Below are 144,179 nucleotides of genomic sequence, written 5' to 3'. Positions count from 1 at the left end.
TCCTATTAGCTCAGGCTTCTTATTAACTAACTCTTACATCTTAAATTAACCCACTTCTATTCATCTGTGTATCTGCACAGCACAAGGCTGTGACTTACTGGTAAGAGCACGGTGGGTGTCTTTCTCCTTTGGCTACATGCCATCTCTCTGACTTTGCCTACTCTGTATATCTCTTCCAACCTGACTATATTCTGCCCTGCTATAGGACAAAGCAGCTTCTGCATTAACCAATGGCAATAAAACATATTCATAGCATACAGAGGGGAATGGGATCCCACATCAAATAGCCATATTCTTCAGGTCTCTTGAACTTGAACTATGTTCAAATCAGGAATGAAAATAAAAGTGAATTTTTTGAAGACAGTAGATAGAGGTCTATCATAATGTACTGAAATAAAAGAAGGTGACTAATAGCAAAAGACAACAAGGGAGTGCAGAAAAAAATCAGGTACTGGACATGGATAGATGCAGCTATGGCGATCATTTTAAATTCCAGGAATCTAAGGGTTCTATGAATTAATGTATTCACTCATTTGGCCAATATCCATAAAGACTAACTATGATGAACTGTAGTGTGGAGAAGTGAACTGAGTCACTGTCCGTGACCTTCCAGAATGATTGACTAGTGGGGAAGACAGATGAGCATTCAGGTAATGAATAAAGAGGGGAAAGCGGTAAGATTGATGACGCCAAGAGTTGGAAAGACTCCAGGCAAGTTCACATGCTAACAGAAGTGGCGGCTGGCATTGTCTCGGTGCTGTTCCTCACCTCCCATCCAGGTAAAAAGTCACAGGACGCTTGCTGCAAAGTACATTTGATGGTTCCCTCGACCAGATCCAGATGCATGTGGTCTAGAAGTCATATTTTAAGAGAACATGGCAAGCCCCCAAGGGGCGGGACTTATCCCTACACTTTGCAAGCTACTTGCTCTTCGATGCCTTCCCTCCCGTAAAGGTGTAAACTTCTGTGACCAAACTAAACCCCCTGCCTTATGTTGTTCCTGTCAGGTATGTTTGTTGTCTCAATGACAAGAAACATATCTAACATAGCAGGGCATCATAGATGCGAAAGCCAAGAAGATGAAGGCGGAAATGGCCAATGCCCTATTGCTTCATATGTATGCATGGAGAGCAGCCAGCCTCCTTCCCAGAGACCCGGCAACACATGGGCACAAATACGACCAAATTCTATTTATGTGAGGACTCCCTTTGTGTATATATTTTCCTTTTCTTTTTCACACATATAATTTTATTTTCTTGGCTTGGCCACCTCACTGTCTGTTGCCTCAGCTGTGGCAGTATTCTCTTAATAAATACTGTATAAATTTATTTCTCTATTGAGGTTCTTTCTTTTTCAATTCTTCTCTCTATACAAATCTATGGTCTACCTAAGATGATCTGTTAGGCCTGGTATTAAGGTGATTAATATCGAAACAGACTTCAAGGTCAGCATACAAATTACACTTGAATGCCTTCTCTATTTATTACTTTTGAGCTAGCCAACTTTTCTTAGCCTCTGTTTACCTACCTGAAAAGTAGAGACTCCCCCTTGACATGAGAAATTATCAAATGTTATATCTAAAAGACCTGCCACACATTAGTGTGGAACATAAAAATGTTCCACTATAGTTATTTTGTTATTGATTTTGATACTCGGGATAGTTTTGTTAGCATTTTTTGAGTAGCACTGCTCTGAAATGCCTCTTTCCAATTATTCAGCAAGAGAAAAGAATCTGCCACCCCAAGGAATACCATACTTTTTTCCTCAAGCACACTTAGGCACTTTCTGACTATTATTAAATTAAAATGTTTATCCCTCAGGAGAGAAAACAATCAACTCCCACACCATTCCATTTATGAAACAAAATGCATTAGATTTTTCCTTGATGCAAATCTTCCTTTAGATGCAATCTTCTTGAAATAGAAGGGGTTTAGAATGGTTGTTTTTACCGCATGTGCGTTGTGTGCATGTCTTTCTCTCTGTGTTGATATGTTTGTTTAGGGGATACACTGATACTTGGGGCTTGTCTTAAGAGTCATCTTTCATCTACTTTTGGTGAAAGGCCACTGTCACAGGAAGCTCTTTGCAATGGTGGACCACAGTGGACTTTATGCCATGAGTGGCCTAGCACTGTACTCAATGGGGATAGTGAGAGTCTTACTGTCAGAGCAAGAGAAACAGACTTTTAGAGACGTTTGTCATCTGAGACCCAGATGTTCACACCCCTGTTGGAGATGTCCATGCTTCTGCACATCTCCCTTCTACTCTACAGTGTGACACACACTGCGAGGCAGGAAGAGTCACTCCTGGGGAGAAGCAGGTGTCTTTCTGAATTTTTCTAAGCATGACTAATGCTTTTCCATCCAGCTGGAAAGAAAATTTATTTACTTGGAATCAGGAATAGTGAGCCTTTCTCCAGTTTCTGTTCCAATACTGACTTCAGAGGTTGCCTTCTCTGGGGATAGTTGATAACTAGTCTCACACACAAGCCCCCCCCCCAAGAGTAAGTCTTCTCCCAATGTTCTTTTTTGTTTGTTTTGTTTTTGTTTTTCAAGACAGAGTTTCTCAATAGCCACGTATGAAGTCAGTCCTGGAACTTGCTCTGTAGACCAGGCTGGCCTCAAGCTCAGAGATCCACCTGCCTCTGTCTCCCAAGTGCTAAGATTAAAAGTGAGCACCACCACTGCCCTGTATCCCTCAATGTTCTTGCATCACACAATGATGTTCAGCTCTCAGACTGCCCTATGCCTGTCTAATTGTTTGTCTTTGGCCATCAAGACTCAGCATTTTGTCCGTGAATGCCCAGTGACTAGCTTAGCTGAGATGTGCTCAGTGAGATACGGTGGACCATTGAGATTAATGGGACATAGAAAGAAGGAAGGAAGACAACACCACCCATGAGGCATGGTTCCATCAACCCCTTCTTAATAGGGTGTCTGACTCATTCCACTGCATCTGGAATGTTCCCAGCTTTACCAATAAAAATGAAAGGCTAGTCACACTGTTCCCAGGTAAAAAAAAACTCACACGAGTGGTGAGATCTTTGCATGATACTCTCTGTTCTTTCTCTCTTTAAAAAAAATCATAAATGTGTGTGTGTATGTGTGTGCAGGTGTGTGTGTGTACGGGTGTGTGTGTGTGCAGGTGTGTGTGTGTAGGTGTGTGGGTGTGCAGGTGTGTGTGTGTGTACAGGTGTGTGTGTGCAGGTGTGTGTGTGCAGGTGTGTGTGTACGTGTGTGTGCAGGTATGTGTGTGTGTACGTGTGTGTTTAGGTGTGTGTGTGTACAGGTGTGTGTGTGTGTGCAGGTGTGTGTGTGCAGGTGTGTGTGTACAGGTGTGTGTGTGTGTGCAGGTGTGTGTGTGTAGGTGTTTGGGGCACATGTGCACATGTTTACAAGTACATGTGGAGGCCAGAGGTTGCTGTCCAGTGTCTTCAATGCTTAGAAGACCAGAGTCTATCATTGAATCTGCTACTTACTGATTTAACGAGACCGGCCAAGTATCAGACTCTAGACAGTCTCCTGACTTTGCCTCCCCAGTGCCGGGAATGCAGACACATGCTTTCACTCCTGTCTTACATAGATGCTTGTGGATCAAGAACTTTGTCAACTGAGCCATCTCTCCACCCCCGTCTCTTTAACCATCAGAATCACTGCTAGAGTCCCACTGTGCCCCTGAAGCTGGGGAGTAATTGTTTACCCTCCTCATTTCCCTCTTGATGATAACAGCCCTTAATTCTGGCAGGAGTCAGACCTCCAATCTTGGGCTAAATGGTGGAATCTACTCTTAACTTACAGCCCCAACACAGCCTCTAGTCCTGGCCCAGCAAAACCACTTATTTCTGTGGCTGCTTTGATTACCAAGGATCACGTGTCAATGCCAGGGCAGCTAGACACAGACTAGAAGCTCTTACTGAAGACAAGGAAGGACCTGTCCTCTCAGGTCATGGACGCTCTTACATGAAAGGCAGAGAGTCTGATGTCAGAGAGGAAGTGTGTGAAGAGAAATGACCAGCTTCAGTGTGACGTTGACTCAGGGAAGCAGAGCTGGGAGCTGGAGAGAGACACAGGCTGCCAAAGTCTTGGAGCTGACGGATTGGCCCTGCCAGACTGTCCTGGCTGTTTTAGTGAATTGAGTATATTTTTGTACGTTAGTTTGTTTGATATGGAATCCAACTTAGAGCCAAAGAATCCTAACATTGTAAATTTACATCAATACAGGATGTTGAAGATCTAATTTTATATATTCTTCCCAGTTTCCAAATCTATTAAATGTCTAGTATTTTTTTAAATTCTCCTTTGCAATCCATGACTACACAGCTTTGTATTTTTGTGCATACAAGTGGAGTGAAGGGGAGGCTGCTCAAACCGTTGATGAATAAAGACAGAAGTGGGGATTCCCTTCTGTCCACCCCTCCAGCAGAACCCTGACTCCAATTAGAGACCCTTTAAGCGCTCCATGTGTACTGCCCCATGGAAGGCTAAAAGGGGACCGTGAAAAAAGGGAGGCATCTGTTCCTAGTTTCCAGATGAAATGACGGAACTGTCCTCAGAGAAGACACCTAGCGACTGTCACACAGGCGCCGACCAAGAGCTGTGTGTCGCACAAGTTATAAGCTGGTAAAAATGCATTCTTCTATTTATGTGTTAAGCAAATGTGAGCGTCTGCGCTGTGTCAGAAACAGTTACATGTGCGGGAAACGCTGAGGTGAACAAGAGGGTCATGGGGATTTGCATTCTAACAGGATGACATAATGCACAAGAAACCGCAGGAATATAATTTCTGGCACTTAGGAGAGCCTAGAGGAAAATTAAGGGATAATCGGTGGCTGGAGTCGGGGAACACATCGATGAGCTTGTCAGAGCCCCCTTTCTGAGCAGTCTCATTCCAGCCGAGGCAGGAGCGGTGCTGGGCGAAGAGATGGCAGGAAGACCCAGAAAGGCGTGTCCCTGGCAGATGTTGTAACGCATACCTGTCGATGGGCTCAGGGGCTAAAGGAGCGCTTCCATGCCAGGATGCTTGGCAGATGATAAGTCTCCCATGGCTGATCCTTTGACCAGGCTTTGTTTTGAGTCGGAGACATGAGTGACCTAAACCTCTCCTGAGGATGAGCCACTGGGACCCGGCTCTGTTTGTTTGGAGTTCTGTGGACGTCCATCTCTACTTTCTTGTCTGCTTGTCCCCTCCACCAGTTCCTCATCGGTAAAGAATGCACACGTGGGACTTCTCACAGCGACTGCATACCGAAAGCACCCCGAAGTCAGCTTTCGCCATTAATTTTAATTTGGGGAGCACGAAGGAAGAGCCGGCCTCTCAAGCAGAAGGGACCTTTGTTCTTGAGCGCAGGTCCACCTTAACAGGTGAGCCTGTGAAACATCTTCAGATGCCAACAACAGAAACCCTCCATGCCCCAGGAAAGCAAGAAGGTGGGGGAGGGGATAGGCGATTCACAGGAGAAATGCTTGACAGAGAACACAATAAAGGGGAAACTATGGGACTGGTCAGCAAACAGCGCAAGAACACAACACATCTCATGGCCTACTCCTGCCGTGAGATGGAATCATCTGATCTAGGACCTGCATGCAGCATCCACTATGGCTGTGGTGGGGCTCACCAGCACTCCTACGGAAAGACGGAGGCTGAGGCAAGCACTCCCAGAGGTTTCCAGGCCAGCTTGTCTGGCCTGGGCATAATGAACAATAAAGAGACTCTGACTGAAACGAGATGGAAGATAAGAACTGGCAGCTGAGCTTGTCCTCTGAGTCCCGTGTGCACACTACAGCGCAGGGTGCACACACGCTCACACGGGAGTGGACGCACAAAGTGAAGAGTTGAAATAGTGGTGAACCCTTGGCACAAAGTGAGTGCAAATTGGAGAAACATCTCACTTCTCAACCCGGCCTAAGGGCGAAGAATGGGAATGTCTGCTGTAAAATGGACTCAGGACGAGGTAAGCACTAGGAACGTGGGAACATCAAGTCGTTAGGGTATGAACCCCAAACCTCCCCCGGGATGAACAGTGAGAGTCTGATCATGAGGCGCGCTCCTCCCAGCCCTCTCTATCAACTCAGACCCTCATCTGAGAGAGGAATCTGCCCCGGCTCCTGTCCTGTCTCAGAATACGTTCTGAGGGGTGTGCCCAGCACGTGCTGTTTGTCATACGTATCCTTTCCATTGGAACTGCTCCTGACTTTTGCACTCTAGAACAGATCGGCTTCTGGCGTCAGCAGATTCTACACGCTAAGGAAGTGTGTTGATATGTAGAAATCTGTACAGCTGACACTTGGTAACTTTGCCTCAATCGCGGCCCTGTTTTACCCCATCCTTGCAAAATAATTAAACCTCATGCTAAGGACTGTAAGAAGAATGAGATCCCCAGAGAAGAGACCCTGACGTGGCGTGAATACATGTCCATGAAACACGTGACCCTTCAAGCCACCGCAGGAGAAATGGAGGAGCCTGGACAAACGCTTCCAATGGGGAGAACCACCATCAATATTCGATTGCCGACTATTGAAGATTTAAATTGTTCAATTTTTCCTGTTGTGAATAATGCATCCTGAACAACCCATTTACATATCTTATTGTCAATTTTGACCATTTCCTTCACAAAGTGTGGCTCTTGTAGAAACCGCCTATTGTCAAGAATCAGTCCTTGGGTGTAAGGATAAGTGTTCAGAATGCAGCTGGAAATTACACTGATTTAAGAAGGCTCTCAGTCCTGAGAAAAAGACACTTCCTTTCTGCACCAGACAGAGACCATTCCAGAAATCCACAACTGGCCAGAATGCAGAGAACAGCTGGCTGTAGGAGGCCAGCCCCAGCTGACACGCCTATGACATGATCGGAACTCCTACGACTGTGAGAACATCGCAGAAGAGGTGGGGGAAAGGCTGGAAGAAGACCGTACAGTCTGCTGCAAGATGTGTCCTCCAGATAGGACAGGGAGGTAGCTCCCAAGAAATTCCAGCAATATGCTCACCTAAACAAGACCTGAACAATAACAACACCAGTTAACATGCCAACATGCATGGGGGAAAGCTCAGAAGGCCCCATCCCTAGGTGAAGAGCTAAACAATTAATACCTGCTGAGAGAGAGAGAGACAGAGAGAGACAGAGAGAGAGAGACAGAGAGAGAGAGAGACAGAGAGAGAGAGAGAGAGACAGAGAGACAGAGAGAGAGAGAGAGAGAGAGAGAGAGAGAGAGAGAGACAGAGAGACAGAGAGAGAGAGAGAGAGAGAGAGACAGAGAGACAGAGAGACAGAGAGACAGAGAGAGAGAGAGAGAGAGAGAGAGAGAGAGAGAGAGAGACAGTCTCCCTTAGGGATGAACCCCCTAACTGATTACCAATACCAAGTAGTCAACTCTAAAAACAAACACATAAGCACCTTTAAATGGAGTCAGAATGTTGCTTTTATACATTTATATAGTACACATATAGTGATAATAATTAAAGATAGAGTGGTCGTGAACTTGAGAGAGCGGGGTGGGTGGGGTGGAGAATAAAAGGAGTTAGAAAGAGAAGGAGAGGTAGAAATGATGTGAAATTTTTAAAAAATACATTTAGAAAGTATTAATCTTTATGTTCAGAGAAATCACCAAATTAAGAGCTGCTGTTACAATGGGAAAATAGTCAACTGCATGTAATTTGGCAATGATGTGTATTTTATTTAGGAATAGAAATCCATCAACAAAAACAGAAAATAGATGAAGAAAAACCCAAGGATGAGAAACGTTCTCCCCACAACCCATCTTGACCACCAACTCTTACCCAAATGGAAACTTTCTTAAAATTTTTGTCAGTGATTTTTTTTTTCCAAACCCAAACAAGCCTCGCACTAACTTCACTTTCATACGGACAGACCAAGAGCCGAGCCGAGTGATGGATCTCTCAGACGCTACAGTTTCTGTGTTTCTGGGTTTGAATCTGATGCCGGCCTTCTCCTGAACAGGTCAGGAAACAAATAAGCTCTGGGAAGCCAGCGCACTCTTGGGATGCAGGACTCAACGCCGTCGTGGGTGGGTCCTTGGCCTCCCTCATCTCTCTCTGTCCGCATTTCCTTTAACATGCCCATGGTCATGGTCGAAGTGAATAATGATATATTTTTGTTGTTGTTTGAGAGAAGCCCTTGAAAGCCATTCTGAGACCAGGGTCCAGAAATCTAATCTTTGTTTGATTCTTGTTTAGTGGGGATTCAAATCCCAACTTAATTTAATCTTTTGACTTATCCTGCAGGTTCTGCCTGATTATATTCCACTGCCACCAGTAATAGGGTTGTGGGGACCGAATCTTGCTATTAGCACTTGGAGAAACAGGAGTGGAGCCACAGCCAGCGCTGGCACTGACATCAGTCAACGAAACCCACCATGAATGAACGATCCCTTCCCCAGTGTTTCCCCCTGACTCATTTTAATAAGTTATAGCAGGAATCTCCCCAAAACCTTGAACTTGACTGAAATATAGAATGTGACATGCTAGGCTCATAGACTCCTACAGTGCTTCTCAACCTATAGGTCATAACCCCTTTGGGAGGTGGCTGCATACCAGATAGTTACATGACAATTCTTAACAGCAGCACAATTACGGTTATGAAATAGCAATGGAATAACTGTATGGTTGTGGGACACAACAACATGAAGTATTAAAGGGTTGCAGCATTAGAAAGGTTGGGGACCACTGCCCCCAAACAACCAGGCTCTGTAACAGACAGGGGAGTTGGTAGGGGTTCATTAACAATTTGGCGCATCTGTTTACATAATCATTGTAATTACGGTTTTGTAGTATTTAGAAATGTTGACTCAATACAGAAATAACTTATAAGCTACATCTCTGGAATTAGCCAGCCTGGGTCACCGTTCCAATTTCCCTTCTTCCTAGGGAGGTGGCCTTTGGTGAATTGGCGGTCTTGCTATAAATTGCTTTCCTCATTTGTTGCCGGGCTGACTCTTGGATTTTTGTAGTTTAAGGCCCACCATGCATGGGAAGTCTTTAGGAAATTGTGTAGCATATGCAACTTACACATAAAATGTCACCTACGATCCAGGTGAAAAGGACAGGAGAGTAGACAAAAAGAAGGGAAAGGACACTTCATCCCAAGAGCCATGACCTTCATGTCAACTGGCTTGCTCTTGCTGAGAGTCTCTGACTTCATCTTCTGTAGAGAAACAAGAGCATCTTCTCTGGAGAGGGAAGTACATAGAAGATCTAGTCAATCTGGACATGTGTGAGAACATTCTGATATTCAGTAGCAACCACAGAAACAAAGAAGTGTCAGATTTCCACCCAGCAGATGGACGGAGAGGGCGGGAGCGAGCGTGTGTAAACACTCGGGGTCTCTCTGCAGACCATGCTGACATATTTGGGTTGATTATAGCAAGAAGGTAATTTATTATTGTGTTATTGGGTCATGTGCAGCCTTTGTGGGAAAGAAGCAGGCAAGTCTAGGGCAAGCAGCTGTATACACTACTCCAGATGACATGCAAAAGTGGCCCGGCCAGGTGACATGCAGAAGTGGGCCAGGGCCGAGTCAGTGCACGTGGTTCATGGCGCTCCCTACCCATGTTGACACAGCTTCAGGATCTGGATCTCCATTTCTGAGCCCCACAGCTGCCAGGGAGGCATCCCCGAAGCCTGCTCTCCACTCAGGGTCTAGACATACCTGGGCATTCCACTAGGGCAGCATGGCAATATGTTGGCTTCAAGGCAACACGGAGCTGGGTGCCTGCGGGAGTTCTAACTGCTTCTTGGGAAAAAAAAACCCTCTGCCCCCAAATAGGAAATTCCTTCAATGTAGAATGGTTTGGTGTAGAAGAAAAATTAAAATGACTAAGGCATAGTACACACTACTAAAAGCTGATATCTTCTATGACGATTGAAAGTATAAAACAATTTATTCTTTATTTGAAACCAAGTTCGAGATATGTGAGAGGCTTACAATCATTCACATCCTCTGAATATACAACAAAAAATAATAAATCACTCCCTTCCGGTAATTTATCCGAAAGAAGTTATCAGAGCAGCACACACGTACGTACAAGGATATTAACTAAAGCTTTATATATTGATCAAAAATGACAATACTCTAAATTCTATAACAATTAAAGGATGATTTAACAATGGCAAATTTATTATTTTAAGCATCACTTGAACTGTGTTGTTAAGAAAAAATGAGAACTCTGAAAATTAGCATTTCTAATGTAATCGTGAGCTTGACGCTGTTTAAAGAGGTTTACGTTACCCATCTTAGCAGATCGTCAAAACAACTCCACGAACCACAAAAGAGAAGGACCATTTCCACAGGGAACTTAAGTCAATTGCTTCTGGAGAGGAGGAACAGGAGATGGGAAAGGGTGCAGCAGAAATGTCTGGTTGACAGCTGAGAGCAATTTCAAGGTGGTAGGGACCTCGCTCCTGAGTGTGCCTCTCCCCAAAGCAAAGCTTCCTCTAAGTGACAGAAAGGAATATTGCCTGCAGATGAAGTCACATGTTGACACCCTGGTCTCTGTTTTGAAGAGGAACTCTTCTTCCCACAGGCTAAACAGACAACAGAGGAGCTGAGGGCATCCCTCCGTGGTAGAGCACAAATCTCTTTTACAGTAAACCTTGGGTTTGATTCCTAGTACTGTAAAATAAAAGTTAACAGACGGTGATTACTTTAATGAAGAGTCTCACCACTTACTCATCACGTTCTACAAGAGTTTATGAGTGTGGACCTTCAAAACTTGCCTTCATAGGGTTGGCGAGACGGTTCAGTTGACGAGCCACTTATTGTGCAAGCACGAAGACTCCGTTGTGTAAATGGACCACATTTTCCTTATCCATTCTTTGGTCAAGGGAGCATTTAGGTTGTTTCCAGGTTCTGGCTATGACAAACAATGCTGCTATGAACATAGTTGTGGCACAATTGAGCATCCTTTGTATATACACCCAAAAGTGGTATTGCTGGGTCTTGAGGAAGGTTGTTTCCTAGTTTTCTGAGAAATCACCACATCCAAAGGGGCTGTACCAGCTTGCCCTTCCACCAGACAATGGCCATGGCACTTTTGAGGAATATCAGTCAGGGGCTTTGTCAAATGTTCCTCAATGGGACTTGATTGATGGCTTTTATCCTGATGAGTCATGGTGTTGATGGGTTTGGAAGAAATGGCCCACGAGGGAAAATCGTATTTCACACAGGCATCCATTTGTTTCCATTATCACCAAGATGTATACACCCACTATTTATCTAGGTCACCTGGCTGAGGTAGCATCTGCCAGGCTTTCCCACTGCACAGATGTTCTTTACTTCTTAATGTACCATTCAGAAAGAAGTGTCAGGGCACCGTCTACCCCCAAGGAGGGGGTTGTTGTGGTCCACCGCCTTGAGGATTCTGTATCTACACATCTTATGGAGAACTTCTCCATAAGATGAATAAGACAGTGAGGAATATGAAGAATATTTTTCCATAGGATGAATAGGACAGTGACCTGTTCTTCCGCATCTATTTGCTCTTTTAGTTACTTTGCTACTGCTGTGACAAAACACCATGAAGAAAGCAACTAGAGAAGAAAGCATTTCCTTGGCTCCATTCTCCCAGGGCCAGATTCCATGATGGTGGAGCAAAGACATGGCAGTGGGAAGGCTGAGAGCCCGCATCTCAATCTGCAAGCTAGAAACAGAGAAAGAGAGATCCATACTGGAAATGGTTTGAGTCTTTAGAAACATCAAGGCTTTCCCCCAATGACACACCTCCTCAACAAGACCACACCTCCTAAACCTTTCCAAACGGCTCCATCCACCAAGTATTCAAATACACGAGCCTGTGGAGGCCATTCTCATTCAAAACACCATGTTCGCTTATTCAATCATTTATCCGAAACTAAGAACCTGGTACATTTATTCTATATTTCAAGCCAATTATCACACTATGGATTTTGTGGTTCTTATTGTTTGCTTTTGGACTTAGATAAAGATTTTCCAGAGAACCATGTCCAAACCCACACAAAGTCACTGGAAGACATGCCCCAGTTAAACCAACCGACAACCACCGAGCACTGGCTATATAGCATCAGGAGATGGCTCTCTTTAGCAGGCAGTTATATGATTGACCATCAACCTTTTTGTTTCTTTAGCCTTTGTTTATTCTCCTCTAGGCAAAACCAAGCCTTTGATATTATGACAGAATCTGTTTGCCAGAAAACCCTACTGATCCACTGATCTCCAGTGTCTACCCGTTCAGTGATGCCAGAGGTCCTCCCTGGCCTGCCGCTCGGAACTCCTATCAGCTGCCTTTGTCATCCCAATGTGTCCATTTCTCCCTCTTCACAGGCTCAAGGGTGCTCTCTTCCATCACTGACCATATCTGTTCACATGAGTAATGTGGGACTGAGAAAAGGAGTCTGAGGCACAAATCCCATCCTCCTCCAGCTCCACCATGATTCACATACAGAGACATGCTTCCTCCCCCGCTCTCGTCTGCCTCCCATGACTTCAGAGCCAATCTCCTGCTAACTCCCTCATCACTCTTTCTGTCTTTTCTTCTTTCGTTCTCAACATGTAACAATCCACACCATCACACCCCTTCACCACCTTCATCAACATATTCTAGCATTTTTTGCATACTTAAATACACGCCACATGCTATGAGCAATACATTATAGAGTTGCCCTTTGTCCTGACATGGATCCTAAGAAGCCGATAGTAAGCGGAGCGGTGGTGATGCATGCCTTTAATCTCAGTACTTGGGAGGCAGAGGCAGGCGGATCTCTGTGAATTCGAGGCCAGCTTGGTCTACAAGAGCTAGTTCCAGGACAAGCTCCAAAGCTATAGAGAAACCCTGATCAAAAAACAAAAATAAATAGATAAATAAATAAATAAGAAGCAGATAGTAACTGAAGACTTTCTTTTCAAACCAGAAGTCAGATTCAAAGAGATAAAGGAAGTTGTTCAAAGCCACACTGCTGGAAAAGGGGAAAAGCCAGGTAGATCGGACAGCAAGGAACTGCAGAAAATTCAAGATCTTCCTTCCCACCACTTGAAAGAGCATTCTGTGCCCTTTGTTCATTTTCTTCTGAGAAAAATATGAAACACATCTGTATCACTTACTTCTCCTCTTTCCACGCCACTAACACACTAATGTACGCTTCTCCTTCAAAAAAGCCAACGCTAAAGTAAAATTAAAAACAATTGCATGAAATCGTCAACCCCCTATCCAGGGATGGCCGGGGAGCCTGCAAGAGGACCATTAAAGCTCATAAACAAAAACGTGGATTATCCAGGGTCCCCAGGCAGTGAGTTTTAAGCCGAGCTGGCCCAGAAAACAGCAAGCTTAATACACACAGTGGCAAATATTTCCACAGACATTATCCCCCGTGTAGCAGTGTAGAAGGTCAAAGGAGGAGAGAGATACATCTCGGGCCCCAGGTGACTGTAAAATTACAAAAGCCAGGGATTTGGTGCTGGCCTCTAAGGCTTTCGCTTTTTCCTTCCTTCTTTCTTCTTCTTATTTTTAATTTCCACAGACAAAAGAAACCATCTAGCTAGCAAGGTAAATAGTTCATGGGTTGTTTATTTTCTCTCTAGTCCTGGTCAAATTGAGTTCAGAATAATTAGATAAGCCAGGAGCATCTCTGGTTGGCCCTGCTAATTCTGACTCATGCTCTTCCAGGGTAGCTGTGCAGAGGAAAGGGTTATCAGTTAAAGCAAACTTCAGACTATTAACAGAGGGAAGCTATTACAGTTTCAGCAGCTAACCCCAGGAAGAGCGGGTCTAGTGTGGTCCTGAGGCTCAAGGTTGGGGCAGCCATTCACCTCCCCCCTACAGCTTCTCCTTCTCCCCAGCAGTTGACTGCTCCCTGCCAGACGATACTGCTAACTTGCTCCCTACACCTTACTCTATTTGTGGCCTTAATTGAGGGACCCAAACAAACAAATTAATCATTCTGGCCCATAAAAGTGACAGAATTCATATGGCAGCATTCTTCATCCCCTCCAATTTGTTTTCCTGAAATCCCCACAGCCATTTATTTGCTGAATATGCGAGTTTTCCCCCTTATGAAAATTACAAATTGTTGCCAAGGTTAAGGAGTTAATATTCTCATTCAATATTTATTTTATGGGGAGTCGGAGGAAGCGCAACTGTCTCTACTCTCCTCTCCACTGCAAAGTCGGGTTTCTTAATCAAAGTGACAAGGACACTGTCCTTCGGATGATCCCCTGAATCATCGAGACTAAAATATGAGCTTTATTAATCAACAGACCCTGATTAATTATTATAAAGCACAGCTTCTACAGTTCTGTACATTTTAATAATTCCTGCAGAAGGCTAACAATGTCCCAAGAGGACCAGAGTCTTTGGGGTTTGAATCTTTCTCAGCAATGTCACGATAAATAGTCAAGAGCGGCAGCGAGCTTCCTCTCATCCACTTTGCTGCAAGCCAGCAAGCTAGAGACAACCTTCTCCCGCTTCCATCTATAATTCATCATTTGCATACAAAGTAAGGAGCCAAGAACCGACCGTTTCATCAGTTTTCAAAATACCAAGGGATGATGAGGGTGATTCATCGCCAGTCATGTGATCTGGTTCACACAACCAGGCTATTTCTGTAGAAAACAGCCTGACAAGATCAACTGATAAGAGTTGCCAGGCTCAAGATGGATGAGGGGCCGGCTGTGGTCCTGCCTGGGAACTCCTGTGACTATGGACACTCTGACCTCGTTCATGTGCCAAGCCCATCTCCAGTCCTTCTTGGCACCAGGACAGGATTCTGTCCCAGCGAGCTGGCCAGCTTGTACGTGATGTACTCATAGTACACCACTCCGCAACTGATGTTCTGCTCTGACCAAACTTGGGTCACACCAGGTGTGCTTAGGAAGCAGAGCTTGTGACATCATGCCTTTAAAGAAAAAAAAGTATGTCCTGTTCATTGCCCAACAAGTTGACCTCAATTTTAGCATGTCATTTTTTTAAAGATTATGGGAGATATGACTTAAAAATTCAAAGTGTGTGTGTATCATGCATGGATAACATAAAATGATAAGATGTATTGCACAACTGTATATACATCTAAATAATACATTAATAGATAAACTTGTATGCACATAAAGTGAGGAAGAGATAGAGATGCAGGCATTCTGCAGAGATCCGGGCGCTCCGTTGCAGAGCACTGCACTAAGCAGAAGACTACAACACAAACCCCACATCTGGTTCCTGGGTAACCTCTTGGAACTAAAAAAGACATCAAGAAAGAGAAGATAATCTTACATTGAAATAGCTTACTTCTACCATTTGACTTAAGGACTCCAATCATTTATAAATAAAATATAGGTATACGTAATTAAAAACACAAATAATGATGTAGAAATGGATTTCTCCAGTGCCTGCCAGAAGACATTTGGGGACTGATGGTCAAAATGGCTCCATCTCTCTCCAGGACCTCCAGCTCACTTTTTTCTGCTATCACATCCTTAGACCAAGGCTTCCAGCTTCAAGTTCTTTCTGGAGGTCTTCTGTGGCTGCTAGAATGCGGACCTCTGGGTCAGCATTCCAGGAAAACAAAAACAAGGCCTGGAAGTGGGAGAAAGGGAAAACAAAGCAAAAACTCATCAGTGGCTGCGCTGTTCTCTTGACCCTCTGACAGCCACAAGCATCATCAGAGGCTGTATTGTCCTCTGACAGCCACGAGCATCATCAGTGGCTGCACTGTTCTCCGACAGCCACGAGCATCATCAGAGGCTGCACTGTTCTCCAACTGCCACGAGCATCATCAGTGGCTGCACTGTCCTCTGACAGCCACGAGCATCATCAGAGGCTGCACTGTTCTCCAACTGCCACGAGCATCATCAGAGGCTGCACTGTTCTCCAACTGCCACGAGCATCATCAGAGGCTGCACTGTTCTCCAACTGCCACGAGCATCATCAGTGGCTGCACTGTTCTCCGACAGCCACGAGCATCATCAGAGGCTGCACTGTTCTCCAACTGCCACGAGCATCATCAGAGGCTGCACTGTTCTCCGACAGCCACGAGCATCATCAGAGGCTGCACTGTTCTCCAACTGCCACGAGCATCATCAGTGGCTGTACTGTCCTCTGACAGCCACGAGCATCATCAGAGGCTGCACTGTTCTCCGACAGCCACGAGCATCATCAGTGGCTGTACTGTCCTCTGACAGCCACGAGCATCATCAGAGGCTGCACTGTTCTCCAACTGCCACGAGCATCATCAGTGGCTGCACTGTCCTCTGACAGCCACGAGCATCATCAGTGGCTGTACTGTTCTCCAACAGCCACGAGCATCATCAGAGGCTGCACTGTTCTCCGACAGCCACGAGCATCATCAGTGGCTGCGCTGTTCTCCAACAGCCACAAGCATCATCAGTGGCTGCGCTGTTCTCCGACAGCCACGAGCATCATCAGTGGCTGTGCTGTTCTCTTGACCCTCTGACAGCCACAAGCATCATCAGAGGCTGCACTGTCCTCTGACAGCCACGAGCATCATCAGAGGCTGCACTGTTCTCCAACTGCCACGAGCATCATCAGTGGCTGCACTGTCCTCTGACAGCCACGAGCATCATCAGTGGCTGTACTGTTCTCCAACAGCCACGAGCATCATCAGAGGCTGCACTGTTCTCCGACAGCCACGAGCATCATCAGTGGCTGCGCTGTTCTCCAACAGCCACAAGCATCATCAGTGGCTGCGCTGTTCTCCGACAGCCACGAGCATCATCAGTGGCTGTGCTGTTCTCTTGACCCTCTGACAGCCACAAGCATCATCAGAGGCTGCACTGTCCTCTGACAGCCACGAGCATCATCAGAGGCTGCACTGTTCTCCAACTGCCACGAGCATCATCAGTGGCTGCGCTGTTCTCTTGACCCTCTGACAGCCACGAGCATCATCAGAGGCTGTACTGTCCTCTGACAGCCACGAGCATCATCAGTGGCTGCACTGTCCTCTGACAGCCACGAGCATCATCAGTGGCTGCACTGTCTCTTGACCCTCCGACAGCCACGAGCATCATCAGTGGCTGCACTGTCCTCTGACAGCCACGAGCATCATCAGTTGCTGCACTGTCTCTTGACCCTCCGACAGCCACGAGCATCATCAGAGGCTGCACTCTCTTGACCCTCTGACAGCCACGAGCATCATCAGTGGCTGCACTGTCCTCTGACAGCCACGAGCATCATCAGTGGCTGTACTGTCCTCTGACAGCCACAAGCATCATCAGTGGCTGCACTGTCTCTTGACCCTCCAACAGCCACGAGCATCTTATCAACCAGAAGACCCCACATGGCCACCGCTAGCTACACACATGACTGTGAAGTGTGACCTTTAACTGCGCTCGTGGTTGCCCTGGAAAAAGAAGAAAGGGGAAAAGAAATATTAGGAAGAAGACAGTGGGCAGTCTTCACCCCAAATCTCACAAGAGAAATTTACTTAAAGAGTGTCTGAGGTTGTAAGCTTTGTCTTACACCTGTGAGGCTGTAGCCATTCCAGCCGTTGCAGCCTCCTCTTCTGTCAAACTCCTCCTTCAGCAGGAGACAAACTGTGCAGGCAGGAACACTGGATGTGGACTTAGGAGTCACCCACAGTCTTTCTCCTCCACAGCGGAGTTCACTGAGAAAATACGATGCTCTGCCATTCTTAGGGATGGCAGCGTGGATCATGTTGAAGCCTCCGCTCTTAATAAAGTCCTTTTGGGAATTCACAGAAGTGTCTGATTCCTCTGGAAATCCTCCCTGTGACTCTGCAGAAAACTCTGATGGAGAACCCTTGGCTGGGAGCTAGAGGAATGGCCAAGCTGTTAAGAGCATTGGCTGCTCTTCCAGAGGACTGAAAATTCACTCCCAGCACTCATATCAGGTGGCTCACAACCACCCGTAACCCTCTGGCCTCCATGGGCGTCTATGCTTATGTGCAAATATACACAGAGACACACATAACTACACATAAGTAAAAACAACAAAATAAATTGTAAAACATACCCCTTGGCCTGTCTGTTCCTAAAACAAACATCAGGAGGACAGACTGAACCCTGGATGCGACACTGCCAGAGATCATCCCTGTTTGGGTCCATATAACACACAACTCAGGCTTCCTAGAAACCCCGAGGGCGCCTTTGAGGGCAACCATTGTTAGCCTTGACACTTCCTCTCTTAGAGCTCAGCGGTAACATCTTCAGGCTCTGGAATCCAAGGCTCACTCAGCCCCTTGCATGCTTGCCCTGTGGAAGGTTCAAGTTCTCATCACAGATAATGAGGAAATGAGATTATGATGTTAGCTTTCTCTAGAGATAACAGCAGTCCAGGTCATAAAACTACCATATGGCAGATTTGGCAGTCTCTGCCGAGCACCATGGACTAATTATCACATAGACAGACTCTGGTCCCCATTTGCCAGCGCCTCAGGCCCCCTGTGGCAGGGCCTGGCAACCTGGCGGAGGCGAGGAGCTGTATTGTGTTTGGCAGGGACATGATGTGACCTTACTGTGGCCAGTTCCATCATCTCTCTTAACATTTCGTTCATGATTAAGCTTATCATTTCAAATAAACACAAAATGTCAGGTCTCTGGGTCTGCTTAACATAGAGAGCCAAAATAGACCTCTGTTTGATTTAAAGGGGGTCTGGGCCAAGAGAGCAATCTGATCAGTTCCCCCATCTGACTTTTATTAGAGCCATGGAGGAACAGGGGGAGGGCAGCATCCTTGCTGTTCCAATTGGATACCTGCCATCAAACCCGCTGTGTACTGCCCGCAACTCTCCTTGAATCTCTGGCATACTGACTCAGAGCAGTGGTCCTGAAGCTGACCCTCCTGCTTGGCATCTGTAAGCCTTGGATTAAGTCATTCACAGCTTTCTTGATTCAGTATGGGAAAGGGGGACCACGCCCTGGAACAGTCCCTCCAAAGAAACTCTTCCCCAATAAGATGGGCCTAAGGGTTTGTCGAAGTCTTCCTGACCAGGCCTCAAGTCGGCCCCGTCCTACAGCTGATCTCTTGCTGTCCTTTGACGCCGGACACGGGATATAGGAATGTCCTCTCACTCCCAGCATGCCTTGGCTCTCTGGAAGGTGCCGAAGGACGAAGCGGGGAAGCGCGGTGATGATGCCGCTGTAGAGAAGACACAAGCGAGGTTTTGCACCCGAGAGGCTCGAGAGCTTCACCAGCTCTTCCTTCACCCTGTCACTGGTTAGCAATTACAGCGCACATAATTCAAAGAGTCAGTATGCCACAGCCACACATTCTAGGCAACTGGGAGGCTTAACTCGGAGCAGAAGTCAAAGGCTCCGCCCATTTGTTCATGGATTTATTTAATAAACATTAGGATGCCTAGTCTGCTTCCTGTCCACTCACCAGCTCATCATTCAGACATTTCTCTCCCCACCTCCCCCTTTCTGTCTCCAAGCCAAACGGACCTTCAGTTTGTGTTTGAACAAGCTGCGCTCCGGGCCCTACCTCCTTCTGAGTTTTCTGCTGCTCCCTAACGGAGTAATCCTCTTACTCAGATATCACTGCCCACTTCATGTTTACTTATTTATGTCCAGGAGGTCCTTCCCCAGAAGAAAATGGGCGAACCTGTGTCACATGCCTCCAAATATAGAAGTCACAGATGGCAAACAACAGAGACAGTGACCGCTAAATTCTCTGTGCTGGGATTTGATACCCACCCTCTTTCTAGCTAGACACAAGCTTCATCAACGTCTTGACTCCAGATTGATCAATGCAATCCTCACTAACCAGCCCAGTGTCTTACACAAAGTGGCACTCAATAAGTATTTGTTTATTGATAAATTGAGCACTTAAGAGTGTCGCCAGAAGGGTCTCTCCTGAGACGATGACAGAAAGGCTCCCGGCTCACAGGTAAGGTGACAATGAAGACTCGGAATGATAGATGCTATTGTGCATCGGAGACCCTGCCATAGTGCAGCATCGGCGCGTTTCCCGCCATGCACTGCGTGTCTGTCACTTCCATGCACACTCCCCAGGGGAAGGCAGATGCATGCTAAGAGCAAAACAAAACAAGAACCAGTTTGCAACTGATGGCAGACATAAAACAGATAATTCAGTGAAAAACCAAAAGGCTTGATTTTTAGAAATCTGGCAGAGATATTTGGATGCTAACAATCAATGCTAAAACTTGGAGGACCGCTGTGATTTATACCTTAGCCAGAAAATAAAGGAAGGGAGATAATTGTGCAGCCTTGGTCTCATCCAGGAAGGAGATTTTTAAGCTGTGACAGTAATGGGAAAAAGTTTTGAACAAAACCAAAGCCTTGGGCAGTTGTCCAAGAAACCGCTTTACCCTTTGTCCCTCGAGTGTAGCAACCTTGGAAGAAGGAAGCTGGGTGGGAGAGCTGTCACCAGCTAAGTTCAGGAAAATCCCTGTCAAGAGGACATATAACGCACTTCCTCCCACCTCCCACACCCTGTGCGACACTGCTGCAAGATGATATTCAAGGAACACAGCTTATGGTAAGTGCTGAGGGCCGTCCCTATATAAGGATTAGAGAGCCCTAAGGACAGGCAGAGACACAGAGGTCTTATCATACCAGTGTGGCCAAGTGTTCTCAAACTCCCAGGGAGCCTGGATATATGCAAAGACACAGGAAACAGATAAAGAATAAAATGAGGCCAGGCATGAGAAGGAGACTGGAAACCATGACCTTCAAGCACTAGAGGGAAACTCCTCTCTGCAGTGAAGGTCAGTGGAGCCCAAGGATAGCTTGAGTCCTGGAAGTTTCTCTCTTGCTCTTAAATAACTTCCTCATCATATTCTAGTTCTCTGAAGATCATAGAGCCAAAGAAAGATGGACCCTGTAACCTCAATACTATTGAGACTTAACCTGGAAGTAATCAAAATGATAAAACCAAGAATTTTCAGCCAACGGTGGAATAAAAAATGTTGGGTTAAAATGTATACGTATTTGTGAAAAGCAGGTCTATCTAGACTTAGGCAACAGGAGTCTCTCTACATTGGTATCTGTGGTAACACAGTCACCACGAAGACTAGAGAAAGAACACTAGGTCTCTGTGAGCGCCGAGAAAGGGGATGTGAGCTGGGCCATGAAATGCAAGTCTAAGACAATTAAAGGTGGAAGGAAAAGGATTGCAGAGCACAGGAAAGGGGCGGTGGATGAGCTTGGGCCAAAGCAAGGATGTCTGAGCAGCTGAGACTGAGGGTGTTCCTAACTGATGAAGCAGGTTAGGAAAATCCATGCAAAGGAGAACATATACAACTCTAAATTTAAAAATGCACCATTTCCTCCAGGTCCCTGGTGTTCACCAAAGGCTGCAGGCCTGGAAAATGGACATTTTTAAAGTGGAGACAAAATGGTTAGACTTGACGGTTTCGAAATCTAAATCATCGCTTACTAGAAAGCTTGTGAAAAACCCACCATGGCCACCTCCATGATTCTCATTCCATTGGTCTGAGGTGTGACATGAGTGACTGGCATTGCAGCCATGCCTGAGAACCAACAGAAGCAGAAAGAGCCAGCAAGGAAAGGGTACAGACAGAAGATACTAGAGGCTTGGAGAAAGGACAGGAAGTGCATGCATGGTGATTGGCATGTGTCAAAGAGATGCGAGGAAACACTGCAAAGAAAGTCTTGCCCATCTTCTGCTGTCTTTGATGGTCCTTCACTTTTCAGATAAAAACCAAAAACATGCTTTTGTCTGTGGCTTAGCTACGTGCGTGTGTGTGGAGAGAGAGACAGACAGAGACAGAGAGACAGAGAGAGAGGCGAAATGATAATCTTGGGTATCAGTCATCAAGAGCCCTCCACCTTGTGTTTTGAAGCAAGATCTCTCACTGGCAGGGATCACCATTAAGGCTAGTTTATCTGAGGAGTGAGCTCCAGGGATCCACTTGCTGGTGTGACTCTTCCCCCTACTCCACCCTTGAGCAGACATTGAAAGCATTCCATAACACAAATGGCTTTTAAAAGTGAGTTCTGGGGCTTCAACCAGGGTCTCTGTGCTTCCATGGAATCCCTCTACCAACTGAATTATCTCCCTAGCTTCTTGTCCAGTGTCTGCTGAACTGCTTACCAGTTTGAATTCTTACAGCATCCGTTTTTTTATCTTATTGTCTAGATATTTTATTGTTTAAGATTTACGTATTTTATTTCACGTATATGAGGATTTTGCCTGCAGGCATGAGCATTGCCCTGTGTGTCTGCTTCCCACTGAGGTCAGAAGAGGGCATGGCATTCCCTGGAACTGGAGTTTTAGATGATTGTGACCCACCATGCCCCATCCTCTGCAAGAACTGTAGCAACCTCCATGCAGTAGACTGTTTCTTAATGGGGATAACTGTGAACCCAAGCAATTACAGCATAATTCAGCAAAAAAAGAACATTCATGAAAACCTCAGGGAAGCCAGGGGTAGGAGTGTCTGTGCTTGGCCATAGGCAGACTGCTAACAGTATCAAAGAGAGCGTGATAATTGAGATGGAGCCTTTCTCAGCCCCGAACCTACAGGCATCTTGCCCTGGGTAGTCTTTCATTGAAAAGGCCTAGATGCTGCGTGCACCGTGAGAAAGTCTACCCTCTTGCTCGAATAGCCCTAGGCCTACCATTCACTTGCCACAACCCAAAATGTCAAGACATGACTAAGGCTTACCGATAAATTAAATCTTCCTTGGTGTGTGTCAGAGGCAGGAGGGAATCATCAATTAACTACGGAGAAGGGTTAAAACCCTACACATGCTGAAGGAAGGTCACGCATCTGAGCACTATGAAGGGCATAGAATGTCCCACGGTCTTAGTTTCTCTGTTCTTAGACCCAGGAGTCACCAGAGCAAGAATTCATCAGCATGCTGTAACTGATCTCCATATGGGAGAGGGTCCTGTGCTGGAAGACCCGGGTTCCACTTTAGGACTTAAAGGAGGGCTTCTGAAATGAAAGGAAAACTCAAGCAACTACTACCAGCGTGACTTTTGATGGATTGGTTAGTTTTTGTCTTGTTTTGTTTTTTTGGCTGAGAAAGTTTAAATGCACCGAGTTGTTCTGTTTTGAAGTGTTGGAAGCAGAGTGTGAAGCCAAGCAGGGCCACTGTTGAGTGTTTAAAGTAGGGGGAGGGAAGGGAAATGGTCCAAATGTTCAGACTAATTTAGGAAGAGGTGAACTATTCCGCACACACTAGAAGTGGCAACCTTCACCGCTGTTTCTTCTACTGCAAGATGCCCAAGGTGTAAGTTCCAGCCTCAGTCATCTCTCCAGCAGCTTGACTCTTGTGTTTCCTGTCTCTTTGTGAGAGAACAGCGTGTATATGCCTGCCTCACAGGGTAGCCGGCAATATCCAATGAATTAATACATCAAAAGGGCTTAAAACAGTGTGACGTGTGGAGTGTGTTACCCAAGACACTTGCTCATTAATGCTCTTCTCTGCTTTGAAAAAAATCAGCACAAAAATGTATGGGGCCATTTCTGTTACATAAAATTATTCAAAACTTATATTACTTAAAATGTTATAGTATCTCTCTCAAAATAATACAAAAATTAGTTCTGGAAAGCTTGTCAGATTTGGGCTATAGGCTATAGACTGAGAGGAGAAGGAGCTCACTCTATTATTTTGTTCCTATATTGTTTTAAAATGAAAATACAATATACTTATATGTTTATGTCATTTAAGAAGTGGCAAACACATAGATAGTAATATTGTGCAAAATATATTTATTCCTGAATAATTCTGAGGCAGATTTGAGCGATGTTTTTAGCAAAGCAAGCACGTGATGAAAGCTTTTGTTTGCCGCAGGTGTGAGGAGCACTGGGGTACTGAGAAAGTCTGCGAAGTGTCCAGGCCACGCCCAGCAACTGGAGCCTCACCACGGGATCAGACCACAGCCTCCAGAGGACACAGGGTTTCCCGTGTCTCAGTTTAAAAGCATGCACCAAAACGGAGCCAGCACCACTGAAGCAGAAGCAGCAACAGTGAAATGGTTCGGATTATCGGATACTTACAGTAGTTTAGTTTTAAAATAAACTTTTATTTTGTTAACATGCTGAACATCTTATTTAATAAACACAATCCATTGAATAATTTTTTGACTTGTATAATTATGATCATGATTATATTCATATATTAAATATAGGTTGAATTAACAACATATTAGTTTTTTAATTAATATATGTTATTTTAAGGTATTAAATAGGCTAAATTTGATCTATAAAGTATTCATTATGATTAGACTACTATATGTCTGTGACACTGGCCTGGTGACATGGTGACTTCTGGGCTTTTTTCTTTTTTTCTTTCTTTCTTTCTTTGTTTTTATTTTTTATTTTTGGAGACAGGGTTTCTCTGTGTAGTCCTGGCTTTCCTGGAACTCACTCCATAGACTGGGCTGACCTTGAACTCACAGAGATCCACCTGTCTCTGCCTCCCAAGTGCTAGGATTAAAGGCGTGTGCCATTGCCTAGCTTCTGTTCCTTTATTTCTAAGTTGGGTAACATAGCAGCTGGCACTGAGAACGGAATAAATAGCTGCGGTGTGCCACAGCAATTCTGCTATCAGCATCATTTTGCATCACTCTTCCAAGGGCCGTTTTTCCCCAACAAAGACCCCTCCAGTCCCCTATACAGCAGAGGAAGTGGTTCAGAGCCACGTCGAAAATCTGAGCATCTTCCTCTGGATGACACTCCCTGAACTCCTAGAACAACCCTTACCCTCAGAGAGTCACCTGCTTTCTAAAAATCAGTCCACTGCAAACAAGAGACCTACCATGGAACCAGTCAGTAACCCCGACAACGCCTTTTCCTACACAAAAATGCCCCTCTGATTCCCCGAGAAACCTCATCACCCCCAGCGCTTCCTTTATTCCTCAAGCATTCCCGACAACTGCCCAATGTTCTGTGATGATCAGAGATGAGCGGGAGGCCATAATTCCCTGTCAGTTTGCGAGAATCGGCCATGCTAAGTTGATCAAGTCGTGGTGGAGATGTCCAGCCAGAACATAATTAACAGTGACATGTGCTGGGATTTTAAAAACCAAATCAGGAAAACCACATAAAACTACGGTGTAATGTAAAACATCCTCAAGAGCTGGCAGGGAAGTGGACTGCGCGACCCATGGGGTCCCTGTTCCAGCTCTAATTGCTATTATTCTCTGGGATGTGATATCTTAATCAGAAACAATAGCTTGTTTAATTGACTAAGATTTGGGGGAGGGCTGCCACCTCTCAAAGATATCAGAATGGCACTAACAGTAGATGAGCCCTGGGGTGAAATTAAGAGGACTCTTTAGACAGTGTGGCCCAGAGCATTGTGGGATTGCTGTGAAGTGGAGGGACCTTCCTCATTTGAAGGATTTAAGATCCTTCAGATGATGGTCCTTCCCCAGAGATGGTAAAATGGTAGCTTCCTCTCTCTCTCTCTTTATCTTTCAGTGAGTGTGTGTGTGTGTGTGTGTGTGTGTGAGTGTTGTGTGTACACAGATGCACATGTGTGGTATATGCTCACCCTTGTGTAGATGTGCACACCCTTGCACGCATATTTGAAGGACAGAGAAAGATAGAGGGTATTTTCCTGTCACCGTGTCTTACTCCTTTGAGACAGGATCTCTCCCCGCACCTGGAACAAGGCTGACAGCCAGCACGTCCAGTCACCTGTCTCTGCCCCTGACAGCGCTGGTGTTACAGGTGCCTGCCACCGTTTCCTTTTCACATGGGTGCTGGGGATTTGAACTCAGGTCTTCGTGCTTGTGCGGCGGGCCTCCAATGCACTGGGCCGTCTCCCCAGATCCCAGATCATCTTTTATTTGTGAGACTGGATGATCTATTTTGCAAAACTAACAATGTTTATTATTATAATTCAAGTATATGTTGCCTCAGATCGCCTTTCAAAAACCATTCACTTATATTATCTTTATGTCTGGAGCGATAACCACCACAAAATAAAGTTCACTGTCATCTGAAATGTTCAGACCCGGTCACTAAGGCATAGGTGATCTATTTTCCCCAATTCACCAGCACACAACAAAAAAACCCAGTACACGGCACAAGAAAGACTGCCTCTCCAAAACAATATTCCTAGGGGACCCTAATGTCCCTGCACATCTGTTAAAAATATTCTAAGTAAACAAAACAGCATATCTGTTTTTATTCAGGCCCGAGGTTGGCTTGAACCTGTGTAAGTGAGAAAAAAAAATCTCTTGCCTTGAAACTGTTTGTTTGGTAAGGAATTTGTGCATGTGGTTGAATGGACATTTCCTTCAGGTGAAGCTGGCTGGTCAGCAAGTCTGGAGATGCACCTTCCCCTACCTCCCCGTCTCTGAGGTCACAGGTCCTTTGCCTCATGTGGGTTTTTATGTGCATGCTTGAAACTGAACTTGGGAACTCAGATTCACACGGCAACCATTTTACCAGCTGACTCCTCTCCCTAGCCCACTTCTCTCTCCATCTCCTGGAGTGGGAGAGTTTTTCCAAAGCCATTGCAAGTGCTTCAGGCCCTGCTGACCCTGGTGGGTTCCCTGTGCCTTCCCTGCAGTTTTGCAGACAACTTCCTCACACTCTTCAAAGTGATGCAGTCTGCACAACTCAGGCAACCAATCGCAAACTCGAACCTAGGTCCAGATGACTTAAAATCAAAAGTACTTGTTTTGTTTTGTTTGAAACAGAGTTTCTAGTACTGGCTATAAAGTCTAAGGTGGCCCCCTCCCTTAGCCTCCTGAGAACTACACTTATAGGCATGTGTCTCTGATGCCTGGTTCTCAAACCACTTTCAATCCAACTACAGGGTTCCCAGGTCACAGATTTGAGCAAGCAGTATCGCGCTACAGATTCCACTGAAATGGGAAAAACATTTAAAATAAATAAATAATAAATAAATGGCAGTACCCTTGAGCTGTTGTGAGGGAGATGGGAGTGTAAATCTGGGGTATTAGTGTTACATCGTTGTTGTCTGCAAGTGAAATCCCTGCTGACGTAAGATGGCTCCTGGTTACAACCATTTCCGCTGGAGAAAATCTTCAGGAAGCAGAGTCTATCCCCAAAGTTCACTCTGCATGAAAAGTACAGGCTTACTGACTGCTGGAAGGTATCAGAGGATTAACTGGTGCAGAGAGGAACCTGGGAGGGTGATTAACACATCAAGAATGGAACACTCAGTAGGTGGCGGGGAGGAGGCAAAAATCTTTAATAAATAAATAAAATAGCAAAAAAAAAAAAAGAATGGAACACTCCCTTCTGCGGCAGGGGGTCAAGGGCATCCTTAATTGTGGAACTGTTGGAACCGCTTTGGGGGTATGCTTGGTATTGTTTTCAAAAGATATTGTAGCTTGTGTGCGTGCCTCTGTGTGTGTGCACGCGTGCATGCGTGCACATGCGTGTGTGCGTGAGTGTGTGTGTGTGTGTGTGTGTTGTAAATGCATGAGTGAGTGGGATGTGCATGCAGAGGCCAGAGCAGGACATCAGGCATCTCCCTCTGCCACGCTCCTCTTTATTACTTTGAGGCAAGGTCTCTCACGGAATTGGAAGCTCACTCTTGGTCCTGCTGCCTGGTCTGATAGCTCTTGGGGTCAACAACCTATCCCAACAGATCGGTATACACAGTTTCCTCCCACATAGTCATATTGGGGTTATAGCTCACCCATCTTTTCCCATGGGCTCTGGGGATTCAAATTCAGGTCTCCTTGCTTGAAGAGAAAGTAGTATTTCCCACGGAATCATTCCTCTACTCTCCATGACATGGTTTTAAATCTAACAGTATGTCTCCCACTGTTTTCATTTGTGTGGTTTCTACTTAGGTGTTAAGGCATTCATTGGGCCTTTCTAAGTTTTATTTTATTTTACTACAAAGCTAATGATACTGCTAACCAGGTAAAAGGCCATTTTAATGGACAATTTGTGTATACCACAGCTACTAATTTATTTAGATACATTCTCTCAATGCACATTTTTTCCTCAGTTCTGTTTATTACAGCATTATGGGCAGATCATTTTGTCTCCTAGCTGTGTGAGCCACCTTTCCGCAGCTGCAACAGAACACCTGAGACAAATCTATGGGTGAGGTGGAAGATTTATTTCTGCTCAATCTCAGAAATTTCAGCTCATTGCCATCTGGCCCTGTGCTGTCACCATGTGTGGGAGTCCACGACAGAACAAAGCCACTGACCTCAGGGTTACCCAGAAAGGGATAGGAAGAGGCCAGAGACTCACACTCCCTCCAGTGACCTTCATCATCCACTCTACCCAATCCTTTAAGAGTTTGGACACCTTTCAGTAGTGGCCCAGGCTGTCAATGAAGCTCTTTTTGCACATGATCCTTTGTAAGTATTTAAAATCTACAGCGTAGCATGGTAAGAGAGTAGGGACCCAGTATGTTTGCTTTTACTGCACGAAGGCAGACAGCGAAGATACGACAGGGCAGAGACACGGTGGCTACCCCACGGGCCAGCGCTCTTAACATAAACCCAGAAGCACAAAGCAGAAGCAGACGCAAACTGAGACCAAAGAGGTCCCCAGAATGAATGGATCCAGCCAGAGAAAATAGAGAGACAGAGCAGATGTCGCAGCTACAGGGCCAGGTGTTGTGTGGCTCCCGCTGCCCCCATCATTCCCACAAAGAACAGAGATCTGCTGCAATCTTGTCTTCTGTGTTTTAGAAGCGGGAAGCTTGGATTTTATACGGAAGCTCTGGATGTTACTTGCAGCCAGTAAGTCTGTGGCACTCACGCTAGGCTTGTTGGCTCTGACGCTGTGGTCTCTCCCCGAAGTCTTTATGGTAAAAACAAAGAGGGGTGACTTGGCTCATTCCACAGTTCCAAGGCTGGCTGTTGGGAGTATTTCACAGGGCCTAGTGAGGTGATGGCGTCCTCTTAGAACCATCCTGACTATAAGTCTCTCACCCTGGGAAACCAGGCAGGAGCAGTTGGTCACTGGTCTCTGGAGAAAACCAACTTCTGGCATGTGTAAAAGCTGCAGGTTGTACCACCTGACCTTCAGCACGGGTCCTTTCAGGGGAATTCTGTCTCCTTTCAGGTGATGATGTGCTAAAGCTTGGGTGTCTCCACTTCAAGAACCAGACTGCCTCAGGTGCCAGGATGTGAGACTCCCTTTGGCAGCGCTCTCCCCACCCCCACCGCAAGCCAATTTTCTAGAACTCTCTGAAAGAAGGTGTAGGCACCAAGAAGCGATGCATCCCCAGGATAGATTCTGGCCGTTATTTGTCAGCAAATCCTAATTCGAATCCAGATGGGAGCTGGCCATTATCTGGGACTCACACAGTCCCAGGTACACAGCTAATGAGCAGGTTGCCAGCTCCATCTTTCTCAAGAGCCCTCGGAGACTTAACTGCGCCATTTCATAAAATATGCAGATGATGGTGCTGGGAGAAGAGCAAAGGCTTTGAAAATGATTCACACAACCTAAAAATGATGTTGAAAAGGGAGGAATTAAATATTCACAAAGTGAGAGAAATTAAGGCATATTAACTGTTAGAATGTGGAAACGAGATGACTAACGGGCATGGCGTTGATGAGTACGGCATGATTACAGATCTGTCAAAAGTTGCCAATTCTGACTCTGTGGGATGCGGAGGTGCTAGTCGGCTGGTAAGGGCAAAAAATTAGGTATGGGACAAGCCGCACGGTAGTGACAGATCAGTGTCAAAGGGAGAGAGACAGTAGTGATTAACACAGGGTTCTGTTCAGTGAGGAGCTTGAACTCTGAAATCACAAAATGAATGCTAATTACCGGCGCGGAGCACACTAGGAGTTGACTGGACCCTCGAAGCGGAATGTGGCTATTAAGTTCCTAATGAGGAAGGCCAAAGAAAGCCTAAAGGCTGGAGAGGCTAAATCCAGTGAGGTCATTGCAATTCTCTGTATGCAGAAGCAGGGGATGGAAAGCCAAATTGTGGCCCATCCAAACTGGAATTAGCAGTAATTATTATATAATATGTAGTGATGGGATTTAAATGGCTTACACATTTTCTCTGCTGAGATCATTTAGACGTGATTCATACAAATGATTAAATTAATAGATCTTCCTTTTTTTCAGACTGCCAGGCAGCTTAAACTAGATTTTTCAACAGAGATCGATCCTAACAAAACCAGATGAGTAGAGAGACTTAGGGAGATTCCAGCAGAATCTGGAGCCTTCAGAATAAGAGATTCACCAATAGATGAGGATTTGGATCCTCCCCTTTGTCTTAGATCGATTGTTTTATTTTCTTACTTTTAAATGTGGGGTATTCTAAAAGGGAGTTTTAGATGATTAATCAACAAACATCCTCAAAATAGACATGAAATCCAACCACCCCCCAAAAAAATGCATAGTAAGTTGTCAGAAGAAGAGGAGGAGGAGAAGGAGAGGGAGGAAGAAGTGGAAGAGGAAGAGGAAGAAGAAGAGGAGGAGGAGGAGGAGGCAGAGAAGGAGGAGGTGGAGGAGGAGGGCAAACAATCCATAAGCATAGAAATATCTACAACATAATAGAGAGGAGATATTAGAAAGTTTAAATTTTAGTGGCAATGAAAAACGTTTTAAAAGCTGATAGAGTTTGCAGGCAGGCAAGGTGGGATGCTTCCAACCAGAAATAAAGAAGGAAGGTAGGTAGTCTTTGAGCTGGCTAAGGCCTGCTGCCATCCTTGTAAACATCCCCTCCTGCTTCTGCAGAAGCATCACTGTGATCGTGTGTGAGACTGTTGTTTATTTTCTTCCTCCAGCAGAAGTTCTTAGGGACAAGAGGAACCGCTGGAGACCCAGGCATGTTTGGAACTTCTGGTCTCCTCAGCCACACGGTGGCTAGAGGAACACAGCATGAGACTCGGGCATGCCACAGTTAGCACCACTTTGGTAGCTCCTTGGCTTCTTAGCATGAAAATATCAATCACTCACAGCTGTGATGGCCTCCAACTCTCCTATTTTATGGCTTTGACACATCCATGGTGAATTATACTATCTATGAAAATGGGTGCATATACGAGTGTCTTTACCATATGACTACCTCTCTAGAAGACACAGTAAAGCTGACGGGAAATGTGTTTCCCTGGAGCATGCACAACCTGGCTTCTGGAGTCCACTTATATCAGACAGCATTTCTATGTGCTTTTTGCTCTAGCCTTACACCCACTCAGTGGTAGAATGCAAAAAAAAAAAAGGGTTTAGAGAGTAAAGTCAAGCGTCCAGAGCACAGGCTCTTCTAGACCATGGATTTAGAGTGTAATCTGAGTACCACAGTGACTCTGGTTCCCACGGTGCCCCATCCCCCGCCCCCCAATGCCCTCACTCTTCTCGGTCTCAGTCAGGATTGCCTTGGCAGTTGACTTGTTTCAAGAAACTACTCTGATAGAACATCCCCATTGTCTCAGTGTGTGGGTGCACCCCTCGCGGTCCTGAGTTCCTTGCTCGTGCTCTTTCTCCTTCTGCTCCTGATTTGGACCTTGAGATTTAAGTCCGGTGCTCCAATGTGGGTCTCTGTCTCTGTCTCCTTTCATCGCGGTATAAAACCGGACTTGCTGAACATAGCGGACAATGAGGACTACTGAGAACTCAAGAACAATGGCAATGGGTTTTTGATCCTACTGCACGTACTGGCTTTGTGGGAGCCTAGGCAGTTTGGATGCTCACCTTACTAGACCTGGATGGAGGTGGGCGGTCCTTGGACTTCCCACAGGTCAGGGAACCCTGATTGCTCTTTGAGCTGATGAGGGAGGGGGACTTGATCGGGGGAGGGGAGGGAAATGGGAGGCGGTGGTGGGGAGGAGGCAGAAATCTTTAATAAATAAATAAATTAAAAAAGAAAAAGAAAAAAAAAGAAACTACTCTGACCTTGTGTCCTCTGCTTCCACAGCTCTACCACTCTCCCTTCACTCCCTTACGACACTTGATCTGAGCATTCCACTCAAATTCATGTCCTTGCAGCCCCCTCTCCATGCTCATGTGGGAGTGAGCGTCTCTGGAGTTAAAGTTAGCTGGGAATTTCCTCGGCTTATGGTCATCACATTTTCTCCATTGTACTTAGAATACAGATGGAGGCTGCTTTTTCCCCACATCCCAAATCATCCCAGACATCTAATGTCCCTGATCCTATATCTCGTCTCCCTACCTAGACATTTCATGTTACCTTTCTCCATCACTGTGGCAAACGCCTGAGAACAACCAGTTTGAGAACAAAGAGAGATGTTTTGGCTCACAGTTCCAGAGGAATCAGTCTATTGCAATGGGAAGAGCAGGCAGAATAGTTCTTATCATGCAGGCCAGAAAGCAGAAAGAGTGTACGTGCATGTGCTGACACTGACTGTGCTCCTTCTATTTTACCTGGCTCTGGAACCTACGGGATGATGCCACCCATACCCAAGGGTGATGCTTCTCTTAATTAATCAAATCATAATGAAATACCCCTGTAGTATACTTCAAAAATCTCCTAGCTGTTTCCCAATCCAGTCAAATTGGCAGTCAAGGTTAACCAACACCATCCTTTAATAATCCATCAGAAAAGGGGTCTGTGTCCCCAAAAGTTACTCATCTAGGCCTTCTTAAGTCTTTCACCATGCTAATATGTCTACACTGGCAACACACTTTACCCACAATGCTACCCCCAGTCCCACACCACAGAAGTTTCTTTCCGTTCTTTGGCTCCTCTCTGAATATTCTTTTGCTTTTCTTTTCTTTTTTTGGATTGTAAGAGTCAGAGGTCAGGGAAGATCAGAGAAAAACAGGATCTTGCTGTGGGATAATCTTTTTGTACACTGTGGAAATATGTCTCTTCCAAGGCACCTTCTGATTAGTTTATTAACGAGCCGAACATCCAAACGCTGGGGAAGAGGAAAAAGACAGAAACTCTGAAAGGAAGAGAGGTGGGATTCGCCAGTGAGACTCAGAAGGAACCAGACATACAATATGGAGGAGAGGTAACAAGACACGTGGCAGAAAATATATTAATATAAGCGGGTTAATTTAAGTTATAAAATCTAGTTGGGAACAAGCCTAAGCTAAGACCAAGTTTTCATAATTAATAAAAAAATGCTGTATTTGGGAGTTGGCATTCCAAAGAAAGAACTGTTTCAGCATCTTCTGGATATAATAGGACTGTTGCATTCAGGGGTTCATAGCAGTTGAATTTCCCTGCACAAAACTAGCTGGCCAACACTCTAACGAGGAAGGGGGATGAATTTGTTGACACCCATAGCTAAGGAGAAACAGACAGTTGATGGTTTCTGGGGGAGACAGAACCAGTTTTATTTAAGGCTATAGCTTCTGGTAGATCAACCACCCATGATCTGGTAGATGGCCCCACACTTAGGAGTATATGACCATACTTAGGAGGAAATGGAGCCAATGGGTTATTTTTGAAAGAAAAGAGAAAGGAAGGGAGAAGACACAAAGTTATAGGGGAGAGATATGGGAGGAGCTGGGAAGAGATGGAATAAATATGGTCAAAATGCATTGTATGAATTTCTCAAAGAATTAATGGTTTTTAAAGTTGAACATGCCCATCTCTAGTCTACTTTGAATTTTGTATTTCTATGACATTATACACCTTCAAGGCAATAGCCACGGTTCTTAGTCAATTACTGTTTGCAGGGTTGTGCCTGGCACAGCATTTGACCTTCACAATGCATTTAAATCTTCAGGGTGGCAGACCCCAAATTATCAAGGCCAATCACACAGCACATACTGAACAAGTATTTATTGAAAGAATTGAGGGGTGAAGGAGGCTGCACGAAGTGCCTGCCTTGGCCAGAATTCTTCCCAGTGAACTTGCCCTAACATTCACTCAACAAAGAACTTCTTCCTGCTGACACTCACACTCATTGGCAATAACCAAACATGGTTACATCATGAGCACCCAGGGGGATGGAGAGTTGTGTGCAGGTCCTCTGAGAGTTACCTGACAGTGGGATCAATGACTCCCCCAGGCACAGGGAGCCTTCCCTCTACCTGTGGCTCCCTGAACCCTATTTTATGGTCTCTTAGGTCCTTCTAAGCTTCCATTAATTGCCTGTGTACAGAGCTGGCTCCCTCATTGGGCTCCCCAGGGCAAGGAATTAGCTAGCTGGTATTCACATCTCTTCGTCATCCAGCACAGAGCCTGAGTACCCCAGATACTTAGTAAACGGCTGTTGATAAACAATTTCATTCAGTGGTGACTTAGTAATTGAATATCTACAGGGATCAGCAAGTTAGTGAGTTAGTAATAAAATCAGGGAAAGCAAATACCAAAACAGCTATTCCGATACTGTATCCTAAACCATGATGCCCATGTCATTGGTGTTATCCAAGGTGACTTTTAGGAATACAGAAACTAATATCCTGTTATTTATTCGTTTGTTGTTTGTTTACATGCTTGCTTGTTTTGAGACAGGTTCACTTAAATAGCTCAGGCTTTCTTTACACTTGCTATTTAGCCAAAACTGGACTTGAACTCTTGATCCTCCTGCCTTAGCTCCACACCTGGCATCAACTAATTTTTAAATGTTATTCACAGAGCAATAAAGGAGTAGACATTAGGAAACATTTATTTGTATAATCAATCCTTTATACCATTGATAGGACAAATTAGGGGGCTTCAGGTTCAATAAAACAATAAGTAAGTATTAGATGGAGAATTAGAGATGATGTTTGGGTGATGTAGGAGTGTCCTATCAATCTGTTGCTTTCATTGGTTAATTGATAAAGAAACTGCTTGGCCTGATAGGTTAGAACATAGGTGGGTGGAGTAAACAGAACAGAATGCTGGGAGGAAGAGGAAGTGAGCTCAGACACCATAGCTCTCCTCTCAGAGGCAGATGCAATGAAGCTCCAACCCAAGACTGACGTAGGCTAGAATCTCCCTGGTAAGTCACCACCTTGTGGTGCTACACACATTAATAGAAATGGGCCAAGCAGTGTTTATATGAATACAGTTTGTGTGTTGTTATTTTGGGGCATAAGCTAGCCAGGCGGCTGGGAGCTGGGTGGCAGGAACGCAGCCCACAGCTCCTTCAACATTTGGGTATAGCAAAAAATCAGGAAACTGCTATATAAATGAGTGAATTTGGGGGATTATAGGTATAAAATGAACAAGGAAAGTCCCCTCCTCAAGATTTCATGAACATTTGCCATGCTCTAACTAAATATTGTCCAGTGTTAACTCAAGAACCCAACAAGCAAAAAGTTATCTCATTTTAGAGATTAGGGAACTGAAAACTGCCCAAGGGAAGTCTTTGCCCAGTGATGGTAAGAACACAGAAGTCGATGTGGTTGAATCACTCTGTGTCTCCAGAATCCAAGCTAGCATGCAAGTTTCCTTGATCTTATACTCATTCAGTGTGGAGTCACCCGTTAGAGGGCCCGGAGTACAGAAATACAGTTTTTGTAGGAAGTGGATATTGATTTAGAACAAGAAACTGTCACAAATCACTGATTTTGAAAAACTAACAAATCACAAACATCACAAGATTCAGAAAAATAACTTCATATTTTATTAAGCATGTGACACCGCTAAAATATTGTTCTCTCTTACTCTTTGATCACCTCTTTATTACAGGAATTTATTTTAAAAATTACTTCTTTAGAAAAATAGAAAATAATTTAGTCTTTCTCCTACTGTGATCAATCAAGACTTTTAAAAATTATTGTCAATTTACAAATATTCATATGGTGTTTAAAACACATTCTTGGTCACAGCATTTGCTTTTTAGAATATTTGTGGGATTTGGGGAAGACTCTATCAACTTTCATGCAAGAGTTCTAGGGTCTGTGGTCAATTTCAAGCTTTCTCATGTAGAGATTGACCTTAACTGTTCTTTGAATTAAGGCTCCCAGCTGCCCACTTGCCACTAGCACACTCAGTAATATTTTACGGTTTATGTTATCTTCATGCATTTTATTACAAAATTCAGTGTCAAATCAGCAAGATATTCAGAGTAGAACTGTGACCTTTTAAAAAAATTCCCCTAAAGAAATAATACAAGGCATATTTATAATTGTGTATGCAGCATTAATGAGGACATTCTTGAGCGTTGAATACCCAGTTTCCCCCGGTGCTGAAGAGAATCAAGTATTCCTCTTCTTCCTCAGGGTCAGGCAAACTTTCAGATTCTTTTTGCCCCAGACACAGTTTTCCTCTGATGGGCGCTGGGCAGCTCAGGTTTTCATCATTTTGTGGTGCTGACGTCACCTTGCGCTTGCCTACCAGAGCCATGGTTCATCTGCACAGTGGGTGCAGGGTCTTCCCAGACATCAATCCTGTACCGTGATGTTACCAGGACCTTAACCGTAAGTGCCGGTGGCAGAGGACCACATCAATTCATCATATTAACCCCCATCTAAACTCACCCTCGACCCACCTTTCCCATAACTTATTTTGAAATGCCAATAGTCATTCAAATAGCACCTGATTCCAAAGGAAGGGTGAAGGGTGGTGGAGGGGGAGCGGAAGCCCTTGGAGACAACATCGTAACCAATTGTGCTTAAAACATTTCACTTTGCAGATGTTCTCTAGGCAGATAACCATGACAACACACTGGCAGAATCCCTCCCAGGGCCTTTGTGATGGTTTAACTCTGCAGTATCCACACTGACTCACATATTTGAGCATTTGATTCCCAGCTGGGGATGCTGTTGGAGGAGGTTGGGGCCCAGCTGGAGACCTTTCTCTGCTTTCTGACTTGAGGTGTACAAAGCAGCGACAGCATACTCCCGCTGCCGCGCATGCGCATAGCCTTCTCTGTCATAATGGTCTAGGCCCTCTCAAACCATGAGCATAAATCTTCCTACTCCTAAGCTACTTCTGCTCAGGTGTTCGGTAACTTTACCTTCGGAAGCATTGGTACGCTTGGCTGCAGGGTCTGGCGGTGCAGCCAGAAACCAAATCGGGAAATTCTCTTTTTCTTCCCTCAGCCTGCAGACTCTATGTTCCAAGAAGCATCCGCAGAGCCTGGGGACACCTTCTTGCTCTATATTAGCCACAATTAATAATCAGAAGCAGAGTCACAGCCACTTAACGTATATCAACCACCCTTCTGGGAAAGGACTGCCATCCTCTGGTTCGCTTTTCCCGAGATAGGAAAATTGATAGGTCACCAGTGTCTGTGAACAGCGCTCCGAAGGTACCATATTTATTTTAGCTGCAGCTTCAAGTCAGTGGCTATCTGCACTAGGAGGAGCTTCACTCTATAAAATACGTTTGGTCTTCATTTTTCAAATGCTCCTGAAGGAAGCATATGGTAATCTATTTAGCTTTGCATTCCACGGAGATACTTACTCCCTCCAAAGGCCCTCATGCTATTTTATTATAAAATTCATGTCCTTTTTATACCCCTGCATATTTGCCCTTCTTTTCAGTTAAAAATACCAGAGGCTGTGAGACGACCCTGTTTACCATCAAATTCATGAGTCACACCCGAAAGTCATTAAATAAAGCAGAAATACTGTTGACTGGTGCCCGGATGAGGATGTGTCTGCAGAGCCCATATCCTTGTAGGTTTCAGAGATGAACACTTCTGAATATGTTTTTATTTTATATTAGGGCTCATTCTCGCACAAGCTCTTGATTCGATCTTCTCGTTTGTCTCCTACTGGAATCGAATCCTTGAATTTTTTTTTCTTGACTGTCCAGTTTTAAAGGCTATATTTCAAAATCTGATTATTTTTCCAGAACCGAATCTGTCTTCTCTTTTCCCACACTCCCTGAAGTAGTGTTATTCAAAATACTGATTTGACATCTTAAATATTCCTAAACCCACTGTCCTTCCCTACTCCCAAGGTGACCTCAGGATGGAAAACGAAACGGGAGCATGGTCCTCTGAAGTTGCAGTGGGTAGTGATGTCTGCGTTGTAACCAGGGGGGCTGTTTAAGTTATTTGCTAATATAAACGGAGATAATACAGTTCCCGAAACCTGCTTTGTGGGGAAGCTGGGGTTTCTCTTTTTAAAAAGAACAATCCTCTATTTTCCCAACAAGACACAAACATGAAATATTAGCCCATCCCTTCAAACAGACCGCAGCACCGCCACAGAAGGTGTCGGATCAGGTGAGCCGTTCTAGTCAGATACATTTAGAAAACACATCATTTAAATGGCCTCTGCTTGGTTCGTACAATATTTTTAACAGTTTTTTTTTCCCCATTGGTTTCCTAGTTGCATGTTGTCATAAACTTTTGGGTAATGGTGTGGTGGTTCTAAATTTTAAGTATCAGCTGACACACTCTAAAAGGACCTGGAGAGGGAGTCTCAAAGAGGGATTGTCTAGATCAGGCTGGCCTGTGGGCATGTCTGTGGGGGGTTATCTTGCTCACATTAAGTGAGGTGAGAGGACCCAGCCCACTGTGGGTGTTACCACTCCCCAGTAGGGGGATTCTGAACTGCAGAAGAGCAGGGTACACTGCTGAGCACTGCTGAGCATTCATCCATCCCTCTGCCCCTGAGTGTGGATGTCACGTGACCAGGCACTTCAAGTCCTCCTATCTCGACTGCCCCTCTGTGCTGCAACCTGGACTTGTGAGTCAGACAAACCTTTTCTTCCTTAAGCTGTTTTGCCAGGGTGTTTCTATCACAGCAACAAGAAAAGAAAACTAAAGCAGGGACCAGCATCAATTTACTTCAATTCTAGCAACAGATTGTGTCATAAACAGGTAAGGTCTATGGAGTAATGCCACCTCTTCATATACTTAAGACCAGGCTGTTTTCAGGCTGGTGCAGAAAGGATGGACTGGGGCAAACTGGGTTGGGGCAGAAAGAAAGAATCTCCAGGAGCAGAAATAGAATCTAAAGGAGAGATAGGGATTCTATTGGCTCAATGGAACCGAAGATCCAGGAGCTACAAGAGGAGAGTACAAAAGGGAGGAATGAGTTGAAGCTGGGAAGTGAATCACGGCTGCACTCTCTGTAGGCCTAGAAGCCGGAAGATAGGCATGCATTTGAATTCTAGTCAGTGAGAAGCAGGTCTCAGCAAATGCTCTCTTTTCATGGCCAGATGAAAGAGCCTGGTTTGCAGGACGGAAAATAAGTTGTTTCCTAGTTGTTTAATAATAGAAGAGGACTGGGGCTGAAGAGATTGCTCAGCAGTTAAGAATACTGGCTGCTCTTGCAGGGAACTGGGTTCATTTCCCAGCACCCACAAGGCAGTTCACACCTGTCTGTAAAACCAGTTCCAGGGCTTCTGACACCCTCACATGGGCATACGTGTACCAATAAGCATAAAGTAAAAAGAAATAAAGAAATATTGATATTTAAAAAAACAATCAGCTGGGCAGTAGTGGTACCACACGCCTTTTATCCCAACACTCAGGAGGCAGACAGGTGGATCTCCATGAATTCAAGGTAAGCCTTGTCTACCAAGTGAGTTCTAGGACAGGCTCCAAAGCTACAGTGAAACCCTGTTTTTAAAAAAAAGTAATAATAATAATAAAAGAAGATGACATGCAAATAAATGGCAAAAACTGAGAAAAGATCTTGTAGTCAGAAGGTGTGGAGCGTCCTTCTGTATATGTGTTACTTTTATTGACTAATGATAAATAAGCTGTTTCGGCCAGTGACTTAGCAGAATAGAGCTAGGCAGGAAAACTAAACTGAATGCTGGGAGAAAGAAGGCAGAGTCAGTGGGATGCCATGTAGCCACCAGAGCAGACAGATGCTGGAACTTTGCCTGGTAAGCCACAGCCCCATGGCAATACACAGATTAATAGAAATGGGTTAATTTAAGATATAAAAGTTAGCCAGAAATATGCTTAAGCTGTTGGCCAAATGGTATTACAGTTAATAAAATTTCTGTGTGGTTATTTCAGGTCAGGGCAGCTGGGAATGAATGAGCAGCGGCCATCAACAGATTGGCATGCCAACATGTGCCCAGCTAAATCCACATAAAACCTGAGAGGGCTTATAAAAATTCTAGACACACACACACACAAAATAAACCAGTTTAGCCACATTTTTCCCCCAGATAGGCTCTGTATACTGATGGCAAGCAGAAACGTGGCTCCTTTAAAAAAATGCAGCTTCCTGGTTCACCAGCACAAAGGGTTCTGAATCTTTTCTGGAGGTCTGGTTAAGGAGCATTTAAATAGGTTTAAACAGGTTTTGTGAGCAGAGTGCTACAACTTGCCTAATGGCAGCATAGACCTGCTGTGTGCATGGCTCTCAGAGGCAGCGAAAATGCCTCCACCATGTTGGACTGGGCAGAGCAAGCAGGCAGGACTGCAGACTTGGTTCTAGTCATGCCCACTTAGCATTAAAAAACACTCCTGATCAAAAAATAATTAAAGATATACACACAATAAAAACAAATTCAGATGAAAAAGACTTCTAAATGGGTCACAGTGTTGAATAAATATACATAGGCTTGGGAGAGAGAAGAAAAAGAACATAGACAATTTATAAAGAAGCAAATGGTTTTAAATTTTTTTTAAAAAGTCTTTAAAGAGACAGAGTACAGACAGACATAGATTAAAGGAGTAAAGAAAAATAAACCATGTAAAGATAAAATATACAGTCAAGATTATGAATATTATTGTGTTTTTTTAATTTTTTGACTGTGAATGAGCTAAGTACAGAGAGAAATGACATTGTACGGGCTGCTAAGATAAACCAACATACATATTTTAAAGGCATCTTGACTTCAAAATTTGGGTCTAAGAATATGTTGCTTTGGAAAAGAGGTTCTACTTTTGTTTTTACAGAGAATGAGAACCTGTATATTTCTTCCAGACTAATGTGGATTGATCAAACAAGACTCCCTGAAACAATGGCGCAGGTGGTCCAAGATCCATAGCAGCTTCAGGACTGCTGACCGAGTTGGACCTACCACACAGGATACCCCATGACAGACCTGATTAACAAAACCCCCAGTCAGCAGGAAGAAGTTTGGAGATAACAACGCCCAAACCCTAAATGATTGTTTATAAAGATTTGTTTACATTTAAAGGGGGATATGCTATAGCAATGAACACTTTGCATTGGTATGGATCTTTGTTTATTGATACAAACTTAAGGTCAATTTTGTTATTTGTATATTTCTGCTCTTGATTAAGGTATTGTATTTGTGCAGCTCATTTAAAAATGTAATGTATAATTAAGAAATACAGGTTAATAGAAAGTCATCTATAATAGTCAAACTTGTAGTTATGTTAGTTAGGTTTTCTAGATATATAGAGATATATTTCATTTAGATAGGAATTCTTCAAATCTTTCAAAGACTAACACATTATGGCTTTTAAATGTTTTAAGAACTTAGGACTTTTCATGACAATTAGATACATCTGCTCCAGGCAGTACCAATTACTTCAAGAGGAAGATGGGCATTGAAGAGGCTCCTTATGGAGTTTGTTAGCCATCTGGACAAGAAACTGCTCTTGCCTGAACTGCCTGATGTTTTGCTATAAGAACTAGACATTCAAGACCCACAGAAAAATAACTACTGAGCTTTCCTAAAGGTGAGACCATCCTTTGGGGTTCCTACTTCATGAAAGAGTATGCGAGACATTCTGCAGGACACAGAAGAAAGCAACTGATGAACTTTGCCAATACAAGGCATAAGGGATCTTCAAATTTACGGCTTCATGGAAAAGTCTGCTGGACACTATGGACCTGTAGGCTGAAGACTGGATGCCCCAACATTACAGAAGAACTTTGGGTGGCTGTCCAGGCAGCAAGATGTTTCTGTCAATTTTAGAGTTTGGAAGTTGCTTACAATGCACTTCCTGTTTACTTAGGTAATATTATATCCTTCTGGAGTATTTGATAGAGTTGAACAATAGATAGTTATAGTTTTCCTTAGTTATGATAAAAGATAAAGTAGATATAAATATTGTAACGATAATTCTTGCTTGATACCTATTTTGTTATATGTAATTTTACTATGTTAAAGTTAAAGCCTTCCTTTCAGGGAAAATGGTGTGGGAAGTCCTTCTTCCCACATATGTGTTGCTTTTATTGGTAAATGAATAAAGTTTTAGCCAGTGACTTAGCAGAATAGAGCTAGGCAGGAACTAAACTGAATGCTGGGAGAAAGAAGGCAGAGTCAGTGGGACGCCATGTAGCTACCAGAGCAGACAGATGCTGGAACTTTGCCTAGTAAGCCACAGCCACAGATTAATAGAAATGGGTTAATTTAAGATATAAGAGTTAGCCAGAAATATGCTTAAGCTATTGGCCAAATGGTATTGCAATTAATACAGTTTCTGTGTGGTTATTTTGGGTCAGGGCAGCTGGGAACAAATGAGCAGCCTCTGTCAACAACTAGCCACACCCATCTAGAGTCCAAGTTCAACAGTCCAGAGACACAAGACTGCACAGCATAAGCAAATGAGGCCTCCCACCTAGATGCAATGAAAGGACCCTCAGGGAAGCAATATGGCCTCAGATCCACTTTCCTTATTTCCCCTCTCTGATACACCCACAAGAAATGGCTTCTTGTCATAGTGAATGAGCAAAAAGAATTGGGATTCCCTTCCCAGCACAAGCATTTTCTCAGAATTCTATAAACAATTCCACCTTACTCCAGTCAGACTGCCGATTATTTGCCGCTTACCCGACAGTCTGGAGACAGTTTTGCACTTCTCTGGAAGATGGCTTTTAAAACCCCAAGTTTAAGCCTTCAGAACTAGGGTCAAGATTTTTGACCAAGTATCATGCCCCTAGAGCACCAGCTCCCATGGTGTAATGTTAACCCAGCGATCTGAGTCTGTATCTCGGTGGAACCTGTTCTTTGAGGAAGAGACCTGACCAATCATCCTCTTCAGCTCGGATCATGAAATCCAATAGTCAATCATGCCCATGGACTGGGTATGCTATTATGATGTGTACCCGAGGGAGGGAGAGCTTTACTAGCTAATTCTTTGGAGGAGAAATGTCTGCTTGGAAGTGTCTTTGAGAAACAGCAATGGTTTGAAAGTTGTTTTATTTTCTCAGACTTTTTCCTCTGATCTCCCTTAGACCTGATAGGGGACATTTCCAGATTGGAGACATGTACCCACAAAACTGCCCCTTCTCTTTGACTTTCTGGCCAGTCCAGGCAGCCTTGTTCTCAATCAAGTTTTCTGTTGTCTCTGTCCATCTCTGTCATCTGTTTCTGTCATCTCTGTCTCTGTCTGTCTCTATTCATCTCTGTCTTATATCTCTGTTATCTCTGTCTCTGTCTCTCTTCATCTCTGACCATCTCTCCTCTGCTGCCTGCCCCTTCTCATCCAGCCTTCAAATCAATCTCCCCTTTCTTCCCCTTTCAAGAGGAGTAATCATTGTATATACTCCACAGGTGCATGTTGAGTAAGGTGGGTTTTGAACCATCATCATAGCTGGCTCTCTCTGCCTCCCTAAATCAGGGTGTAGTGGTTTAAATGAGAACTGTCCCCCATATTTGAACATTGGTTCCTCAGCTGGTGGCGCTGTTCGGGAAGGTTAAGCAGTATGACCTTGCAGGAGGAACTATGCCACTAGGGATGAGCTTTGAGAGTTTAAGGCTTCATCCCACTTCCATGACACTCTCTCTGCTTGTTTATGGTTAGAGATGTGATTTCTCCATCTCTTGATCCAGCTGCCTGCTGCAAGATCTCCCCCACAATATGGACTCTCCCTCTAGAACCAGAAGCCAAAATAAACTTTCTTTCCTAAGTCACTTCTGGCCATAACATTTCATCACAGCAGGAAAAAGTAACTAGCACACAGGGTGACCAATAAAATAAGCCTTCCTAAGATGGGGAATTCAAGATTGTGTGTGTGTGTGTGTGTGTGTGTGTGTGTGTGTGTGTGTGTGATTTGATGTAGATGTGATGGTGTGTTTGGTGTAGATGTGAGAGTGTATGCACACATGTGCATGAGGATGTGCACACCCAGAAGCCATAGCAGGATGTTTTCTGTCCCGCTCTGTCTCTGAACCCAGAGCTCAGCTAACAATCAGTAAGCCTTGGTGATGCCCTCGTCTCCCCCCACTCTCCAGCTTGGGTTCCAGGCACACAGGGCTGCACCGGGCCACACACGGCTGTGAAATGTGTATTATATAGCTACTGAGAATTTGAAATAAGCTTCTTATATTTATGCAGCAAGCAGCCAAGCCCACTGAGCCATCCCCCCCCCAAACAGTATTTTAAATGTTCCTGTTTTTATTTATTTTGATAAGTGGGAGAGCATGTGGAAGCAGCATAGATTCTCTTGCTTGGAGCGGCCTCTCTAGTTTCCTGTCTCAGACTTACTAGTTATTAGAAGCAAGTTTCTAATCTCCGTGTTCTTTTCTCACTTACACAATGAATGATAATATCAATTCTTACCTCATAAAAATGCTAATATGTGTAAATGCCTCGACCATTGCCTGGCACACGAGAGTCATCAGTTAATGCTGGCTGCTAGAATTAGCAGCTCTTTCAATGACCATTTAAGGGAAACAAGTACAAAATTTGATCTTCTCCCCCAGGACAAATTTAAGTCCCATTTTTAACCCCTCTTTCCATGACAACTACTAAATATATGTTTATAAGTTTATTTTGGGCACTTGTGTGTGTATGTGTGTATCCTGCTGTGTGTGTGTCCTGCTAGTTGTGTGTGTGTCCTCTTGTGTGTGTTTGTGTCTTTGTGTGTCCGGGTGTGTGAGGGTATGTGCCCGTGTGTGTGTGTGTGTGTGTGTGTGTGTGTACTGTCCTTCTCTATGCCAGGCACTGTTGTAAGGCATGGGTGTGAAAACAGACAAGGTTCTTGTTTTTGTACAGAAAAATGAAAAAGACTTAACAAGTTTAGGAAAAACATACTTTGGTTGTGATGCACATGAAGGCCTTAATGCAGGGGCTTTATGAAAGAAAAATAATATGTTATAGTGAAGCCATGGTTAGTACAGGGGTTCTCTGGGAAGGTGACATTTTGACTGAAGTCTACTATAACAAAGGAATGATCACAGCCAGAGTCAAGAGAATGGGACACTAGACAGAGGGGACAAATACAGTCCATCAGGTAACTACCTGAATCCTGTCTGCCTCAGCCATCAATCTAGCCCACGGATCAGGGGACTGTATCAATGGAGAACATCTTGCCAGCACCCTGCTTTTGTAAATAAAGCTTTATTAGACTACAACACGCCCATTCATTTGCATATTGCCTAAAATGTTGTTACCTGCTTCAGCAAAGTTGAACAGTGGAGCCAAAGACAGCGGACCCCACTAGGCTGAAGTATCCACTACCAGGGGAGGCCCTTCTAGAAAAGCCTTGACCATGCAGCTTTGTGCCACGAGGCCCTGGAGGGGAGACTTTGGGTGTCTTCCCTGCTCCTCGTGTTGTTCATGACCTGACAGGCTGCTAAAGCTAGCAGGTGAGGGAATCAGATGTCGTGAGCCTGTGCCAGTGGAATTTTGCTTGATTTCATTTTTAAACAGTGAAATCTCTTCAGATGAAGCTTCCAGAACACACAGATGCATCGCCGATTCCCACGTACATAGAGCAGGTTGAATCCCATCATAGCCGTCCAGATAAGAGTGACTTTCTGTCCCACCATATGAATTATGGTGTTAAAGTGTTAAGATGATGAGGACCAGGCTGGTTCTACACTATGAACTGTGCAGTAGTTCTGGGTAATGTTACCCAATGTGGCAAAGGCAGAACTAGGGGAATTAAAGCTGTTAGTATTCAGGCATCGGTACTGGCCTGGCAGGATACGTCCTCAGCTGCAGCCACTAAGAGCACCTTCTGTGCACATTCACTATGTTCCATTTTAAAAGGCAGGCCTTGCCTACCCCCCTCTCCCTCTCTCTTCTGTTACTTTTGTTCCCAGGGACTGGTTTCTGCACCCTTCTTTGTCCCCTTCTCTGTCCTTCTTTCTCCTCTTCCAATAAACCTCCCATGTGAGCCCATTTGAATGGTGTGACCTCTCTTCATGGCGTTTTTAAAATTATGACATTGGTTCCCTGACTGGGAATGGCTCTCTTGGCACCTCCTCCTGCCTTCAGGCAGTTTAAGGCACGCTGGGACTCTGGAACCCAGTCCACATATGGCAGTCTTGCCTCTCTGGATGGCTGGGTCCCTTCATCCAGCACCAGTATGCTTGGTAAGCCCCTCCCCTTTCCCAGCTCTGGCTATTTCCCACAAGTAAGAACCCATCTCTTGAGCACGGGTCTCACCTGTCAGCCTCTTTAAGCCCTGGCACCAGGCAACCATGGCTCTCTTAGGCTCAGAGTCTTTGACACCCACCCTTTGTGTGATGACTCACTGTGTGGCCTGTTCCTTTCTCTTTTCTTGGACCCTTGGGTCCTTTGGGCTTTGTCCTTTAGCCCTCACTCCTTGAGTGATGACTCTTACAGTGCCTTTCCCACTTGATTCTCCCTTGATAAAAGTCACTGGATCTTGTTCTGCCTCACTCATGGGGAATAAACCTACCAAAAATCTGCTTCTGGTCACTTTATATTCTCATATCTTACAGAACCTTTGTGATACTCACTGTGGGTTGCACCATTCCTTAGGCAGAATGTCTTATGTTGCTGAATTGTGTGAGAGTGGAGACATTGGTCTGAGTATAAGAAAGAAGGGAGGAAGGGAGAGAGGGAGGAAAAAAGAAGGAAGGAAGGAAAGGATCATGCATTCGTTTCTTTCTGCTCTTTCCTGTGGTTGTGATGGGGCCAGTTGTTTAAAGTTCTTGCCTTGACTTCCCCATGATGCTAGACTATAACCTGTAATTATTGGTTTAAACAAACTCTTTTCTTTCCTAAGTTTCTTTTTGCCAGGAAACTTGATCGTAGCAGCAGAAATAAAATAACTACACTCTACATCCCTATTCTGGATGTGATTGTTAAAACTACCTCTAGATTGTCCCAGTGTTCCTGAGGGTGCTGTGGAGATGGGAGAGCAGACATGACTCCATTCCACTGAGGAGTGTCATGTATTCTACAAACCTCTTCCTCTTCCTAGGAGAACCTGAGTTATCCACAAATTCACACTCAGAGGTCAGGGATCTGAACAAGCCAGCCCTTCAGTTCAAGTCATCCTACATCAGTGGTTCTCATCCTGTAGATCGTGGCCCCTCGGGGGTTGAATGACCCTTCACATGGGTTGCATATCCTGCATATCAGATATTCACATTACAATTCGTAACAGTGGGAGAATTACAGTTATGAAGTAGCAACAAAATAATTTTGTGTTTGGGGTCTCTACAGGGACAGACTGTACTGAAGGGTCGTGGCATTAGAAAGGTTGAAAATCACTGTCCTGTATGCATTTAATCTCCAGTGGGGTGAGATTTGCAGTCAGAGATAGTGTGTTAGTTATCTCTGATAACAATCTGGAAAATGAGTTCTCCCATACAAGGAAAACTTTTGTAACATTGCAGGTCCAGGGCAGTGTTCTGTCTTTAGACTTTGGTTGCTACAGTGGCTGTTGCCTGAATAAATACCCCTCTGGGCATGCGTGCCATCAGAAAATGGCCATTCCCACATTGCTCATCCATCAAAGATGGCAAGAAGCCTGTGAATTCTCTCTCTACTGTTGACAAAAGTTGAATTATGCCTGTCTACACATCATCCCTGCTCAGGTACAGTCAGCACCCAGAGCATGAACACAGGCAGGTAGCCTTCTTGGCTGAGAAGACAGAAGAACTCAGAGTAAGGAGGGACAAGGAAAGTCAGAGAGGCCATCACCCACATGGGTCAGTCCTTTCAATAATAAAAGGAAAATGGCATTGATGCGAACTCTTGGGATGGAAAACTTACAACATTGTTACTTGGGCTTAATTAGGTATTAGATCTAAATATTCAGTGGTGGTTTGTGTATTTTATATCCCCCAAATCACTTGACTTTTAAGAGGGGGTTTCGAGAGGACTGGCCTAGGTTTGCCTGGAACTGTGTGGTTTAGGCCAGCCTTGAACCCTTGCTCCTTCTGCTCCAGCCTCCATAGTACTGGAACTAAGGTGTGAGCGACCGTGTCTAGCTCAGCACAGTTTTTCATTGTAGCATATTATTTCATTGTATAATCAGGCAACTTCAGCAATAATTACAAGCAAGGACTCCTGGGTTGTGAGACAGAAACCTATCAACATACGTGTACACTTATGCACACATATATGAACACATACATATGACACAATATAAACACCCTTGGTTCACTTTCTATCAAAGTGATCAATATCTAAAGACAGAGAAAATGTTTTTCATGGAAAAGTTTCATAGCTTCCTTTCAAAACCCGAAGCATTTGACGTTATCACTAGACCCGTTTTCTTAAGAGACAACAATGCCTTGGAGCATGGTGAAAGGCGTCTTCTTATCCCCCTCCCCCATCCATGATGCACTGCTCTTTCCCCACCCACATCTGGTTAACTGCCTGACACGTGCAGGCAGCTGTAAGATTGCAGCCTCTCCTACAATTTTATCCTCATGGTCATCTCTTCTTCAGCCCAGCCAAGTCTCTTTGCACTTCCAAATAATCTTGCCCAAAATGCATTATTTCCGCAACAATTTGCCTGACTAATCTTATGGAAAGTTCTCCTTTCTGCTGTTTTTCTCACTCACATATATAACACCTCCGACTTGGTAACATTTCCTCCAATTGCATGAAGTGGAACAAATCTATGTGACCTAGAAAATGCAGGGAACCAGGCTAGAGGTGGCTCAGCAGTTAAGAGCACTCAGGAGTGGCTTCCCGGAACCTACACAGTGGCTCTCAACTGTCTGTCATCCCAGTTCCAGAAAACCTGACACACCTTCCTGACCTCCCCAGTATTACACACAGAGAGGCGCACACACACACACACACACACACACACACACACACACACACACACACGCATAGTATCTCCAATCTCTCTGCTTATGTTTTCAAGCACAGCTATGCTGAGAGGTGGTTATGGAGGAGAGGTTACATCATCATAGAAAAGTCAACTCTTTTCTTTATTTCCTGAGAGATGGTCTTATGTAGCCCAGGCTGGCCTCTAACTCACTGTATAACCCAGGATGACCTTGAACTACTGATTTTACTGCCTCTACCTCCACAGTGTTGGAATAACAGGACTGTTAATTTGCAAAAGAAAGTCATCTATAAAACAAAACAGAGAACCTGGCATGGTAGCACTCACCTAGAGTCCCAAGACTCTAGAGGCAGAGACAAATCACTGAGTTCTAAGACAGCCTAGACTACATGAGACCTTGTCTTAAAACATTTTATGTGTGTGTGTATATGTGTGTGTGTTTGTGTATCTATACATAAAATAAAAAAATCAAAATTTAACCACCAATGGCAATGAACATGTTTTCATAGAGAAGTCATTTTAAATATCCTATTTAGGTAAAGACCACCCTTCAAATAGCGCCTGTTTGGCTTATAAGTCATGTGTGGAGTTGGTTTCTGCTATTTCATTGAAGATTTGGTTTTTGTTCTTGTTGTTTTGTTTCTTAAGAAGTAACTTTGTCATACTGTCACCGATGTGCAAAAGTGAATTTAAGGAGCAGTAGCCGGCGCTGGATTCATTCTGGCAGCAGCGCAATTCCAAAATTATTGGAAAATTCACTCCCTCACCAAAGAAGAGTCAGTGGGATTTTGTAGAAATGCTTCCTTGGAGCTGGAGAGAAAAAAACAAGAGTGGAATGAGAGAAGGAAGAGATGAAAGGTGGATGGGTTCAGAGAGGCATCTGGTGGCTCTTCCATCAGATCTGCTCTCTCGTGCACCAGAATCACCCTGTGGAGTTGTTGCATGAGTTGCTCTCCAGCCTGGATGGCCCAACACTGATGGGGCAGAGAGAACAACCAGGAAGCAAGGGATAGCCTTGAACTGAATGCGAGAGTACACGCGATACAGCGAGGTGATGCTTGGATAGCTGCAGGATTGTCTTCTAAGAGCTTGTGTAACTTTAAGGCAGTTTCAGCACAAGGCTCACGTGAACCACCACTATTTGTCCTTGTGTGGACAGATCTTGCCCTCTTAGTGGGGAGTTTTCACCTGGCCATAGAGAAGATTCCTTCAGTTGTATGGGGCAGGGGCTCCACGGATGTCCTATTGTAGTTTATAAAGGACATCAGTGGACTGTGGTGATGAAGTGTGGAGCTTCCAAAGAGTCTCTCTCTAGCTGAGAGGATGACTGTTTGTCTGTTTATTGTCTTATAGTTGAGAGTAACCAACTGTTAAGGTGAGAAAAGAAGATGTTTATTTTAGAAGCCTCCATGCCCAGGTACAGTAAGACTTTGCCTGGATGCCTCTGTGAGGAAAGAAAATGGGCAATGAACAAAGACCCAAGAACAAGCTCTCTCGGGCTCTCATTTACACTTACCAATTAAACCCTTTGTTTTGACTCGCAGGCAATTGTTACTGATACAGGGAGATCCTACACGCCCTTGACCCAGTTTCTCTGGGAGGAAACATCTTGCAAAGCCATGGTGCGACCTCACAGGCAGGACAGTGACAGTGATAAATACCCGTGGCTTCCTCCACTGCAAACACCTTCACACAGCCCTTCAGTAGCCTCTCTCTCCTGCCCTTGGTAGAAGTCCAGCTTCCCTACTGTTGCGTCAACTTTTCCTGGGAGGTGAGCAAATGTCTGTTCACCCCAGATAGAATCCACCCGCAAAAAAAATAACCCAAAGAATCTTCCATCCAAATATAGCCTGTGAAAGCAGAGAGTTCACATGCGAGGGATCACCCACAGGGTCATGGGATTCTTGGGAAAGACTACACGACTGAAGACAATCCCCTCCTTTCCCAGCAACCATTAACTCATTTATATATCCTCAGTGGGGCTGGGCCTCATGAGTCCCCCATCCCTGGCAACTGCTAATTACATGACAATCCTCATGTTCCATGACAGGTCATCAGTGGCCCAGCCTTTTCCTGGTCACGTGTAGGTAATTACAATCCTAAGATTACAGAGGAGCAAAGACTTTGTCACACCAAGAGCATAGTTTTCCAACACCCCCATCGCTTTATACTGAGCTGGCTAGGTGGCCTGGCTCCCAGAGACCTCCACTGCTGCCTTTCTGGCTGAGGGTAGGGTATGCCACCCTGTTGTTACCACACACCCACAGATGCCCTGAGGGGAGGGGTAATCATGAAAATCCAGATGTTTGTTTCCCACCTTTCTGGCTCCTGAGTCTTCCAGAAGCCTCAGCACATCTTCCTGGGGCAAAGAGGTGGTTTCCCACCAGGCAGAGGGTGGAGCAAGGTTTTGTTTCTATGGAGTTTGGCTGACATGGAATGATTATCACTGAAGCTTCCCCTGGCACTAAGCTGCCCCTGGTCATGTAATCTGAGAAAGCCAGGTGTGTTGTATGTGTGTGTGTGTGCCTGTGAGTGTTAGGCTCCTTCAGACCCAAATCTACTTTGTACTTGAAGGTTCACAGCACAAGGAATACCCCCAGGATATCACTAGCCCATCAACCCTGGAGCCTCACTTGCCTTCTCTGGGTGAGTCTCATTTCCTTGACTCTTTACAACATTTTCACAACAGACCTCCTCATACTTATGTACACATATGCACATATATGCTGTGTTAGTTGCATTTTTATGCTATGACAAAAACACAAACATCTGACACAAGCTATTTAAGAGGGGCGTCTATTTCAACTCATGATCTCCAAGATTTTCATTGGCTCCACTGACTCTAGGTCAGTGGCAGGACAGTATGGTCAGAGGAAAATGTGGCCAAGGCTACTCACATTGTAGTTGACAAGCAGCAGAGAAGTGGGAATGCAGGATGCATTCTACATGGTGTACATGCTGTAACTGGAATATATATATATATATATATATATATATATATATATATATATCCTTATTTTACCACCCCCCAGTAACATGATCATGTTATGAACCTACCAAGGAATTAATTCATAGATTAGGTGAGATCCAATATGGTCCAGCCACTTCCTAAATGTATGGTGATATTTGTTTGTGCTCTAGCAAATAAAGCTTGCCTAAAGATTAGAGGGTGTATTTCAGCACATGGGAGGCATTACCTTTAATCCTAGCACCAGGGAAGTGGAAACAGGAAGTGATATGGCTAGGCAGAGAGAGGAATATAAGGTGGGAGGAGACAAGAGCTCAACCCCTTTCAGCCAGAGATTTTATAGAGGTAAGAACTCTAGTGCCTGGCTACTCTGCTTCTTTGATATTACATCTTTCACCCTCACTATCTGACTCTGAGTTTTTATTATTAAGACTAATTAGAATTCATGCTACATCTGGCACCCAACATGGAGCCCAAACCCACAACACTGAGATTAAGAGTCTCATGCTCTACCAAAAGACCCATATGAAAGCCTGTGAAGGGCATTTCATAGCCAAATCATTTCATACACATGTATATGTAGGTATGTATGTTTGTAAACATAATATACACATTCTTTGTATGCAAAATATTCAAAATCTTCATTGTGGAAAATTATATATATTCTCTTCCCTTGGTACATTAAAAAATATCTTCAGTTCCCCATGCACAACAGATTTCAATAACCTTGAAAACTATTTTTTTAATGTAGACACTCAATAAACTATCTGTTAGCCTTCATCCAACAGCAAGCAGCACGCATCAAAATCCAAGTGGTAGCTATTAAGAATACATAGTGAATTTAACAAATAATAGACTTAATTATTTCAGAAACAAACCCCAGTTTACCTTGACTGCCATTTTCAGTCCATGCAGTCCATGCATAAGTGCACACAGGTCCCTGGTGACAAGAGATTTTGATCACATCTACTGTTTTTTTCTTTAGGGCAAGAAGTTTTCTTTGCCTGATTTTTTCAGAGCCTAAAAGAAAAGTCAAGATTTTGTGATGATAGACACTAGTGTTGGGTAGCATCTATCCTGCTTTGTTAGGGCAAAAAAGATGAAAATACAGAAAAGGGGATGGATTTTCAATAGCTTTCCTCATAGAGTGTATTTTCTGATTTTTAAGGAAAGTTCATTTACTCGAGAGGTGGTTCAGTAGGTCTGGGCCTCACAAGTCTGCTGTTCTGGGCTCAGATCTCTAGAATGGGTATCCTGTCACAGGAGTTTGTAATCCCCATGCTCCCATAGTGAAAGTGAAGGCAGGAGCAGAGATCCCCAGAAGCCTGCAGTCCAACTAGCCTTGTGGACAAAGTAAGGGACAACAAGAAACCTTGTCTTAAGGTGGGAGACACCTTAGGTTGTCTTGTCTCTACGTAGTACTGTACCCACATTTAATACGCATACATGCATTAATACATTCACACCCATGTATGCACACATACATGCACATATACTTAAACACATACATATACACATGCATGCACACACATGAGCATAAATAAGCATGCATGCACACACACACTTGAATACACACATATATACACACACATTCATACACACTTGCATGCAGAAACATGTTGTTTTTAAACTAAATCTCAGTCTTACCATTTTACCAATAAAGACTCAGAAGTCATACACTGGGGTGAGAACCTGTAGCTCAGAAAGGCAACCAGCCATCCTTCTTCCTTGTCTGATGTACTATAAAGAGCTTCTCTTCCACTCCCCCAAACTGCCCTCCTAATTACTTCCTGTGCCATTCTCTATGAGTTTTCCAGACTTCCTCCTACTCTCCATGACTACTTCCTATCAACTAGTTTCTTGCTCAGCCTCTTGACCCAAGGTTGATTTTACTTAATTAACACAATCTCGGGGTTCACAGTGTGACCAAATATCCTGCAACATACACACATGCACACACTTGCACACACACACACACACACACTTGTACACACATATATTATATACACACAAAAAAATTTTGAAAAAGAAAGTTCAAAAATATAAGTCACTGATCTTGTGTGAAGACAGAGGGGAATGGTCCATTTTTTCTTTTTAAAAACTTTATTTTTAAAGTTTATACAAGTATACCTTATATGTTGAGCATGTTCCTCCTTACTGCCTTCTCTGTCCTCACCTCTCTGCCTCTCCACCAGCCCTTTTGTCCTCCTAGAAGGCTTCACTCTATGATGTGGGAAGATCATATGTCTATCTGTTGCTTTCATTGGTTAATTAATAAAGAAACTGCTTGGCCTGATAGGTCAGAACATAGGTGGGTGGAGTAAACAGAATAGAATGCTGGGAAGAAGGGAAGTGAGGTCAGACGTCATGGAGCCAGTCACCAGGTCAGACATGCTGAATCTTTCCTGGTAAGCCATCACCTCGTGGTGCTACACAGATTATTAGAAATGGGTTAATCAAGATATGAGAGTTAGCCAAGAAGAGGCTAGATATAATGGGCCAAGCAGTGCTTAACTGAATACAGTTTGTATGTTGTTATTTTGGGTGGAAAGCTAGCCGTGCATGAGCTGGGTTGGAATGCAGCCCACTGTTCTCACTACAACTCTACTTTCATGTCACAAACATACATGAATTTATATATCTATATGAAATCTAGGGTGTACAACTGGGTGAAAACATGACTTTGTCTTTCTGCACCTGTCTTAATTCACTTAATTCAATGATTTCTGGTTGCCTCCATTTTCCTGGGGATGACATGGTTTTGTTGTCCTTTGTGGCTGGAATGTTTCTTTTGTGCACACACACATACCCTCTTTTCTTTATACATTCCTCTGCTTGGGTGTTGATTTTCAGGCTCTCTCTTTCCACCCTGTTGAATTTCTTGTTCTTTCTATTGCTGTACTGTATATTCCAAGCTAGCCGGCCTTGAGCTTCTGAATAATTCTTCCCTCTCCACCTCCAACCTCTTGGCTTACAGACACATGCTGCAACAATGATGATTCTCATGGGTTCTGGAAACATCAGGCTTAAATAACGAATACCCAGTTATTCACCTCCACTCCTACTCTGAACTTGGTCATTCTTCAGCCTTCTGTGAGAATCCAAACCAGGCATGATGCCCACAAGAGAGACAGTCACAGCCTACGATCTTGTCATCTTCCACACACTGTCTTTGCAAGAGCTGGAAGCAAGTCTTAGATTTTCAGAAGGGTGATTCTTTAAGCTCAGTAAAGTTGACACCCGTCCTCCTAGTCCCCTCCTCTAACTATGCACCCAGTTCTCTTGGGATTATGAGAACCAGTCATGGAATTTGTTTCTTGAGTTGTTTGAGGGCAGGAATGAATGTCTTATTGGATTTGATTTAGCATGCCTAGTACCCAGCAGGTGACAGACACTGGGCATCACATGTCATCCATGATGAATCTTCTAGCAACGGACTTACTCGGAAAACAAAAGAGCATTTGAGTGCTCTTTAGGAAAGGAGACCTTGACCCAGAAAGGCCAAGAAGAGAGCAGCAGAGAAGCTCGGCTGCTGTGGATTTTAAACCCACACAGATGCTCATGGTAGCATCATTTTTTTTGTTTTTCGGCATCAACAAGTCAGAAACAGCCTAACCAAACAGCACAAAATGAACAGGACCCGCAGCGGTTTTAAAGGAATACATATTGACACTAGGGAACCTCAGAAACATGGCTGAAGGAGAAAAGCAAATTACATATTATGTTCTACTCAAGGACACTTCTAGATAAAAGCAAACAGAGCACTAGGCAATTCTATACCGTTCATGTAAGAATAACAAAACAATTACATGCATTTTCTCAGGGAGTATAGCATAGAGGTTATTTATGCCATTACAAAAAGTGTTCAGTCACTTTGGGGCTGCAGGGGGTGGGTAGTTACTGTAAATCTGAGGCCTTGGTTCAAACTCCAGTACCACAAGAATATAGACAGACAGATGGACAGACGGATGGACAGACAGACAGACAGACAGATAGACAAAATGTTCAAAAAACCACATTTAAAGGTTTTAAATATTTTCCTTGGGGGAATAATGGTGGGAAAAAATAGGCTGAGACCAAAGGGGACTTGACCAATATTTTTTAAAAAATGTTTTTTTACCTTTGGATCTGCATGTGAGCATATGTGTGTGCATGTGGGTATATCTGTGTGCAAGTGTGTGTACCCAGTGTGTGTGCACACATGCGCATGTGCACATGCCTGTGTGTTCATGTGTATGCCATAGCACATGTGTGGAAGTCAGAGAAGAACCCTTACCTCCCACTTTGTTTGATACAGGATCTATGTTTTTATGACCATGGATGCCAAGCTAGCTGGCCCAAGTTTCTGGGAAGTTCTCCTTTCTCATCCCACGACAGACAAACTGGAGCGGGCTGTATGTACTACCATGGTCAGTTTCCTATGGGTCATGGGAACCCGAATTCAGATCCTCACTGTCGTGTGCAAGCTCTTTGTCCATGGGGCCACCTCCCCAGCCCTTGATTCATATTCTGATTGTTCATTTCTATTCTTTTTAGAGTATCTAGGTGCAAATATCACACTTATTACTTTCATGGTTAAACATTTTTTTCTTTTATATGCTAAAAACTGATAGATTCCTAGACTGGGTGCTTCCATGTTGTGATGCCCCCTCCCAGGGTTCCAGAATATCATGTGAAGATTTGTGAGCTATCTCCACCCCCTTCTTCATCCAGAGCATTGAAAAACACTCGCAAAGGATAGTTACTGTTCAGGCCAACCCTCCCCGTTCTGGAACCTTCTCTCTGTTTGTCAACTGCCAGCGCTGACATTCTCTCTCACTTCCCACGGTCTGGCAGCAGAGAAGAGAACCGGAGCCAGCTTGATTCCCCCTCTGAAGAAACAGCTTTGCAGTCTGCACTGTGTTTTCAGGGAACTAATAAAATGTGCAAACCCCACCCCCAAATGCCCGAGTGTGTGTTATGATGGGGGGAGTCTGCCTCGTGGTGGAAGTGAGCCATCCACATCCACCATCAGAGAGGTTATCTCAGACCCCTCAGCGCTTGATGGGAGGATACGACAGTGCACCTCAAACACTTCCAGACTCACCTCCTATTTCTAGAAGTTTACAATTAAAAGCAGGCAATAAGAATATATATGCTTTGTAATTAAAAAAAACAACTAATGCTGGCAAGTGCTAAGCACCCCATTGTCTCCAGGAATCAAGGCCTGCTGTAACAATGCCCACTTCACAGGTGAGTTGACTGAGGTGAGGTGCAGTGCCATGGTGGCTGTCTGGCTCTAACCACTTTCTTTCCAGCTCCCTGACAGCATTTCCTGTCTGGCTCTCAGCACATGCAAACCCTCAACAAACATTTCTCACATTCATGAGAGCTTTATGTATGATAGGCTAAAGGGTGCTGTGTAAGAGCAACAGCCAAGTTAACTACTCAAGGTAGTGACACTGAAAGTCATGACCTTAGCTTGAAAGTGGGCATGGGGACAGTCTTGAAGATGGCAAGCTTCTGAATGGGGAGACACTTCTCTGCCTTTCTACATCTCCTTTGGATGGGAGATTATCACTCAGCCTCTAGGTTGGCTGCCCCACCCTCTGCATGTGATAGAAAACTGCTCCTTCAATTAGCGAGTAACCAGCTGACTCTGCTGACTAGCTGGGTGGGCCTGACCTCATCAGATGAGTCTGAGAAGGTGAAGCATCGGAGGGCACAGTCCTTGTTGCCCCAGTGACCCGACATATCATGTGCTGTCTCTAGGGCTCAAGACAAAGCTGTGAGTGACCTCTGGGTTCTGTGAGAGGTTGCTGATAGACATGTAGCCAAAAGGGGGTGGGGAGTGTTGGTCATACACCCACAGGAAATGATCTATGCTGACCACCAGGGGACCAGAGATCAGATGGGGGTCCTAGCTTCCACCAACACCTGGGTGACACTCGGGAGAGACCCTGAGCAGAGAGCCCAGTTTAAACCACGTCCTGGTTCCTAGCCAACGGGAGCTGCAAGTTCCAACATTTTTACTGTTTTAAGCTACTAATTTAGTCCTCATTTTTCATATATGAATATAAGACTAATTGGACAGTGATGCATCCTATAAGATTATAAAACTTAATAAAGATGAATTGTTTAGCACTTATAAGATTCTAACATACATTTCTGGCTTCCTTGTGAGCTATGAAGCTGCACACTTGCTTGTCTGAGATATTAGTGTGAGGGTTGGGATTTCAATGCCCATCTAATGCAACAGGCTTCGGTCAACCAGGGCATAATCCAATCGACTGTATCATCATCAGAGTCTCAGAAAAACCAACCAAGATTCTGCTGTCATAGTTAAGGGCAGGCTATTCTAGGGAAGGATTTAAGTAACATAGACTTTGTATTTATTTAGTTTGGGTTTTGTCCCAGACAATGTTTCCTGTAGCCTAGGCTAGCCTTGAAGCCCTGTTCCTCCTGCTCCTACCTCCCCAGTTCTAGGATGATGTTAGGCTTCGTCATTGCATCCTGCTAAATCAAGGCTGCTCTTGAGCTGATCCTCCTGTCTCCACCTCCCAAGCGCTGGGATTACAGGTTTGCACCATCCCTCCATGCTAAGAAATGTATCCTTTTCAAAAGAATGGAAGGATACTCCCCTGATAGCTAAGAATGTTGGAGGTGAGGTGAGAGTCTCGTGTTTGATTAGATTCGATAAAAGTAAATAATGAATGAGGAAGAGCTCGCACAAGCCTGCACTGGAGCAGCCGATTCCGTGGGGCCCCACCCTGCTTAAGAAGCATCCATCCCCAGCACCGCCATTATCTCTCAGGTCAGAGGAGGAAGAGCATCCGCATTGATGGAGAACCAGCCGCTCCCCCAACCCCATCTCACTTCAGGGCTTCCTCTGCAGCCTCCCTTTTTCTAAGGAGAATTCCTATTTTATCATTAAAACTGCTGAGCGCAACCCTGCTAATAGACGAATATTGCTCGCACACACAGAAAAGGAGCTAATGCGATCAAACACAACACTAATATTAAATTACTGTAACTCATTTACCTCGCCTGGGCGTGCTGGGCCCCCTCCCCTCTGTGAGCGCTCCTGCATGCACACAAAATCTATAAACTCTTCCCCGTAACACAAAAGCTTCCTCTCTGATGTGGATAAGGAACAGGACAGTCACTCTCTCCTGACATATTTGTTCTTTAAAAACAAATCAATGGCGCGGGGATTTGGCACCTGAATGCGGTGCCTGGGCTTGATGAGGCAAAGATTGTCTTCATTAAGGACATTAATATTCATAGGGAGTAGAAAATCTGACACAAGAGAGGACTCGCTAACCTTTTCTCATATTAGATTTTTACTTCTTAACACAATTACAGTCCGGCAATGACTTAATTAATGCCGCTTGTCGTCAGCCGCCTTTAAAGGGCTGTCAATTTGGTCCTGCTGAGGCTGTCAAGGAAACAGAAAGACAGTCATCTTGGTGAAAAAGACATAGGAAGAAATTCGAACACTTAATAATATTCAAAATGCTAAGCAAAGTCACATATCAACTGGGACGGAGGAATGCTTTGTCTTCTTCCTGCCTTCTTGTTGCATGTGGCTCAGTAATGGTGGGATTGGGAGTGACCACTGCAGGAAAGGATGGGACAAAGGACTCCAGGAAGAGGGAGAGAAATTTCCTACTCAACAACAGCGGCATGTCCGCAGCCTGCAAGGCTCCTGTGAAGTCACAGACTGTGGCAGTGAAAACTGTGAGAAGTGTAGGAACAGACTATTGAGAAACTTCTCTGTCCACGGGAGGATAACAGTCTGTAGGAGTCTGTCTTCAGCTCAGTGGGTGCACACCTGAGTTCTGCAAACCAATATATCTCCTGAGATACTTTGCTTTCCTTCACCCAGAGTGTGTTGATAATTTTGGCTCAAGAAGTGACTGAGAGATCATGTTTCAGGTTGTAGCCTTTCCTGGAAGATTCAGAATGTTCTGGAATGCTATATCTTTGTGCCTTTGCAGTCATACTGCAGAGTCAGAGCCCTGGAACGTCCCTCATGCTTTACTGTGACTCCCATCTGCTTGACTTCCTTCCCTTTCTTGTCCTTCCCACTAGTCCTTCGAAATGCATATGACCAACTTCATCTTGACTTCACCTGTCTCCAACATCCTCATGCCTTCCCAGGGGAGTCAAGCTTTGTATGCAATTGAAGAATTGGCAACCTGAACAAGCTGTGGTGTTCCCTAAGACAAGACACTGGATATTCCATGGTTATGGTTCTTGCCGTGTGTGGAAATCCCCCCCCCCCCAGATTTTAGTCTGTCTCAATGCTTCTTGGCCATGGTGCTACTGGCAGATGGACCTGAATAGTTCTCAGTGGTAGGAGCCATTCTGCACACCTTAGTGCATTCAGTAATATTGAAGTGAAATCCTGCAAAAGTCTATTTAATAATTAAGAGATGCAATGGAAAAACAGACATGAATACAGAACAAGGCAGATGCCTCTGCTCATCCAGCTGCCACTGACCCATGGTTCTGCCCAAGGGGAAAGAGGACCGGCCACAAAAGCCTCTCTGCCACCTGCTCTGTCTCTGACCCTTCTTATTTTATCTGGTCACTTCTCCAGAGAAAATCACACCCAAGGCAAGTCACCCCAAAAATTGTTGGCTAAATGAATTGAGCTCCCACAACACAGCATCCTTGAACTTCCACTCTTAGATGCCAGTAGCACCCCAATGCCCCCTCAATGATATAATCTCTAAAAATTAGGGACATGGCCTTGTGGGTAAAGTACTTACTACAGAAGTTTTGGGACCTGAGCACAGATGTTCAATTGTCACATAAAAAGTCAGACACCGACACACACCACAGCTTCAGCACTATAAGGAGCCATGTGACAATGTGAGTGTGAACTACCCTTCACAGGCTCATGGGTTTGAACATGGCTGCTGTGCTGTTTGAGGTTATGGAACCTTTAGGAGTGTGCCCATGCTGGAGGAAGTATGACCCTGGGGCCAGGATTTGAGAGTTTGAAGCCTCATCCTTTTTGCTTCTTTCCTTCTTTCCTTCATTCCTTCCTTCCTTCCTTCCTTCCTTCCTTCCTTCCTTCCTTCCTCTCCACCCCCTTCCTGTTTCTCTGATTCCTGTGTGAAAGAAATTGTAATCAGCTAACTTCCTGCTTCTTCCACTTCAACCATGTCTTTCCTGCCATGGTAGACTCTAGCGCCTTTGGAATATTAGGTCATCATAAACCCTTTCTTAATTAAACTGATACGATCATATTTTATCATGAAAAGTTACCAATACAGGTGGAGACAAGAGGATCTCAAGAGCTTGCCCGTCAGTCAATCTAGCTAAATCAGTGGGCTCCATGTTCAGCGAGAGACCCTCCTCAAAACATGAGGTGGAGAGAAATAGAAGAAGATACCCAGCCTTGACCCTGACCTCTGCACCTCTATATACATACACACATGCATACACCATTCAAGCAGGGTGTCTCCAGACATTACCAAGGGTGTCTTGGGGCAAAAGTCACTCTGTGCTGAGGACCTCTCAAAACAAACCCCTTCATCCTCCTCCACCTTCAGCACCCCACAGTGAAGGGTCTGTCCTGACCATTGTCCACTGTCCCCTACCCCTACTGTGGCTTCCTATGTGTTTCATATCCCATGTGCCACGACAGAGTATGTATTTATGTCTTTTCTCAATAGCATGAGAGTAGAGCTACTGTAAACACAATTTAAATAATACAGGATTTCACAGCCCACTGTAAGGCAAGCTTCTTTTTTTCCTTTATCAGTAGTGACTTTCTTAAATGTGGTCTCCCAAGATAGAAAGGGAAGCTACTTTGTCATGCTGTCAGTGAGGGGTCACTCAGCGTGACAGGTGCCTTCTGGGTGGCCATGTGGTTCTGATTTCTGTACTTAAAGGTTTCAAAGACTTGTCTCAATTGTCGCACTCTGGATCTTGACTTTTTATAGAGAAAATATGAACAAGTTTGTAAGAGAGTGACTTTAGATTGGTACCTTTGTGTTTGTAGGAGTTGCTACCAGCATCGTCTCTCCCATAAAGCCACAGAGGGAGACTGGATGTTTTGTTTCCTCTGGATGCTTCCAGCATCTTATGATGTACAGGACAGCCCCTACCACAATGAACAGTCCATGCTCAAATGCTCACAGAACCACGGTAGAGAATCCCCGAAGCATTCTGGGAGCTGTAAAGAGGATTTCAGACTGTATCAAGAGCCTTAGCCAAGAAGTGACTAGAGGAAAATGTCCTTGGACAAAACATCACTTGCTCAAGCTGGGAATCCCAGGGCGGAGTGTTGTGCTTGTGTTGGACAGAGGTGAAGTCAAACTGAGCAAAGAAAGTCACTCATTTATACCAAGAGGGGCAGAAGGAGCGAAGGAAATTCCTGGAGGGCACTGCTTGGCCCAACAGAAAATCTTTCTGGTACTTACTCAAATTAGGGAGCATGTAGGAGCTTAGGGAATGAACTCCAGGACAATTTGTCATTGGTGTTCACTCCTGGACAAGAAAAGGCAAGAAGCTTAAGGAAGGCAGGCTTCCCAGCCCCCTTCTTTCGTGGTACACTCTCTACATTCTCTGCTTGACTGGGGTCTTCCTGTCTGAGGTCTCCCTGCATGGCCCAGACAGGAGCGCTCCAAAGGGAAGAGCATCCTGACTGATGATTTTGAGTTGGCACACTCCCCTGACAACTTATTGAAGGTTCCTGTCCAGGACACAGCATGCAAGTGTAGCCAGCCAAAGAGACCTAGGGTTTGGCCATTTCAACCTAATGGGTAGACTATAGAAATCACTGCGTCCGCAGAGAAGATCAAGGAGAGCTCAGTGAGTGGAACCCAAAGCTCAAGACATATCTGCTGGAAGCTGGGATCTTAAGAAGCCTAACGCATCCTGGCAATAGTGGACCAAGGCCATAAAGGTTGTGAGATCAGTTCCTGATAACACCATTTAGAAAAAGTAGAAACAAAGGTAGGGATCTGAGGCCAGCCCCTAGATTCCCCAATCTGTCCTTTCTCTCTACAAGTGGCTTTCGAAGCAAGGGCAGCTCTAGGAAACAGGGGCAGCCTCAGGAGAAGTTCCTGTGTGCCTGGGATCACGTGGGGATGGGGTCAGGGGTGTTTACAAAGACAAATGCTAGGGTTTTTATTCCTGCATGTTTATGGATCTTCAAATGATTAATTGGAACTAATGGGAAGCATGTAGGTTTTTTTCTTTTTTACTAAATTGTACAATAACATTATGCCAGCAGTGCCTTTGAGAGTATGCAAATTGACCTGTCTCTGCTGTTTGAAAACAAAGGACTCTGTTGGAAGACCACTAGCAAGGACAATGGGGAGCTCAGAGCTTCAGACTAACCTGTAAGGGTGCATTCTCTTTGCTGTTGTCTTTTTCTCTAGCCATGAACTCACTAGTTGATGTACGTTACACTCATAATGGCTGGTTAGTCCCACATTACCAAAGCAAAGATTTCATTGTATCCCCTGCTATGGTTCTATGGGTCATCCCAAGGATTCATGTGTTAGAAGCTCATAGCCAGAATGGCCTCTACATGAAAAGGTAGCAGAACCTTTAGGAGGCAGAGCTCTGAGAGAGAGAGAGAGAGAGAGAGAGAGAGAGAGAGAGAGAGAGAGAGAGAGAGAGAGAGAGAGAGAAGGAATTGTACTCACAGGAATGAGTTATAAAAGAGCAAGTCTAGGCTCCTCCGCTTCCTGTTTTCACAAGGGACCACTTCCTTCCACACATACTACTGCTATGATACCATCTGCCATGTTAAGATATAGCCAAGAGGCCCTTGACAGAGCCATAACATTCTGTTTAGACTGTCAGCCTGAAAAACTAAATAAACCTCTTTATATATTGTCCAGCCTCCCGTATCTTATTATAGCCACGGACAATAGACTAATACCCTTTCCCTCTGGGCTATGGGCTCCTGGTTGTACAGGGTTAAACAGAGAGGTGCCGACACGACACAGACAGGGATCAAATCCTGCTGCTGCCACTGATCCAAGCAAGTTCCTACGTCACCCTCAGGTCAGTTTCCTTCATCTGTGATATTTTTATCTCACAGTTTATTGAATTTATCCTAAACCAGCATCAGTACTTTACACGAAGACTTCATTCACCGTCCTCAGAACCACTCAGTGGTGTGCAGACAGCCTTTCAAGGGTAAACTGAGCCTGAAGAAGGTCACGTTGCCTGGGATGAAGCTGTTCACGGGGTGAATGCTGGAAGAGACTCGAGTTGTTCAGAACTTGTGCTCTGGTCATTATCCGTGTGGATTCTGCCCTGGGGTCTTGTGATGATATAGCAATATGAGTATTTAAGCCCCAGCACAGTATTAGCACGCAGTTAGGGAGCAACAAACGCTCTCCTGTTATTGATACACTTTGGTACCCACCAACCCTGACTTCTTGCTTTAGATTTATGATGAAGCCCCCACGGGTGACTTTCTCCTTGCTCTCATTCTGTCTGTTTCAAGCTTAGAGAAAAATTATTTTATGCATTTTTCTTCAAACCCATTTTGCCACTGCCTGCGTTCTCATCTTCTTATCTGTTCATATCCAGGTACCAGGTGATTTCCTTTCAGATACTCCTATCATGAATGTTGGGATTGCTGTCTAAATTGGAGGTCTGATGGTCACAGTGGCATCTTTCTCCAGAGCACAATGTCTTTGGGTTGAGAGCAAAGCTTTTTGGATAATTGCTTGTGTTGGATGAATTTTGAAGTCAGTGAGACCTTAGCACTAAACAGCACTGGAAGCTGGTTTGCCTTGGAAGAATCTTTAGGGATTTAAATCATATTTTACCATCATCGGTTATTCTAGATTAAACTATTTGCTCTTGAATCTAACACTGGAAGAATGACGCTCTGCCTCTCCCCTGGTGCCCCCTGGTCCTCAGGTTTGGCCCAACATGCTGATGAGAAGGGATGCTGATTGCCTCCATTTGGGGCTAAGTTGCAACTCTGAGATTCCTCACCCGTGGGTGCCCAGCAGTTGCTCAGACGGTGAAGCCCATTTATCACTGAATGAAGTCACTTATCTCTTAGGACTCTGTGTCTTCTGGGAGTCCCAGCTGTCATGGGGGAAACTGAGAATACCTTTCAAAGAAAGCCTGATTTACTTAAAGAAAAGTGTGTGTGTCCCTTCCACACTCTTTGTGTACCATTCCACAGACAGCATGATGGAATGGACAATCCCAAGCCAAGACAGTTTTCTAAGACATCTGTCTGCAGATAACGGATCATGAAATACAAGTGCCTTCCAAAGCCCAGGAAGAGGAATTACAAATGCTTCCCCTGCCATGGGCTAGGGCAGAGATGGATGCTCACACCTGTCCCAAGAAAACTCTCCAGCACTTACAGGAACAGAGAAAGATGATCAGATTTAACCAAGAGCTAGCTTCATCCCGAATTCTCCAGGCCTTCCCATTGTGAAATTGGAATAACACACAAAAGGAATGAAAAAAATAATTCTCGTTATAAAATGGGTTCAAGGCAAAGTGGGGGTAGGGGGATCAATATATACAATGATAAGCAATCGGCTTCTCTGGGAGTTGGAATACATAACTGTAAACAGTTATTAATATTGATAGACATTTATATGAAGTCAACTGTGATAATAGGTAATTGTTAATGGCTGTTAATGCATGTGAGGCAGTGTTCTAAGTTACTTACATATCCTGCCCTACATCACAGTAGCAGCAGCTCAGTGGGGAGGAGATTGCTGGTTACATCCTATGGATACTGAGGCTGAGATAAGGGATGGATTGTCTGTGGTATGGAAGCATTGGTGAGAAGAGTTAAGGTGATGTGTGCACGCTCTGGCTCATGTGCATGTGTGTAAACAGGGTGTGCGTGTGTGTTATATATGTGTGTGTTGTGTGGGTATGTGCGCCAGTGTGGAGTGTGTATGCGTGTGGGGACCAGAGGTTGACATCAGGCATCTTCCTCATTCTTGCTACTCCACCCTATTTTTTGAGACAGTCTCTCGCTGAGCTTGGAGCTTATCAATTCAACAAGTTGTCTGGCCGGTGAGCTCCAGGGATCAGCTTGTCTCTGCTCCCTGAGACCTGGGGTTCCCCGGTGTTTATGTGGGTGCTGGGGGTCCAATCCTCACGCTTGCACAGAAGTCTCTTTACCCACTGAGCCATCTCTCCAGCTCTTGCTGGCATTCCCGTGCTCTTGAAACTGCATACCGACCTGTGTCCCATGCACACGTAGCCATGCACCCTTTTGTGTCTGCCTAGGAGTTTCATGAATGTTTGTGACTTGCTCTCCAAGATGCCTCAGGTCATGCGGGGCTGCAGTGGGGGTCACATGATGCCCAGGGGTCATCTTCAGGGTGGTTTTAGAGTCAAGATAACAGGGAAACAAAGCACACCACCATGGTGGAGCCTTATTTTACACAGCCTCTACCCTCTATCTTTTCTATAGCCAGCTCAGAACCCCGGTGCGGGGTGGGAAACCCGGTGTCTCGGTGTGGGCTCCTCATCTAAATGCCTAATGCAACCTCCATCTCAACCCCCATGCGATGCCACTCAATGCATTTAAACCAAGTCCACTTGGGAAACTTCTTGGAAGCTGTTACAGGAGGGAGAAAATTCAAACGAACTTTTCAATAAAAACTTGTGCTCACTTTTGCATTGACTTTTAATGAACAGGTCGTATGTGGTTCTAAGCCTGTCTGCAGTTTTCTTTAGAACTCGTTTCTCCCCTTCGGCTGTAATGAGAGGGGAAGAAAGAAGTGGCGAGCCTCTCCCAGCCCCGCAATAGTTCATAAATATCTCTTTAAATATGAAACCATCTAAGCCCTTGGTGGCCATGACTTATTTATTAAGCTCCCTATGCAAACTTCTCTCCATATCAGCGCCTCTCTCTGAACTCATACAATGCGTTTTCCACATGTCAGACATGGGCCCGCTTCCTAATCAGAACCTATCATCCCCTCTTGCCTCTTTGCCATCACTTTTACATTGGCCCAACTTTGATATTAAAATTCAGTACAGTTCAATTTGCCATTGATTCCTCTAGACTGCCTGCCTTGGAGTTGGAGATAAACTTGAGAAATACACTAAAATCCTGCAGACTGAAGACCATCTAAAGAGATAGGATTCACTTGTCATTCATCTAGCAACACATTTGTTTATTTCCAAAAAAAAAAAAAAACCAATCTGCATAGAGTTGATTTAAAACATTTGTAGGGATGGCTCATTGGTTAAAATCACTCATGGTTTTACAGAGCAAGTTCACTTTGCAGCGCCCATGGTGGCTAGCTCCCAGCAGCCTGTGACTCCAGCTGTGTGGGATCCACCGCCCTCTTATGGCCTCCATAGGTGCTGTACTCATGTGCACAAATCCACGCACATGACACGCACACATAAACACAAAATAAAATAGAAAATAAAATAAAACATTTTGCACAAAAATCCTATGAAGAAGAAAATAAAGACCATCTCACCCCCCCCCCCCCAGATGTCAATTTTCAACACTTGGATGTGCTCCTAGGTGACTTTTGCACTCTTTCTATCTCACAAATAGTGACAGAGAGTCCCACTCTTATAAAGAATTAAGATTCTCGCCTACCAACAAAACTGCTTCCTAGAAACCATAAAGGAAGTTTAAAGTGCATATAGTTATTAAAACATAAACTATGAGAAAAATAGAAAGAAAAAAGTAGGAAGGGAGGAAAGAAGGAAGAAAAGGAAGAACGGGAGGAAAAAACTACATGCTTAGAACTTAGTTTTCTGTATTTCAGCTTGACCCACAGTTCAAATTTCCCCCTTCATTGTACCAGTTACTCTGTAGGCAAGACTGGGCTGGGCACTCTGTGCAGACCAGAGTTACTATGTCTATTCTGATTAGTATTCATCATGCTTTAAAGAATTAGTTATCTTCTAAGGAAAATGTGGTGCATTTACACAATGGAGTACTACACAGTGGTACAAAATAATGGCATCTTGAAATTTACAGGCAAATGGATGGATCTATAAAAATCCATATTGAGTGGGGTAACCCAGACCCAGAAAGACAAACATAATATGTAATCACTCTTAAGTGGCTGTTAGACATAAAGCAAAGAAAAACCAGCCTACAGTCCACAACCCAGAGAACCTAGACAACAAAGAGGACCCTAAGAGAGACATACATGGATCTACATAGGAAGGAGATAAAGATAAGATCACCTGAGTAAATTGGGAGCATGGAGGTCACAGGAGAGAATAAAAGGGGGAGGGGGAGGGAGCAGAGAAAAATGTACAGTGCAATAAAAACAATAAAAAAAAAAGAATCCTCCTATTCTTGCCTAAGACCATCAGGTGCGGTGGCTGTCTCCCCTTTCCTAAGACCATCAGGTGAGGTGGCTGTCTCCCCTTTCCAAGCCAAATCCACTTCCCAGCCCAGTGCCAGTCATGTGTTAAATTTGCACAGATATGTAGAATTGATACTGTGTCCAGTCTACTTCCGGCCCACTCCTCAGGTGAATATTATGTGTCAGAATTTCCCTGTGGTGCTCCAGGGTGGCCTGCACCATTTGTTCTCTGTGGAGGGCAGGTGGACACCAAGTCTCCAGAGCACTCTGTTGTCAGGTTTGAGCATTGCTAACGACCCAGAAACACGCAGAATCCAGATTTCTATTGTCTGTTCTGCAAACAAGCTGTTCCCCACTGCTTTCCGTTTCTGGAAACCACATTATTTTATAGAGTCTCTGCCATTTATTGTCCTTTTTGATACCAAAATAACATGCTTACAAAAAAACTTTCATTTATTGAATTCTATTGATTCTATACTTTGTATTTAAGCCAGGTCTAAAATATCAGCAAACCTGTGTGCTTATTTACAGAGTCACTCTCCAAGTATTATCCCGAAAATATTGTTTAATTCTGTTGGTTTCATGACCATCACCACACATGGCTGGGAACACCCCATTTTGTTAACAAGGTAATATTAAAAACTGGTGTCTAATTTTCTTTTCTATCACCCTAGTTGTCCCAGGGTACTGAGGCATTTTATGTCATACGTGGTGACTTGTGATTCCATAGTCCCTTTGCTGCCTTCTCACTTCTCGAGACCGGCTCTGAGACTTGAGCCCAGATTGGATTCACACTCCCAGAGTAATCCTTATGCTTCCACCTCCTGGGTTGCTCTGCTTCCCAGCGTGAGCCGCCGTACCTGGCTGCTTGTGATTTAAGTTTGATTAAAGCTATATCTCGTTCAAGGGATCTGCAGCAAGCCAAGGAGCCTTTGTTTCTTCTTCTGATACACCAGATGCCTCTGACTCGTCATGGGTGGCTCTCCCGGAAGCACAGCTTTAGGGCTGGCGTGCCATGTGCAGTGGGTCTCAGCAGAGCACCCCGAGAGCGGGTGTTCCATTTTCACTGAGAACAGCTGCTCGTTTCCTGGGAAGAAGAGAGGCCTCGGGGTTAGAAGGGAACGAACTGCTCAGGCTTTAATGTTTTTTTTTTTGTTTTTTTTTTTTTTTTTGCAAAATTATGTTGTTGACAAGTGCAGCATTGTAAATTTGAATCCATGAGCTACGAGGATCCATAAATATTTGAATAATGGCCTTTTTAGAGTCTTGCCAGTCTATCAGGCTTGTCGCTTGTCCACTTGTTTTTTTTTCCCCTCTTTTCCATTCTTCCCACTGCTGAAAAGGAAGGGGCCTAAGCTAGATCTTGCAGATGCTCTCCAGGCACGCGTATTTTATCTCTGCTTTCAAATGGAAGTACTTTCTGTCGAAGGTGTTTAACAAGGCTGTGATAGTCTCTACATGAAGCCGTGCAGGGCACTGTCCACTGAAACCTGCCCTTCCCCTGTGTGCAGTGGCACCTGGCCAGTGGAGCTGGCCTTCCTAGCTGCACATCCAGGAAACACCAGGGAATGAGACTGGTTGGTGACATCTAAGCACATTTGACAGGAGTCACATTCAGGGGAGATTCTGTGGAGACCATGCTGTCTCTTTTCTCTCGTGTTCTGTTGAAACTGAGGCACCTGAGTGCTGACTGGTGGGGCCAGAAGGCAGCTCTAGGATGCCACGCTGCTTTTTAACTTCGTATTAAATGTGAAGCTGGCATTGGCCTGCTTCACATGTCTGAAGTTGCACCACTGCCCAGGTAAGCCATCACATCTGATATTGATCTCAGCATGTAACAGCATCCTAATCAGAGAGCCATTCAACTTACATTATAACAAAATATCCTTCACCAGATTGATATTTTGTTTGTTTGACTGCATGATGGTTTTTTTGTTTTGTTTGTTGTTCTTCTACATCCTTTACATTCCAGGTCTGTGGCCACGCCCTGAACATCTTTCCAAAAGATGGAGGGTAGTCTGGCTCTGCTCTGATTGTTAGACCACAAATCTCTTGGAGATGGTGGGAACACGTTGGCCACTGACGAGGCATGGAGCACGTAAGTATTTTAGACATCCTTCTGTCCTCTGCTGGCCTGACAGCGGAAGAACTGAAGTAGGTCTCACCCAGCAACTGCAAGCAACAACACTCTGAGCACCTCTTGAAAAACTGCCACATTGCTGCTACTAAAGGAGGATCCGTCTGTCTGTCCCTCCATCTTTCCATCTGTCTATCCATCCATCCATCCATTCATCCTTCCATCTATCTAACCATCAGTCCATCTGTCCGTCCATCAGTCCATCCATCCATCCATCCATCCATCCATCCATCCATCCATCCATCCATCCATCCATCCAATGCCTAGATTGTCTTACATCCATCAGTAGGTTAAACATCTCACAACAGTGCTGCACCTGGCAGCCCCCTCCAAACACAAACACACCATCTCTGGAGATGACATCTAGGTACTATTCTCTCCCCTGTGGAAGGATCTTAACAGACGTTGTACCTCGTGCCAAGAACTGTGCGGAATGCTCAACCAACACTGAGCCTGCTAGTCCTTACCACCCTGTAGGATTTACATAGTTGTCTCGAGGAAGCTGAGACCTGAGAGGTTAATGCAGTGGGTATGTGATGGCATGAGAACATGAAGGAACTCCCTTCACTGCGGAGCCTTGGATTGTGGAGTAACCTGGGCTACAACAGAACCTCCATATGAAGCCCTGGTTGGATGACCCAGGGTTTCTCATTCTTTGCTGACTGACATCTGGACCAGATGTTTAGATGTTGTGAGGAACTGCTTCGTGTTCAGTGGGATGTTGAGTAGCATCCCTGGCCTTTGCCCACGAGATACAGAAACCTGCCCATTCTTCCCATCGTCACCACCAGACCAGACACATCTCCGGTATTGACAAATGTTTTCAGAGGACAATATCACCTTTGCTGAAAATCCCAACTACACTCTAAAGTTAGAAATAAACTTTATTTCTCATAGAAACAGGTGCTCTCCTTTCTGACACAAGGGGTGTGTCTCCACTTTCACTGTGGCTGCCCTAGAACTCAAAAACAAATTTAACTTTCAATTACTGCAAACATGCATGCCCAAAGTCCCAAGCAACAGCCAACCTGCCTTCCTTCCTACTTTCCTTCCTTCCTTCCTTCCTTCCTTCCTTCCTTCCTTCCTTTTGGTTTTTGGTTGTTATTGTTTTAAGATAAAATATCATTTATTGAAGCAGTCTTTAATATAGATTTTTAAAAAATAAATGTATTTATTTATTTATTTTACAACCTGTCCACAGTTTCCCCTTCTTCCTCTCCTCCCAATCCCTCCCTCTACCCTGACTCTGTCGTCCCCTCCCTCAATCCACTGCTCCTCCATTTCTGTTTAACAGCAGGAACAGGGGCTGTCTCCAGCTCTTTTACTGGCTTTTGAGACCCTACTTGTCATACTGGGTCACCTTGCCCAACCGTAATACATGGGGAGGTGTGTAGTCTTACTGCAACTTGATATGCCATGTTTTATTGATACTCGTGGAAGACCTGTCCTTGCCTTTTGTGTTTTAAACATGGCCTCTTGTATCCCAAGTTGGCTTTAAATTCACTATGAATCCAAGAAAGGCCTTGGACTTCCAATCCTTCTGCCTCTACCTCCCAGTGCCAGGATCATAAGTATGTTCTACAGTTTATACAGCACTGAGGCTCACACCAGGGCATCCTGCATGCCAAGATGGGACTACCCACTTAGCCACACCTCCATTCACATCTATCTTTTTTTTTTTTTTTTGTCCAGGACGTGCAATTTTTTCCACCCACCCTTCTTTCTTCTCTGCCTCCATTTTTTCCCGAGCATAGTATGTCTCCTTCTATTTAAAGCCATTTGAAACATTTCACACTGGAAGCCAGGTATAAACATTTTATACTGGTTTTAAAGTTGTCTTCAAACATAATTATTTGATCAAAGCTGAACCTCTCAAGAAATGTTAAGTATTCCTGTTTCTTTTTAACTCTTTTCAATGATTCCCTCTGATGTTCCAAAAAAAAAAAACATGAAAGTTGAATTAAGAAATTGAACTTTCTTGAAATTTCCTAGTTTCCAGCATCATATGTTAAAATGAGTGCAGGTACAGCAGATAGGGAATCAGGGAGAATGAAACAAAAGACTAGGGGGTCCAAGGCCCCTCTTAGGAAGGCCTAGGCAGGCTGTGTGAGACCCTGTCTCAAAAAACAAGGAAGTAGGAAAAAAGAAGGGGGTAGGGGAGAGAGGGAGAGAGAGAAAGGAAGGAAGGAAGGAAGAAGGGAGGGAAGGAGGGAGAGAGGGAAGGAGGGAGGAAGGAAGGGAGAGGAGGGAGGGAGGGAGGGAGGAAGGAAGGAAGGAAGGAAGGAAGGAAGGAAGGAAGGAAGGAAGGAAGGAAGATCTATGAAGACTTCGGGAATGGTGAATTTATTGTTTGATGTATTCCCTTGAAACCAGAAATGCTGGTTTGAAGGAAAACCTTTTTATTATTAAATGTTTAAGAAGGTCGTACAGTGTACCAGATGCACGTCTCTGAGATAACTTCTTGAGACTCTCCACCCTTGCTGTTCCTAGTGACGGCCAGACACAGTCACCAGAGAGGAGCCGCTTTAGGAAGCACACCACATGTCTTCCTGATGAATTTTCCAGTCTGTCAATTACTGGTGAGATAAAAACTAGGTCCAGAACAAAGAATGAATCCGGGGATCGTTTGGAAATGTGGGGTTTCTGGCCCTGCTTTGACAGATTTGAGAGCAGAGGCAAACATTTCCTGTAAATACCATGCCTGGGACAGATTCTCACTCTCTGATCCCCCCATCAAACAGAAAACTATATTGTGCCTTGAGTCGGGCCCCAGAGAAATTATCAATATTCACACATCTGGCACAAATCTGTTGGAAGGAGAGGGAAAAAGCATTATGCCATCTGTATTTCCTCGGTCGCTCTGCAGCACAGCTCTGGTCTCCGGGAGTCACTTTGTCACAGCCTTGTGAATACAAAGTTATGTTCTTGGCTTATTTGAGGACACTCTTCGTCATGAGGGAGGGGGAGAGATGATGTCACTGCCAGGAAAAAAAAAAGCCTGCCTTTCCCAATGCCCCACCTTCCCCAGAGTACGGAGGAGCCAAATTTCATCAAGTTTGGCACAGTTGTAGGAATTAACATGACTGAAATGTATGCCAGATTTCAAAACAATCCCTAACAGTTTCTGCGCGCCCGTGTAAGCAACTGAAAATTGACATGTTGTGTTGTGCCCAAGCCAGCCAACTGCTGTCGCTGCATAATTAGATTTTCCTGCATGAGAGGAAAAGACTTTTCTTTAAAAAAAATATATGAAACAAGTCAGAAGAGAACATAAACCAGGAGTGGGCCTCAAAGTCGCAGGGAAGTAGCCTTCCGTGGAAGCAGGACTTTGGACCTGATGTGTGTGACCACACCCTAGAGATTGGCCAGAGCCCACATCCAGGAGACTCTGTTTGCTGTGTTTGCAATGCCCATGACTGAGGGGAGTAATATAACCCAGGCAAGATGGAAAAGCACCCACTTGGCTGCCCAAAGCCAAGAGGAGTTGGGGAGCAAATGAGGGTGCACGTGCAGCGGCTTCCTTCTCCCACGGGAGCATGTGAGAAGATACACAGCAGTGTGTCTTCCTTTCTCAACAACACTAGTGGATTTTTCCTCACCATGGGGTATTAATTAAAGACTACAACCCCCAGACTCCCTTGTGCCTTGGTGTGACCATGTGACCATGCTCCATCCAATGGGGTCCCGGAATAAGAAATGTAAGTTTCCCAATTCTCCTTTATATCTTAGTAGAAAAGGGAGAGGGCGGCTCTCTCCTCCCTTCTCTTTCCTTTCTTCCCAAGGGTGAGATTTAGGCATAGTTACATCCTCCTTTGGTTGTAAGATGTATTACAGTTCTCAGTTGACTATACAAATGGCAGAGAGTGACAAGGTAAAGCCACATCCCTGTCACTCTGAGACACTCTGCTGACCTGGACTGGCCCTTTAGACAGTTGGAAAGGAAAGATCAGGCATTGCTTTGCCTCACTCTCTGAGCCAACAGTGAGCCTTGGAAATGACCTGCAGAGTCCATCAGAGACGACCTCGCTTGGCATGGAGAGTTCCAATCCAGGACCTGTGCAAACCGGCTGCTATTTCAAGATGACCAGGGAGCTGGCACTGAATGACAACGAGATCAAGCGGTCGGTGCCAGGCACCCCACACTCCCAGAGCCCCTATCATCTGCATCCTTGCTCCTCAGGCGTCAACTCCCCCGACGTTGTTAGAACCAGTGTGACATCTATACAGAATCCACTGTGTTTTACGCTCCTAGACTCTCAATCATGTAAGCACACACAACATGCATGCACACACACACACACACACTCATGTGTGTGTGTGCGCGCGCGTGCGCTGCTCCAATCTCCCTCATCTTTCAGTTGAGTGCTTTCCAGTTTAAGACTGTTCCACAAGGCTGTAATAGATTCATCAGGGTTATACAGACCAGGTATGCCAAAACCTGGCTGCGTCATCTCGGGCAGAAAATGTTACTTTTGTAGCCCTTGTTATTTTCGCCTGATGATGGGATCACCATGGCTGCTTTAGTGTTTTCTGAAATCTAGAGTTGGGGTCAATCATAAAGGGGATACATGTAATATGCTGGTGACATTGAGTGAGGAGCACCTAAGCGGAGGTCATTGCTGTGTTTGATTTGTACTTTAATTCTGAGATGGGGGTCTCACTGTGCAGCCTTGATTGGCCTGAAACTCACAAATATTCACCTGCCTCTGCCTCCCAAGTGCTGGGATTAAAGGCAAGTGCCATGGTGTGTATTTTAAACCACTTCCTCGTTTTGATTTCCTACTTTACTTATTCCAAAAAGGAATCGTCCAATAAACAGAATTGATCCAGAGTCTCCCTCCTTCTGCATCTGATTGGATCAAGCCCAGACGCATAGTACTAATATCAATAAACTGCATAGACACATCAGAGCACACAGAACAGATTCTTAACTTAAGAGAATTTAAGAATTAAGAATGAACCAGTCAATTCTAAAGACTTCCGGAACAGCTTGTATGGACTGGAGATGTTCTGCGTGCTAACTGTATCTCATCTGGTCTCCCATGTGCCGCCCCGAAAGCCTAGCGACAATGTGGCAGCTCCACAACCCAACAGTACACCTTCTGGTTTCTCGGCTGCTTTACTTCAAGCTCATTCATACAGCTGCATCCAGATGTGCTGGGGCACCGCAGTGCACAGCAGGTCCATTCAGACAGCTGCATCCAGATGGACAGGGCACCGCAGTGCATAGCAGGTCCATTCAGACAGCTGCATCCAGATGGGCAGGGGCACCGCAGTGCACAGCAGGTCCATTCAGACAGCTGCATCCAGATGGACAGGGCACCGCAGTGCACAGCAGGTCCATTCAGACAGCTGCATCCAGATGGGCTGGGGCACTGCAGGACACAGCAGGCTCATTCAGACAGCTGCATCTAGATGGGCTGGGGCACTGTAGTGCACAGCAGGCTCATTCAGACAGCTGCATCCAGATGGGCAGGGGCACCGCAGTGCACAGCAGGTCCATTCAGACAGCTGCATCCAGATGGACAGGGCACCGCAGTGCACAGCAGGTCCATTCATACAGCTGCATCCAGATGGGCAGGGGCACCGCAGTGCACAGCAGGTCCATTCAGACAGCTGCATCCAGATGGACAGGGCACCGCAGTGCACAGCAGGTCCATTCATACAGCTGCATCCAGATGGGCTGAGGCACCGCAGTGCACAGCAGGTCCATTCATACAGCTGCATCCAGATGGACTGAGGCACCACAGTGCACACAGCAGGCTCATTCATACAGCTGCATCCAGATGGACTGAGGCACCACAGTGCACACAGCAGGCTCATTCATACAGCTGCATCCAGATGGGCTGGGGCACTGCAGTGCACAGCAGGTCCATTCATACAGCTGCATCCAGATGGGCTGGGGCACTGTAGTGCACAGCAGGTCCATTCAGACAGCTGCATCCAGATGGGCTGGGGCACTGCAGTGCACAGCAGGTCCATTCAGACAGCTGCATCCAGATGGACAGGGCACCGCAGTACACAGCAGGTCCATTCATACAGCTGCATCCAGATGGGCTGGGGCACTGTAGTGCACAGCAGGTCCATTCAGACAGCTGCATCCAGATGGACTGAGGCACCGCAGTGCACACAGCAGGCTCATTCATACAGCTGCATCCAGATGGACTGAGGCACCACAGTGCACACAGCAGGCTCATTCATACAGCTGCATCCAGATGGACTGAGGCACCACAGTGCACACAGCAGGCTCATTCATACAGCTGCATCCAGATGGGCTGGGGCACCGCAGTGCACAGCTTGGTTTTGCTGATCCATCCTGCCGTGTCTGGTTCTCCAGGTTCAGCCAGACTGGCTTCTTTGCAGCATCCCACTCCCAGGTTGAAATCCCAGAGGGCAGCTCATGAGCTCACACTGAACGCAGTTTGCCTGGCTCACTGCAGTGGACAGGGCTAGTCCATTAGGCAAAGGAAGTAGCATGGCAAAGCTCAGAATTAATTTGCATAAGGACTTAAACTCTGCCTTGGAAAGCAAGATGTGACCAGAATTTGTGGCTCCTTTTCATCTATACCAGAAAGTTTAAACAAAGGAACATATAGCAACCAAATGGCAGGGACTAGAATCAAATCCAAGTGTGAGTGTTCCTGTGAGCATTTGAAGATATTCAGATCAATCCATTTTATCATATTATGATCAATTCCTGAGGAAAGCCAACAGAAAAGGGTGATTATTTACTTTTTACTCAAAGTGGTAACAACTCCAAAATGCAACCTTGGCTCCATTGATCTAGAGGTATAAGGCCAGGGTGGCAGGGGCAGGTGGAGGAGGAGGAGGAAGTTCCCCCAAGGTGGACAAGAAGAAGAGACAGAGGAGGGGGGTTTCAAGCATCCTTCCCCCATGAACTCACTTCTAATGACCAGCTTTCTCCAGCTGGAATCCACCTCCTACACATCCCAAAACCTTCTATATCAGCCCCATCTCTGAGCACAGGGCATCTTATGTACGAGTCTTCCAAGGAGACATTTTCTCCTACCCATAACTAGACCACAGTGCCTTAGAGTAGACCCAGGGAGGTAATTGCTGCATACACATTTCCTTCTTGTTAGAGCTCCTCCCATTTATCAGACTTCACCCCCTATCCCTGGGGGAAGGGAAAATTGGCAGGCCAACAGGAGACCCCGTCTTCAGATGGCAAAGACCTGGGAATATGGTCAGATGCATTGGTGTGAGAGTCCAGGAGGAGAGGGGGTTTGCATCGACAGACCAGGGTCTCTGAAGAGGCTGGAACGCCTATTTAATTGGAGTGTCTAACACATGTAAATTAATTTAACGCATATAAATTCTGTGGGAAAGATGGCAGTAGTATGTGGAAGCCAGGATTGGTATGGTTTACTTTTGATTTGAATGAGAGTTGGTGAGACATCCTTGCCTTTCCTGTTCCATGCCTCATGGAGATTGCCAAGGAAGGAAAGGGAAGCTGTGATCCACAGAGGGTTCGTGCTTACTGCAGCCATGGGCGAGGAGACTAGAACATGTTCCGTGGTGTGTTTTGGAGTAAGACTTAATGATTAATGTGTTATGAGACAGACGTTAGGAAGGACAGGATACCAGGACAAGAGGACAAGTTTAGCAAATGCCCCTCACTAGGTTACAGGTCATCAACCAAAGGTAAGTGAAACCAAATGTCTCTGTTTTCTCTTGTTTCTGAACAGCACAGATGGGGGTATTTCATTTTTTTTCTATTTTTCTTTATTAAAATAGATTTTTTTTTCTCATACAATATATTCTGATTACAGTTTCCATTTCCCCGATCCCTCTGAGATCTTTCCAGCCTCCCCTCCCATCTGAATACACCCTTTCTGTCTCTTGTTAGGAAACAAACAGGCATCTAAAGAATAATAATAAAATAAGACAAGATAAAAACAAAATCAAACAAACCAGAATAGAACAAAACAAACAAAGAAATGGAAGAAAGAACACAGGAAACTCATCTAGATGCAGATACTCCTATGTTCGTACACGTAAGAATCTCAGGAAAACACAAAATTGGAAAAATGCCCTGACCCTTCCCCCCCAAAAGAAGACATCTACTTTATTTTTCAATTGTGGGTATGTGTGTGTCTTTGTGGGGGTGTATGGATGTAAGGACTGGTACCTGTGGAGGTCAGGAGAGGGTATCGGTCCCCTGGGTGAGAAGCAGAGGCAGTTTTGAGTCACCGGCTGTTGCTGCTGGGAACTGAACTCAGATCCTCTAGGAGAGCAGCAAGCACTCATAAATGCTTAACCAATACTCCAGGTGATGGATGGGAGTCCTTTTTATTCTTTTCAAATTCACACAGAGAAGGGTGGTGGAAAGTACGATCAAAAATGCTTTGATGCTGTACAAAGGTTGCATCTGAGAGTGAGGAATGCATCCTTCCTGCTTCCCGCAAATGTTTCCAGCCAGGATACCCAGGTGCAGCCTCTGATTAAAGTGCGGACACTCACCTATGATCTAAAAGCCAGTCAGTCTTGGTAAGGAGAAACAAAGAAATTCATATCGGCTGGGTTATCTCTCACTATCCATAGAGTCCCTTAGCAGACAATTCATCCGAATAGAGCAAAATAACCACACCGATATATTTCAATGAAACGAAAGGGCGAATTAGTGTCTTCATCATTGGCCTGCTCATCCCATTGGCTCCCCACACCTTGATTCCATCATCTCCCCATTCATACTATCTAAAATTGCCCTCAGTGCTTAAGCCAGACGAGCAAATGAGAGTACCAAACTGATCGCAACACACCCCCGTGAGATTCAACACACCTAAACCAAGCCCTGTCATTCAAGAGGCAGCCAACATCTTGTCAAAGCAAAAGGCCCACATCCCCTTCGCATCTAATAAATTATATCCTGAGACTCAGCTCCCTGTGGTCTGCGTCTCTTTCCCTGCATAAAGCTCCCCAAACAATAAATCATCTTCCTGTCTTGCCATTATGTAGAAACTCATCACTTCACACATCATAATTATAATCAATGAACAAAACCCAAGAAAGAGATTTTGAACAATGAAACAGTACCTTTTCCCCCTTAACATCAGTACAACCTTGTATGATCAAAGCTTATAATAATGCAGACAAGTCACTCGGAGAAGATCTTTTACATTTGGAAGCAGTTTTTAACAGGTCCGACTACCTTGGGGGGAGGGTACAAAAAGCTCTCTTGCCTTTAAGACTTCTAAGTCTGATTTCTTAAGTGCCGCAGATAACTTTAATACCTAAATTGAAAAATGAGAAGAATATCCATGGGGAAAAAGGAAGCTCACTGCAGCCTCCCCGAAGTTCATCAAATGTTGTCACATATTTCTCTAACATTTTTGACTTAGTTAAGTGCAAATTTAGGTGAACACACTCTTTTCCAGGGTTCACAGCAACGGGAATATAATATATGTATTTTCCGATTAATGAGTGCAGTTCTCCGGTCTTGAGCGATCAAAGATAAATGGCACTTCTTGGAGGCAGAGGGCTGGACACAATGACCCCTCATTTCCATTATTTCAGGATTCAATTGTCACTTACTTTTTAAACAGCCACTTCAAATTCCTTCTTAGGTGTAAATCCATTCTCTAAATATAAATCCTAGACAAGAGTGCAGATTAATTTCTCCAATAACTGTGTAGGGAGGGAGGGAATCAAACAAATGAGTAAAAAAGCTCACCTTTGGTTTCACCAATTAACTTATTATGCCACTCAATAAATGAATGGATTAGATTTCATATGACTGGTGAAGCACAGCCCTGTGCACAAGTCCAGATCTTTATTCCATGTGCACTTTTGACATCAGAGTTTTGTTTGCTAATGATAGACTCAGATCTGGATATTTCGTTTTTGCTTAGTGAACGTGACGTCATTTGTTTTCATGGGGGAAGGGCGGTTTATCTTGACTTGGGATTTCAGAAGTTTTCTGCTATCATCAGCTGACTGCATGGGTCTTGGGCCCATGGTCAAGAAGGGCATTGTAGTGGGGGTAACATGGGAGAGCAGTCTGCAGTGGTGTTAACCTCCATTGTCAACTTGGCTGCATCCGGAAACAACCAAAACCCAAGATGCTGGACTACATCTTGTAATCCATTCTAATAAATCCTAGATAGATAGATAGATAGATAGATAGATAGATAGATAGATAGATAGATAGACCAACAGACAGACAGATAGATAAATAGATAGATATAGAGATAGACTAATATAGAGATAGGTTAAATTATGTATAATTTCTATTAAGATATATGTATATAAAATATATATTAATATAGAAATATATTGAATTATATATATATATATATGTTCTATTGTCATACTACTTTAAGTAACTTGGTAACTCAACTGTTCACCTTATAAGTGTAAGAAAGCAGAAAGAAAAAGAGGGGGTCAGGTCCCAATGCCCCTTTCAAGAGCATTCCCCTAATGTTTTCAGTATCTCTTACTGAGCCCCATCTCATATAGGTTCCAGAGGCTGGTGACCATGGCCAAACCTTTTACACATGGTCCCTAGGAGTCATCCCAGTTTCAAATTGTAGCAGATGCCCAAATGCAGTTAAATAGGAAGACTAGATTCTAGCATTCTCTTTCACAATAAGGTAACTGTGGTTAAGAGCACTTCATAAAGGCCTTAGAACACAGTGGCCAAAAGTTCCTGACACAAATGATAAATGTTTAAGGAATTGAAATCATAATCCCTCTGACTTGAACATCCCACAAATGGTGATACCATAAGTGTCCATGATGACGGGGCCACCCCAATGAAAACCGTATTGTAACTGCTTTGAAAGACAGCTACAAACACGCACAACACAGCAATACCAACATGGCAAAAATTTAATTGTTGAATCCAGAGGATGGGTGCTAAGGGTCCTCGTTTCATCATTTAATGGAATGTGTTTGTCCTGATGATCAGAACTGAGGAAGCTAGACTCTGACTCCACTGGGAAAGTCAGACATCTGGTATCCTCAGTGCCCCTCCTTTTCTGTGCCCTTAAGAAACTCGATGATATTCAGACACTAATGCTGCGTCCAAGTGCTGAGAATAAGTGACTATTGAGTGCTCAATGCTAAATAAGACGTCTGTGTCACCTCGTCCACATCCCAGGCAACATCACAGCAGTGGGGCAGAAAGACAGCAAGAGCCAGGTGATAGGGAGGCGTGCTGAGAAAGGGTTTTCTGAATCGGACATGGCTGTTCCAATCATGAACATGCCACAGCGATGGCAGCTGAACTAGTCCTGCACCACAAAGACACGCAAGCGGAAAGCCTCTGTTTGAACACCAAGGGGGTCAGCACCAAGGGAGAAGATCAGAGAGGGTAACAGAGAAGATGACCTGGTGTGCCATGCATATGGATAAAATTGACAAATGCAAAAAAGAAATACATTAGTTAAACTTGTTTTACTGTAATGATCAATTGTGTCCAAACCTCCTATACAAGAGAAAGATGAGCTGGACAACATTTTTATGAAGAATCATGGAGAAGAAAGGCACAGGGCAATAGAAACATTTCTAAAACATGGCATGGCATAGTGAACTCTTGGCCTACTGAAGTGGTGGACGAGTAGAAAGCGTCTTAGTTGCCTTTCTATTATTGTGAAGGGACACCATGACCAAGGTGTCTCTTGACAAGAAAAAGCATCTAATCTGAGGTTCATGGCTCCAGAGGGTGTAGGAGTCATGACGTCATGGTGGGGAATATGGCGGCAGTCAGGCAGGCATCACACTGGAGCAGTAGCTGAGAGTTTCTGTTTAATTCAGAATGGAAAGAAGTGGGATGGGGGGAGAGAGCCAAATAGAAACAACATGGGCTTTTGAAACCTCAAAGCCCACCCAGTGACACACCTCCTCCAACAAAGCCACACCTCCTAATCCTTCCCAAACAGTGCACCAACTGGACCCCAGGCATTCAAACATACGAGCCTCTGGGGACATTCTCATTCCAACCCTCACAGAAAGAAAGGAGAAAACCCCATGAGGAGATGGGACAGTGGGACTGGTTGACAATGGGACCTAGAAGGAAGGTAGGGCAGAATCCGGGACACAACAACCAGAGTGGGGGTTCTGTGTGGGGTCTTTGCCACGGTGGACTCATTAGAAATGAAGGAAGGCAAGATGTGGCTTTGTTAGATTTTTTTTTAAAGAGAGTTTGGTATGAGAAATTACTTATGACTTAAGCAGTGTCCTGGCTGCCATCTTGGTATATCGTTAACATATAGACATGTGGAGGAAGCCAGGGTTTGTGCAGGAGTCAAGAAATGCTATTAAAACCATTCCGTTCTCCAGTCGTTCAAGATCAGAAGTCAGATGGCCCCCCAAAATGTCGCCATGACCAGGGCAAAGAAGCAAATGACCACTGGGAGAGGCTATATAGCCCTGGCTGTCCTGGTACTAGCTTTACTACCTCAGCCTTTCAAGTCCTGGGGTTGCTGGTGTATCTCTTCATACGTGGCAAACACATACCTTATACCAAAAAAAAAAAGATGCTGAGTATGTTGTATGTGATTTTTTTTCCTCACTACACTGCTTCTACACATCTTCAGGATCACTTAGGTGGGGACCTGCTGAAGATGAGGTGCGTACATCATATAGGAGTCATCCTGTGTGACTATGATCAGTCATCTCAGCTCTGCTAGTCTTATTTAGAACATCAGAAGAGATTGGGGAGTTATAGTAGAGAAAAATTCACCCTTGCGGAAGATGTCAGTAGACCACTCCCCAGTTCCATCATAGGTCCAGCAACCAGCTCCCTCATCTCTGCTAGCCACACCCCCACCCACCAGATCCCAACACCTCCATGACAAAAGATCAAGAACTTGTCAGGTATACTTGGTGATGCTGACTTCTCAACAGGGGGAGAAGGGGACCTAAATTAGACTTCTATAAAAAGAATATTGCATATTTATTTCCACAATAACACCCAGGAAAAAGCGTGAGTCAAGAAGCAAGCAATTGGGTGGATAAATAAAGCTTGTCTTTGTTCTCATCAATTAGGTTATTACATCAGTTGGAAAACCAGTGAATTATAATACAGATGTTTAATGAAACACTGCTGAGCCTATAAGTCAAACCACTATTTTGTGGTGTGATTTTGGCTGCATAGTTTTGTGTGTGTTAAACCGTATTTATTAGCTGATACCCATTATTATTTTGAGCAAGGTATAATTCAGTTGTCAAGCTCCATCGCAGGCAAGGAGATTTAATCAGTAAGGGCCGCTTTGCTACCGAGTATAAAACAATGTGGGTTTCTTGAGCAGTCACAGCAGTGTGAAAAAATGGGATTAATTAGTATTGTACAAGAACAGGCAGCATGCTCATTAAAACCTTGTGAGGTGGCTCTTGATAAACTGCCACCTGATCGGGCTGCTTTAATGTGACACGACAAAGACTTTATTTCCAAATTCCTCCTGATGCTATCTCAGTTTTAAGTCACCTGAAATGACCCACCCCGGTGTTGGGAACACTAAGATCAAGATGAATGCCAGGGACCAGGGAGCCACAGGGACTGGGGAAGCAGAGCAGGGGCGGGTGGGGGAGCCTCAAAGATGGTGTCTTCAGAGCCCTCCCTCAAGCACAGATCAATAGCCACAAAGGAGACAGCTCCAGAGGTGGCCAATTTGCATTTGCACTCAGCAGGCTGGGAGGGGAAGTGATCAGACAGTTGGTGACCCACCTTTGTGAAGGTCCCCATACAAACCCAGGTTGTTCCATTCTGCCTGTGGGTGCTGCCTGGAAACCGCACAAGATGCTAGGCTGTCTCTGGAAAGAAGGAAGGAGGCACTCCTCTTTTGAGGACCCTCCCGAGCAATCCATACTTGGTCTAGGGATGTCCAGATTGTGTGCCTTCGCTGCTAAAATGAACTTAATTGGCTTATGTGATGGAGCGGTGGAAAAATCACTTGCAGTCAAGACCTGAGTTCGATCCCTGGGACCTGGGACTTGGGACCCTGTGCGGGAAGAAGGACCTGGCTCCTGCAAGTCGTCCCTAGACTTCCACATGCACGATGAATGCTGTGACCCTCCTGTACTCAAGAGTACACACACAATAATAATAATAATAATAATATTCTGAAAAGAATGTTTTAAATGAATAGTAATTACTTTGTTTTGTCTGCTTAGAAAAACACATCTGAAAAAAATAAATCCCTCAGAGAGGAATTAGTTTTGGGTGGAAATATTTTTGGTGCACTTTCCACTTGCTTTCCTCTTTGGACAGCTAATTTTGTCAACGTTCAAGTGTGGGGGAGTTTGGTTCTCTTCTCAACACTGACGCTGTTATGGGATGGGGTGCTCCCAAATCAGTGTCTGTCTATACAACGCTCTCTCAATAGTTGGCCAGACCCACAGGTCCCTCAAAGGCTCTCTGTCACAGCCCCCTGCCCAGCATTACACCTTGCTCAGTGAGCTACAGTCACCAGGGACAGACACAGAGAGAGGACACACAACAGCCTGAGGGGAGGGAGAGGGGTTCTAGGATTAGAAGATGCTGCTTATAAATCTCCAAGTCTGGCTCCCTGAGTAGGGCAGACAGGATTAAGCACACTGCTTCAGTGAGAGACCTGTTAAAAGACTGTTCGTTTAAACCCTAACATCTCATTGTGATGATTGGAGGCGCGTGAAGAAATGCAATGTGACAGCCATTGAATTAACAGAAAATGGAATTCATCTCTCAAAATTTCACACAAAATAAAGTCGTGGAGACAGACAAAAATAAAGGGAGAAAGACGGACAACGAAGTACCTTCCGTGCTTCAGGCCCATGCTGGAATGACGCTGTCTGTCTCCAGTTACCTGGTTACCTGTGGTCTTTGTTTGAACAAAGTCCCTACCATTTTCTGTGCTCCTCCATTATGCAAAGTGGTGAATTTGTTCCCATTTTGTTTCTTTGAATTTAGCAAGTGAATTGCACGGAGGTAATGCAGAGCTTTGAGCGTTTCCATTTATGCACGACGCGGTAATAGGAAATTTTCTGGCCCTCTTAGCTTGATGAGAACCTTCCTCAAAGACCCGACGACTCATTCGGTGGTAGCCACCTACTTGATTCATAACCTAACAGTGGCAGAAGAGGTTAGCTGGGTAATTTAAGTCTCTAGGTTTCGCTAATGAACTAGGGCCAGGGAGAAAGTACTTTACACTGTAAAGTCGTCTCCATTCCACCTTCCCTCTGCCCCACATACTTTATCTCTAAAGTTTTACATTATTTATATAAAAGGGGAAATGGCTCTTTCCCAGGAAAATGAGTTAGCAAAGCAGCTTCATCTGGAGTTTCTCCTACAAGTCAAGGGGAGTCAGGGTAACAATGAGAGGATTGCTAGCTGTATCCAATGGGAACGCAGGATGCCCAGTTCATCTGCATATCAGATGAGCAGCCCTCAATAAAATCTTTGGGATATACATATCTTCAATGCTATGTATTGCTTTTCTAAACTTCGGGTGTGACTGGGCATCTGACATCTGAAACTTAAAGGAAGACGGAAAGCAGGTACATTTGACCCAAGAAGCCAGGAGAAAACTCAGGAGAAAATGTGGCAAAGCTTGGAAAAATTAACTGCAGAGAGAAGCCTTCTAATGCTGGCTCTATTTGTCCAGCATTACATTTTTCTCTAGTATCTTACTGCAGGTTGCACTGGACTTTGAATTAAGCTATTGGTCAATTTCCCACACACAGATAAACAAGTCCTAAGCAGAGTTTTCTCCACAATAGCCACAAGGAAACGGTTCCATTTTATGTAAAGAAAATACACAGAAGTCAAACCTGAGACCTTCCTGAAGACATCACAGTCATGGATGCCCAAGATTTCTTCGTTTCTCCGGTGGCTGACTGCAGCTTCAAAAACCTTGATTGCATGGATACACCTGACAGAACAGAACACAGGCAGGTAAACAAATATGCCTTCCGGCTAGCCACAGCAGTATTCAGAGTCTGGGTGCCAGTTCGGATAATTCAAACATTCTTTCCAGGAGTAAGGACAGAAAGTCATACTATACATAATCGCAGAAAGCTCAGAAGATCACGAGACTCCCGAGTGCCCCCGCAAGGTTTTATTAATAATAAACAATTGCTGGGGGAGGGGACTCTTCAGTAAAGCTGCCTGCAAGTTGTGCAGGAACTGCCTGGTTGTGGTTTCTGTAGTCATTCATGCTGGGGTGGGCTTTCGCTGACGGTCACCGACACTCCTGTAAGTGACCGCAGCCCACCCTCTAGGCCACAAAACCAGGCTTGAGCAGAATCGTTTCTTTGGTCTGTTGTCAGTGCCCCTTTTGAGTTGATTGACATTTGTCTACATTTTCTCTGGAAATGTTAGAACGGCGTTCAACACAAGAGCTGGCACACAGGGTCTGTAACATGCTGTATGGGACACGCAATGCCTTAAGCCCTGGCATCACAGTCTCTGTGCTTCTAGAACATGGATGCAGGCTTAGTATCCCTTATCCTAAATTGTAGTTGCAGTCTGTGTATCCCTTATCCCAATGCATATAGTCAACAGCATTTCAGAATTCTGACTTTTTAAAAATTTTGAAATGGTGTATATTTGTGTAGACATTATGTAGGGGTGCCCATGTTTAAACAATCCATCTGCATGTTGCATGTAATAGCTAGAGAGCAGTTCAACACAACATTCTCAACCATTTTGTGTGAGAACAAAGTCTCACAATGCTGAAGTATCTACCGGTGGTGTCCTGTTGGTTACTCAGAAGTTTCTGGTCTGGAGCTTCTAGGGCTTTCAATATTCAGGCCGGGCATGCTGAAGATTTGAAAATGTCTACGTGCAAAGGCTGCTGGGGGATCCGGTGATCGAGTTTCAGCCACACGAAGAGAAGCAAGTGCTGTGCGAGCGGAGAGAAGTGGCAGTGGGGACCAGGAGTGCTGCTGAGGCTGTCCAGCGAGCGATGGTTGACACATTCCTGACATGTCCACACGGCACGTCTTCACCATAGAAATCCACCCGGAAGCTTCTTAGAGACTAAAACTGCTTCTTTCTTGTGATTGAGTAATCCCATTCCTTGATCATCATTCTGAAGAAATTAAAACAGACTTAGAAAACCGTTGTACAAGAGCCTCCCCTGTGGCTTCATTCACACTAGGAAAACAAGGGAAAGAACCGGGTTCTCACCAGTACAGGTAGATAGCACTGTTTGCTCATGAAATGGAACAACACTCAGCAATGAAAATGCGTGAGTAACCGCTGTGCAAATCAGTGCAAGTGCATTTGAAAACCCCGTGTTTGTCCATAGGTTGGAGCTTCTAAAGAAGGCATCTTACCTGTCTCTAATTTTCTGAGTGTCAAAACAGACAAATACGAAGACTTGAGCGGGATCAGTGTTTTTATCTGACTAGAAAAGGGGGACCAGATGTCAGTCTCTGAGAGCCACAGGCAGGCTCAGGGGTGTGCTTTTTCTCTTTTCCTTTTCTTTTCCAGTAAGACCCTTCCTCTTTCACTGACCCTCCTCCACCCCACTCCGAGGCTGCACTTGGCCCTTAGGGACCAACTTACTGAATCTTCCTGTTCTAGGAGGAATGGAGTGCAGAGGTACATTTTCCCCTGACTCACTGAACAACATGCCTCGGACCTGTGCCTTCGACAGCACCTACTTCCTAAAAACCTGTGGAATAGCCTGTGGAATAGCCGACTACTGATCCAATAAATGTTGGTCTAATGTGGTTTTGCCTTCATATAAATGATAAGCTTACTTGTTTTTTATTATAATAAAGAAATCATTTGTGTTGCACATGGTCGAACAGATCCAAGCAATGGATCTTAATGTCTCCTTTCTGATTTGCTCATCGTCCTGTCAATCTACCCACACACTCCCCTCACTTCCCACAGGGAGAATTTCCTTTACCAGAGCCGTACTGCAGGCCAGCAAATAATCCAGCACAGAGGGAATAGTCTTAGAGTTCCGGTCCTGGGACAGCAACGGGAGAAACAGACATCACCCGCACAGGGCCATGCTGCTGTGTGCAAGAGCCAGCCCTCTTCCGGAAGACCCTGGTGCCTTGGAGTGATGACTTCCGTGTGTTCCTTGGGGAATCGCAGTTCTTAGCAGCAGTCTGTGCGCATGGTCAACAGTTTGAAACATCGGCAGAGGCTGGTGTACTGTCTTGAGGACTTCTCCACACCTCTACATTGGTTACTTTTTTCTTTGCTGTCACCAAAACCCTGATGTGAAACTTTCAAAGGTGAGGAGAGCAGTTATACTGCCTGGAGGCACCGCAGTTTACCTCTCTCGGGGAAGGAATCCTGCTGACCAAGCAGACAGGAAGTGGGGCACTTCTATAAGCTCTCAAGGCCTGGTCCCAGAAACCTGCTTCCTCTGGGTAGGCTCTTTCTCCTCCTCCTAAAGGTTCTACAACCTTCTACAACAGCTCCAACAACTGGGGACTAAGTGTTCAAACTCTAGAGACTGTGGGGACAGTTCACATTCAAACCATCACAGCCCCCCTTTGCTTATGGACACATTGGCTTCACTTTGCACCCACGCTGAGGAACATGCGACGGTACCTGTAAGCAAGGCAGGAGTGACGGAGCCTGAGGAGAGTGCTCAGGGCCCCAGGGAAAGTTCTCATGTGCTCAGGGTCTCAGCCTGTGCTGGTGGGATTAGGCATTGTTCAGCATCTTCCTGAGGGGAGCCCGGAGGGAGGCAGGAGCTTCACTTCCACACCCCAAATTATCTTGCCACTTCTTAAAAACCGGTAAGAACCCTGAGGTTTGCTTTTTTAATTATTATGTTGTGTGGATCACTGTAGCCTGTGGAGGTCAGAGGACAGAGGACTGGGCCCTTCAGGAGCCAGCTGGGGTGGGGAGGGCTCCGGTGGGCAGGCTCCCCAACAAGCACTTTGGCCTGCAGAGCCATCTCAGCAACCTGGAACATTCACATTTCCCGGCTGCCATGAACCCGGTGTTCACAGCTTGAACGTCCTCGGATTTAATTACCTACTTTTCTCTTTTCTTCTCAACTGGAGAAGAAAGAAATCGCCTTAACTAAGGAAGCTAATGGAATTCTGTAGAAGATTCTCTTGAATGCCAGCAGTGTCCCCTGTTACCATGTGCTTGGAAGTGGGGAGAAAGAAGGAGGAGGTGCTCACCACTGCTCCAGGGAGACTTTAACACATTGGGCAGGTAAGTTGGGCTCCCTCCCACCATCGCTGGGTAATGCCTGCTCAGAGATATGCACTTTAGGTTTCCTGACTTGATCATCACCATAACCGTGAGAAACAGGTAAGTCTCCACGTGCATTTTACAGATGCGCCCGCTGAGGTTCATCAAGGAAGCTGGCGGGCTGAGATCCGATCCCAGACAATGAGAAAAGAGAAAGGTTACGGCTGGCGGCAGAGCCCAGTTCATGGACTCTGGAGTCTTTACTCAACCCAAGCCCATTTCCTGTCCTGAACACAATTGAGGACATAATAAATAACAAAGGGAAAAGGAGTAGCAAAATTCCAGAACAGCGTGCAAGATGACTGAAGTCTAGGATGGGAAAAAGTATAAGTTAAGCAAGACTTTCAGATCACCCCAAAATAGGAATCATTTCTAAGTCTGAATAGAGGGGAGAAAATGTCATTTCAGAAGGAAGTCTCAAATTATCTGGGATGGATTCCTGGAAATGTCAATAAAAAAATTAAATTCTCACAAGGGAACTTCATTCCAATTAAAAGAGCTTCAATTCATTTGCTGTCAAGCATTATCTTTTTACAGATACCCTGATCTGTTCAAATTGATCAGAACATGATGAATATTTCAAAAAAATGACTCTTCCAAAAAGAGGGAACAGTGAGTGATCTGTGGTAGGATTTGGGGCTCCTATGACAGCGCTACAGAGAACACTACAGATTTTCCTGGTAAACAGAGTCTCAAATACACCCTGATGTGTATTTTATATTCCTGGAAATTGCCAGGGCAGTAACAGGGCACGGAGAAGTAAGAAAGACAAAACCCTTCCAAAGGAGTGTCTGGTCTGGAGCCATGAACCCGCCTCATTGCTGCTGTCTGTCCTCAGTAACCAAGGACTGGATAACTGCCCAGCTCTGCCAACCAATGAGGTTGGTAAAGGAGCCTAGAGCCTTGAAAGATGCCCCCCACAGGGTACCAGCACTGGCAGGATCCTCCTGTAGCTGAGGGGATCTCAGAGCCTTCCCCCAGAGGGAGGGATTCAGAAGAGGAGGAGGAGATGCTCGCCATGGTTCCTGGTGGCCTCTGTTACTATGACAACCATTCCTTTTGTTTCCCTGAATCCAAAGCTGCTGCCTCATTTAGCAAATGGCATTCAGGTGAGACAGCTGTGTGAAGACAGTAGAAGAATGACGGCCTGGGAAAGCAAAACTGCCTCTGCACACGCTTGCGAGAACACACACACAGACTCAGAGACACCCATCTATACGTGTGCGCACACATACATGGGCACGTATGCACACACATGTACTGGCACCATGAAGCCACTGGGTGGTTTTCAGCCCCGTAGCTGCACTCTCTTTAAGCAAGGCACAGCACTGCACCTGCTGTGGCATCAATGCTTGGGGAACGTAGCTTTCTCCTGGCTGTCACTTGAGTGATTGTGTCTCATGTGGTTTCCCCGCGATGGGTTTCTTCCCCCTTGGGGAGTTCAACTCCCCTAGCAGGCTTCCCTGAAAACTCCCTTCCATTCTCTTCTCAAATTCTCTCAGCATCCTGTTTGTCTCTTTCAGGGCCATGAGGACAATTCATAGTTATTTTATTGATTGTCTATTCTTTATCGGGCTTTCATGGAAGTCCCTAACAAGATGACGCACTCCAGGAGGGCAGGGAGGCTGCATTCTTCTGCAGTGTTATTTAAATGGGGGTAAAAACTTGATCTATGGGGTGGAGACACTGAGGACTGAGCTTGTGCCTTAGAATCTCTCTCCCAATCTTCTTCTATAATAAATCAACATCAAACAAGAGCCATATTAAACACAAAGACCATAAAGTTGGAGAGCTTACTCAGTAGATGAAGTGCCTTCCTCACAAGCATGAGAACCCCAGTTCAGTCCCCAAAATCCATGTGGAAAGGCTGGGCATAATCTAACACTGTGGAATTAGAGACGGATAGTCCCCAGGACTCGAGGATCAGTCAGTTTAGCCAAACCAAGGACACCCAGGTACCAGCGAGAAACTCTGTCTCACAAAACAAATTGGACAGCATGAAGCATATGTCTGAGGTTGCCTCTAGCATTTTCAAACATACACACACATGCATGTACTTGTATACACACACATATATACCCCACATAAACACGCACTTACGCACATAAACAGAAAAACATGGCCCAAGTCTCAGCTCTGTGTTGCTCTCCCTGCACCGTGTACCTCGTGGCAGAATTCTCCGACATCTTCATTTGTATGTAATGACCAGACAATGCAGGGGCGGGACAGTGTCAAGATGTCCTTCAAGGCATGGGGGACAATTGAGTTTTGGAGAAAACCTACCCTGGAAGCTTTCACCAGTCTGAGAGGAAAGGAGGGACGCTGGGTCTTTGCTATTCTAAAAGCGGAGTGGGTGGGTTCCTGCAGAAAATGAGAGCACACAGAGAGGGCAGGAAGAAGGTGGCTCGGGTGAGATGAGTGGAAACAATACAGGATGCATCTTCTCTCTTCCCCAGGCTTTCAAAACCCTGTAGGCTTATTTGCTTTCCTGCTCTCCCAGTGTAAAATGTTATCAGTCGAGGGGTCGAGGGGGTCACCTACTTATCTCTTGCTGGAAAATCATTCTAAATGTATTATGGACATGAAAGAACAACTGTATATATATTGTAAACATGTTTTAAAATGACTTTGATGGGAACTACTCTTTCCAAGATACTGGAGCACTTGGTCAAGCAAAATGTCTTTGTAAGAAATACATTATTTTTTATATATGCAAAAATAAGAGTATCAAACAACCAGACAAACAACAAAAACAAAACCCTAGATTTTAAAACTTTAACCAAAAGCTCCATGAAGATCTGCTAACCCACCACTAATTACCTGTGCCATCTTCTCCCCCACTTGCTTATCTCATGTTGCTAGAAACTTCCTGGTGTGGGTTTGCTCCAAGCACCCAATTGCCCCCATTCCTTGGAGGACATCTTGAGACCCTCCCATTCCCGACACTATCTGGTCACTATGGAGTGCTTTAACACAGCAGGAAGGAATAATGCGGACCCCTGGTCTCCACTTACTTTCCTATTGGTGTGATAAAGCATGCCGGAAGAAACAGCTTAAGAGAGAAAGGGTTTACCATGGCTCACAACCCAGGAGTGTCATCTGTCATGGCGGGAAACTCAAGACAGTAGGAGCCTGAAGCAGCTGGTCACATTGTGTCCTTAACCAGGAAACAGAAGGCATGGACACATGGACACTTGATTACATGACAGCCCTCAGGCCGCTTTCTCTACCTATGCAGTCGAAAATCTCCTCCCTGCCCACAGTTAAGAAAAGTCTTTCCATATTGATTAATGTAACCAAGATAATCCCTAGTAGGCATGCTCAGAGACCCATCTCCAAGGTGATCCTAGGTTCTGTTCTCATTCTAGCCACCACACTACTCCTCTTCAGGATCACCAGGGAAGCTTGTTAGCTCCAGGGGAGGAAGATGTCCTCTCTCCAGTGACAGAGACAATTCTAAAGGCTGGTTAGCAGTTCGTGAGAACCTCATTCCAAGCCACATGTCAGAGACGGGGAAGTAAGAAAAAATGAGCACCCTACATCAACTCCGCTATGAGGGGACAGGGCAGGGACAGCCAAAGATCAACACATCGGGCTGGGAAAATGACACAGTTTTACCAATAAAGTGCTTGCCAGGTAAGTATGAGGCCTGAGTTGGATCCCCAGAATCCGGGTGGAAAAGCCTGATGGGATGATATGTGTCATGTCATAATCCCAGAGTTGACGAGGTCAGTTCTAAAACTGTGTAAATTGCAGCATTGGTTCAAACCTCTAGCCCAGATGTCAGTCACGCAAGATGGAGTCTGATTCCAAATCTTTATAATAGCAAACTTTCTTGATAAGCTTCCTCCAGATATCCCTAGCATATTTCTCATCCCAGCCCAACTCTATGATATGACGGGTGCTGGGCACAGTAGAATGTTCTGGATCCAGGTAGGCTCAATCACCACAATGCTATTCATTGGTATAGGCTGCTTGTCAGTTTATGGGTTGGACCTTGAGGCCTGATGAAGTCAGTCCTAGGGTACAGTTTGGGAGCTTTTGAGAGGTTAAAATTCCACCCAGTGAAGACCTTCCCCAGCTCCTATCAGGGTGATCTGAAGATCTTACTGTGGACTCTTCTGAGGCATGGTGGCAGTGGTGGTGGTTGTGGGAGGAGCTTGAAGGATAGTGCACCCAAGGGATTTGCTGGTAAAACTTGCCTCTGAAGAGTTGGCAGACAGCAGACTTTTGGGAAAATAATTATTTGCATGGGATACGACACTCCCAACTCCAACCAGACCTGAAGAAGGCGCTGGCATTCCCAGGGTCTGAGGCACTGGGGTCTTTGACTTGGCTGTGCTCAGGTCATCCAATGTTCATTGTAGAGGCCCCCTCTCTCCCCACATCTTTCCCTATTTGTTTCTTAATGCTCCGGATGCAGCCTGACTCCTAGGCCAGCAGCAGCTCTGCATGGTCTCAGAAACTGGACTGAGAAGAGAAAGGAGCAAAACCACTGCAGCCTCTGGCCTGGCTTCTCAGGGTTGTCCTGCTCACAAATCCAGAAAAACTCCAAAAGTAGGAGGGTCCCCCCTGCAATGCACCTCTGCTTGCAAAGGATTTGATGCTACTGTGAGCTCTCTGCGGTTGGAAGGCTCTCCAGTTGTGACTTCTGGATTAGTTTGCTCAATGCAACTTCAACCTCGGCACTTCAGGATCAAACCAGGATCTCCAGTGTTCTGCTCAGGGCGATACTTTTTGTGAGAGAAACTAGGCTTACAAGAATCTCCCAAAGGGGTGCAGAAGGCCCTGAATTCTGCCTTGGATGTAATTCTACACCAGGTGTTCGCCCTTAGATCCTTCAGGATGGTGCTCAGAGCCCTGAACCTCAAGGTCTGAAGCAGGGAATTGTTTTTTCTTGTGAGGAGGATGGTGGTCTAGGCAACCTCAGCTCATCCGCCACAAGCCCAAAATAAAAATAAGCAGCTTCTCTGGGTCTTTGGCTGTGTACTGGCCTTGCAATCTTTTCCAACCCTAGATTTACAGCCCCTCTTTGGGAAATCAGGGACAAGTCTGTGTTCTGAACCCTATTTGCCCATGTTTTACACCCCCCAATACAAGTCAACACCCCCTTGCTTTTATTTGTGTGCTTCTCCCAGAGTCCCTGTTGATCTGGCACCATCTGACTGTGACCTAATGGTCTGGGGACTGCCCTGATGATGGAGAATGCAGAAATGACAGACACTCATACGGGAACACTGGTATCCAGTGAGTCATGTGCCCTGATGGAGGCATAACATCCCAGAAACCAGCTCCTTCCTTTTGTATATACAGTGTATACAAGGAGGATGGTCATCTGATCTCTGCAGAGGTCAGGGTCTCTGTAGAGGAGTAGTCTAGGGCTTCTGTTGTCTGAGATAATGAGGCTACGTTCCTAAAGCTAGCCACCAAGGTCTATTCTCTTACTTGGCCACTTCCTCCTCCTGGGGCTGACTGCCAAGGTCCAGCTATCAAAAGCCCCCTTTGGTTCACCTAATTAACATGCCTAATTAAAATTAAACACCTCATCCTAAGATGGGTCTTCCCTTTACCTTTATAAACTACCGTTTTCCTATGTGCCACTGCAGTCTCCCCTCTATGCAGAAGCAGACCTTTGTCCCTCCTGGACAAATATCCATGTCCCCTTTCCGTTGTCCCCTTCGCCTTCTTCCTGTCTCCTTTACCACCTCACCCTATCCCATTCTAACCCAGACTTCCCCTTTTCCTCTTCTTAAAAATTGAGATCTGCGAGGTCATTTGCTGCTGTTTCCTGCCTGAGTCAGAAAGCAGCCTCTTTAACTTTTCTTCTCTGCTTAATAAAGGATCTCTCTGTGAAAACAGGTGTTTAGATGTGGTTTGTGCCCAATCTGAGGTGTGGGGGGTGGGGGGAAGGCCCGCTATGCGGGGATCTCCTTTGGTGCTTTCTCCACATACTGGCTTTAGCTAACTGTCAACCTCTTCTGGACATCTGTACCCAAACCAGAAGAAAGTTTTGTCATTTCCTGAGCCTGGCCTGGAGAAGGCCTTGCCATTCCCATGGACCTGAGTCTCCAGCATCATTGACATAGTTGTTTTGTGTCCTAAATGCTTTTTCATGCAGGGATACACTCACTCCCCAGAAACCAAGCCATCAAAAACCACTCAGATTACTTAAAGTAGCAAGTGATTCATAAATTGATTTGTTTTATATTTTTTCAGACAGAGTTTTTGCTACATAGCCGAGGCTGTCCTCAAATGCTCAATCCTCCATTGCAGCCATGCCCCACTAATGCTGTGGGACAGTGGTCTATACCCTGTCACCTGTAGTTTAATAGAATGCTGATTGGTCAGTAGCTAGGCAGGAAATACAGGCGGGGCAACCAGGCAGGAAGTAGAGGTGGGACAAGGAGAACAGGAGAATTCTGGAAAGAGGAAAGACACAATCTGCAGTTGTCACCCAGACTCAGAGGAAGCAAGATGAGAATGCCTCGCTGATGAAAGGTACCAAGCCACATGACTAACCCAGACAAGAATTATGGGCTAATATAAGAGTTATAAGAAGCCCTAATAGGCCAACCAGTTTATAATTAATGTAGACCTCTGTGTGTTTCTTTGGGGCTGAATGACTGCAGGACCAGGTGGCACAGAAATCTCAGTCAACACACTTAGAGTCTCCTAAGGGATCACAGGTATATGCTAGCACACTTGATGTGTTAGTTACTTCTCAGCTGCTGAAAAACAAACAAACAAACAAAACCCCACCACAACCACATCAGCTTAGAAGGGGAAGAGGTTTTGAGGCTAATGATTTCAGAGGAAAAAGAGTCTGTGGTGGCAGAGGCTTGGCAGCAAGTGGCAGGCATGGTGGCAGAAGTAGGAAGCTGAGGGCTGACATCATGAGCTGAGGCACCAAGCAGAGAGAACAAGAAATAGAAATAGTGTTAGTCTTTCAATTTTCAAAGCCTGCCTCCAGGGACACACTCACTCCAGCAAGGCCAGACTTCCTAAATACCCCAAACAGTACCTCCCACTGGGGACCAATTATTTGGATTATCCTAAGACAATGATGGACATCTTCAATCACTTGGCAATTTGGTCTTGACTTTTTAAATTAACTTGCTTGATAGTATTTCTCAAAGTCTCCTTAGAAAAGAATGGATTTTCTTAGTTATTCAAAATAGCAAGCAAGTGCAAACAGAGCTGCCATACAAGGGGAAGCATTTGGTTGGTGTGAGAGTGAATTCATTGAGCTCTTCCTACACGCTAGCCTTTAGTTTCTCAGGATCCATGGTAAGCTACATCAGCTATTCTCAATGGCACATCACCCTTATAGGTCAGATTGCTCATAAATTTCAAGTTCTACTGGAGACTAAAAAATAACCAAAAAAATTGAAAGTCATAAAGAAGGAAGGAAGGAGAGAGAGAGAGAGAGAGAGAGAGAGAGAGAGAGAGAGAGAGAGATTTTCACACCAAAAATTCAAACATTGAGTTCTCTTAAAAAGAAAAGATTGGTAAACTATGGACCACAGCTCATTTCTGTCAATAAAGTTTTATTAGTCCACATCCATACGTATTTGTTCATATATCATTTATAACTGCTTTGGAGCTTTAGCATAGAATCAGAATGTGTCAAGGGACATCCTGTAGACCAAAGAGCCTTTAGGTTTACCATCTTCCCTGTGGGCCATGCCAGAATGTCTGGTGGCCTTTATAAAAAAACAAGGTGGTTATACTGAAGTATTTTCCTGGAGACATACAAGTATAGGATTCATGCAAATGGCCTCGTTCACTCTAAAAGCTGTGTGCTAAGGAGCAGGCAAGGAGAACAAAGTGTTTTAGGAAAGCAGAACAGTGTGATAATTCTTTTAGGCTTGATTTGTTTATAGTAAAAAACTTTCTTTTTCGACGTGACGAACCAGTTGCCAAGCTATTACATTAAGGGAACTTCAAACAGTGAAGGAAGCAAACCCAAAACTTTCATCTTGTTCCTTGTGCAAGGTGCTAAAAGCATTTTTGAACCTTGTTTGTATTCTTGTGAGTGGAGGGGCTGATCTCTGCTATGTTCAATAAACAGTGTGACAAAGGGGGAGTGTGGGGTGTGGTCCTAGATGCCGCCTTATGTTCCTAGTCAGGGGTGAAAGCCACACACCCTCTCCTCCAGGAAGGACTGCCCTTGGCCTGCCTGGGACATATCCACCCTCCCCAGCGATGAGTTAGCAACCAGTCCCTTTTCTCACTCAGTGCTTTTGTGCTAAGTCAACACTTGAACATGGCTGGGCTATCTTTTACTAGACAAAAAATAAGGTAGATACAGTTTGAGGAATAGAGGGATCAAGACCAGGGAATCAAAGTGAATAATAGGACAGGCAGTACTGAATGCCCCCAAAAAGCTCTTGTTTGTTTGCACACAAAGCATCATGCGTTCCCTTTTCTTCCCCAGAAGATGGCGTACTACTGGATGCAGAGCGTGCTCCAGTGTGGACCACTCCCCAGGAAAGTGTTCAGAAGCACGTTCTGTGAGGAGCCTCATGCCAGTTCCCCTTTAACTTGTGATTCTCACCTGGAACTCTTTCCCATGGGATGCCGACGCTTAGCCAGTGCAACTTTGCCCCTGTGAATACCCGCCAGCTCCCATTTCTGATAATTTTGATGATTTTTGTGGTATTCTTGGGTGGAAGAATAAGTTTTGCTTCTTTCATGATTGCCTGGCTACTCTCCTTTGTAACTTCATTTTGTATTCCTTTCTGTTCAATACTTCTCAAAGTCCTGAGAGTTTCAGGAGGGGCAATAAATCCCCGATCAGGTTTTAATGACCACAGTAAGCCTGCTTGCAATATGTCAGTGAACTGAACCCGAAAGCCAATGGGGACCAGGCCATTTCTGCCTTAGTAATTGTCTTCCCAGAAAGATTTATAATGTCATTATCTGAATCTATAAGAAATAACTCATGGCACTGAAATGTCCTAAAAAAATATTACAATTCTCTTAAAATCTAGCCATTCATAAATGCTAAATCATAAAACTTTTTCAAGATGGTTTATGTTAAAAGTAAAACCTAGTAAAAATATAAATGCTCATTTCTTAATCAGACCCTCTCACCCTTCCTCTATTTGTAGCTTTTCCATTTTCTGGGATATAGTTACAAACCTAACATTGAGCTACCACATTCCTCTGGGATCACAAAGAGCTACCGTGTCTCAAAAGGCCATTTCTCATCACTTCTTATCTCTGCACGATTACCATAGAGCAAGGAGGGAAAGGCTAGTTGGCCAGATAGAAAATGTACCTCGGCAATGAAAGTTCCTTCTGCCTAAGTTCTCCACGGGGTTGGGGGGTGGGGAGGAGAGAACGACAAATAAACAGAAAAACAAAAGTCAATACATATTAAACTTCCTGCTAAATGTACCACAGGACTGCTTTTAGCCATTTCTGTAAATGCCTTTCCCTCATTTCTTCTTAAAAACACCAAGACCAGCCACTTTTCCCAAGTAGCGGGAAGCTTCCTTCTGCTTTGTTCCCAGCTGCCTGCTACGCCATGAGGTTGAGCAACCTGCACACTTTGGGCAGCTAAAGTCCTCTCGGAAATAGAGTCCATCGCACTTTGAACACGATCCTCAAGACATTTCTCATAATTTTTTGTTTTGTTTGTTTGTTTCTTCTCCTAAGCGTGGTAATTTTCCATAAACTCAAGCCTTGTACTGGGCTTTTCCCATGAGGTTTCCCTTCCTCCACCAGCCTCCTGAAAGCTGGGACTTCCCCCTCCTCTTCCCCCCCTCCAGGTTTTCACATCTGGGATTGCAGCTGAGCCTTCTGGGAATGGAACATGCAGAGCTGTCTGAAACGGTTTGGGAAAGCGAACCTGTATCATCTGTCTTTTCTTTCCCCTCCTCCCCCTGCTCCTCCTTCCCTTTCTGTTTCTCCATGTTTTTTTCTCCCCACTCTTCCTCTTCCACTTCCTCCTCCCTCTTTTCCGTTGTCACTGCCGCCTCCCTGAGTTGACCTACACTCCCCAGTTCCTTGACTGTTAATTTTCATTTTGACAGCTTGGCAAATGGTAACTACCAAGTACTTTGTTTCAACACATGCAAAACTGTAGTCACCAGCCTTCCAGGAACTCATCCCAGTGAGCCATAGACCCACCCGTCACTCCCTACCACCCAGAAACTCTGTGCCACACACGTCTAATGGGTCACCTAGAAACCGGCCTCTCAGCGCCTTTTAAATATGATTATTTTCTGTTGCCGTCACCACGAACACCCACGGCACTGTCTCAACGGCAGGATGGCAGCTGCCTCCTGGTGACAGCCCCACGGAGATCTAAGAGTTCAGACTGAGTGGCTCATGAAGTATAAAAATAGGTTAACTTTATACAGTGATAGGAACTATGCAGAACACACGCCCAAAATGGGTCACGACATGGTGTAGGAGGTCCTTCTGTTTGTGTGTTGCTTTCATTGGTTAATTAATAAAGAAACTGCTTGGCCTGATAGGACAGAACTTAGGTAGGCAGGGAAGACAGAATTGAATTCTGGGAAGAAGAAAGCAGAGTCAGAGAGAGATCCGCCATGGAGACGCCAGGTCAGACATACTAAATCTTTCCCAGTAAGCCATGATCTCGTGGCGAACACAGATTATTAGAAATGGGTTAAATCAAGATGTGAGAGTTAGCCAATAAGAGGCTAGAGATAATGGGTCAGGCAGTGACTTAATTAATACAATATCTGTGTGATTATTTCGGGTGTAAGCTAGCTGGGCAGCTGGGACAAACAAAGGGACCCCTCCTCATGCAATAACCACACTTCCAGAAGGTGGAAGGAGCTGAGGCCTTAGTGTAGACAAGGCATCAATTGCTGATGACAAGAAGCAAAGCCAGAGGCTGAGCAAAGTAAAAGACTCCTGGTTGGAAACAAGATTCAGGCATGGCCTGGACCAGCCGGTCATTCCTCAGTGACAGGTTCCTAAGTGGGAGGTGCCAAGAGATGAGAAAAATAGAAGAGAAAGAAGATAAAAGCTGGGGTCAGGAGGTCATGCACAAGCTATGGTTCCTGCCAAGCATGCTCCTAACTTTATACAGGAGATGCATTCCTTCTCCATATGTCAGAGCCTCAGGGAAAAGCCTCAGCAGATCTGGTCCTCAACACGGATGTTCAAGAGAGAAAATTGTGATTTAGGAGCAAAGATGCCTACTCTCAGAAAAGGGCTAGATCCCCCACGGCCACACACGATGATTAAGATACCCACGTAACTAGTACAACAGTCTTCTGGATGTCCGTGAGATGATTGTCATTGACATCTAGGGACCCAGTAGATGAAAACCACCTTCAGCGACGTGAGCTGGTGTTATGAAGGCCACCAAGGCACAGACAAAAAAAAAAAAACAGATGAAGATGTAGCAGTTTTCTCTCTCTAAAACACAGTTCCCACACCCTGTCTTATACAGATCAAAGGGAGATTTCCTGGGCTGGGGACTCAAGGTTGTGCACCTTCCATCCATCTCATTCAAACTCCAATACTGCATCACCAGCTTACTGGGTCTCAGGCTAAGGATGGTAAAACTTCCTGGCTTCCATAATTATGTGAGCCAATTCCCACCATAAATAAACACATCTCTGCATATAGCTCTGTAGCACAAATTATAGTTGGTCTTAATAATAAAAGCTTGGAGTCTGCTATCTGGGTGTGAAAGCTGAAGGATTAGAGAAGCAGAGCAGCCAGACACTAGAGTTCTTCCCTCTACCGATGCTCAGATCAAAGGGGCGATCCTGTCCTCAGACTGCAGCTCAGACTGCAGCTCAGACTGCCCTGAGCTCCTGTCTCCTCCCGCCTTATAGTCCTCTCTCTGCCCAGCCATATCGCTCCTCTCTCCACCTCCCTAGTGCTGGGATTAAAGACGTGGGATACCAAGTGCTGTGATCACCTTTGTGTGAGCTCTGTTTCTCTTTTAGACAAATTCAGTCTCATGTAGCCCAGGGTGGCCTTGAACTAACAGCGATCCCTCTACCTCTGTTTCCCAAGCCCTGGGATTAAAGGTGTGAGCCACCACTGCCCGGCCTCTTGTGGTTTAGCTCTGCGCTCTGATTATCAGGCACGCTTTATTTGTTAAAACACCACAAAACACCAGCACATAGCTTCATGTGGGTTGAATGACTTTCCCCAGGGTGTCTATTCTAGTCTCCCCAGATAGAGGGGGCAACAACAGATCAGAGCAAATGATTCTAGCCCTGTCTACCTTGGTGAGCCAATGAGCTGACTGGAGCGCCTTACAGGCATTTGTAAGACCTGGGCATCCACTCCACTGCCTAAAGAGGCCCCTCCCACCAACCACTGTTAGCCCCTTAAATATTCTCTGGAAAAGTAAGTGGCCTGAGAACATCACGAGTCATTCCCTTTTTCCCTGGGAGAATCCGTCCGACTTTGTGACCATGTCCTGTAGATAAGTGCCACTGTGCTGATTTCAAAAGAGCAATAGCCACGCTCAGGGGCTGAGTTTCCTGCAGCATCTATACTGCCCATTTATGTCTAAATCACATCTCATTTCTGCACACATATGTTGTAGCCATAAAGTAGGCATCAATATCCTCTGTTATTGGGTCTATTCCTGACATACACACCCCAAACCCTATAGTATGAATTGTAGGCTCAATTCCCCAGAAAGTTATCTAGTGATGAAAAATGAAGGGACACCATGATCACATGATTTTTCTTCTAGGGAAGTCTGTCTGCCATTTGGAGCATGACTGAAGGCCAAGACCGGTAGGAAGTTGTGCTATTTGGATATAAGCATCTGTTGCAGGATATTTGTACACTGCCTGAAGATGTATTGCTGTGATTGATTTATTAAAGAGCTAAATGATCAATAGTTAGGCAGGAGAGGTTAGGCAGGACTTCTGGGCAGAGAGTGGTATGGTTGGTCCTTCTGTCTATGTGTTGATTTTATTGATTAATGAATTAAGAAATGGCCTTGGCCTGTTGATAGGGCAGAAGTTAGGTAGGTGGGGAAAACTGGACTGAATGCTGGGAGAAGGAAGGCAGAGAGAGAAATGACATGGAGACGCTACCAGAGTAAGACATACCGAACATCTGCCGGTAAGCCGCTGCTATATGGTGATACACAGATTAATGGAGATGGGTTAAATTAATATGTAAGAGTTAGCCAGTAAGACACTAGAGTTAATGGGCCAAGCAGTGTGTTTTAATTAATACAGTTTCTGTGTGATTATTTCAGGCCTAAGCCAGCCGGGAGTGGGGGACCAACAAGTGGCCCCTCTTCCAACAAGAGAGGAACTGAGGAGTGAAAATCTGGCAGCGTAGGAAATGCCAGAGAAACACAGAAGGAGCCAGAAGACATGCAGAATGGAGGAGAGGTAAAAAGTCATGTGGTAGAATAGATTAATAGAGGGAGGTTAATTTAAGTTATAAGAGCTAGTTGAGAACAAGACTAAGGTAAAGGCCGCACTTCCATAATTAATACTAAGTCTCCAGGTCATTATTTGGGAGCTGGCAGTCCCAAAGAAAGTCTGACCAAAGAGACCTGCAACATCAGGGACTCCTTGCTGCTATGGAATAAAGTTCAAATTCCACGTGGGACAATTCAGGTCTGCATCCCTCCACATCCCTGTGTCCCGCACTAAACTCATCTCTGCGCATGTGGACTCAGTCCTCATACCAACGGTTCACACACTTCCAGGACCACCTGAAGTGGTAGCATGCAAACCTCAACACTCACACTCCTCTTAGAATACGTTCTGGTTCTCAAATCCCTTCTGAATGTACTGGACTACAAAAATGTCTCCCTGCTGAACAATGGACTGAACATTTTTAAAGGGCCCTTCCTGTATTCCCACCTTTACCCACCCTCCCTCTATTCTTCCCCCTTAATCCACCCACTCTACTCCCCCCCTTCATCTCTTTATAACACGATATTCTATTTCCCCTTCCTTGAAAGATCCCGCCTCCCCCTGGTCACTTACCAGCTTCCTAACCTCTGTGGCTACTTGGATTGTGGCCCTGCACCCCCGTACCTAGATCTTCAAGGCTAACATCTGCATATAAGAGAAAACAGGCAATGCCTGTCCTCTTGAGTCTGGGCTACTTTACTCAGGGTGATTGTTTCTAACTCCATCCATTTACCTGCAAACTTCATTTTTCTTTTTTGCTTTTATATTTTTGTCTTCTTGGGCTTTTTTTTTTAAGTTTGTTTGTTTGTTTTTTTTATTGTTGTTCTTCTTGTTTGTGGGAGGATGTGGAGAACTTAGGGGAGGGAAAAGAATATGATCAAAATATACTTTAAAAATAATAAAAATTAATTCATTAGAAAAAAACTTAAAATTGAGGGCTGGAGAGGTGACTCGGCTGGTGGAAACCCTTACCGCTAAGCCTGAAACCCACATGGCAGAAGAAGAAAAAAATAGAAAAATAGAAAAAAATCAGTTGTCTCCACAAGTTGTCCTCTGACCTATATACCTGGTCTGTGTGGTGTGGTACACACAGACACACACACACACACACACGCACGCACGCACGCACGCACGCGCGCGCTCGCGAATGAAAGTATGCAATGTTTTTAAAAAACTAAGTTAGTTCTACCTTTGCACTATTGTCGCCACCATGCTTTACCTATTATTTAATTATTTTATGTTCCACATATGTGCATATGTTCCAACCATGTGTAGAGTCCCTGAGGGAAAAGACTGTCCTTATGTTTCTGAGGCTCCTGTGGGATGCCTGGCACCACACCAACTCGCAGCAGCTCAGTTAGCGCTGATGTACGATGGAGGTCCCAAAAGTATTTCCCAGAACTGGGAGAGACAACCAGATGCCTACTGCCTAGTGAAATGGAAGCCAAAACTCAGAGAGTCTTTGAAGAGACTCAGTAGGTTAATTACCTTCTCGGCAGCATCTTTCCTGGAGGACCATGCTGGAGTAGAGGCCTACAAAGCCTAGTCTCTGCGAGTTTAATGTGTATAGCCGTGAGAGCTTTAGATTTCCACCCCGCTGAAGGACAGCCCAGAGATGCCCGTCATGAAAACGGCCACAGGCTTTCTGTGGCTCCCAGATAAATAAGCAACTCACCCAAGAGAAGTTTAAAAGTAGATTAGGGATTAGGGGTTAAGGCTGGAGAGAAGCAGACGTGAACACAGTGTCCGCATTGACGGGGACCATCTGTCTGTCAGAAGCATATGTTGTAGCTGCAGAGAGTGGGCTGTGTTTGCTCTCGTCTTCCTGTGTGTCTTCACTCTTGGGAGTAGAAATTCTACTGACAGGACGAGACTCCCCTGGGATAGCAAGAAACGGAAGGAACCTGCCTACTTGAAGCACAGCCTGGGCATTGCCACTCATTGAAAGTTCATGAAAAGGACCATGGGACCCAATGAAACACAGGATACAGAACTGGTGGCCATAGGAAGCATGACATGAGCTATGACTTCATGTGTGTAGACCCCACAGGACAGTCTTGATGTCATCCTTAAGGCTCCATCCACTTCATTTTAAGATAAGGTCTCTCACTGGTCTTGGCTTGCTGATTAGACTAGGCTGACTGGCCATCCAGTCCTACACATCAACAACTTCTCCAGTGATAGGGTCACAGCTGTGCATCCCAATGCCCAACTTTGTATTGCAGGGGTCTGAAGCTTAAGTTTGGATCTTTGTGATCGTAAAGCAAGAATGTTACTGACTGAGCCATGTCCTCAGCCTGAGGTAAGACTTCCAAAAGGAAGAAAATTAAGGAGGACACATGGAGGACGCCACAAATCACTGTCCTGGGTGAAGAAACTAGGCCCTCCCTGTGACACCTTCCAGATCCAGAACCTTAGAAGTGCATTAATCTGGCACAATAGCAAATGGCTGAACTATTCTGTTGACACTGGGGACAAGACCTAGTCACTGCTCTGCCCTTTGTTGGGTATTAGTAGCACCCAGGGCTTCTCCCCATAGATGCTTGTGGCTGTTCCTCACCCTCCTGGAACCTGAGATGTGTCCACCTATTGTTAAGGGTCCCCTGAGGCTGGAGTTAGGGCAAGTAAAAACCATCATAACTGAAAACCACTGGTCTATGGTGTAATAGACTTATTTTATATTCTAGCCCCCATTCCCTCACCCATGAAAATGATCAACAGCAACCGCTCAAAGAATTTGGAGAAGAGTTGACAAGAGAACTCAGCACATAGAATCAGTTGCCACCAAGCCTGTTGCCCTGAGTTGAATACTCAGGCCCCACATGGTAGAAGGAGAGAAGCAACTCTCTCAACTGTCTTTCGGCCTCCACATACTCATGGTGGTGCAGAGCACAGGCCTAGACACAAAATAAATAAAGAAAATGGAGGCAAAGACTTGTGGGAAATGTTAGTGAATAAGACGCATAAAGCATGGACGCAGTTTGGAGCCATCAACTACCGCATTGTTGTGTCTCTATTAGTATTTACTGACAGTGACCTGGGTGGTCTGAAGAGCGACAGTCTATGTATATATGTTGGTTTTCACAGTTGAGGCAGGTCTCTACTCTGAAGACCAGACCAACCTGGAACTCTCTCTGTAGACCAGGCTGGTCTTGAACTAGGGACTTCCTGTCTCATTTTTCTGAGTGTAGGGATAGAAGATTTGTGCCACCACATCAGCCCCGTGTCTTGAGTATTGGTTTGAATTCTTGCGAACAACTTAAAGAAAAAGCCATTTGTCTCCAAGCACTAAAGAAGAATGAATTATCCCCCACCATGGAGGTTTCTACAGATGAGTTCAAAGCCCCGAATTCCTTGCTCACACTACAAATATCTTGGATACAAATGTCATATCCTCACAGCTGTCCTGCTTTCATTTCCATGCTTTTATTTACTCAGAAAATGGAATATGTTAATTTTTTTCTCACCTTCAAGTAGGATTTTCCACTGTAACAGAAGACTCCGTGCCCACCAAGTAGCTCACCGTGATCCTGATCCCCCTTACAGTTCCAGCTCGTTTTCTGGCATAAATGGGCAGAATGGTGAGTTTGGAGCATGAACCTGATTGATCAGCGTCGGATATCAGAGGCTAACTTTTAAAGTTTTTAACTTTAAAACTTACATATGCATCCTACTAATCACATGAAGCCTACTAAGGTCAAACGTTGGTGTTGGTTGGTCCTAGGTGACCTCCAACCTGTGTGCCGTGCAGTTCCTGTTGGTGTAGACGACCTAAAAAGGGATGGAGCCACGGATGGTTTGATTTTTAGTTCTCCGTGCCTGATTTTGTTGTAATTTTCTTTGCTTTTTTGGAAAGCATTTTACATTTATTTGTTTTGTATGCACAAACCCACAAACATACTCATGGCACGGCCCTCATGTGGTGGTCAAAGGACAACTTTCATGAGTCTGTTCTCCATTTTCTTCATGTGAATCCCAAGAACTGAACTCAGATTGTTGGGCTTGGCAGCAGACACCTTTTCTTGTTGAACTATCTTGCCAGCCTATTCTATCTAACTGAGTAAGGGATGTAGATGGAGGAGTGATATATGTGTGTATACATATGTATACATATTCATGTATCTATATATAGTATGTGTACACTTTATACGTGTACATTGCATATATATTATATATGTGTATTGTCTTGGCTGTTGAGCCAGAGTAGCAGCCATGGGCAATATGGAAACAAAGAGGCACAGCTGACTTTCAGTAAAGCTTCACTTACAAGAACACAGCTAACTGCCTCTGGCTCAAAGCCCTGGCTTTCTGACTCCAGATTGAGGTAATGGTCCAATGAATGGCTTCTTTTCCACCTTGTTGGCTTTCGTTGTGTGTGTCTGTCCTCTCAGGCCACCTAGGACCCCTTCTTGCTGCAGGCCCATCGGGAAATGATAAATACATACAGGGTTGTTCATTTTCCTATGATTCGACAGAATGATCGAGAAGCCCACTCATTTGAACAAAATGATTCCTGTGTTTTCACAGACTAAATAAGCCTGGTATGAACAGCACATTTGATTTAATTTTTCTCCTTCAAAAATAAAAAGCAGCCCTATTAAGAACCCCCATCACTCAACGCTGAGAGGAAGCGCCTCCGAGTCGTCAGCCCTGCAGTAATTACTGGCAAAGAACCCCTGATGAGAGATCCTTGAGAAATGGAAAATGTACCCAAAGAACTAATAAAAACCCAGTCAATTGCAGTTAGATATCTCCAAATAGGATGCAGGAGGAGAGAGAGAGAGAGAGAGAGAGAGAGAGAGAGAGAGAGAGAGAGAGAGAGAGAGCTGCTGCATGCAGAAAGGGAAAGCCAGGGCAGAAGGGCCTTGAAAGGGGAGTCTGTGGGCAGACATCCCAGGGACACTGTCCCTGGGACCTGTTCTGGGTACCATTCACTAGTTATTCATATCAACCACAGTTTACAGCCTTAGCAGCCAGGGGCTAGGAGAGCAGGAAAGCCTGACTGGAGGAAATGCTAAAATCCTGGAGACAGCTGGGTGTTGAAATAGTTTATGTGTTAAAATTCAGCATGGATGAAGAGGTGAAGGGCTCATGAGCCCCCACACTTAGCTATAGAGCTATGGGCAGTTGATGCCTTTCAGGGGAGGGAGAATCTATTTTCTACAAGGGTGTGGCCTCTGGGTGGCCAACTGTGCTCCAGTGAATGGCTTTTGTTACCCATGAGAACACAGGCAGGAAGCACAGCTTGAAATCTGGATTTCTTCTTTTTAAGAGATGAAGTTGGGAGGGGGTGGGGCAGAGAGGAGGAGAAGGAAGAATGGGATTAAATTCATTGTATGAATGTAGGAAATTCTTGAAGAATTGATTAATTCAATGTATTTTTTAAAAGGGAGGGTGGAAAAGGAGAGAGGATAAAGGAATACAGAGAAGGGGAAGAGAGAGGAAGAGAAGGGGAAGGAGGAGGGGAGGGGAAGAAAAGGGGGAGTGGAGAGGAAAGGAGAGGGGGAGGGAAAGGGAAAGAAAGAAGGATAGTAGGGAAAGTGAAGGGAAAGGAAGGGGGAAGAAGAGGCAACAGTGGAAGGAAAGATGTAAAGGGAAAAGAAGGAGCAGAAAAGAAGAGACAAGAAAAGCAGACATTCTGGCTTGCCGGGAGAATGGTGCAGTTTGATTCCCACCACAGTCTGGCATCTAGAAAGTGCCTGACACATGATGGGTGCTCAGCCGAGTGAACAGAGGAAGGAGGAGGGAGGAGGGAGGAGGGAGGGAGGAGGACAGTAGAAGGAAGATGGAGGAGGAAGAAGGGAGGAAGGAGGACAGAGGGAGGACAAAGGAGGAAAGAGGAGGGAGAAGGGTGGAAGGAGGATGGAGGAAGAAGGAAGGAGGAGGGAGGAGAGAGGAGAGAGGAGGGTAGAAGGAAAATGGAGGAGGAAGCAGGAGGGAGGGAGGAGAAAGGAGGAAGGATGAGGGAGGAAGAAGGATGGGGAAGAAGGAGGGTGGAGAGAGGAGGGAGGAAGTAGAAGGAAAGGAGGAAGGAGGATGGAAGAAGGAGCAGGGAGAAGGGTGGAGGGAGAAAGGTAGAGGGAGGGAGGAGGGAGAAAAGAGGAAGGAGGAGGGAAGAAGAAGGAGAGAAGGAGAGAAACTGGCCGAGCAGCTCATATGGTTGGTGTGTACAAGAAAGAACAATGGAGCCCCAGGGTGGAGAAGGCCAAGTTTTGGTGACCAAATGCAAGTTGTGTTACAGGGACAAATGGACCTTCGTCCTGCAGGAAAGACTCGAGCTCAGGCGTGTCCTGGAATAATGAGTGGGCTGACACTCTACCCTCTGTGTCAGCAAAGAAAATCTCCAGGTGACACCATGATGCCACCTGACCTTTGGGAAGGGACAATCACTAACCCTTCTCCCAAGAGTGCCTGTGGGTGGGCTTGTAGTTTGTCCCATCTCACAGCCTGCATCCTGACTGAAGATTATGAAACTAGGAAACCACTGAGTTTCTCAGTAGAGCAACTGGGAGACAAGCAGTCACCACACCCCATGGCATGTGTGACCCCTCTGCAGTTTGGGTTGGGGCCATGTGTCTTAGTGATGGCTGTAAAAACAGTCTAGGCAGGATATGGTGTTCACAGGGGCCAGCTCTTAGAAGCTGCTCTCCCCACCGGTGCTACGCCAATGTCCCAAGTCCAGACTCTGAATGCATAACAAAGAGACAGAAGCAGCTGGGATCCCAAGTCAACATTAGGATGACAATGGTAGAAGAGACCCTCCCCAGGGCCACCTGACTGGATACAGGTGAAGAACATGTCCTTCTGTTACTAATCACATGAGCATTGACAGCATTGACAGACATCACTGACAGGCATTGACAGACTCACTGACAGGCATTGACAGACTCACTGACAGGCATTGACAGACTCACTGACAGGCATTGCTTGGCACATCTACTTGGCACCAGCTCACTTCGCTTGCATGTGAGAGAAAACACAGCCCAAAGCTGGATCCACAGCCTAGGCAGTGTGACCTGGAAGGGTGTATTATGTCTTGGCTGTTTTGGGGTTCCTCTTTCAAAGGGAACCCGCCACCTTCAGAAGCTCTTGGCTCTTCCCGACAGTAAATACAGTAGCTGTAGTACCCACAGATCTCACCCTTCCTGTAGGTTCAGGAAAGAATGGTTTGTTTTGGATCACAGCCTTGGAGGTTCCAGTGGAGGTTGCCAGGCTCTACTGCTTTGCCTGAGGAGAGTGTAAAAGTCCTGGAAGGAGGGGCGGGAGGGAAGAGCAGAGAAGTTCTCCGAGGTGGACAGGAAGCACAGAGATAATCTGGTCAGGACAGGAAAGAGCGCTCAGTGACCTTTCCTCTCCAGCTATGCTCCATCTAGTGAAGTTTCTGGACCTTTTTTAAAGAGCACAGCCAACTGGGAACCAAGCTTCCCATACCTCAGCCTTTGGGGGGGGGGCGAATTCACACCCAAACTGTGGCACCTCCCAAGGAAGCTCCTAGAGTAAGAATCTGTGACAAAAGTCACAGTACGTAGCTTCATCTGGCAAATTGAATTCATGCAGAACATGTGCTCATCCTGTGTGGGAAGCAATATGGGTTTAGCTCAGAGCTGGAGGCTGCTGAAGGGAGAGAGGCTCTCTCCAGGAGTGTGTGGACTGAGACTGGACAAGGAAACAGCCCGAGTTGTAATACGCCAACTGCTGGAAGAAGAGCAGAGAGCTGAGGAGGTAGAGGGGTCCCCAACGACAGTGAGGACAGTCTTAACTGCTGTGTTCCCCCGGAGCCCAAAAACAACATTCTAGAATGCCTCTTGGGGCACCCATTCCTCTACATTAAAGGAGTCTGGAGCTGCTATGATTAGACAATGTTCTTATTTCTAAGATTGTGTTAAGGTTTAAGATAAAAACCAAACAAAACAAAAATGCCAACTTAAACTCCAGTGCCCCTGTTTATCCAAGCATAGCAGATAATTTCCAGAACTCACTGTTCTCTCTCTCTTTCTCTCTCTCTCTCTCTCTCTCTCTCTCTCTCTCTCTCTCTCTCTCTCTCTCTCTCCCTCCCTCCCTCCCTCCCTCCCTCCCTCCCTCCCTCCAGCTGCAAGTGTACTTGAGACATCAGGATGGTCGATTTGCAGAAATATTTTATCACTCTCTGTGCCTGCCCATGCTTAGCTGTGTGATCACGGGCAATTAGCCTCTCCTCTCTGGGCCTTGCATCCTTAGTTGAATGGGGATAACGCGCCTATCACCAGGCCGTTGTAAGGAGTAGAGGATAATGTATGGGAAGACCATGCACGGCTCTCACTGAAGAGGTGCCGCATAAGAAGGAGCAGGCTCCATTTACTCATTGTTCTGTGTGGTGTCGGGCACATTGTAAATCAATTAGCCGGTGTCATTGCTGGTTCTGTAAATGTTTGCAGAATAGCTGAAATAATGAATGAAGAGAAGAGAAAGAGAGGAAGGAAGGGAGCCAGGGAGAAGGAAGGGATGGGAGTGGATTTTATTCATCCAACAAATGCATGGAAGTATTACCATGTATCGGGCAATAGGAAGGGCATGCACTGGTAACCCTGGCTTAAAACCTCACTTCTGAAGTTTACAACGCAGTAAGGGAGAGAGATGACAGACACGCACACAGAGAGACGAAAGTGTTTGCGTGTCCTGACATACATATCAAGAACACCACAGGGACTCCCTGTTAGACAACACCCCATGTCCTGAGTACACAGAGCGGTCAAGGGAACCTCTAATGAGTGACGGCTGAATGAAGGCCTGAAGCGTGAAGATGGAGGGCATCTGTAGGGGCGCCAGGATGGCTCAGTAGGTGGAGCATCTGCTGCCAGCTGAAGACATGAATTTTGTCCTCCCGGCTAACAGGGGCAGAAGAAGGAACTGAGTAAGGTAAGTTGTCCTCTGACCTTCACGTGTGCAGGTGGCGTCTGCGTGTGCGCACACACACATGCACACACACACACCAATAATGAATAAATATAATTATATTTTATTGTAGCCATTATTACTAATAGTATACTAAAATTATTATTATCAACCAAAAAAACCAGGGTGAAAACACCAGTACATAATTCAAAAATGTTTCATGAAATTTGAAAGTACCTTAATGATTACTTGGGACAAAACTCAGCAATATTCATGCGTTTGATAATCATTGGTTAGATAGCAATGTAAATGCATTCACCCAGTTGAAATTGAAAATAGATGTATACAAGCCCAGGAAGAGTGAATTACAGACATCCACGGAATAAAACAATGGGTGTAGAAGGCAGCCACGCAAATCTCTGTAGCTTCGATTGCCAACCTTCTAAGGGGGTGAAATGGCACGGCCTTCCTGTACGGCCATTGCCTCTGTTGGTATGTGATAGGAGGGGCTGGCATACTTACTTTTCTATGTGCTTGCTAACCCCTGTGCTAGAACGCAAGGCCAATGCAGTCTGCAAGTTTGCCCAGCGTCTCTGATGTTTAGCGGGCTTGGCCCCAGCTACGCACTCCAAGAAGCGCTGTTAAATGAGTGAATTAATGCATGGATAAATGTGTTTGCGTTTCCCCAAACGTGTTTGCATTGCAGGCTTGTAATTTCACACTGGGTTCAGTCAATGTTTTTTAACACAGTGACACTTATAATCAAGGCTCAGAGTCTTACTTATGCTAACAAATGCTGATTCTCCCTAATAGACAGTATTACTTTTCCTAGCTCGGAGTATTAGTGTCTCATTCACTCTTTATGACATATATTTCTGAATAAATACACGGGGTCCCATGAGGAGCAGTGCCTATTGTAAAACAGATTACTAGTGTTCTGATTTATTAGGGGATGGATATGAGATCAGAGCCCATTTAGAAAGTAAAGAATGATGGGAACTCTACTGGAGGGGGGTGTTGAGTGAGAACTGTCTCACTTTTCAAGCATTTGGCCCATGATTGGTGCTGTTGTACCTTTATGAGGTACAGCCTTGCTGGAGGAAGAATGCTACTGGGGGGTTAGCTTAAGAGTTTGTAGCCTGGCCCCTACTTCCTCCTGTTTTCTCTCTCTCTCTCTGTCTCTCTGTCTCTCTGTCTCTCTGTCTCTCTCTTTCTCTGTCTCTCTCTCTCTCTCTCTCTCTCTCTCTCTCTCTCACACACACACACACACACACACACACACACACACCCCTCTCATTTGCTCTCCCTTTCTCCTCTGCTTCCTGCGTACATATGCAATGTCATCGGCCGGCTTCCTGCTCCCATCACCCCTTCATGATGGCATCTAATCTCCTTTTCCTGAAGCTGCTTTTGGTCATGCTACTTTAGCACAACAGAGACGCGAACCAGAACAGTCAGGCAAATAATGGTGAGTAGAAGTGTTGACTGCCTTGAACCCATGCATACCTCCTCATTCACGCTTCACGTCTTCCTGCATGCTGTGATACACTACCCACTTTGTGAGTAGCTCACACCCTGTAAGTCTAGATCTTCTGTTAGAGGGGTCATCAGTCAATGATAGTGCAGATATTGATGAATCGGACTCATCATCAGAAGTTGAATAACATTTTCCACGCAAGATGATTCATGGACCTTCAAGAGACACTCAATAATAATGCTGCGGGGCAATGGTTTCATCGTGTAAAGATTTGTTTCTTGTACTTGTTTAATAAAATGTTGATTGGCCAGTAGCCAGGCAGGAAATAGAGGTGGAGCAACCAGTAGCCAGGCAGGAAGTAGAGGCAGGGTGACGAGAACAGGAGAATTCTGGGAAGAGAAAAGCTTAGTCGGCAGTTGTCACCTAGACGTAATGGATGGAAATGAGAATGCATCGCTGAGGAAAGGTAGCAAGTCATGTGACTAACACAAACAAGAATAATGGGTTAAGATGTAAGAATTAATTAGTAAGAAGCCTCAGCTAATAGGCCAACCAGTTGATGATAATGTAGACCTCTGTGGATTTCTTTGACACTGAATGGCTGTGGGGCCATGTGGGACAGAAACCTCTGTCAACAATAACGAGTCTGGGTCTTCCGTCACTTTTTCTCTGAATGCGCATTAAACTTTTTCTGTGTGCTTATCTACCCATTCACTTATTGTGCTTTCAGCATCCACGTTTTTTACTGTCAGGTTCCTCATCCACCAATACATCTTACATCTTCACCTTTAAAGATGGAAGAGACCTTGAAATGACCTCCTGGATCCCAGTGTGTGCTAACAGCTGTGTAGAAAGCCAAGGAAGCACAAGAGTTGTGGGGGACTGGACTCTACCAAGAATATACTGGGCTTTTATGAGGATTTCTTCCCCAAGGCTCTGGGTGGGAACACATCCCAGCCAGCACTTTGAATTTTAACCTGCGAGGGTCTAAGCCTGTACCAATCACATGGACCTGTGCACTACAGAGAGGTGAGGAAACAGATGGGTGCTCCCTTAAACTATGCAGGATAGTTAACCAGTCTTTGGATGCTTTGGGTGAGACAAGGATAACGGTAACAACGTAACATTTTTATAGCAAGGAATGAGGCCTTGCTACAAACTCTGTATCTCAGGAGGACACATGTGAAAGAGAACCTCAGGTTCTCAGTGGATCAGGCTAGGTATGCCAAGAAAGCAGGAAAGGCACATGGGATGTCTGTGGACTTGAGAAGAAGACAAACCCTACATGGCTCATAGGATCTTACTGGAAGGCACAGGGACAAGTTTAAGATCATAGATAAAATCAAGAATCCTAAGGCCTCTCGAAGGTCCATGAAAGCAGGAGGTCAGGCTATAACTACATTGTTCATTTAGTTATTTTTTGTTTGATTGGTTTTGTGTGAGTCTAAAAGTGTTTAGTGGTCATAAACACACCATCATTGTGTATATGGAAGCTGGAGAATGACCAGAGAGCGTGGTCTCTACCCTTCCATCATGTGGAAGCTGGGCATCGAACTCAGGTTGACAGGCTTGGTGGCAAGTGCCTTTACCTACTGAGCCCTCTCACCAGACAGAAGAGGCGGGAGCTGCTCGCGCCACAGAAGCCGCAGTGGCAGCGGTCAAAGTGTCATGTGGTGACCCAGAGAAGAGAATTCACATTTAGTTAAAGGCACGAGTTAGGAAGTTTAACGTAAGAGCCACTAAAATCTCTGAAAGCAGGCTGGCGTATTTGTGTACTTTGTATGAACACTGAGAAAGAGGAGGCTCAGAGGCCAGCGACATTCTACCAAGCCACCTTGTTCCTTCTAGATTTTCAGGGACGCTAATTTCACATACAAATGACAACAGAAAGATATTGAGATCAGATTCCTTGCAACATTACAAGAGGAAAAAACAGAAACCTACAAGGCAACAGCAAGAGATGAAAGCTTGCGGGAAGATGAGCCTACAGACATATCAAAGCTGGAGGCTACTATGTCATGCGATAAAATTATCTGAGATCTGGAAACACCTTGTGCTTTCGAAATAAAACAACACAGAAACTGCAAGCAGCACACCTGCAATCAAAGGATGTGTAGATATGGGTTAAATATGAAAAAATGCTAGATTTAAAGTACACAAAAAGTATCACTCATACATAAGCTAGTTATAACCAACTACACTAATGTTTATGATGGACAAAAAAAAATCTATTTCTTTCCCTCCAGTCATCCATCTTCTGGATGAAACCCCCAGTAAGACATAAAGGAAATCAGCACGGAACGGAATTAGATGATAGGCGCTTGTGTGCTGTAAGCTTGAACATATCTATCTCCTTAAAAACAGATCGCATAAAGAAAATCCCTGATTTCATCGAAAACAATAATTATGTCAGTTACACTCAGAAGAGGATTATAACGTTGGAATCTTGAACGCTTGATAACTTGCAATCCAGTATGCTGCAAACCCATTGCCGCATATGCAGCAATTGGAATACACACGTATGGGACAGAATGCAGAGTCTGTGGTCTGAGTAAATCTGCATATGCAAATGCACATGCATAGGGTTTTTTTTTTCTATTTATCCCTGGTTTCAGATCCAAGTGAATCTAGTTTAAAGAAGCCACCGTGGAGGAATGACGGGAGCTAGCAATGAGATATGCATCATGGTCATCTGCAATCAGACAGTGCTCCGAGCGCTAGGATTCAAGTCCTTTGGTTGTCTAGCCCCTTAGTGGAGCCTATGCCACACCATTAAATATGACAAAAGGCTGCTGCTGCGGCCGCTCCTGCAAATATCTGTAGGACGCATGGCCTTTTCTCCCTTTATGACGCTCGCCCTGCGTTAGCTGCAGCCCATCTCTCCTGTCCTCTGTGAAAACTCCTGCCGTGTAACGACAACTGCATTGGATTCAGAGCTTTATAAAAGAGGGAGATTCCGAAATGGACAGAGGGCCTTCGTGTACGACAAGTGAAAGTTGGTTTTGTTTCCAACGCAAACTGAGAAGTCTGTTTCCAAGGGCATTGACGCAGAAGGCAAAACCTGAAGACACCACTCCCTCTCATCAGGCCCTCTGCTGTCCCCAGAGGACACTGAGCGCTGAGACAGGAGACGGTGGAGGTCACCTGGTCCACATGGGAGGAGACGGCTGTGGAGCCGCCAGGATGGTTCTGCTGCTGCAACCCTTAAGGGTCGTGTTTGGACCTCTTGTCCACCGAGAAGCCCTGAGAACACGGAGATGTTTTGTGCACCTGCTGTCCAAAGGACAGGATGCTTAGCTTTCTCCCACACTGCGTGGTTACAGAAGAAGGTTGTGCAATGTTGTGGCTTACATGTTCTTTTTTAAACCAATGTGAACCTTACATATACGTCATCTATTGAAGTAGATCTCCAATGTTGACCTAGGAGGGTTTTTAATGTTTCATTAATATATATTATTATGCATATAAGGAAGGGTTGCAGTATAACATTTACATACATGTACATGATGTAATTTAAACGTATCCTATCCATTCTTTATTACCCTGCTTGTCCCCCTTCCTTTCACAATGGCCATCTGTCTCTTCTCAACCCTGCCTCCTTCTGTTGTGGGGTATCCACCGGAGAAGACTGTTCAGACACCAGGGTGAGTCAATGGAAGCCTTTATTAGCCAGTCAGGGACTACACTGGCTATTTGGGATCCCGGTATAGCCCCGAGCCTTTCTCAGGGTGAGCCTTTAAGCACAAACACAGTATCCTTGGTCAACACACTTCAGTTAGCAAGAACAGTTAGCTAGAAGCAGAACTAAAGAAGCCAAAAAGCAAGGTTAGTATACTTAGAGACTTTCCCAGAACTGTGGACTTTGATGAATTTGGTCTTTGTTTTCATTTTGGCAGGCCATTCTATCTATGTGCTGAGTTTTATGCCCTAAACGGAGTCAATTGTGCTAAGATGGGGGGACTGGTTATTACATTGCTACTCTTCCACTCACCTCTCCCTTCCTCCCTCCCTCCCTCTCCCCCGCCCTGTGTATAGCCAATGAGTTTTATTGGGGTTCTTTGTAGGAGCATCGGTGAGAGCTTGCTCTCAGTCATATGGGCAATTTACCAGTGACTACACCACTGAAGAGAATGTTTGTCCTCTGTCCCTCTCCCATCAGTCATCAACTCTAAATAAGGGCTGGAGGGGAGTGTGATGCAGCCCCATGAGCCCCTCCACCACCCACAGCAGCCCCATCTTGTGCAGATCTTCTCACAACTGCCTTGAGTTCAAGAGTGCCATCTTCTCCTCCATTCATCCAAGACACAGAACAAACTAGCGATAACATAAGGAAGAGAATCACACACAGGACCTGTTAACCCCAGTGACAAAGGCAGGGGAGGCCAAGGGGTGCGGGGCTGACAAAAGATGGTTGTGGGGCTGGCTAGACAGCACAGCAGAGACGCAAACCTTCGCTCAAAGAGCACTGTGTAAACATCCCGTTGCTGCTCCTCGTCTAACAGCATGTGTCTGGAGTAAACTCGGGAAGAGGCTAAAAGCTGCATTTTGTACAGGTAGGGTCTGGAGATGCTGGCTACAGAGCCACAAGCCTAATGTAAGCCTTTTAAGAGAATCTCACACGGCTCTGATCTTCAAGAGCCTCCCATGCTCTTCTCCGCTGTTCTTATTGAATTTTTAATAAGAACAATTCCACACAGCTCGAAAGCACGGCTCAATTAAGTAATATTCCTGCCAGGCATCTTTGAAATCGTGGAAGCACCTCTTCCCCTGTTTCCTGATGACCCTCAATTTGGCTGGGTCGAGAGGTTGCTGGGGCAGAGGGGAGGGGGAGCAAGCTTATTTTTTTAATTGCAGGCTCAATTTCACACTGCTCTTGAGGAGATGGCAAGACAAGTTTTCGAAGACGACCTGGGTACCCACTGCCAGGAGGCAGGAATATAGTGCCTTGGCAACCAGTCGTAGTTTGGGATTTCAAGAGGCATTTTTGATGGGATCCCTTAAGCCTTAGATGTCCTTGAAGCTTTCCCAAGGTCACGAGGAATCATTTGAAAAGGAACAATTGTATGTGAATCATGGAGTCTCGACCACAAGTATTTGGAATCCTAATTGCCTGGTAATGTATGACTTGTAGCAGAAGAATTATTGCCGAGTGTTTCCTGGTAAAACCTAACTTGCATTAATGTGTCCTTTCTAAAGACCTGTTTCTCGAGATTTAAATCTAGCCACAAATTTTCACTAGCTGCTCCCAGTTTTCAGCTGAGGATTCATGCTTACACCTATATCTGTGTGTCTCATACATCAAACGTGCGCGTGCCTACTTGTGTACATGTATTTATGACAGCCACCCCCAGCGACGCTGCCTGTGTTGGTTAATTTTAAAAGCACAGGAGCATCGTGGCAGGTACAGGAAATTGTGTGTTCCTTATATTTTTATCCCCAACCCATCTATTGTTTAACAAGTGATAGAGCCTACTAGATTAAGCACACAGCCGTGCACAGGGTCATGGGAGTAAAACGGTTAGAACGGCAATGAAACTAGTATCATCGCTGTGGGAGTTACTCTGCTTTGCTGTCATAAAATCCCACAACCAAGGCAACTGTTGGCTTACGACTGGCTCCAGAGGGTAAGAGTTCATGGTAGGGAAACACGGTGGTAAGGGTTAAAGAAGGGACCTGAGAGGGTGCCTCTTTGCCGGCAAACATGAAGCAAAGCGTGAAGTGGGAGTGTAGTGAGGCCATGACCTCTCAAACCCACAACCCACCCCAGGTTGTGCCTCTTCCAGTCAGGCAGCGCCACCTGCCCAAACAGCACCCCCAACTGGGGACCAAGTCTTCAAATACTGTAGCCTGTAGGGGACGGTACTTTTTCAACCCACCGCAAGCCTGTATCAGGCAAGGTTCGAGCCACAAAATTGAACTTTGTAGCCCTGATGACTGAGACCAAATCTTTGCAATAAAAGCTGAGAAAAAAATGTTTCTACAAGCAGATGAAGTTATTCTGGACAAAGTACCAAACAGTTTGCAGGGCGGGGCGGGGGGCAGAAGTTTTAGTCCTTGGCATAGCCGAGGTTCATAAACGTCCAACACCCCTTCTAGTACCCAGCATTCCTAGCAGATCTATCAAGGTCACTCCTCCGCTTAGTTGAACTTGACCAGAAGCATCTGTCCTGGTTGTTTCTTGCTGTCAACTTGACAGAACCTAATGTGGTCGTGAGCAAGGGAGCCTCCAAGGGGGAAGGAATTGCCCAGAGCACACTTGCCTTTGTCTGCGCCTGTTGATTATTGATTATTTGGTGACCGACGAAGGAGGAGGGCTCAGCGCACTGTGAATGGCACCATTCCCTCACCAGTAAGGCCTGAGCTGTACCAGAAAGATGAGCGCGAGCCAGTGAGTGAGGCTGTGAGCCGCGTTCCTCCACAGCTTCTGCTCCTACGCGACCTCTCGCCCTGCTTCCTGCGATGACGGACTGTGACCCCGAAGTGTAAGCCGCATCAACCCCTTCCTCCGCTAAGTTGCTTTTGGTCAGCGCTGTGTCACAGCGAGAGGCTGAAAGCAGAACACTTTGTCAACCAAACAACGGACAGGAACAGCACCCTGCCTCGGAAGATGAGGTGCTTTAAAGTGTATCCAACCCTGAAGTCCGCTCCTTTTTAAACCATTTAAGGTATAATTTATATAGCAAAAATTTACCCATTGCACTGATTTTTGGTTTTTCAGTAAATGTGCAAAGCCATGTAATAGCAAGCATCATATTTATATAATACATAATAAATATTTACATCGTTATATCTATTAATATATTATGTATATATGTATTAATCTATCTATAAAAGATTGGTATTAGAATATTTCAGCTCCTCAAACATACCTCTCATATCCACTAACGCTGGGATATTTTTCCCTCATCCACAAACCTAGGTGCCCTAGTCAGTTTCTCTGTTTGCTGCAATAAACCACTAACTAAAACCAACTTGGGGAGGAAAGGGATTATGTGGCTTACAGGTCACAGTGCATCACTGAAGGAAGCCACGGCTGGAACCTAGAGGCAGGGATTGATGCAGAGGCCAGGGAGGAACACTGCTTCCTGACTTGGCCGTCATGGCTTGTTCAGCCTGCTTCTTATCCAACCCAGGACCACAGGGGGCCGGGTCCTCCCATGTCAGTCATTAATGGAGAAAATGCCCCCACAGACTTGCTTACTGGCTCATGTGATAGAGATAATTTGTTCTCGAGGTTCTTCTTCCCAGGTGACTCCAGCCTCTGTCAGGCTAACAAAAACATGGAAGTCGTACACACGGCAACCTCTCATCCATTTTCTGTCTGTACATTTCTGCTTTCTCTGGACGATTTGCGTGAACTGAATTCCACAATGTGTGGTCACTTGCTTGTGGTTTCTATCAGTTACCATGAGGCTGTGGGGTTTTAACCCATGTTGAAACATGTATCAGACTGCCTTTCCCTTCTAACGCTGGTTCCTCAGCCTGTGAGAACATAACTGGCCCATCTATTCCCTGGGGACAAACATGTGGGCCATGCAGGCACTAAAAGCCAGGCCCTCAGGGTGGTGGGGCTGGGAGGCAACGGAACCCAGAAGAGGTGGGGCCTAGCAGGAGGTCTTTATGGCATTGGAGATACTTTGAGGAGTTGTGGGATTCTTCATCCTCATTTGCTTGCTGGCCAAGAGATGAGTAGGTTTCAGCCACCAAAACGCTTCTTTCACAACAAACCGCCTCGTCATTAGCGCAAAGGATCACAGAAAATGATCAGGGGCCAGAAGGTCTAAACTGCGAACCTCAGCCATCTTCCCATTCTTCACCTTGGCCGTCTTGGCTGCTTTGTTTTGGTAGTGGGGAGCTAACTAGCTGGTTGTTTATAACTTTAGCCACAAATCAGACGTATCCATCCCAGCTTGCGGGAAATAGGGACTTTCAGTTCACTCAGAAGCCACTCGGTGTCTGCAAGCACTAGTGCAGTGGTATTTCATTTGTATTTTAATAAATAAAGCTTGCCTGATGACCAGAAGAGTAAATCACCCACACTGGCTAGCCTTATAGACCAGGCAGTGGTGACACACACCGTTAATCCCAACCACACTAGTTTGCTATAAAATCCAGGCAGTAGTGGTGTGCACCTTTAATCCCAGCACTAGAGAGGAATATAAAACGGGAGGAGACAGCTCTCAGGCACAGTCTCATCCTGAGATTCATGGAGGCAGGATCGCCATTTCGGACTGAGGTGGTGGTAAGAGCCAGTAACTGGCTGCTTTGTTTTTCTGGTCTTCAGGTTGAACCCCAATATCCGTCTCTAAATTTTTCGTAATTGTGCTTCACACTTGGACCAACAAAAAAACATCAAAAAGCTCAACTCCCCAAATTTTGAACCATCAAAAGATAAAGTTTTGCTTACACACAAGGAATTTTCCATATTTTCTTCTTTCTTTTACCGACGGAAGGCTCCAAATACTTGAGGCTAATTTTATTTTGTGTTTATAATCTCATTGAATTCCCACAATAACCCAGAAAGCTAGCACTACTTTTGCATCTCCGCAGTAATAAAGGAGTCAAACCTGGTGATGGGTGATAGTAGTGCAGCTAGGAAGATGTCTGTGGCTATTGGGGGCACAAGGACCCATCACACCTCAGTCAAACCCCCTGAAAAGCCGTTTCCTGTTCCCAGGCAGCTTAGACACACGTAGCTAAGTACCACGAAGGTCTGTGTCTCCTGTCACTGCCTGGCAACCAGCAGTTAATATCAGCATTCCCTCCAGACAGCTGAGAACCAGGCCTAGCATTGTTCTCTCTCTTTCCTGGTGTATATTAGCCCAGCTCTCAAATATGTGCTAGCCACTCAAAAAAAAGAGAGGGTTAAAAAAATCATGGTATCGATATGTCCTAAAGATTATGCTAAATTTGTGAGTCTCTTTACACTTCTAAAACATGATCCACCATGTCACTTTAGTTAGTGCATTTGATAGCAGAACTCCAATATTACAGAGTAGCTGCTCAATGAAACGTTTTATTCTGGTGTGTTTGTGATAAGCAGAGCCCACTGAAGCAAACTAGACAGCAGGATTGTTTTCCTCAAGGGACTCGAGGTATCAAATAATGTCATTAAACTAAAGGGGGGCGGTTTATCCTTGCTATCAGTTACGGCTGTGTCTGACAGAGAGTGTCTTAGCAGAATCGTTTAGAAAAATTCTTATATGTATATTTATGTGCCTGTGTATGTATATGATCACTATGTGTATATAAGTGCCTGCAGAAGCCAGCGGAAGGCATCAGACCACCTGCAACAGGAATTACAGTTATGAACGTTATATGGGCACTGGGAACCTAACAGAACCCTCTGTATGAACAGCCAGTGCTTTTAACCATGAGCCACCTCTCCAGCTCCTAGAGTCATTTTGAATGACAATGAGATAGCACCAGGCTACCCAGGCTGGTGCAATGGCCAAAAGAGTCACAGAGACACAGACTGCTTCTGTGTTGTCTCTCCTCCACAGCAAAGGAGATGCCATAGTGGCATGTGACCTCTGTAGTTTTCCACTGATTAAGGCTGAGATTCAAATAGAGAGTAAAGACACGGAACTCCATGGGAGAAGGACTGAGCCAGCGGCCTGGGCCAGAGCAGGCCTGAGGCAGTGAACTCCATGGGAGCAGGAGGGAATACAGACCAGGGACATTTATAGACGTAGAACTGAGCCAGAGACTTAGGCCAGAGCAGACCTGAGACAGTGAACTTCTCAGGAGCAGGTACAGGGAAGCAACTGCTGAGGGAGTGGGCCAAAGCCAGAGACCTCTGCAGGTCCAGGCATGAGTCTGGGACCTCCAAGGAACTAGGCCTGAGCCAGGACCTCTGTGGATATGGGTATGAGTCTGAGGGAGTCTGGGCATGAGTCTGGGACCTCTGAGGGAGTTGGCAAGAACTAGAGACTTCTGTGGTCCTGGCATGAGTCTGGGACCTCTGAGGGAGTAGGATTGAGCCAGGTCCTCTGTGGGTCTGGGAACACCCAATTCTGGGACCTCCAAGGAAGTAGATAGGAACCAGAGACCTTTGCAGGACCAACCCAAAGCCAGGGACCTCCACAGGAGCAGATTCAGATCAGGGACATTTACAGAAACAGGTCTGAGCCAGCAATCTAGGCCAGAGCAGGCCTGAGACAGCAAACTCCATAGGAGCATGGAGCAACCTCCATGAACACGGAGTGAGCAACAGGGTAACCGGAACTGTGACACTGACTACACCACAAGAAGCAACCATCTGAGCCTCAGATCCACTGGTACCTGGAAGACTGATCACCACACCAATCAGAGAAAAATATGGGTAGATAATGTAAGAATACATGCAACACCACAAAGAGCAACGCGACATCAGTAAAGTCCAGTAATCCTACAACAGCAAGACTTGAACAACCAAATACAGATGAAGCAGAAGAAAATGACCTAAAAAATAACTTCAGGAGAATGTTTGAGGCCCTTAAAGAGGAAATGAGAAATTCCCTGAAAGAAATGGAGAAAAAGACAAACAAAAAAGTAGAAGACATCAACAAATCCCTTAAACAAAACCAAGAAAAAGCAATCAAACATATGAAAGAAACTATACAAGACTTGAAAACTGAAATAGAGATAATAAAGGAAACAAAATCCAAGGGAATTAAAGAAACAGAAATCATGAGAAAACTATCAGGAACCATAAATGCAAGCATAAACAGCAGAATACAAGAGATGGAAGAGAGAACCTCAAGCACTGAAGGTACAGTAGAGGAAACAGACTTATTAGTCAAAGAAAACATTAAATCCAACAAAAGCTTAACACAAAAAAATCTAGGAAGATCTAGGACACCATGAAAAGACCAAACCTAAGAATAATAGGTATAGTTAGGAGAAGTTGAACTCAAAAGTACAAAAAATTAATTTAACAAAATTATAGAAGAAAAATTTCCCAACCTAAAGAAAGATATGCCTAGGAAGATACAAGAAGCTTGCAGAACACCAAAGAGACTGGATCAAAAAAAAGTCCCCTCAGCACATAATAATCAAAACACTAAATATACAGAATAAAGAAAGAATATTAAGAGCTGCAAAGGAAAAAGGCCAAGTAACATATAAAGGCTGACCTATCAGAATTACACCTGACTTCTCAATGGAGACAATGAAAGCCAGAAGGTAATGATAAAGAATTATGCAGACATTAAGAGACCACGGATGCCAGCCAAGACTATTATACCCAGCAAAACTTTAAATCACCATAGAAGGACAAAACAAAATATTCCATGACAAAACCAGATTTAACCAATACCTAGCCACAAACCTAGCCCTACACAAAGTACTAGAAGGAAAACTCTAACCCAAGGAAGTTGGCTACCTCAACAAAAACACAGACAATTAATAATCTCACAGCAGCAAATACCAAAGAAGGAAAACACACAAGATAACATCACCAACAAAGAAAACTAAATTAACAGGAGCTAGCAATCAATGGTCATTAATATCCCTTAATATAAATAAACTCAACTCACCTATAAAAAGTCATAGGCTAACAGATTGGATACGAAAACAAAATCCATCCTTCTGCTACATATAAGAAACACACCTCAACCTCAAAGATAGACATTGCCTCAGAGTAAAGGGTTGGGAAAAAAATTTTCTAATCAAATGGACCTAAGAAACAAGCTGGTATAGCTATCCTAATATCTAACAAAATAGACTTCAAACTAAAATCAATTAAAAGAGACAAAGAAGGACATTATTTTATATTAGTCACAGGAAAAATCCATCAAAAGGAAATCTCAATACTGAACATTTATACCCCAAATACAAGGGCACCTTCATATGTAAAATAAATACTTCTAAAGCTTAAATCATATATTAAACCACACACACTAATAGTGGGAGACTTCAACACTCCACTCTCACTGCTGGACAAGTCAGTCAGACAAAAAATTAACAGAAATAAGGGAACTAACAGATCTTATGACTCAAATGGACATCTATAGAATATTCCATACAAACTTAGCTGTGGTGGCAGCTTGCAGATCAGAGGTTCAGTTCTATTACCGTCGTAGCCGGGAGCATGGCGGCATGCAAGCAGGCATAGACACAGATACATCTTGATCAGAAGGCAACAGAAAATGAACTCAGACACTAGGAAGTATCTTGAGCATAGGAAACCCCTAAGTTTGTCCCCACAGTGACACACTTCCTTCAACAAAGCCATATCTACTCTGACAAAACCACACCTACAAATAGTGCCACTCCCTATGAGTTTACAGGAGCCAATTCATATCAAAGTATCACACACCTCTTCTCTTGGGGGGCAGGAATATCTCCATTGATGAATACTGGTAAAGGCATTGTCCTTAAGAGTGTTGTGTATAAGTTCTCTGGCCTTCACACAAATCCCATGAGGCAGTCACCATTGTCCCCACTCCACGGTCACTGAGATGTGGAGTCAATCCTCCACATTTGCAAAGGCCACCCAGAAGCACGTCCTTATCCTGTCCACCTGACATCCTGACTCTTGCTGGGCAGTAGGAGTTAGGGTGGAGCACCATGGCCACCCCTAGTTGTATAGAATCCAGGGTCAACGATGACATGAAGCATGTGGCAGAATCCAAATCCATTATGGACATGTAAGTGAGTGTTTGGGACATAGTAAGAACATATGTAAGCTACAGCCATTAGTATCATTGCTCCCAGATCAGAGCACACTGCCACCCAGAATCAAATTGAGGTTTATTAGCAAGAGAGAAGCTTGGGCTGGATGTCATGACAACGTGACAAATAGCAGCGCATTCTATAATGGCACATAACGGTGCGGCAAACACCCGTTACCTAAAGCTGAGGGATCAATTTCATGTAATAGCTCTCTACCAAGATATTGAAATGTAAGTGAAGTGGGAAGGAAGTTCAGACAGAGCCCTCTCTTCTACCATTTGAAGCTGGAAATCCATCCATCAAGAGAGGTGATCTCAGACATGATCGCACGCTAAAGGCTCTAGGAAACACTAAAAGCTGGCGTTGAACACAGGGAGTGCTCAGGAGCCATTGTTTCTATCCACAAAGCTAAGAAGGGACAGAAGCCTCATGAAGCAGAGAGGAGCAAACGTCATCACCAGTCACCTACAGACACGACTGGGACTGTGCCCAAAGCAGTCTCCTGTTTCCAAAGCTACGTTCACACATCCACTTCCATATAGACACTGGTATGTACATATCTATGCATTCTGTAGTTAAACTGTTATACACAGTTCGAAATATGGAGACGGGGCAAGGGAGATGGCTTGGTGGATAATGCTCTCCCCATACAAGCATGAGGACCTGAGTTCAGATCCTCAGCACACATGTAAAAGGCTTGGCGTATTAGCACACATGTACAATCCTGGCTCTGGATTGAGGCAGGAGTATCCTGAGGGTGCATTGGCCCACCAGTCTGGCCAAATCATCAAATTCTAGGTTCAGTGAGAAACTGCCTCAAAGAATAAGGCGGATAAGTGATAGAGGAAGACAGCAAACATGACTGGCCTCTGGATTCCACGGGCACATGCACGAATGAGCGCACACACACGTGTGTACATGCACACCACACTTCCCCCCCCCACAGCCAATAAAGGTCATTAAAGTTCAGTATCCCCCCAAAATGGGTGGGGAAACAGGGAGGTTACCTTCACTGTTAAATATGTCCTGAGGTCCTCTCGTTGCCTTGTTCATTTCTTCTGAGCAAATCTTGAGATTTCCTGAAACTTCATGTGTAGCAACCTGGTTGTGCAGGGAGCCATTTGGCTGTCAAACGGCCTTGTCTGACCACACAATCCCCATAGAAGATTTACAAAGCTATACGGCACTAAAGAGTAAGAAGACTGCCTCGTGCCACAGATCTCCGGGTCTCTGTGAAATGAGTTGAGACCTTGCATTTATAGGGCTACACTTCCACTGGGACACGGATGGAGTTGTGTTGTTCCTTTGGGCAGAGCCAACACGTTGTTTCCCTGTAGTAAACATCGACATCACATGGAACTTGTCAGGATGGCAGGCTCTCAAGGGTTACCCCAGACCTCCTGAATCCAGGTGACTTGAACACACGCTCAAAGGCGAGAGGCGCAGAACTGGTTCAAAACAGTCTTTACCTGGGCCTCCCCGCTGCTCTCAGCGAAGGTTAGAGCAGGCACTACAGAGAGCCAGGACAGATAAGGAAGAAACTTACACTCCACTCACACTCAAGAGGAGTCTTAACACTGCATTCCTAGGCGTGTTTCTCCTCAGATGTGTCCTAGACATATATGTATGTGTCTATAACTCTGGTTTGAGTCTAGTCCCAAGCCTGTTGAAGAGAGTATGTTCCTCTTCATATCCCAAACGCACGTAGTGCTGGGACTCGGTAGGAGTACAGAAAAACATAGCAGAATTCCTTCTGCTTGCAGTTAGAAATTTAAAGGGGAAAGAATGGTCTAGAACTGAACTTGTGGTGGGTAGGTGGTCAGAGAGGAGGATCCATGTGTCACCAAGTCCCCCACTAACTCAGCTGCAACCCCATGCACAGTCTAGCTTTATCTACTGCAAAAGCTGAGGTCTGGGAAGCCAACAGTGAACCGTGAAAACCATGCTTGCTAATTCCACTGTCAGCAAATAATTATCCATGGCCATCACACGTAAGAAACTTGATGGCACAGGCAAACACAACAGATGAAGGAATTTCAACGTACATTCTCTTTTGCTTGGTGAGAAAAAAAATCATTTATTTTTTTCAAAATCAAAGGCAGAGAATTCTTGTATGCAATACCAAAAGTGGGAATTGTAATGGGGGCAAAAAAAAAAGAGTGCCAACTTATACTTGGTCAAATTTAAAAGACAGCGATCGGGAGAGGAAGACAGGCCTACTATGGAAAAGAATTTGTAAAGTGTATAGCTGATAAAAGACATGGTTACAGAGCATACAAGGAATACTTGAAACTCAGTGAGAATAAAATAACAGATAGTTGCCAACAAGGGGCAAAGCATTTGAAGAGATATGCCAGGAGAGAAGCCATGTAGACAGCAGTGAGCTCACACATCACCACTGATGGTCTTTAGGGAGGTTCAGGGGGAAATGCTGCTGTATAACTTTTTTGGGGTGTGTGTACATGTGCTGTATTGTGTGGAGGTGTTTGTATGTGCATGTAGGTGTGTGTGTTCGTGTTTGCATGTGTGTGTGTCTGTCTGTCTATGTGGGTGTATTCATGTGTCCTTGTGTGCGTGTCTGTCTGTGTGCATTCATGTGTACTTGTGTGTGTGCTTGTGTAGTCTGTGTGTGTGTGTGTGTATCTGTGTCTGTGTTCACAAGTGGGTGTAGGGGCCACAGGTAGACTTGGAGTAGCCTCCTTGTTCCTCCTCCACCTTGTTTTTTGAGACAGGCTTGTTGACTAAAACTGCAGCTCACCAAATCAGCTAGACTAACGGGCTAGAGAGCCCAGAGATCTGTCTGTGGCAGCCTTTGCTCAGACGTGAGGTTACTGACACAGCATGCCCAGCTTTGTATATGGAAACCTTTTCTATGGTGCTAAGCTCGGTTCCTCATGTGTCAATGACAAGCACTTTAACAACTGAGCCAGTTCCCCAGTCCCCACAACTCTGTGCTATCTGAAACAGAAGGGCTGACTCAACCTGGTCCTGAAGACAATGAAAATCAACTGCTTCCCTCATGCCAGCCCAGGGGGGTGCAAGATGGCACACACATTTTAGGAAACAAATTTTTCAGCTTACAGAAACTTTAAACCTATACTTTCCAATCCAGATATTCACCCAAGAGCCTTTTCAGGAGAGATGGAGACACATGTACACAGAAAGACTTAGTTGAGAATGTTCACAGATCTCTGTTTTTAGAAGCTTCAAATCAGAAATGGCTCAAAACTTCACCCACAGATGAATGGACAGATACTTTGTGGAATATACATGATCAGAGAATTATGTAGCAATGCACAGAACCTAAGTTAGCAGGGATGCCTACGGCTGGGACAAAGCTCAGAACTTATGGTGCAGAGTGATGGAAGCCAAACACAAAAGGGTGTCAAGTAAACAGAGTTACATAAAAGTCTGTAAAATACAAGCTAAGTCACAGTTACATAACTATAGGTATGTGGTTTTATATAGCACATAAAGGATAGACGTATAATCTCTTCAGTTGGTTTTGGTTTTTGGAAGAAGCTCCCTGTGCGATCAAGATGGACTCTGAACACATGAACCTCGAGCTTCAGTCGCTTAAGTATTAACTGGAATTAAGGTGTGCACCACTGCATCCAGCTTTTAGCCCTTAACTCCTGTTTGGAATTAAGGGAGAGTCCAAGAGGGTCACGTTGTAAGTTCCAGACCCAAGCCAAGTTCTTAGCCCAATATTTTGATGAGAAACTGAGGCACAGCTGGGACTCCCCAAAAGGCAGTTACTGAGTTGAAGTTTTGACTCCCAACTAAGTTCTTGCCTCATGTCTTGTAATATTGCTCTTGGCACATGGATGGACTTGATCCTCTCTCCTTGCTGTAGGCGCAGGGGAGAAAAGCATAGAATCATTGCCTGACTTATCCCACCACACCCTGATGATGGACTTGTAGTTCACCCAGCTTCTGCCCGTGCTCCTCCAAGAGGGGGGTGGGTGGATATAGTTATATATAGGACAGCAGCTGCACGGGGCTGGGGACCCAGGGCAGGGGTGGATGGAGATGAGTGGTCACCAAGGAAACTTCCAGAAGTAATGAGTTTATTTGTTACTGCGGAGACAATTTCATGAGCGCTCTCCTATAGCAATAGGCATCAAATTATATACTTTAATAGACAAAATTAATTGCATATCTACTGCACCTTAGGTTGTTAATATTTAAAGAACAATAGCACGGAGGCACCAGGCTTCTCTTCCACCGGAGCGCCTTGCTGTTCCTTAATGGAGGCACAGGCATCAGCTGGTCCTTCTCCCTGGAATGCCCATCCTCTCCAAACAGTCAAAAAGGGTGTTGTTCCTTCAATCTTTCACATTTTTGTTCAAATACTGTCTGTTCCGTCCCTAAGGCTGATCTGCATTCCAGCCCTCCTCTTCCCGTTCCCAGATTTATTTCGCTGGTTCACACTTACTGCCTGCTGGATAACATATTTCACTTGTTTATCTAGTCAATCACCCACTCCTGCCCACCAGCACGTAAGTTCTCTGAGCCCAGGGAACTTATGACTGATTTATTCCTGGTTGTATTTCCAGTATCTGGAATAATGGTTGCCAGAAGGAGAAAGTCAGTAGTGACTGGGTGGATCCCTGTAAGACTTCACTGTTCAGGTAGGTGTTTGTAACATCTTGAGAGGATGTTTGTGTGACTCCCTCGTAGATACGTAACATTAGATCTGACTGCAACCCGGAATGCTTATCAAAACTGTTCTTGAATTATGTGTCACACAGCAGAAGTGTCAGAAGAGCCCAATTAAACATGCCATGATGGAATGTTGTAGCACCCCATAACTTCTGTATCATTGTAAGATGGTTCATTGAGTTTGGGGTGACTTCACTCAGAACAAGACCCTTTGAGGGTTCTAGATCCTCCATGTGAAGATGCAAGACCAAATGTTGGTTAGCATCTTTGGGAAGCTGTTCGGTCCTTAAGAATGTTTGCCGCTATGGCGCAGGGCTGGCCTCCTATCTCTCTCTGCCCAGCTACAGATCTCTAACAACTCTTTTCACTCTCTAAGCCTGCTTCCACAGCTGTCAAAGGAAGGCAAAAATTGTCCCTTTCTCTTTGGAATGTTGTAAGAACAACATCAGATGATACTTGAAATCTGTCACTCACATAGACAGTCCTCGGAGACGTTACGCGTCCTATCTCTTCATCGTCCCTTTCGTTTTAATCTAGTTTTACCCTGCACTGGTTTCATCTGATGCCCAGGCCCTTCTACCTACTGCAGAGCAGCTCGACTTTTGATTCTGATATTTGTGAGTCTCTAAAGTGAATGAATTAGAGCAGCTAGTCAGTAAAAGTTAATTAGTGAACGCTTCCAGGTAGAAAGATCCAAAGGAGTCGGGATTGCATTCCACCCACCCATCTGGGCCCGGAGAGTTGGGAAGTTTAACTGGATTCCACACGGCTCCGTTTTCAATGCCACAGTGAGCAGTACAGACTTAACTGCAATTAAATAGTCCCCACTGACCATTGAATATACAGTACGTCATGTCAGGCAAGGCAAAACTGTCAGATTAGTGGAAATTCATTTTGGGATTGCTGGGTAATTTCAAGAGCTGACAGCCAAAGAAAAATCTGTGATCCCTCGTGTGTGCCAGCATCTATCACTCTTCAGCGGCGCTTGTTTGGGCATGGAGCGGCCCTCCAGACTCCAGCGCTGGCTTCCAGAACACAGCTGGAAGAGAGAATGGCACATCGCTGTTTTATATTTCACTTTATTATCTTTCATTGGAGACAAGGTCTTGTTATGTAGCCTAGGCTGCCCTCAAATTCACAGTCTTTATGCCTTGGCCTCCCGAGTACTGTGGGTTACAGGAATGAACCTGCACCACTACACACTGCGGTGGGGGGAGGGGGAGACAGACCAGCTGGTGATAGAGAGAGGACACAGGAGGGCAGTGGGGCAGGGAACCAGTGAGGAAAATGTAGAGTGACTGTAGCCACATAGATTGGCAACCAGGCCTTGATGAAACCCATTATGTTGTCTTCTAATCTAAAATACCAATTTAAAATGATAAAGCGGGCCTCTGTGCCAGCCCAGGAGGGGTAAGCTCATGAAGCTGGGGTGTACCTTAGTAACCAGCCACTTCCCAGCTGGGCACTGAGGATACTTAGCTGAATAATGGCCAGGCAGACATGGGTCAGAGTGCTAAAGAAAACCTTGTGACCTTGGAGTCATTTCCTCCAATGGAATTTTCTTTTTGACTTTTTAGGGAAATTTCTTGGTCTTCATCCCAACTAGCAACCCATCTGGCACATCCTACATGAAGCTCCTTTCCTTCCCCTTTTGAGACAGACTCTCATATGGACCAGGCTGGTGTGAACTCAATCTTCCTGCCTCGGTCTCATCCCATGCACTGGGATTAAAGTAGATACCAGTTCTCCACACTCCCTGTGAAAACTTTTGATTATGAAAAGACAATCCACTAAGTAGACTAGAAATGGAGCATTTAAAGCAATAACTAACTAAAGAGCCAGTGTTAAGCACACTGGCTTATAGAAAGACATATGATCTCGTTAGCTAGTTTTGTTTTATTGGAAGAGGCCCCCTACGCAATCCGGACTGGCCTTGAACTCATGAACCCCATGACTCAGTCTCTCATGCATTGGAATTAAGGTGTGCACCACTGCACCCAGCTTTTAGCCCTTGATTCCAGATGGGACACTTTGAGGTTGGTTTTCTTGCACCATGACATGGTAAAGCAGTCTGGAGAAGTACCTTACAATAGCAGTGGCCATATGATGCTAAGAGACTAGGATTAGAACCCGCATCAATGGGGGACGACTGCAGCTCACAGAGAAAACTGAGAGATGCCTGGGACATTTTGCATTATTCTGATTCAGAGATGCCGCTAGCTATGGTGTGGTACCCTCCAAAGCTGAGCATCCACCAGCCCCAAACGCCGTCAAACCAAAGTCAAGACAAGCTCACCTGTGATGATAATGCTAAGTTGTGGTCCCTGAACCACACGCAGCAGCAGTGATATTGTTGTGTCAGAGATGTAAGACAAAGAGCTGGAGACCAGAACTCCAAAGGGTGGGGCCAGAAAACTCTGTGTCCATCCATCAGCCCTGCAGGGAACTCTTGTCCAGGCCAGAGGCTGAGACTATCTATCCCCGTGCTACAGAGTATTGGGAGCTAAGTTCTTCACTTACCCCCAACAAGTTCAGAAACGTGAAGAGTCAGAAACAAAATTAGTAATGAGAATCTGATTTGTGGGATTATATTTCTGCTGAAGCTCTAGATAACCAGGTAGCCTATTTTCTGAAACTGCAGACGGATGTCACCAGTCTGACCAGGACTTCCCCCTGTGATTTCTGGTACCAGATTGTTGCTATATAGACCTTTCCTCCTAATTAAAACACTCCACCCCCAAAGGAAACCTCTGAAGACTTGGAAAGTAAAACAACTCACAAGGTTCAGGAAGTCCCTGAAGCTTACCAGACGCAGAAGGACCCTTGATGTTAGATAAGAAGTAAGAACTGAAGAGGAGAGGAGACTCTCTGACCTGTCAGGTTGCCTGAAATTTGTGCAGAGTGTTTCAGCGTGTCAGCTTCCTCGAGGTGTCGCCCACCCTGTGGTGACCTTTCAATGAGTCATTCCTGCTCCTGCAAGTAACCCCAATAAATGTAATAACTCACAAGCTATACTTTGGTGCCATCATCTTTTGCTCTGTCGCCAATTCCCTGTCTGGGAGTGAGTAGATATTTATTCATATGTACCCAGGAATGCAGCAGTATGGTGATAACTTCCTCAGAATTCTTCAGAGTGACCACCATGATTCTCAGGATGCCAGGCTATATTACAAGTAGCTTGGAAGACATATATGCCTTCCATATGTGTCGGATCCTTGGAGGAATACACAGACTCACATCATCTCACCAGCTATTGTTAACTCGAAACTAGCAATTACTAGGTCACAGTAGGATTTCCCATGAGCCGTGTGTCCCTACTAAGCATTTTTCCTGCTGGGTTTCATTCCTTTTCACTACCCAGGATCATAGGTTTTGTTCTCCTGCATCATTAGAGACAAAACAAAGCTTATGACTGTGTCAGAGATGTTCTGCCTGGGTTGCCAAACTCCAGAAAGTTCACCTGTTGGTAAGCACAAAGAATACTGGGCAGGGGTCCTGGAGCTTTGCCGCTCACCTCAGTTTCTCCCCCTTTGGTAAAATAAAAGGTCTGAACTAAATCAGCTTGCGAATATCTTCCCATCCAAGCAGTAGACATTATAAGCTGTAACATCTTTCTATTTCCTAAGGATCTGCACAATAAATTTACATTGATGTTCACATTGGTTTCATTATGTGATATTGATAGAGCGCATTGAAGTTTTTAGAGTGCTTTTGTATCCATGATCCCACTTCAACTGACACCCATTCTGTGAGCTCTGGGCAGCAGCAGGTGGCTTCTTTGATTCTTGGATATTAGTAGAAAGAGGCATTGGTAGACAAAGCCTGTTGGATACCTTATGTCTGCTGAACAATCCTTGTCCCTTTGATCATGACAATGACACTTGGAGTTAATGATTACTAACCCAGAGACTTTTAAAAAGTGTGTTTGTGTGTGTGTGTGCAAATGCACATAGGAGTGAATGCACCCTCAGAGACCAGGAAAGGACATCAGATTCCCTGGAGCTGGAGTTACAAACAACTGCGAGCCACATCACATGGGTGCTGGGAATCAAACAGGTTCTTCGCAAGGCCAGTACTACACACTCTTAGCTAAAACCACTGAGCATTCCAGCCCCATAAGCCAATTATTTAGATAAGAAAACTGAGTTACAGAGAAAAAGAGAGACCAAAGTCCAAGAGGGTCATATTATAAGTTCCAGACCCAAGCTTAGCTCTTAACCCAATATCATAGGTGTGATGAGAAATTGAGGCACAGTTGGGACTCCCATAATGGCAGTTACTGAATTGAAGCTTTGGCTTCTGATTGGATGCCTGCCTCATGTCTGTGGTATTGCTCTTGGCACACAGATGGACTTAATCCTCTCCTTGTTGTATACACCAGGGCAGAAGGGCATAGAATTTGTGCCTGGTTTATCCCACCACACCCCGATGATAGACACGTAGCTCACCCACCTTCTGCCTGTGTTCCTCTAGGGGGGGGGTGGGTGGAGCTACGTGGTGCCTGCTCCCTTTAAACAGATGCAGTAGCCTCTTGGGAGATGAAGCTCGTTGGTTCTGTCACTTGTGAGTAATGCGCCATAGCTCCCTAGTGGGGAAAATGCCAGATTATACAACAGTGCGCCTTGGTGTGCAACTGTCTTAGAATAACAAATCTCCTCTTCTGCTTGCGAGCATTATGCTTTAATAAAACCAAAAAGAGTGGCCACAAATCCCAGTTCGAGCTAAAGGGCATGTCTTGTAAATTCATGTTCGTTCCACCCCTCTGGGTGCCCTGCCCCCAGCACACACCTTTCATAACTCACAGTGGTTGGGCAGCATGTGGCTTTATTTATCATTGTCTCTTTGGTGGGGGAAGTTTCGGGGCTTGGTGGGGGCAATTCTTCACTGGAGTGTTGGGGTGAGAAAGGATGTGGCTCTGTACAACAGGGGGTGCTTATCTGTGATGCTGATCTCCATCCAGCACCAGTGATTTGGGGCAAGCGCCTCAAGCTTGGAGTCGTGTCTTTGTTCCAGTCGGAACAACCCGAAATATCTCCAGATGTCTCCAGGTGACTGGGGAACAGGGCGGGATGCAACCGAGTCCCTCTGCAGGCATAGAAATCCCCCATCCATGCTGTAGAGGAGCAGAGGTGGACGGCATGCTTTACCGTTTGACTGTTTTTCCATTTACTCTGTAGTCATTGCTTTAGTTAGCATAGCTAAGGTTGGACCTTACATTATCAGACATATATAGTCATTGCAGCTTTGAGGGTGAGTGTGTGTGTGCGTGTGCATGAATGTGTGTATACACGAGTTTGGAAACAGGGGAGTGACATTGAGTATCTCCCCAGTCAGTTTCCAGCAGACACAGTCTCTGACTGATCCAGAAGTTGGTGGATTCAGCTGGACTGATTAGCTAGAAGCTTCCGTCTCCATCCTCCCAGGTCCAGAATTATGGGTGTCTAAAGTGCCGTGCCTGGCTTCTTCACAGACTCTGGGGTATGTACTCAGGCTCTCGGGCTTCCACAGCAAGCACTTGGCCAGTGAGCTGTCTCCCAGGCCCTGTAATCATACTTTACCTCATTGTTCTTCCTCATCTGTCCTTGGTCCCCTTCCTCCTTCTAGATGGCCTCTTTCTGTTGTCATGACATATGCACATATGTATGTACACACACAAGGGCATCTACATACATGTGCTTGTATCCATAGATACATACATAGCTAAATCTAGATTCCGAATAAGACTCTCTTTTGTTCTCTCCTAAACACTTTAGAGCCCCGCCACAGTCTCCCCTCTACTTTCCCACCATTCATGAGCGTCTAAATTTTGCATAATATTTTTCCTCTATGGAAAGCTTTTCATCCCCAGAGGGGTCAGAATGACATAAAACCTCCCAGCGTGACCTTAGACAGTTAAGATCAGCCATTCCTCGCCCAGAGCCCCTTATGAAGGTGTTACCAGCATCTCCGCAAGCTTGCAGAGGGCACAGACAGAGAGCATGCTGGGGCAGAGCCCCCACCTCCCCTGGGCTCACACCACCTTCACGCATTCCAAAGTTAGAGGTGCGAAGTGCAGGTGAGAGTTGCGCTGCCACCCAGAGGGCGGCAGGTTGGAAATAGCTCGCTCCAGGAAGGCGGATGCCGAGAGGATGGGTTTCCTGCCTGCCTTCAGAGCCGGGCAATATGGTAGAAATAAATTTAGACATTCTCGTTTCGTGTGGGCTCGGAATCACGGTTTGCTCCTAGCGCTTCCTTTCAGGGGTTGAACATGTCCCCCCAAAGACTTCGCCTCTGCAGTCTTTAAAGTTGGAAACCACCGCCAACATTTGAAATTTGAGATAGTGCTTACAGAGGCACAGGTGTCAAGCTTCTTAAGAAACTCTGCTAACTCCATGTTGGGCCTGCAAGCCTGCGCTATGGCCGGGCCAGGGCGCCCCCTGTAGGCGAAAAGATCCTCTGCAGCTCTCCATGGACCCACCCAGGCCAAGTCCCCTTTGGACCTGCTTGGATTCTTCAAGTGTTTGGCATATGTCCCTTCCTCTATGGTATTAAAATGTGTTATATTAGGGAATGCTGATGTATCTGAAAATACATCTAATGCATATGTAAGCAACCTCTAAGAGCCTACCACTAACGTTACTAGAACTTACCTTGGATAGACTCATACTTCTTCCTCCCTCTCTTGGCCTCCTGATATACGTCACTTTGAATCTTGGTTTCTCATATCCTGCCTTCTTTATATGTGGTTTTATCCCTTATGTGTGCGACTTTAAGCCATAAATTGTTTGTTTTTCTTGGGTTTGATTTTATAAAAATGATATCATGGGAGGCTTGCTCTTTTACTCGATACACGTCTAAGAAGCACCCCTCCACATGGTTGCCACAGTTACTGCTTCTTGCATTTCTCTGCTGTCTAGGGCTCCAGCATCCCTTGTTTCTGTCTCTTGGGGATCAGGCTGTAAGAACCCTGTCTCAAAAAGCCTTGGAAGCCATCTTTCCAGAGAAGGTGAGCCCTAATTGTTGATTCTGGAACATTTGCGGTTTTCATATTTCAACACTGGTGACAGTTTCCCGGCACTCTTTACTTCCTCACTCACAGCTGTCCTAAACTGTAAGATATCAGGGTAAATGCTGAAATACCGGAGCAGTAACGGAGCCAACCACTGGAGACTTCTTACCTCTACCGAATCCTCAGACTGAAGGGGGCAAGATCCTATCTCCTATGGAACCTCAGACTAATCCTGAGCTCCCGTCTCCTCCTGCCTTATACTCCTTTCTTCACCCATCCATATCACTTCCTGTCTCCACCTCCCCAGTGCTGGGATTGAAGGTGTGAGCCATCACTCCTGGCTCTGTTTCCTATTTAGACAGGTTCAATCTCGTTTAGCCCAGGGTGGCCTTGAACTCACAGAGATCTGTCTGCCTCTGCAGTCCAAGTCCTAGGATTAAAGGTGTGTGCCACCACTGCCTGGCCTGTATGGCTAACTAGTGTGGCTATATCAGCACTCTGATCTTCAGGCAAGCTTTATTTGTTACAGCACAAACAAAATATCATCACAGTTCCCCCAAAGGGAAGACCTGTCAATCATCATTCAACAGTGGGCTTTACATATAACAATAAATGTACAAAATAAAACCAGTAGGATGATATCTGCAACAGCAACATTCCATTCCTGAGACCCTTACAGTGGTCACGAGGAGAAGCCATTCTGGTCCAGGGTTGTGGTGGAGGATGGCATGGAATTCTGGGTCACGGGAAGTCCTCATCTTGCTCACCCTTTGCAGATCACTCCTTTTTTCTAGCTGAGATGCAGATATGGCTTTGAACCATTTTAAGTCACGAAAAGGAGTTGCCAACCACTGACAACCAGAAAGGGAGATGTGGGTGCTGAGACCATAGGGCTATTGTCATAGCTGGAGGTGAGGGAACAGAGCAGATGTCTCTGTTGTTTAAGACAAAGTCGTAGCCTCTCTGTACAATGGCGGTGAAACTCCTGTGCTCATGAGTAGAGCCCATCGGTTGGATACTAATGGATGTAGTGGGACCTCTGTTCCCAAGGAGATGGACCCGATGGCTGACAATCCTCTCACTCCACCTTCCTTTCTGACACCCCCTTGCTAGCTGTGAACAAGTGCCCCAAGTCCTGTGTCCAGATTTCTCCTTTATTTTGTTTGTTGGTGATATTTGGAGGTGGGGCTTTGTGTGTGTGGGGGGGGTCAGATGAGGTCATGGGGGTGAAGACCCAGGATGGCATGATGGTTTTATGAGTAACAGAATCCAGGGCTAGTGTCTGCCTCTCCATGTGAGGTCCCTGTCACATTCTGGTGCAGCTGGGAGAGGCTCACCAGATGCTGGACAGATGTTCACGTGTCTTTTGACTCTCAACCTCCAAAGCCACAAGTATAAGAAGCTTTTAATTTTTGGTCACAGATTACCTAGTCTCTTGTATCTGGGTATAGCATTGGACAATGGACTAATACACCCCACAGGGGTGACAAACGGGACCTCAGGACCCAGGGTCCCTCTCCAAATCCCTGTTTCTTTTCCTTCCCCCACACTTGTTCAACGTCTGGTATGTCAGCAGTTTTAAAGCACCATGACGGGGGTACCCTTACTTAGTTTCTGGAGTATCAGAGGGGCAGATGGGATGACATCAACAGGACAATGAGCTTGCTCAGAATAGTAGTGCACACTTGCAGTCCCAGAATTCAGGAGCTTCAAAAAGGAAGACCAGCATGAACTTGAGACTGGCTTGGAAGATGTAGTGAGTTCATGGTCAGCCTGTGCTACATGGTGGAAAACTGTGTTTTAAAAGAAATACACAGTGGCTGAAGAGATGGCGCAGCTGTTAAGTGTACTTGTTACTCTTGCAGAGGACCTGAATTGGATTCCTAGCACCCTGCATGGTGGTTCACAACCATCTGTAACTCACTCAAGCTCCAGGGGATCTGATGCCCTCTTCTGGTCTCTGCAGGTACCAGACACATATGTGGTTACATAAAGATAGATGTAGACAAACAACACTTAAAGTAATAAAATAAAGCTAAATAAACTTTAAAAATAATTCACAAAGGAGAAGGAAGAGTAGGGAGAGGAGGAGGGAGGGGAGGAGGGGGAGAATGAAGAAGAGGAGGAAGCAGAATCATCAGAGATAGGTTCTGAAGCCCAGATTTCACCCAGGGCTTTGTCCTGAAGCTGCTCTGAGTTTTAGATCAGCTGAGATGCAACAGGCTCTAACATCTCCTTAACAGCTATAGTTCAGAACTGTTCAGGGCAGACAACCAGGTGCCTTTCTTGACCAATAAAAATGGGAATAAACCATCGGTAGCTATGACAGCATGCTTTTCCACAGCCCACTGGACCAGACCGCCTGTGAACTGCACACTAAAGGAAGTGACTTCCTGCATGGGATCATTATTTGTACACCAGGAGAATGCTGAGGAACACCTGCCACGAACAATCATCTTAGAAGAGTCGGGCTCCTCGCCCAGCCATCAGACAATAATTGGCCAGCAGGAGTTCTTGTCTGGGCAAGGCCACTCCAGGGTGGAGATAATGAAACCAGACCATTCAAAAAGAAGAGGAGGCTGACTCTTCAGTTCTGACAGGTGTCCTTATTACCTTCTTACTAGGGCTTGACAACACCTCAACTAATAGTGACATCAGCCCACAGGAAACAAGACAGAATAGTAACAACAAACAGCAGCCATGTTTGGAGCACTTCCTACACGCCAGGGGATAAAGGAAGATTTCTCATGCATTATCTCATTAAAGCTGGTCATGTACTGCCCTCATTCCCACCCAGGCTTAAGAGAGTCGAGTGACGTGTTGATGGCCAGCCTATCAGAAGATATAAATTCTGAATTCAAAGCCACTTACATCTTTGTTCTTAGCGATGACCACAACAGCATCTCTCACCCTCTCCCCATGTCTGTGCCACGTGTGTCATTTCCCCCAAGTTAGCAAATGTGCAGAAAATAGCAAATACGTCTGAATTAGTGCTCTCTCTTTTGGCTTGGCTAACTGTATCTGCACGAAGGCGTTAGATGGAGACCATGAATGAGGAGCCCCAAGAAGCCTTTGCCTTCAATAGGTGACCATCCAAGGTGTGTCCTGTTGTAGACAGAGTGACGACCACCCTAGACATGTCCTGCTATAGAAAGAGAGATGACCAATAAGGTGTGTCCTGGGTCTGTGAAATTCCACATAGACTTGCCCAGTGTAGTCTCCCAGCCTGAGTCTGCTCTCAGGCTGACAGAAGGGCATCAGCTACACTGACTGGCCTTTTGTCCCATCTCAAGAAGAAAGACCTGAACAGGTTCCGTGAGAGCAGCCCGTGTTTCCCCCACCTGAATTTCTCTTTTGTGTGTTATATATCATGAGCTCTGCCTTCATTCCCCAGATGCCAGGGGTGTGTGTATGCTTCTGGACATTTCTGAGACTCTGTATCAACAATTTAGAGCTAAACTCAGGTTTGAGCAACTCAAAACCCACCACTAAATTCTGATCCCAGCCTAAAGTTCGGAGCAAAGTGACAAAAGTTACAAGGTCCTCCTTTGTGTTTACATATATACAAGGGTGCATGTGTTTGTGGAAGAAAGAGGGTGATGTCAAGTGTCTTCCTCTATTTCTCTCTACCTTATTTTTCAGGCAGGGTCTCTCTCTGTTCCTGGAGCTCCCTGATGTGGTAGCAGAGTGTCTCATGGAACCTGGAACTCCCTGGTTTGACTAGACTGGCTGGCGAGTGACCTGCTAAGATCCTCCTGTCCATCTCCCCAACACTGGGACTACATGCTTGAATTTCCACGCTCAGCTTTTTTTTATGTGGGTGCTGAGGATTCAAACTCAGGTTCCCAGACTTATACAGCGAACACTTCACCCACTAAGCCATTTCCCCAACCCCATCACTCTCAGGATGGATTTGTCCATCAGTTCACAGATTCCTCCAGTCAGTGAACACTCACTGAAAGTCGCAGGTGCTTAGAATTTAAACAATCCAGATATTCTTCTGACTTCACGTTGCCTATGAAATAAAATAATGGTGTGGCCGTGGCTAAGCTGGGTGGCCACGGTTCCATAACAGCAATGGAATCTTCTGCAATAAAGTCTTTCTGAACCTTAGTGTGTATGTGTGTGTCGGGGAGGAGTTAGACTGTCTTCAAGACATGCAGGGGAGATCACTGTGAGGCCTTTATGTCATGTTTTCAAGATTGACTGACTTCAGAGAGCCTGTCCTTGGTTGGCTGGTTACTGTGGAGTCCGCCTCAAGTCTTGATTCTGTCACTCACCACCTATGTCATGTATACATGACTCTCCTACTTCCTTCATTTGAATGCTAGAGTCATGGCGCGAACTGCCTTCTGAGCAACTGAGACAAAACACTGAGCTATGAGCACCAAGTAGCCAAAGACAAGTGTCCCTGCAGATTCCATAAATTCTGGATGCTCCAGGCATGCAGAAGTGGGCTTGCTAAGACCCTGAGCTCCTACAGGGGAAAAAGTGCAAGAGCTTCAGGAACAATAAACACATGGAGATCTTGACCTTGGGGCCTCCAGAGTGCCTGCTTCTCCTGGAGGAGAATCACAGTCGCCACTGAGCTTGTTCCAGGGAATCTTGAAGTGGAGGAAGGAACAACGTTAGCCACATTTTTGCCAAGACTGAGCTCTCTGTATGGAAGAAAATGCCATCTGTTAGCCATGACACCAGTGTCTCTTAACTAGGGACTCTTTGGGCCTGTGGGAACATTCGAGGATGCCAGGAGATGTCTGTTGCCCTGGCTGGGTGTGGATTACTGCCAGCCTTCGGAGGACAGAAGGAAATACTCACTCTACACTCTCCTGTGTCCAGGCTGCCCCTAACACAGACGCAAGCCATCAGAGGCATCAGGTCACAACATGATACAAATAAAGAGATTTGCATGAAACCAGTGCCTGCTGATGACCTTGGGCCCTCGGGTGCCTGCAGGATGCTCAGGTCCTGAGAAAGAGAGCTAATGTGAACGAAGGTAGCGAAGACATCAGGAGGAGACAGAAGAATCAGTCCAGGCATCATTCTGCAGCAGCAGGAAGGATCTCTGCTAAATGCATCCATAGAGCCACAAAGGGTGGAGGAAGGGATGCAGCTGGGATCATTCCTTTCCCTTCACTTTTATCAAGTCCTATGCAAAGCCAAGGGGATTAGATGCCCCCAGAGGTTATGTGAACAACACTACAGCATGTGTGTTTGTCATCTTTCCATCACTGTGACAAAATCACCCGAGACAACCATCTTGCAAGGGGGAAAGGTTCATGGCGGGCCATGGTTCAGAGCTTTTGGTCCGTGGTCTCTCAGCCTGTGGCCTTTGGGTTTGGAGTGAGGCATCGCATCACCGCAAAAAGTGTGTGCAGGAGTGAGCTGATCACCCCCACACCTGCCAGAAAGCAAAGAGGTCGGAAAGAGTGCTGGATTCCAGTTCCCGTCTAGGGTGTGCTGCCCAGTGACCTAGCTTCCTCCCACCAGGCTCCACCTTTTAAAAATTCCAGCACCTTCTAGTCATGCTTCAAGCTACCAACTAAGCCTTTAATTTGTGGGCCTTTGAAAACCACTTACCCAATCGTATAATAATGATTCAGTGAAGCTTCACCCTCTTCAGGGACCGCAGAGGGATGGATGATAATAAGTGGGCCAAAGAAGTCTCGTAGATGATTTTTTGGACCATAAGATTTTATCAACTCAACTAAGATAATTATTAAAGTAGAAGATAATTATTAAATACGGACAGAGTGGTATCCTGCGTTAGACTTGATTTCATCCACCCGCAAGGGTGGAGAGGGCTTGGAAGATGTGAAGATTTCACTACTTAGCTGGAGAAGTTCTGAGGTCACTAGGCCTTGGTGTCTCTCTCTGTTAAACAAAGATGCCAAGACCTCCCCTTATGGCTCGCTAGGGAAATGGGGTGACTTCCTGAGGGACAGGTGACTAGGGGGATGGGGCAAGGGGATAAGGCTGGACAAGACTTCAAGGTTCAAAGAAGAGACTACAAGAAGTCGTCATGCCGACCCTTGAGTCTCAATGTCTCTGCTTGATCTTGACATAGGCACCCAATGGTGAGGCCCAGATAGAAGAAATGTTACCCATATCTTGGCCTGCTATTATTCTGAAAGAGAGGTGGGGGTTTCTAAAGGGAGCCCATTTTTTGTTTTTTTTTTTGTTTTGTTTTTTTGGGGGGGGATTGTTTTTTTTTTTTGTCTTTTTTTTTTTTTTGAGACAGAGTTTCTCTGTAGCTTTGGAGCCTGTCTTGGAAATAGTTCTTATAGACCAGGCTGACCTCAAACTCACAGAGATCTGCCCACCTTTGCCTCCCAAGTGCTTGGTTTAAAGGTGTATACCACCACCGCCTGGTGGGAGCCCCGTTTTTTAACTCTAACCAAAATGAGATCCAGTCAGGGATAGATCCCAGACACACACAACTTCTATTTTCTGTCCAATTTACACACCAGACTTTCCTGCAAAACCATGCTCTCTTGTCTTTGAGGTAGCATATTCTTGAGACAGATGAAATTGTAGACAGCTCTCATTGCCTTCTGGGTAATCACATCTTTAAACTAAACTCCTGAGGCTTATTAAGAGACAAATTGCATTTTAGCTGTGTCCTTGGAGAGAAGTTCTAGAAGGATGGCATTGGGTTGAGAGTTTCCAGAAGCAGAAGTTCCCATTTCTGAACAAAAGTATGTTTTTTCACTGTTTTATGGTATACAGTGGGTTTCTTTTATATCATTCACGAGTCTTTCGTTGAAACAGATGATGGCTATCTGCTGCCATGATGGGAAGGAAAATTTCCACTCTAATAATCTCAATCCCATCCCGTCTCTATGATGTGCCTGGAATTAGCAACTTTTGACCTGCCTTCTCCTGGAAATACAAAATTCAATAGTGGCTTTTGTGATGTACCTTGCTAGGATATAGGGGCTGCAT

The sequence above is a fragment of the Microtus pennsylvanicus genome, chromosome 2 (assembly GCF_037038515.1).
Source record: "Microtus pennsylvanicus isolate mMicPen1 chromosome 2, mMicPen1.hap1, whole genome shotgun sequence".
NCBI classification, from domain to species: Eukaryota; Metazoa; Chordata; class Mammalia; order Rodentia; family Cricetidae; genus Microtus; species Microtus pennsylvanicus.
This window is presented reverse-complemented; position numbering follows the sequence as displayed.